Raw genomic sequence first — 125824 nt, 5'->3', positions numbered from 1 at the left:
AAATAGATATTGTCATACTTGTTAAAAGGAAAGCTTTTTGTATGAATAAGGTATGTACGTAAGTCCGTCCGTCACGTTAAACTCTTTTCATTTAATTGTAAAATGTATTTAGAATCTAATAGAGATAAATTTTTAGAAATTTATAATTTACATAATTTGTAATTTAAATAGACTCTTCTATGCTTTATTTATGCTGCGAAGTCTTAGGTTCTAAATTAACAAGGCTACAATTTAAAGTGCTTAAAAGCTACACCAAGCTTAAGGAGCAGGCTTCCTATGAAAAAAGAAGAAGAAGGCTGATATAAACCTTCTTTTGCTGATACTTTCTATTTTTTAAAAGCGAAGCTTTTCTAGAATTAGGGTCGGTCAGTCTGATAGCTTTTTCGTTAATTTAGGCACATGTTAGAATTGTCCTATCAATTTCAAACACTGCTTGGTGATTCCTGTAGTAGTTAGGTACGATTTAGAAAGCTTAGCAACTCTATAATCATTACCAGAATATTTGATAACAAATTTTTATGTGCTCTAATTATCCGATTGATCTGATTTTTGATATATTTATTCCTGGGACAACAAAGAACAATATTATAAGCGAAGCAACTCTATAATTAAGTCTTAAAAATGTAAGTATGTCCATAAACATTATTCAGTATCAAACAGTTTTTCAACAAATTTACTTACAATTTTGCTTCGACACTTTATTTTTTAGTGTATATTTAGTAATGTAATTTATTTTCTGGGTATTTTCTTAAGTTTATTTTTTAGTGTATATTTTTATGTAGGTATTTTAAAAAAATTGATTAGTATGATTAAGCTATTCTGTCTTTCAAAATGATTTAGTTTAAAGATTTTTTTTATTATAACAAGTCTCTTTTTCATGAAATAAATGAGAGAATTTTATAAAATTTAATGAAATCTTGAATTCACAAATTGTTTATTCTCAAAATTTAATTTTGTGTTGGGGGGGGGGGGGTTAAATTACGCCCCCCCCCCCCTCCATTAGAGGCACAGGAAATTCATGAATTGGAATACGAAGATTGCTATAATCAACTAAAGAAATATAGGGTGTAGTCTCTTTAGTGGCAACGCTCCTTAAGGGGCGTTTCTACGTATTTTCACAGTACCTTATTCTCCTATTTTTAGCCCCTGCAGGGGGCTCTAACCCCGCGGATCCTATTGCCTAACACTGTTGGGCAATCACCTAACCTAATATAACCTAAACTAAACTAATCCTATCCAAAGCTAGTGTAAAAATACGTCAAATTAATTAAGGGGCGTTGCCACGAAAGACACTACACCCCATATTTCTATATTCTTTAATATTTACTAGCAGCTTCGCCCATAGCCTCTAGGGACTTTTCCCAAGAGGTAATTTAAAAAATTAAGTATTTCTGGTGCTGCCATTTATTTTAAAATAACTTCCTAAAAAAATGGTGGGGGGATTTTTTTGTGGGGTTTTGGGTGCCCCACCCCAGGGGCGTCCAAGCTTTTTATTTTGGGAGGGGTAAAAATTTTTGAAGGGGGGGGTAATTCGTTTTTTGGCGGGGGGTAAAATGGCGCGCGAAGCGCGCCGCAAATTTTTTTTACCTCCTTCCAAAATTTTTACCCCGGGGGTAAAATTTGCTTGGGGGGGGGGTAATAACCCCCCCTGAAATCTGTTGGCAGGGGTAAATCTAGTTTACCCCCCCCCCAAAATTTAACCCCGGGGTAAAATTTTTTTTGGGGGGGGGGGTATTTACCCCCCCAAAATTGTTTGGGGGGGGGGGGTAAATACCCCCTCCTAAATGGTTGGGGGTGCCTAGGGCACCCCCAGGGTAGGGGTAAATTATAAATGGGGGGGGTAAAATGAAAAAAATTTTGTGGGTGCCTACGGCACCCCCAAAATCGTTTGGGGGGGGGGGTAATCGCCCCATTACCCCCCCCCCTTGGACGTCTATGCCCCACCCACCAAGAAAATAGTCTAAAACCACCACAGGACCAGTAGGTATATTCCCTAAAGAGTAGAATCCAATCGGTTCAGTGGTTACCGAGATCTTAAGGGACGAACAGACATCAATCTACTTTGTATTATAGATATTATAGAAAAATAGTTTTTTTTTCAAAAAAGCATTATTTTTGTCTTCAACAAAGACATCCAAATATAACAACTTTGGAACTTTTCCTTAATTTTGATTTGCTGGTTCATTAAGTTGAGTGTTCAAACGTTTCAACAATCAATGTTAATCTACAGAAGAGGTAATTTTGTGTATCATCATTGGGGATGTATAATCAATTTATCGGCTATAATCTTTTCCCTTTAGATCCTTGAATATAAAAAAATAGCTAAATCTTACACCTGATTAGCATGTACTCTGATAAAGTGAAATCCCATCCCCTCCCCTCTCACTTGATAAATGAACTGACCAATAAATGATGTCCATGTTAGCAACCCAAATTGACAACAATTTTACCCTGTCATAATATCGGTCCTACCCCAAACGTAGGAGTCCCAAACGTCGGAGTGAACATTGCTTAAGTAAAACCTAGGAGTGTCCGCTATTTTAATAATATGACAATTTTGAAATTTTTTTATACCCCTGTCTACAAAATAATGACTATGGAGCGCAGCGCTCGGCCCCCTGGCCTATAATCTAACCTAACTAAGAAACAAAACTGGACCGAGGGGTGGGGGTTGTATAAAAAAAATTCAAAATTGAAAAAAAAATTAGGGACTCCTGTGTTTGTCAACTCCGACGTTTGTCCCAAAAATCCTGCGTTTGTCAACCTTGACGTTTGTCCCACTCCTGCGTTTGTCCCACTCCGACGTTTGGGACTCCTGCGTTTGTCCACTCCGATGTTTTTCCACTCCTACGTTTGGGACTTCTACGATTGGCGTGGAACCATAATATCCACGTTTATTCCAATATTTCCAATGGATTGATCAATAAATGACAGGGAGGGAGGGGACACTGGACTGTTTATTAGTCCCCAGAGTTTTATAAGGACGTATTTTTATTCGTTGTCTCAACAACTGTGGGGACTTTTCGTAAACTTTAATTGCTTGGTTCGTTTAGTTGACTGTCCACGCGTTTCAATCACTAATTTTAATGTACAGATAAGATAATTTTGTGTAGCATCATTGGGGATGTATATCAATTTATTGGCCATTGTCTTATCCCTTTAGATCCCTGCACTCTTTCCCTCTTCATAAACAGATAAAGTTGTGTCAAATTTTATTTTTTTACTTCAGTCATTTATAGAGTTAGCTTCAGGGATCTAAAGGGAATAGGACAATGGCCGATAAATTGGTGTACATCCCCAAGGATGATATAAAAAATTATCCCTTCTGTAGATTTAACTTAATTTTTGAAACGTTAGAACACACAACTTAATTTATCAACCAATCAAAGTTCACTGAAGTCCCCAAAGTTGTTAATAAGAAAACGTAATTTTGAAAATTTGTGGACTAGTGTAATAAACAGTTCAATATCCCCTCTATCTATCTATCTATCTATTTATCTAACTATCTATATATCTATCTATCTATCTATCTATCTATCTATCTATCTATCTATCTATCTATCTATCTATCTATCTATCTATCCATCTATCCAACTATCTATCTATCTATCTACCTATCTATATATCTATAGTCCACATAGAATGAACAAAAGTTTATTTGTAAAACATCATGTTTCATGCATTAAGCAATCTTCAGTTACAATTAATTACTGACAATAATATTAGAATTAATAGATTTTTCAATTAAATTTAGAGGATTTTTTAAAATATTGAAATTACAAATAAACATAATTTTAAAAAAACTATCTTGAAACGGCAGTATCAGGTATCATTAGCAGCCAGGTGTTTAATCAGAAGGAACTTGTCTCTGTGTCTGCACTTGCTGTTGATCTCAGACCTCTTGTTGAGCATGGTGACGTCATTGTTGAACATGATCTTCACCTTCTCTAGGTTGCAGAGTTTGCATGCACCGGAGCTAGGGTTGTAGGTTGGTGCTTGCTGCAGGATGGACCATCTAATATCAAAATTAGTTTGATTTCGTTTTAATGACCAAATGAATGATGATAAGCTGGTTTTGTGCTCTGCATTGGCATTGTTAAAGGATGACTTGTGACCAGTAAATCTTTCTTTAAAAGTGTTACCAGTCAGGCCAATGTATGTGGCAGGTTTGACTGCATTGATGACTTCTGCTTTGTAGACCAAGGAAGACTTCAAGCACTGGCCTCCAACGGGACACACAGCTTGGCCACCACGGCAGTTGCACAATCTTGCAGGTTGAGTGTTTGCAGCAGCTGTATCTTTAAGTAAGAATTTGTTATGTCCAGCTATGATGGCTTTGATGCTAGGCATACAACAATAAGACACTTTAACTGTAGAACGGTTGAAGTACTGTTGAAGAGGTGTGTTCTTAAAATGTTTATCAATCAGTAGTAAGAATTTCCTTGCAACATTAGTTTTCACTGTTTGACAGAAAGGAGGGTTAAACCAAATAACCTTTCTTCTCCTGCACCTTGTAGTAGGATGACGTTGTTGGTTGGGTGAGTAGGTGAAGTCATCATTGTAGCCAGCTGAATTCAATGCATTTTTGAAAGGTATTTTCTCAGCTTCAAAGATCTCTCTTGAACTTGAAAGTTTGGAAATTCTACTTGAAACCATATATATATCTATATATCTATCTATCTATCTATCTATCTATCTATCTATCTATCTATCTATCTATCTATCTATCTATCTATCTATCTATCTATCTATCTATCTATCTATCTATCTATCTATCTATCTATCTATCTATCTATCTATCTATCTATCTATCTATCTATCTATCTATCTATCTATCTATCTATCTATCTATATCCATATCTATCTATCTATTTATCTATATCCATATCTATCTATCTATCTATAACCATATCTATCTATCTATCTATATCAATATCTATCTATCTATATCCATATCTATCTATCTATCTATCTTTAACAGAATGACTTTGCTGAGTAAGAAAAATTCCCCTGAAAAAAAGTATAAAAATGGAATAAATAGGAATATTCTTCAGTTAAACTTGGACAGTTATTGTAACAATTTAGCAGCAAATATAATAGAGGTACGAGTTATAGAGTGATCATTAGGGTGGGTCTAATTTTAGACATTTTATCTGAGACCTAAGCGGGAACCTGCACTTGATTTATATAAGTATGATACATCTCAGGATGATTTCAAATTTATAAAAGTATAAAAACCGCTAGCAACCACATATACAATTGTATAGCTAATGTGAACGGGAGTCAAAAATTTATTGAATAAAAACCATGTCTTAATGGTGCTCCCTGAAAAAGCCTTGAGGGGTAGAATTAGAACTCCTGACTGTTTCAAAATATCTTGTTCCTAGCTGAAGGAAATCTCAAAAAAAAACCTGCAAATTGTACAATTCTCAATAAACTCTAAAAGATGGTGGTTTTTTTGTCATTTCTAAGGCTAGGAACGAGATATTTTGAAACAGACAAAAGTTTCTTATTCTACTTCTTAATAGTATGTTTTTTATTACAGTGAAACTTATAATTATATAGTCTAGGAAGTAGTTTTACACAGGGATCTAAGGGGACAAGACAATGGCCTATAAATTGATATCAATGTACATCCCCAATAATAATACGCAAAATTATCCCTTCTAATACTTTACCTTAGAGTGCCTTACAAAAATGACATCATACAATACAAATGACCAATGATACGTCAGTATACATTTTATTTTACCATTGGTTAATTAAATACTGGCCTATTATTGGTCATTTGTATTGTATGATGTCATTTTATAACGCGCTATAAACAGCTTTGAAGAACCTGGCTAAAACCTCTCTTTGGTAACTCTAATTTCCAAGTCTATTTTAGTGACACACACAGAGGGGAAATATTGGAGGGAAATTTTTTTTGGAGAAAAGGGTTTCTTTTTATATTTTCAAGGAGGGTGGGGGAATATAATAGAGGTACAGAAATATTTGATTAACATTATATAGAAATAAAGCTACTTTATGGATATATGCAGGGATCTAAAGGGATAAGACAATAGCCGATAAATTGAATTGCATCCCCAATGATTATACAAAACTATCCCTTCGGTAGATTACAATTAGTGTTTGAAAAGTTTAGATACTCAACTAAATGAACCAACCAATCAAAATTCAATAAAGGTCCCCAAAGTTGTTGAGCTAACAAATAATAAAACTTTGTTATAAAACTTTTGGGACTGATGTAATTAACAGCCCATTGCCCCCCCCCCCTCTCTCTCTCTCTCTTGGAAAATTGCAGTGTTTGATTCTATGGATTAGGGTGACGTGGATAATCAAATGCAAATAATAACGCTTTCTTATTCGTTGGATTAACAACTTTGGGGACTTGAATATTTTGATTTGTTAGTTTATTAGTTTGAGTGTAAAAACGTTTCAACCACTAATATGCACATATGTATCTGTCTACATATGCACATATGTATCTGTCTACATATGAACATATGTATCTGTCTACATATGCACATATGTATTTGTCTACATATGCACATATGTATCTGTCTACATATGCACATATGTATCTGTCTACATATGAGTATATGTATCTGTCTACATTATGCACATATGTATCTGTCTACATATGTACATATGTATCTGTCTACATATGCACATATGTATCTGTCTACATATGTACATATGTATCTGTCTACATATGCACATATGTATCTGTCTACATATGCACATATGTATCTGTCTACATATGCACATATCTAACAAAATATTTTTATTCAGGTAGAGCATTAAATATTTTCCCACTGTCCCTGTTGTGCAACAAGTTTAGATCTCATCAAATTACTAAAAGGTAAACTATCTATTTGAAAGCAGGGAAAGAGGGGACATTGGGCATGGGCTTTTTATTCCACTGGTCCTCCAAAGTCATATAATAGGGTTTTCTTATTCGTTGGGGTAAAATCTTTAGATAAAAGTAATAGGATAACCGCTGTCTGTCTGTGTGTTATGAAGAATCTCGCTAACCGATGAACTGATATTGTTCTCCTTTAAAGTTAGGGTTTATAAGGGGGGGGGGGGGGAGTTTGTACACTTATAGGAAATTAAATTCAGTACCAAATTTTACCCTGGACGTGTGGGCTTGTTTTTAGAGTTATCAACCTAATTCTTTTTGTAATATCTCTTATATGACTGGACCGGTTAAATTATGGAGAGAAAAAACAGTTAGAGTTGTAAAACTGTCCTGGACTTTTGTTGCCAACCCTGCCATATCTACCTATTTATCTATCTATCTACTCTAGAATGATGGTGATCATGTGGTTCTCAGGTCTCCGCGGGGCAATTGCGTATGCACTCTCACTTCATCTAGAGTTTGAAGAAGAAACTAGAAAAGTAAGTTATTTGTCTATCTATCTGTCTGCTGTCTGTCTGTCTGTCTGTCTGTCTGTCTGTCTGTCTGTCTATCTATCTATCTTTCTATCCATTTCATATGCATAATCACTTCATCTAGAGTTTGAAGAAGAGACTAGAAAAGTAAGCTATCTATTTTTCTATCTATCTGTCTGTCTGTCTATCTAAATATCCATCCATCTATCTATCCATATATCCATCTAGAATTTGAAGAAGAAACTAGAAAAGTAAGGTTTCTATCTATTTATCTATCTATCTATTCATCGGTCTGTCTATTTATCTATTTATTTATCTATCTATCTACTCTAGGTGTTAGTGAGCACCACTTTGGTAGTTGTGCTGTTTACAACCATAGTTCTGGGGGGAGGGACACTACCCCTTATGAAGTATCTAGAGCGGGCCGGCGGACAGGGCAGGTAATAATGTTTTTTTAATTCTTGGAGGGGGGATATACTACCCCTTCTGGGGGGAGGTACATTACCCCTTCTGGGGGGAGATACATATCCCCTTTGGGGGGGGGGGAGGTTTATTACCCCTTCAGGTTAAAATTTTTTCTCCCTAAGGTAGGGAGGTACGGTACTCTTCAAGAGGTTCAATACTCATTAGGGGGGGGGGGACACTACCCCTTATGAAGTATCTGTAGCGGGCTGGGGGACAGGGCAGGTAATAATGTTTATTTGATTCTTGGAGTGTATCATCATTGGAGATATACATCAATGTATTGGATAGATGGTGAGTAAATCCATCCTTTGGCCCCTCGGATTTAACAAAACTGGTTTTCATCTTTTTAATATTTTTAATATCCATGGAAAGTTATTTAAAATAAAATACGATAAATATCTATAACAGCACTGGGAGGGAGGAGACATTAAGCTATTTATTACATTAGTCCCCAAAGTTATCTAACTAAGTTTATCTTATTTGTTGCCTATATAACTTTGGATATTATTTTAGATCCCGACAAAGAAAGATATAACCTTGGGTACTAATATAAACTTTTGGGTACTATTTTAGATCCCGACGAAGAAAGAAGAAGGATATAACCTTGTCTAAAACCCGAGAGTTGGGGTCAACACTCACAGAGAGCGAACAGTTGTCAGAATTAACAGAGGAGGAGGTGCGTATTTGTCTGTCTGTATGTCTGTCTGTTTGTCTGTCCTTTGAGAGCGAACAAGTGTCAGAATTAACAGAAGAGGAGTTGCGTATCTGTTTGTCTGTCTGTCCATCTGTTTGTCTGTCAAGCTATCATAAACCAATAAAAAACAAATTCTATGCCTCTAGCGACACTTTAAATGTTTTAAGTACTCTTTATTTTATTAATTTTTCCTTCTGCCATAATTTTTTTTCCAACAAGAAGGGGGGAAAAATAGAAAAATGACTTCAGTAATCTTTTTTTTCCTTATCCTAAATAGTTATAAACCTTCCCATGACATATGAGAAGATAAATTGTAAAGGAGAACCATATCGGTTCAGAGGTTAGCAAGATCCTTCGCTACAGACAAAAATACTTTTACACTACTTTATATTGTAGGATTATTCAGCTTGGATAAATTATAAGTGTCCAAACTTTTCCACCAATAATTTTAGATGGAGCAGAGTTTTGCAGAGGGCTGGGCCAACCTTGAAGGATTTTTATACTGGGACTACAAGATTTTCAGACCTTTCTTTATCAGAAGGTAACGTAATAAGACTTTGGGTACCATTGTAATGAGACTTTGGGTAATAAAGAAATAAGACTTTGGGTACCAATGTAATAAGACTTTGGATAATAAAGAAATAAGACTTTGGGTACCAATGTAATAAGACTTTGGGTACCAATGTAATGAGACTTTGGGTACTAATGTAATGAGACTTTGGGTACCAAATGTAATAAGACTTTGGGTACCAATGTAATAAGACTTTGGGCACCAATGTAATGAGACTTTGGGTACCAATGTAAGGAGACTTTGGGTACCAATGTAATGAGACTTTGGGTACCAATGTAATAAGACTTTGGGTACCAATGTAATGAGACTTTGGGTACCAATGTAATAAGACTTTGGGTACCAATGTAATAAGACTTTGGGCACCAATGTAATGAGACTTTGGGTACCAATGTAAGGAGACTTTGGGTACCAATGTAATGAGACTTTGGGTACCAATGTAATAAGACTTTGGGTACCAATGTAATGAGACTTTGGGTACCAATGTAATAAGACTTTGGGTACCAATGTAATGAGACTTTGGGTACCAATGTAATAAGACTTTGGGTACCAATGTAATAAGACTTTCAGCGTGGCCATATTTTTCAGTATACTGAAAATATTCAGTATTCTTCAGTATTTGGAAATTGGGGGTTCAGTATTTTCAGTAAATACTGAATATTCAGTATTTGAAAATTTTATTCAGTATTTTTCAGTTTTTGGAAATTTTCATGATTCAGTATTTTCATTATTTCTTAAATTCCAAAAAATTTGCATAAATAAGATGTTTTTTTCAAGTAGTTGATGTCAGATTTTTTTCGGCGCTTCGCGCCTCACTTTACTTTTCTTTAAATTACCCTATAACTTTGTACATTAATTTAGCTTTTTTTATGGTAATCATAGACGTCCAAGGGGGGGGAGTAAAGTGGCGATTACCCCCCCCCCATTTAAAATTTACCCCTACCCTGGGGGTGCCGTAGGCAACCCCAACCATTAAGTAGGGGGTATTTACCCCCCCCCCCCCAAACAATTTTGGGAGGGTAAATACCCCCCAAAAAATTTAAATCTCTTTTTTAATACTAAATATTTAATAAAATTTAAATTACCTACTTCCCCCAAAATTTAACCCCTGCCAACAGATTTCAGGGGGGTAATTACCCCCCCCCCCCCCAAGCAAATTTTACCCCCGGGGTAAAAATTTTGGGGGGGGTAAAAAAAATTTGCAGCGCGCCGTTTTACCCCACCCCCCCCCAAAAGCGAATTACCCCCCCTTACCCCCCCTTAAAAGAATTTTGCCCCCCCCAAAATAAAAAGCTTGGACGTCTATGATAGTAATATACATTTTTTTTTTCAATTTCATCTCAAATATAAATTTTTTTAGATATTTGAGATGATTTTATACAGTATTTTTTTCAGATATTTTTTTTGTCTATTAATAGAATGAATAATCTAAGGTGAGTACTTTGCATGATTATTGAAGAAGTTTTTTGGCATGCTCTTAACTCAACTAAAAAGTATTTAAGTTTTGTAATCATTTAAAATATTTATCCGTCATTTTCTGCTTAATTGGTGCAAGAAAAACTAAGAGGCAAAATTAAAAGATCTTTAAAATATCTTCCTAATAATAAAGCTATGATATATGAAATTTTGAAATGAGGAATCATGTAAAAAAATACTTATTCAGTATTTGTATTTTTTTGTTCAGTATTTCAGTATTTTTGTTATTTTAGGATTCAGTATTTTCAGTATTTCCTTTTTTTTCTTCAGTATCAGTATTTTTTTGGTTGTGGCCACACTGGACTTTGGGTACCAATGTAATAAGACTTTGGGTACCAATGTAAGAAGACTTTGGGTACCAATGTAATAAGACTTTGGGTACCAATGTAATAAGACTTTGGGTACCAATGTAATAAGACTTTGGGTACCAATGTAATAAGACTTTGGGTACCAATGTAATAAGACTTTGGGTACCATTGGTAATAAGACTTTGGGGACTATAAATTACTGTGGTACCCAAAGTATTATAATAGCATCTTGAAGGATTTTTATACTGGGACTTTAAGATTTTCAGACCTTTTTTATCAGAGAGGAAGAGTCCCCAAAGTTTTTGATTCACAAAGTTGAGTGTTCAAACGTTTCAACCAGTAGTTTTCTGTTTTAATGTACAGAAGGGTATTTTTGTGTATTATCATGAGGAATGTAGATTAATATATCAGCCATTGTCTTATCTCTTTAGATTTCTAGACATACAGTTAGACAGATGGACAACAATCCAAACGATGGACAGATAGACAGATAGATTGAAAGACAGACATATTTATATTGACAGACATTGAGATGAATTTTGATTGGTTACTCCACACTTAATTTTAATCTCATAATTAGGGATATTATTTATCATTATTGGGGATGTATCCAGGGATATACAGGGATAAGAAAATGGCCAATAAATTAATGTACGTCCAATGATGATACAAAAAATTACCCCTTCTATACATTAAAATTAGAACACTCAACTAAATGATTCAACCAATCAAAATTCATTAAAGTCCCCAAAGTTGTTAAGCCAACAAATAAGAAAACATTATTATAAAACTTTGGGTACTAGTGTAATAATTTAATAAACAGCCCATTGTCCCTCTCTCTCTCTCTCTGGGATGTATCAATCAATTGATCGTCCATTGTCTTATCCCCTAAGACTCCCTGAGATCGCCGTTTTTGAGATCTTAATATTCATAACTGTTTAGATTATCAGCAAGTACTGAGTCCCCAAAGTTTTATAATAACGGTTTCTTATTTGATGGCTTAAAAACTTTGGGGACTTTTATTGAATTTTGATTGGTTGGTTTATTAAGTTGAGTGTCCAAACGTTTCAACCACTAATTTTATGCTACAAATGGGGTAATTTTCAATATTGGCGATGTATATCAATTTATTAGCCATTTTCTTATCCCATTAGATCCCCATGCATGACTTACTGAGCTCGCCGTTTCTGAGATATCAATGATCTGTTTAGGTTTAATCAACAAGAATTGAAAGACGGGAAATCTTATGTCAACAAACTGACAGATAAATGGTAATTTTTTTCCACTATCGCTTGGAAACCGATTAATATCCGGTGGATTAGGACCGGTTCTCAGCCATACTGAAAAATTATGTCTAGCATCGTATTGTATCTAGTTTTCACGAATATAAAAATGTACAATCATAGGATTGAAACCAGTTTTAAACCTGTGCCTTAGGCATCTCGGGGCTAAAAATCTCGAGTTTTTTTTTTCTTATATTTTGTTTTACATTTTATATCCGCGGCAAGCTGTTTATAATACGATTCGAGAAATAAAAATTATATTCGTATTGAAGAAAAGTGTCATTTTTTTCGCGTATTTTCCGTAAAGTTCTGAACCATTTCATAGAACTATCTCATAGATTTGGTTGCAATTAAGCAGTTTGACTTAATAAGCGCATTTGACTAAACGGTAACCCACGCCTTTATGAAAAAATGCAGCATGAAAAATGTCCCTCTTTTTCCATAATAAACGCTATATGTAAATGTGATTTTATCGGCTGCCTTATGATTTCTATTCCCATTCGCATCTAGTATATAATTTACTTGGTCCATCTGTCTCTCAGTCACATTACAAAATCTATAATACAAAGTAGAACAATGTCCGTCTGTCTGTCTGTTTGTAGCGAAGGATCTCGCTAACCGCAGAACCGATCGGGTTCTCCTAAACAGGGTAGCTTCTCAAAGGTCCCAGGAAGGTTTTATAACTATTTTCTTGGGGGGTGGGACACCCCCAAAAAATAGAAAATACCCCCCCAAAAAAAAATTTAACTCCCCCTAAAATTTTTTTTTGCTTTTCTTTTAAAATCTAAAATAAGAAATTGAGTTATCCCCTCCACAAGTGCCCCTAGAGGCTTCTAGAGGCGTAGCCGCTAGTAAAAATATAAAGAAATATGAAAATTTTTGAGAGATTTTACTATCAGTTACAGCCAACCTAACTTATTGCTGAAAATAAGGTTTTAATTTTGCTTCTAGCCGACGTAATTTAATTTTGAAATTCATATAAAAATTTTCATAAACCTAAAATGTCATTTTTTGTTATTTCTATCTGTCTATCTATCTATCTATCTATCTATCTATCCAGGTACAAAGAAATTCGGTCCAGCCCGCTACAGTCAGACATGGAAGAATTCAATCTGGATCTTGACCAAGATTAATCCAATTAATATCCGCTGGATTAGAACCAGTTCTCAGCCATACTATCCGCATAGTGTCCGCGGAAAGCTGTCTATAATACAATGTTAAAGATAATTATTTAAAACTCTGGGATCTAAAGGGATAGGACAATGGAAGAATTCAACCTGGATCTCGACCAGGATTAATCCAATTTGCCCCGGGGGCCTTCGGGCCCTCAGGGCCAACAGAACTGGAATTAATTTTCTGAAATCTGTCTCTAATACGATGAAATGAATTACTATTCCAGTATGGCTTCGAATAAAACTGCTTCCAAGCCATACTGTAAACTCATGTTTCGTATTTTTCTACAAATACAAGATAAAACCCATTTTTTCCGTAGCAAATTGTCTACAATGCGATACGACACATGTCTTTTCACTATGGCTTAGAACCGGTTTTAGTCCAGTGGAAAATAGTCGGATTCAAACGAAATTTTTTCAAATGATATTAAAACTGCTGTGATTTTATACTAAAGTATTTTTGGATCTTGTGCAATTCACGGTAAAATGTTCTCCCAAAAATCCAGGGATCTAAAGGGATAAGATAATGGCCGATAAATTGAAGTACATCCCCAATGATGATACACAAAATTACCCTTACTGTAGATTAAAATTAGTGGTTGGAACGTTTGAACACTCAACTTAATTAACCAACCAATCAAAAGTCACTAAAGTCCCCAAAGTTGTAAAGCTAACGAATAAAAAAAACGTTATTATCCTTTAGATCCCTGTTTGGCTGTGGCAAGTTTTAGTGTGGTGTGTGATTTTAGTTTTGGTTTCTCTTATAGAGATATGTTTGTGTTTTTAAAAATTTAATATTTTAAATAAAAATTTTATATTATTTTATCCTTAGTGTTTGTAGTTTTATTAATTTATTTTTAAAAGCGAAGCTTTTCTATAATTAGGGTAGGTCCGTCCGGCCGTCCGAGATAGATAGCTTTTATTCGTTAATTTAGGCATGTTAGAATTGTCCTATCGATTTCAAACTTTGCATTTTGATTCCTCTAGTAGTTAGGCGTAGCAACTCTAGAATCATTACCAGAATGTCCGTACGTCCATTTTAAACATGTTGATTTTTCTACTTTTTTAACAACAAATTTTTATTTGATCTATATATCCGTTTGTTCTGATTTTTGGTATATTGATTCCTGGGACAACAAAGAATAATATTTTAAGCAAAGCAACTCCATAATCAAGTCCTACGAATGTAAGTATGTCCATAAACATTATCCTGTATCGAGCAGTTTTCAACAAATTTACTTACAATTTTGCTTCGACTGTTATACTTTATATTCTGATTATTCAGTTTAGACAAGTGTTAATGTCCGTTTGTCCAAACGTTGCAGTGCTTCGCTTTTATGGATGTTGTCATCCTTGTTCCAGTATCGCTTCGAAACCGATTAATATCCGGTGGATTTTAACTAGTTCCCAGCCATCCTGAAAAATTATGTCGAACATAGTATTGTATCCAGTTCTCTTCGAATATAAAAATTTAAACCAGTTTTTTAGCCCGTCCCTTCGGCATCTCGGGGCTAATAAAACTGGTTTTAATTTTCTAATTATACATTTTATATCCGCAGAAGGCTGTTGATACGATGGGGAGAAATAACTAATAATGCCTTTTTGAAAAAACCTAACCTAAACTAATGAAAAAGGAAAACTTCCCCCCCCCCCCTTCCTTATCTTTACTTTATTAGCGGCTACGCCCATGGCATATAGGGGCTAGAAAAATAGCTTAAAACCATCCCAAAATCTTGTATCTGACAACAACGAAGCTTAATGCCTTCACAGGACCTATGTGAAGCTTACCTGAAATAAAGAACCCAATCAGTTCAGTGGTTATTGAGATCTTAAAATTCAGACAAAAAACCTTACTAATTAATGTAATAGGATATAAATGCTCATTTTGTGAGAAATAAAAAAAAATAGTCCTTATAATAAAGAAACAGGCTTTATGTCTGTCTGTTTGTTTGTACCAAAGGATCTCGCTTACCGATGAACCGATCGGGTTCTCCTTAACAGGGTAGCTTCTCATTGGTTCTAGGAAGGTTTATAACTATTTTGGGGTAGGGTACCACCATAATCCCAAGAGGAATCGCCCCTAGAAATCCCTCCCAAAAAAATTTTAGCTAGCTATAAGTTACACTATATTAGAGTACATGATAATCTGGTGTAAGATCCAAGAAATAATGAACTTATTTTTTTAATGTAACTCACTAATTACCCCTTCTGTAGATTAAAATTAGTGGTTGAAACGTTTTTACACTCAAACTAATAAACTAACAAATCAAAATATTCAAGTCCCCAAAGTTGTTAATCCAACGAATAAGAAAGCGTTATTATTTGCATTTGATTATCCACGTCACCCTAATCCATAGAATCAAACACTGCAATTTTCCAAGAGAGAGAGAGAGAGGGGGGGGGGGGCAATGGGCTGTTAATTACATCAGTCCCAAAAGTTTTATAACAAAGTTTTATTATTTGTTAGCTCAACAACTTTGGGGACTTTAGTGAATTTTGTTTGGTTGATTTATTACATTGAGTGTCATAAGTTTCAACCACTAATTTTAATCTACTGACAGGGTAATTTTGTGTATCATCATTGGGGATGCACATTAATAAATCGGCCATTGTCTATCCCTGGATTTTCCTTTTGTTTAAAACTTAATTTTTTAGCCAACGAATAAGAGAAAACAAAACTTTGGGTACCAGTGTAATTTACAGTCAAGGTATCATGTTAATTAAAATAAAAATTTATTTATATTTAAAGCAATGAACAAAATAAATGTTGAAATATTTAGAAAGTTTGTATTGCCATGGTTACACTTATCCGAAGAACACCTAAAAAAATATAATTTAGTTTTTGTCTGTTTATGTTTATGTATGTGTCTGTGTGTCTTTCTTTATCTGTTGTCTGTCTACATGGGTGTCTTTTTGGATGTCTGTTTATCTGTCTGTCTGTATATACGTTTGTTTGACTGTATGTCTGTCTGTCTGTCTGTTTATCTGTCCATATGTCTTACTATTTATGTGTCTTTTTGTTTTTCTGTCTTTAAGTATTTCTGTTTATGTGTAATCTGTCAATATGTTTATTTGTCTGTCTGTGTGGCTTTTTATATTTATATGTCTGTTTATCTATCTGTATGTTTGTCTTTGTATGTGTCTTTTTGTTTTTCTGTCTTTAAGTTGATCTTTTGTCCGTTTGTATGATTGTCTTTTCATCTGTATTAATGTTTGACTGTCTGTCCGTATGTCCATACTGTCTGTCTGTCTTTCTGACCATTTGTTAATGAGTTATTTAATAAAACAAAATTTAGCATAAATGAATACTTAAATCCCAAGGTAATAAATGATCGAGCGATAGCTCATCATTTAATACCGAGGGTATTTAATATGCTAAATTGCAACAAAAAGTGATGTTAGCAAATAATTTCTTGAATAAAATGATAAAAAGTTTTTTTTTCTTTAATTTCATTTATTTTACTGTTTTGTTTTTGTTTAACTTTAATATTAAAAATAGAAAAAATCTGAAACGTTGGTCAATTTAAGTTCTATCTGTCCATAATGTCTTTTTCGTGTGTAATCTGTCTGTCTGTATATGTTTGTCTTTCTGACAATCTGTTATTTTGTCTGTATGTCTTGTTTTTTGTCTCTATGTCTATCCTTTTGTCTTTATTGTATGTTTTGTCTGTCTGTTTATCTATCTACATGTCTGTCTATGTATGTGATTGTTTGTCTGTTTATCTGTCAATTTTATAGGGGTTGCCTTTCTGTTTTTCTGCCTATGTGTTTTTATTTTATCGTCTGTCTGTTTGTATTTTTAAATGTTGGATTTTGATTCTATATACACGTTAATATGTCTGTCTGTTTATCTGTCTGTCTATATATATATGTTAATCTGTCTGTTTTTCTTTTTTAATGTCTGTCTGTATAAACGTTTGTCGTCTGTCTGTTTATCTGTATATTTTGTAGTTGTTGTCTGTATGTATGTCTGTTTATCTGTCTTTATTTTTATGAATGTCTGTTTATCTGTATATAAGTCTCTGTCTCTGTGCACATTTATCTGTCTGTTTTCTGTCTGTCTGTCTATATGTCTATATGTCTGTCTGTCTGTCTGTATATACATTTTTATGTCTGGTTATCTGTCTGTCTATATATACGATTATCTGTCTGTATATCTGTTTATCTGACTGTATGTCTGTCTGTTTTATCTGTCTGTGTTTTAGTATGTCTGTATTTCTGTCTGTCTTTATTTCTGTGTATATTTACGTCTGTATATATCTGTCTGTTTGTCCGTAAATATACCTGCAAATATAGACATCTCTCCCCGAGTCCACAGTTTTAATACAGTTAGGATGGGTCTCCATCTAGACAGTTATGTAATACTTAGCATTCATTTCTGACACTCTACAAATGTTAATGTTCGTTTGTCCTACCTTATCAGAGCTTCGCTTTTATTTTATTTATCTTTTTTTTGAAAATTTCGTTTTTTTCCACAATTTACCCAGTTAAAACCAGACTTTTCAATTGTCCGCAGACTTTTCTAGAAAAACCTGGATTTTTGCCAACCCTGGCAGAAAGCTGTCTATAATACAGTAAGGATGGGTCTCCATATAGACAGATGTGTCGGCCATAATATCCGCGGATAATGTCCGTGGAAAGAAGTCTATAGCAGGGAGTAAGGGAGGGGACAATGGGCAATTAATTTAATTTAAGAGTTTTTGAAGAAAGGCCATGAAATCCAGAATAATCCAGAAAATTTGGTGGAAATTGTAAAGTGATTGTTAATTAAATCTAGAAAACCTTAAACTAAGAAAAAAGTTCCAAGAAAAAAAGCAATCATTTGAAAATTAGATGACCAGTATTACAGACTGACAAAACCATTCTGTAATTATTACTAGAAGAAAAATCTCCCTGGAAAGAGGGAAAGAGAAAAGAGATTTGGGGGCAAGTGATGTAAACACGGAAAAAGGGGCAGGCAGGCGTGTAGGGTAACTGCTAACTGGTTGGGCAAGAATATGACCCACACGCCTTCCTGCCCCTTTTTATCCTGTTTATTTCTCCACCTCCCTTCTCCATTTCCCTTTCTCGTCTACTTTAAAAAAGGAGGTGGGGGAGAAGGGAGTGAAATAGAGTATGGGAGGGGGGCCCTGTATTTATATTTAAACTACTCTCTGTCTGCAAAACTAACACAGTGAGTAGCGACATTTCTTGCGCAAGTACCCAAACTCAGTCAGAAACTGCTAAATTCTTGCACTTTCCCTTTAGGCCAGTACCCAAAGTCTGAGACTCCTAAAGATTGAATATTCGATCCATTGTCCCCTCCCTTACTCCCTGGGTCTATAGTCTGATACCATAATTAATTATTTTAAACTCAGGGATCTAAAGGGATAAGATAATTGCTGTTAAATAAATGTACATCTTCAAAGATGATTAACAAAATAACCCAATTTGAGATTAAAATTAGTGGTTGAAATGTTTAAACACCCAACTTAATGAATAAACCAATCAAAATTGAATAATGTGTATGCTAAGAACCTGTTCTCCTTCGGCAAGTCTTGCTTCATTGTCTTGAACTTTTATATAATCCTAAATAAGTTTTATAATAGATTGATAGATAAATTGATAGATAGATAGATAGGTTGGTAGATATATTGATTAATAAATTGATCGATTGATTGGTTGATAGATTGATTGATTGATACAATGATAGACGAATTTATAGATAGATAGATACCTTGATAGATACATCAATAGATTGATCGATAGATACATCAATAGATACATTGATAGATATATCAATAGATTGATTGATCTATAGATAAATTGATAGATACACCAATATATACGATAGATACATGGATAGATACATTGCTAGATATATCAATACATTAATAGATACATTAATAGATACATATGTGGATACATTGATAGATTGATCGATAGATTGATCAATAAATTAGTTAATAGATTGATTGATAGATTGATTGATAGATTGATTGATAGATTGATTGATAGATTGATTGATAGATTGATCGATAGATTGATCAATAGATTGATCGATAGATTAATCGATAGATTGATTGATAGATAGATTGATAGATAGATTAATATATAGATTAATATATAGATTAATAGATAGATTGATCGATAGATTGATCGATAGATTGATCGATAGATTGATCGATAGATTGATCGATAGATTGATCGATAGATTGATCGATAGATTAATAGATAGATTGATCAAAAGATTGATTAATAGAAAAATGGATAGATAGATTGATAGTAAGATACCTCAGGAGACAAAAGTTCACAGTATCTCTTAATCTGATCTCCCATGCCCCCACCATACATCTTACTACAAACATGATGTTTGTCCTGAAAAAAAAGAACTTTTAATTTAATTAAACAATTTTATCTAAAACATTGGCATAATAAATAAAGAAGGGGGAAGGGGTACAAAATAACCCCCCCCCCCACTTTTTAGCTTCAATTTATAAAGAAAAATAAAGAGGGGAGGTTAAAAACTTTCCGACCTTAATTTCAACTTATTTGAAAAATAAAGAATAGGGGGTCCAAACTACCCCCTCTCCCCTTTTAGTTTAAATTTATTTGAAAAATGAATAATGGGGGTGAAATTACCCCCCTTCATATTTTCAATTTATTTGAATAATAAAGAAGGGGGGGGGGGGTCCAAACGAATCAATATTCAAGTACCCAAAGTTTAAGATAAAGTAGTTTTGATTATTTATAAACTTTCTCCTAGGGATCCCAATAAACTTTGAACTAATAAAAGTACCCAAAGTTTTTTTTAGCCAACGAGTAAGAAAGAACGGGGTTATAAAACTTTGGGTACCCGTTTGACTACCTGTTTACAAACATATGTTGGTTGATCATCCCGTTGGCTTGTGTTACCAAGTCCAACATAACAAATCAGACCTCCAACATCTAAAACATTAAAGTGGTTGAAACGTTTAAACACTCAACTTAATGAACCAACAAATACAAATTCAATAGTGATCCCTAAATTTGGTAAGCCAACAATTATGAAAACGTTATCATAAAACTTTGGGGGACTAGTGTAATAAACAGCCCAATGTCCCCTACCTTCCTAGAACAGCATCGTATTATAGACACCTTTCTGCGGATAGTAAAATGAAAAATTATAATATATAAATCGCAGAGAGAGAGAGAATATACTTGGGGGGAAGGGACATTGGGCTGGTTTTACACTTGTCTCCAAAGTTTTATAATAATGTTTGCTTATTCGTTGGCTTAACAACTTTGGGGACTTTAGTGAATTTTGATTGGATGCATTATTCAGTTGAGTGTCCGAACGTTTTAATTTTAATCTACAGAAGGGATAATTTTGTGTAACATCATTGGGAATGTATGTCAATTTAGCTGCTATTGTCTGGTATTAAAACTGGTACTAAGTTTATGATTTTTATTTTATAATTTGCAGAAAATTGTCTTCACTATAGAAGGATCGATTCATAAAATTTTTCTGTATGTTACCAGGGAATATACATCCCCAGTGATGATGAATAAAATTACCCCATATGCAGAAAACTATTTTTTCATTTATTTCACTTTTGTGTTTTTGGCAAACTAAAAAAAAATCTTCCAATTAAAATGAGAAAATCTTTTAGTTTTTATTCAAATTAAGTTTTAAGATTTTTTCATTGAAGTATAGCTTCTCATTGGTCCTGGAAAGGTTTATGCCTATTTTTGGGGAGGGTACCACCAACCTCCCAAGAGAAATGACCCCTAAAAAAATCCCCCAACTTAAAAAAAACCACATTTTTTTTCTTTTTTAAAGCTAAAATTAAAATTGGCCAAATAATTATTTTACTTTTTCTTCAGATCTAAAAGAATTGGCTCCTCCCTCAAATGCCCCTAGAGGCCTCTGTGTTAAACGTAAATACCGAAATAAATGAAAAAAATTTATTTTATCAATTACCTTTTAAAAGAAAGAAAAGGCCACAAAACACAATAAAATAAACTTTGAACATGATATTTTTTTCTCGCATCGTATTAGAAACAGCTTTTCGCGGCTATAAAAATGTACAATAAAAGATCAAAACCAGTTTTTTAGCCCTCGAGATGCCTAAGGCAAGGGCTAAAAAACTGTTTTTAATCTTTTATTTTCATTTTTATATTCATAGAATAATGGATAAAATATGATGCTATACATAATTTTTCAGCATGGCTGAGAACCGGTTTAAAACCCTCGGTTTCGAGGCGATAATGGAATAATTATACTCTAATCTAAAATTAACAGGATGTCTGTCTGTCTCTTGCTTAAGATCTAGATAGCTGCTGAACCGATATGGTTCTCCTTTACAGTAAAGCTTTTCATAGGTCCCTAGGTAAGGTTAATGTCTCATTAACATTCACAGTTAGGACAATTCATACAAAGGTTGTGCAATCAAAGGATTGGTTGTCTGTTGGATGTTACTTAACCTAACATCTTTGGGTGTTAGAGTATCGCATCCGATTACAAGCGGATGATGCTCTGGAATCTCTAGATGATCACTTACGAGGTAAGGTAACAAGAATGCTTTAGATTTTATACTTTTTCACTTTCGTCTGTCTATAATACGATGCAATAAATAACTATAAACAAAGCATCTATCTCTGCAATGACTAGCAGACTAAAATTATCTGAGAGAAAGTAGGTATTAGGATAAGATTGAGTCGGGTTTTAAAAAAAACAGAGTGATCTAAAGAGATAAGGCAATGGCCGATAAATTAATGTACATAAATCCCCAATGTTGGTAAACAAAATTACCCCTTCTGTAGATTAAAATCACTGGTTAAAATATTTGAATACCTAACTTCCAATATATACTGATAGAAACTCAATTAGAGTCCTCAAAGTTTTGGCAATGAATAAGAAAACGTTATTATAAAACTTTGGGGACTAGTGTAATAAACAGCCCAATGGCCCCTCCCTCCCTGCTTCGTCACCCTTAGAAAGAAATTTCTAGCAGACAAAGATTTTTGTTTATTCCCGTATTAAATAATCCAAATAAACCTTCTGGACTTAACAACTTTGGGTAACAATCAATAAGTTTAATATACAAAAGGGGTAACTTTGTATACTAATCATTAGAGATGTACAATATCAATTTATCATTCATTGTCTTATTCCATAAGATACCTTTTATGAAGAAAAAAAGAAAAATGTATTTTTTAAAAACTGATCTTATTCGGAGGATGCGATTTGGTAACCATTCCCCCCATTACCGCGGGCACTAGGGGAATATTTATTTAAGGGCTGACAGTTTGGTTGGGGACGGGTGGGGGGGTCGTGAGGTTGGTTCTCTATTCTGGGGGGAAGTTTTATAATTCAGGGATCTAAAGGGATAAGACAATGGCCGATAAATTGATGTACATCCCCAATAATGTTAAACAAAATTACCACTTCTGTAGAATACAATTAGTAGTTGAAAAATTTGAACACTCTATTTAATTAACCAACCAATCAATTTACTGAAGTCCTCAAAGTTGATAAGCCAACGAATAAGAAAACGTTATTATAAAACTTTTGAGATTACAAATAATGGTTGAAACTTTTGGAAACTCAAATAAATGAACTAACCAATCAAAATTTAATAAAAGTTCCCAAAGTTGTTAAGCTAATAAAAAAGAAAACGTTATTATTGGGATCTTGTGTATTAAACAGCCCAGTGTCCCCTTCCTCCCTGTTGGGGAAATTGGGGGAAAAATCTAGGGATAATTGAACGTAAATTACACTGGTACCCAAAGTTTTCAAAAGGAATCATTAGAGATGTACATCAATTTATCGGCCATTGTCTTATCCATTTAGATCCTTGATAATTCACATTCTAATTTTCCTGGGTAAAAAAATACAATGTCATAACTTGATGTATATTCCATTTGATGATAAACAAAATTACCCACTTTGAGGGTTAAAATGGTTTGGACACTGTTAGTTTAACCAACCAATTAAAATAGACAAAATTCTCCTTCCTCCCTTGTCAAAATAGATATTGTCATACTTGTTAAAAGGGAAGCTTTTTTGTATGAATAAGGTATGTACGTAAGTCCGTCCGTCACGTTAAACTCTTTTCATTTAATTGTAAAATGTATTTAGAATCTAATAGAGATAAATTTTTAGAAATTTATAATTTACATAATTTGTAATTTAAATAGACTCTTCTATGCTTTATTTATGCTGCGAAGTCTTAGGTTCTAAATTAACAAGGCTACAATTTAAAGTGCTTAAAAGCTACACCAAGCTTAAGGAGCAGGCTTCCTATGAGAAAAGAAGAAGAAGGCTGATATAAACCTTCTTTTGCTGATACTTTCTATTTTTTTAAAGCGAAGCTTTTCTAGAATTAGGGTCGGTCAGTCTGATAGCTTTTTCGTTAATTTAGGCACATGTTAGAATTGTCCTATCAATTTCAAACACTGCTTGGTGATTCCTGTAGTAGTTAGGTACGATTTAGAAAGCTTAGCAACTCTATAATCATTACCAGAATATTTGATAACAAATTTTTATGTGCTCTAATTATCCGATTGATCTGATTTTTGATATATTTATTCCTGGGACAACAAAGAACAATATTATAAGCGAAGCAACTCTATAATTAAGTCTTAAAAATGTAAGTATGTCCATAAACATTATTCAGTATCAAACAGTTTTTCAACAAATTTACTTACAATTTTGCTTCGACACTTTATTTTTAGTAGCGAAGCTACTCTAAAATTTGAAATGTCCGTCTGTCCGTCTGTCCGTATGTCCGTCTGTCCGTCTTAGTTTGGGGGAAACGTGATTTTCTCGGCTCCTATAAAAGATAAAAGGCTGAAATTTTTTGACAACATTCCCATTAGCAAGGAGCACAATTAACTATAAAACATTAATGGCGATAGGACCGCTTTTTAGCAGGTTTTAGGCTATTTTTGTATTTTTCACATTTTTCTCCATATCTTTGGTGTTTATGGTCCGATTTCCAAAATTATTTCAGTTATAGAATCAAAATTAAATTTCCTGTCGTTTCTAGAAAACAACTATGACGGTCAGACTGTCTTTAAGCAGGTTTTAGGCTATTTTGTATTTTTCACATTTTTCTCCATACCTTTGGTGTTTATGGCCCAATTTCCAAAGTTTTTCAGTTATAGATATCAAAATTAAATTTCCTTTCGTTTCAAGAACACATCAATGGCGGTCAGACTGCCTTTTTGCAGGTTTTTGGCTATTTTTATATTTTTCAAATTTTTCTTCATATCTTTGGTGTTTATGGTCCGTTTTTTTTTAAATTTTTGTAGTTAAAAATATCAAAATTAAATTTCCCGTTGTTCTGAGCATCCAGTATGTAATTTACTTTGGCCGTCAGTCTGTTAGTCATAGTACTGAAATATAAATAAATATTAAGAAATTAAAAACAAATGTTGAAAAGGTTTCGTGATTTTTTCCTAATATACATGCTTTTGTCAACTAATATCTAAATTCTTATTTAATTGTTTATGCTTCGCTACTTATGGATGTTGTCATCCTTGTTTAGTGTATATTTAGTAATGTAATTTATTTTCTGGGTATTTTCTTAGGTTTATTTTTTAGTGTATATTTTTATGTAGGTATTTTAAAAAAATTGATTAGTATGATTAAGCTATTCTGTCTTTCAAAATGATTTAGTTTAAAGATTTTTTTTATTATAACAAGTCTCTTTTTCCTGAAATAAATGAGAGAATTTTATAAAATTTAATGAAATCTTGAATTCACAAATTGTTTATTCTCAAAATTTAATTTTGTGTTTGGGGGGGGGGGTTAAATTACGCCCCCCCCCCCCTCCATTAGAGGCACAGGAAATTCATGAATTGGAATACGAAGATTGTTATAATCAACTAAAGAAATATAGGGTGTAGTCTCTTTAGTGGCAACGCTCCTTAAGGGGCGTTTCTACGTATTTTCACAGTACCTTATTCTCCTATTTTTAGCCCCTGCAGGGGGCTCTAACCCCGCGGATCCTATTGCCTAACACTGTTGGGCAATCACCTAACCTAATATAACCTAAACTAAACTAATCCTATCCAAAGCTAGTGTAAAAATACGTCAAATTAATTAAGGGGCGTTGCCACGAAAGACACTACACCCCATATTTCTATATTCTTTAATATTTACTAGCAGCTTCGCCCATAGCCTCTAGGGACTTTTCCCAAGAGGTAATTTAAAAAATTAAGTATTTCTGGTGCTGCCATTTATTTTAAAATAACTTCCTAAAAAAATGGTGGGGGGATTTTTTTGTGGGGTTTTGGGTGCCCCACCCCAGGGGCTTCTAAGCTTTTTATTTTGAGAGGGGTAAAAATTTTTGAAGGGGGGGGTAATTCGTTTTTTGGCGGGGGGTAAAATGGCGCGCGAAGCGCGCCGCAAATTTTTTTTACCTCCTTCCAAAATTTTTACCCCGGGGGTAAAATTTGCTTGGGGGGGGGGGTAATTACCCCCCCTGAAATCTGTTGGCAGGGGTAAATCTAGTTTACCCCCCCCCAAAAAAAATTTAACCCCGGGGTAAAATTTTTTTTTTTTGGGGGGGGGGTATTTACCCCCCCAAAATTGTTTGGGGGGGGGGGTAAATACCCCCTCCTAAATGGTTGGGGGTGCCTAGGGCACCCCCAGGGTAGGGGTAAATTATAAATGGGGGGGGTAAAATGAAAAAAATTTTGTGGGTGCCTACGGCACCCCCAAAATCGTTTGGGGGGGGTAATCGCCCCATTACCCCCCCCCCTCCCCCCCTTGGACGTCTATGCCCCACCCACCAAGAAAATAGTCTAAAACCACCACAGGACCAGTAGGTATATTCCCTAAAGAGTAGAATCCAATCGGTTCAGTGGTTACCGAGATCTTAAGGGACGAACAGACATCAATCTACTTTGTATTATAGATATTATAGAAAAATAGTTTTTTTTTCAAAAAAGCTTTATTTTTGTCTTCAACAAAGACATCCAAATATAACAACTTTGGAACTTTTCCTTAATTTTGATTTGCTGGTTCATTAAGTTGAGTGTTCAAACGTTTCAACAATCAATGTTAATCTACAGAAGGGGTAATTTTGTGTATCATCATTGGGGATGTATAATCAATTTATCGGCTATAATCTTTTCCCTTTAGATCCTTGAATATAAAAAAATAGCTAAATCTTACACCTGATTAGCATGTACTCTGATAAAGTGAAATCCCATCCCCTCCCCTCTCACTTGATAAATGAATTGACCAATAAATGATGTCCATGTTAGCAACCCAAATTGACAACAATTTTACCCTGTCATAATATCGGTCCTACCCCAAACGTAGGAGTCCCAAACGTCGGAGTGAACATTGCTTAAGTAAAACCTAGGAGTGTCCGCTATTTTAATAATATGACAATTTTGAAATTTTTTTATACCCCTGTCTACAAAATAATGACTATGGAGCGCAGCGCTCGGCCCCCTGGCCTATAATCTAACCTAACTAAGAAACAAAACTGGACCGAGGGGTGGGGGTTGTATAAAAAAAATTCAAAATTGAAAAAAAAAATTAGGGACTCCTGTGTTTGTCAACTCCGACGTTTGTCCCAAAAATCCTGCGTTTGTCAACCTTGACGTTTGTCCCACTCCTGCGTTTGTCCCACTCCGACGTTTGGGACTCCTGCGTTTGTCCACTCCGATGTTTTTCCACTCCTACGTTTGGGACTTCTACGATTGGCGTGGAACCATAATATCCACGTTTATTCCAATATTTCCAATGGATTGATCAATAAATGACAGGGAGGGAGGGGACACTGGACTGTTTATTAGTCCCCAGAGTTTTATAAGGACGTATTTTTATTCGTTGTCTCAACAACTGTGGGGACTTTTCGTAAACTTTGATTGCTTGGTTCGTTTAGTTGACTGTCCACACGTTTCAATCACTAATTTTAATGTACAGATAAGATAATTTTGTGTAGCATCATTGGGGATGTATATCAATTTATTGGCCATTGTCTTATCCCTTTAGATCCCTGCACTCTCTCCCTCTTCATAAACAGATAAAGTTGTGTCAAATTTTATTTTTTTACTTCAGTCATTTATAGAGTTAGCTTCAGGGATCTAAAGGGAATAGGACAATGGCCGATAAATTGGTGTACATCCCCAAGGATGATATAAAAAATTATCCCTTCTGTAGATTTAACTTAATTTTTGAAACGTTAGAACACACAACTTAATTTATCAACCAATCAAAGTTCACTGAAGTCCCCAAAGTTGTTAATAAGAAAACGTAATTTTGAAAATTTGTGGACTAGTGTAATAAACAGTTCAATATCCCCTCTATCTATCTATCTATCTATTTATCTAACTATCTATATATCTATCTATCTATCTATCTATCTATCTATCTATCTATCTATCTATCCATCTATCCAACTATCTATCTATCTATCTACCTATCTATATATCTATAGTCCACATAGAATGAACAAAAGTTTATTTGTAAAAAATCATGTTTCATGCATTAAGCAATCTTCAGTTACAATTAATTACTGACAATAATATTAGAATTAATAGATTTTTCAATCAAATTTAGAGGATTTTTTAAAATATTGAAATTACAAATAAACATAATTTTAAAAAAACTATCTTGAAACGGCAGTATCAGGTATCATTAGCAGCCAAGTGTTTAATCAGAATGAACTTGTCTCTGTGTCTGCACTTGCTGTTGATCTCAGACCTCTTGTTGAGCATGGTGACGTCATTGTTGAACATGATCTTCACCTTCTCTAGGTTGCAGAGTTTGCATGCACCGGAGCTAGGGTTGTAGGTTGGTGCTTGCTGCAGGATGGACCATCTAATATCAAAATTAGTTTGATTTCGTTTTAATGACCAAATGAATGATGATAGGCTGGTTTTGTGCTCTGCATTGGCATTGTTAAAGGATGACTTGTGACCAGTAAATCTTTCTTTAAAAGTGTTACCAGTCAGGCCAATGTATGTGGCAGGTTTGACTGCATTGATGACTTCTGCTTTGTAGACCAAGGAAGACTTCAAGCACTGGCCTCCAACGGGACACACAGCTTGGCCACCACGGCAGTTGCACAATCTTGCAGGTTGAGTGTTTGCAGCAGCTGTATCTTTAAGTAAGAATTTGTTATGTCCAGCTATGATGGCTTTGATGCTAGGCATACAACAATAAGACACTTTAACTGTAGAACGGTTGAAGTACTGTTGAAGAGGTGTGTTCTTAAAATGTTTATCAATCAGTAGTAAGAATTTCCTTGCAACATTAGTTTTCACTGTTTGACAGAAAGGAGGGTTAAACCAAATAACCTTTCTTCTCCTGCACCTTGTAGTAGGATGACGTTGTTGGTTGGGTGAGTAGGTGAAGTCATCATTGTAGCCAGCTGAATTCAATGCATTTTTGAAAGGTATTTTCTCAGCTTCAAAGATCTCTCTTGAACTTGAAAGTTTGGAAATTCTACTTGAAACCATATATATCTATATATCTATCTATCTATCTATCTATCTATCTATCTATCTATCTATCTATCTATCTATTTATCTATCTATCTATCTATCTATCTATCTATCTATCTATCTATCTATCTATCTATCTATCTATCTATCTATCTATCTATCTATCTATCTATCTATCTATCTATCTATCTATCTATCTATATCCATATCTATCTATCTATTTATCTATATCCATATCTATCTATCTATCTATAACCATATCTATCTCTCTATCTATCTATCTTTAACAGAATGACTTTGCTGAGTAAGAAAAATTCCCCTGAAAAAAAGTATAAAAATGGAATAAATAGGAATATTCTTCAGTTAAACTTGGACAGTTATTGTAACAATTTAGCAGCAAATATAATAGAGGTACGAGTTATAGAGTGATCATTAGGGTGGGTCTAATTTTAGACATTTTATCTGAGACCTAAGCGGGAACCTGCACTTGATTTATATAAGTATGATACACCTCTGGATGATTTCAAATTTATAAAAGTATAAAAACCGCTAGCAACCACACATACAATTGTATAGCTACATGTGAATGGGAGTAAAAAAATTTATTGAATAAAAACCATGTCTTTATGGTGCTCCCTGAAAAAGCCTTGAGGAGTAGAATTAGAACTCCTGACTGCTTCAAAATATCTTGTTCTTAGCTGAAGGAAATCTCAAAAAACCCTGCAAATTGTACAATTCTCAATAAACTCTAAAAGATGGTGGTATTTTAGTCATTTCTAAGGCTAGGAACGAGATATTTTAAAATAGACAAAAGTTTCTTTTTCTACATCTCAATAGTATGTTATTTTATTACAGTGAAAATTATAATTATTTAGTCTAGGAAGTAGTTTTACACAGGGATCTAAGGGGACAAGACAATGGCCCATAAATTGATATCAATGTACATCCCCAAAAATAATATGCAAAATTATCCCTTCTAATACTTTACCTTAGAGTGCCTTACAAAAATGACGTCATACAATACAAATGACCAATGAAACGTCAGTATACATTTTATTTTACCATTGGTCAATTAAATACTGGCCTATCATTGGTCATTTGTAATGTATGATGTCATTTTATTACGCGCTATAAACGGCTTTGAAGAACCTGGCTAAAACCTCTCTTTGGTAACTCTAATTTCCTAGTCTATTTTAGTGACACACACACAGAGGGGAAATATAGGAGGGAATTTTTTTTTGGAGAAAAGGGTTTCTTTTTGTATATTTTCAAGGAGGGTGGGGGAATCTAATAGAGGTACAGAAATATTTGATCAACATTATTTTAGAAATTAAGCTACTTCATGGATATATGCAGGGATCTAAAGGGATAAGACAATAGCCGATAAATTGAATTGCATCCCTAATGATTATACAAAACTATCCCTTCGGTAGTTTAGATACTCAACTAAATGAACCAACCAATCAAAATTCAATAAAGGTACCCAAAGTTGTTAAGACAACAAATAAGACAACTTATTTAAAACTTTGTGGACTAGTGTAATAAACAGCCCAATGTCCCCTCCCTTCCTGCTAATAAACAATGTAAGACAAAATTAAAAATTCAAATAACTTCCATTTTTTAAAGCAAAGCTTTTCTACATTGGGTTGGTCTATTGTTACTTTAGGTTTGTAAGAATTGTGCTATTGTTTTCAAACTTTGCATGATTATTCCTGTAAAGGATAGGTATTATTTAGTAAACAGGTTGTGGAGTGTCAGAACTTATTCTGAAAAATATCTTATTTATAAGTTTAATTGTAAGTAAATTTTTTGTATATCTACAAAAATATACTAAAACCTCCTCTTGGAGTAAAGTCATTAAAGGTTCAGATCAAATCAAATGATCATCCAGAGAACCAGACGGCATTATCTGCTTGTAATAGGATGCAATACTCCAATGCCCAGTGGTGGATAGTAGGTTAAGTAACATCCTACAGACAACCAACCCTTTGATTGCACAAACTTTGTCTGAGAAGTCCTAACTGTGCATGGTAATGAGTTTTGCCTGTTTATGGGCCAAGGCATTCCACTTACTCTATCTATTTATGTTGCACACCTGTCATAGCAGAAGTAGGAACCATTTAAACATCTTTAGTTATGATGCGATGTTGGGTCAAGATTCAAACGTAGCACCTTCCCAACAACAAGTGGTTGCACTATACGTTGAGCCAAGGTCGTGGGTTAGCCACTATTATATGGTATAGAAAATTCTATTTCTATTGCACTATAACCTCTACTGTAATAATAATAGAATTGTAAAATTAGCCATGGAGAGAGGGGATATTGAACTGCCATTGTCTTATCCCTTTAGATCCCTGATAATTGTATCTCTATGTACACTATAACCTCTATTGTAATAATAATAGAATTGTAAAATTAGCCATGATACAAAAACTTTATTTATAATAGGTATACATTCGATATAGCAACATTTTTTTTAAAGAATAGCCTAAAACCATCACAAGACTGTGTGTTTGTACCAAATGATCTTGCTAACCGCTGAACCGATATGGTTCTCCTTCACAGCTTCTCATTTCGAAGTTTGTCGGTTCAGCGGTTAGCGAGATCCTTCATTACAAACAGACAGACAGACATCGTTCTACTTTGTATTATAGATAATTAAAAATGGGGAGACCTCTTAATGTTATACAAGCCCCTAAAGCTCAAACCCCCTCGATTCTTGACAAAGGGGGGAAAGGTCTGAATATTCCCCATGGGCTAGCCATGTGACCTAACCTAACTTGACCTAAAGTAATAAGCAAAAAAAAACTAACCCCCCCCCCCCTCCTCCGTTTATTATCAATATTCTTCATATGTCATACAATACAAATGACCAATGATAGGCCAGCATACATTTAATATACCAATGGTAAAATGTATATACTTGCCTATTATTGGTTATTTGTATTGTATGACGTCATTTTTTATGCTGTTAGGTTAAAACACCTTTTGTTTGGGAAGGAAAAAGAGAAAGAAAGAGTGTAAGAAAAAAAGAAAAAAAGAAAGAAAACTTATTTCTTAATAGTTATAGTCATAACAAAGCAGAGAGATAGAGAGGGAACAATGGGCTGTTTATTAAACTAGTCCCAAAAGTTTTATAAAAAACATTTTCTTATTCGTTGGATAACAACTTTGGGGACTTTATTAATTTGAGCGTCCAAACGTTTAAAACCACTAAATGTAATATACAGAAGGGGTAATTTAGTGTAGTAACATTGGGTATGTACATCAATTTATTTGTCATTGTCTTATCCTTATCTTTCTATCTATCTTTTTTTCTTGCTATCTATCTATCTATCTATCCTTCGAGCTATCCTACGATCTATCTTTCTAACTATCTTTCTATCTATCTATCTATCTAATCATTATGACTATCTTTCTCTCTATCTATCTTTCTATCTATCTATCTATCATTATGACTATCTTTTTTTCTTTCTAACTATCTATCAATCTATCTATCTTTCTAACTATCTTTCTATCTATCTCTCTGTCTATCTCTCTATCTATCTTTCTATCTATCTTTCTAACTATCTTTCTATCTATCCTTCTCTGTATCTTTCTTTCCATCTTTCTGTCTTTCTATCTATCTCACTATCTTTCTATCTATCTTACTATCTGTATATCAATCTATCTCTCTATCTTTCTATCTATCTATATCATTAGGAATATCTTTCTCTCTATTTATCTTTCTATCTACCATTGATTGTTTAGAATTGTCTTATCCCTTTAGATCTCTGAAAAATGTTGCTTGACGCGGAACAAGTATTAGAGGGAATTTCAAGGACAATTGTTAAATTTCCAAAGGAGGATCAAACTCAGTGGCTCAACAGGTACCCAATATTACACTGGTACCCAAAGTTTTGGAGCAATGTTAATTACACTGGTACCCAAAGTTTAGTAGCAATATCTCATTCATTGGCTCAAAAGTTTTGGGTACTACAGAGAGGGATCATGCCCATGCCCACTCGAGGCTAAAAAAACTGGTTTGAATCTTATCACTGTACATTTTTACATCCATGGAAAGCTGTTTATAATACGATGCGATAAATAACTAATTTTTTTTTCTTCAAAATAACACATCTTCAACAACATAATATTATAATTGTACATTTTAATGCTGTTTATAATATGATATTTCTCGCTTCTTATTATAAACAGCTTTCCGCGGATATTAAATTTAAATCATAAGACTAAAACCACTTTTTAAAGTCATGAGATGCCGAAGGTACGTCCAAAAAAACTGGTTTTAATCTTATAATCTAACATTTTTATATCCACAGAAAGCTGTTTATAATACGATGCTAGACATAATTTTTTTTATAGAGATGATAAGAACCGGTTCTAATCCAGCGGATATTAATCGGTTTCGAATGAATACGAGAAATAACTATTCTTTTTTTTCAGAATAACACATCTCCACTGCCAGGTTAGATTATTTGGGGACATGTGAAGGAAACAAAGTTGCGGGTTTCATTGTATTTTCACACTAGCTTTTGAAAGGTTATTTTAGTTTATGTTAGGTACGGTTATTGCCCCACAGGGGTTAAAAAATAGGAGAAAAGCTGCTGTGAAAATAAGACGAAACCCGCAACTTCGTTTCCTTCACATGACCCATTTTTTTTGTAGCACAGCTACTCTATAATCACAGTATGTCTGTACATACATTTTTATTGTAGCACAGCTACTCTATAATCACAGTATGTCTGTACATACATTTTTATTGTAGCACAGCTACTCTATAATCACAGTATGTCTGTACATACATTTTTATTGTAGCACAGCTATTCTATAATCACAGTATGTCTGTACATACATTTTTATTGTAGCACAGCTACTCTATAATCACAGTATGTCTGTACATACATTTTATTGTAGCACAGCTACTCTATAATCACAGTATGTCTGTACATACATTTTATTGTAGCACAGCTACTCCATAATCACAGTATGTCTGTACATACATTTTTATTGTAGCACAGCTACTCTATAATCACAGTATGTCTGTACATACTTTTTTATTGTAGCACAGCTACTCTATAATCACAGTATGTCTGTACATACATTTTTATTGTAGCACAGCTACTCTATAATCACAGTATGTCTGTACATACATTTTTATTGTAGCACAGCTATTCTATATTCACAGTATGTCTGTACATACATTTTTATTGTAGCACAGCTACTCTATAATCACAGTATGTCTGTACATACATTTTTATTGTAGCACAGCTACTCTATAATCACAGTATGTCTGTACATACATTTTTATTGTAGCACAGCTACTCTATAATCACAGTATGTCTGTACATACATTTTTATTGTAGCACAGCTACTCTATAATCACAGTATGTCTGTACATACATTTTTATTGTAGCACAGCTACTCTATAATCACAGTATGTCTGTACATACATTTTATTGTAGCACAGCTACTCTATAATCACAGTATGTCTGTACATACATTTTTATTGTAGCACAGCTATTCTATATTCACAGTATGTCTGTACATACATTTTTATTGTAGCACAGCTACTCTATAATCACAGTATGTCTGTACATACATTTTTATTGTAGCACAGCTATTCTATACTCACAGCATGTCTGTTGTATAGAAAAAGTTTCGTTTTGTTAAGAAATCCTATAAAGTAATAAGCCTTTTTTGTCTGTCACAAAGGATCTCACTTTCCGCTAAACCAATTTAGTTCTCCCTTCCAAGGAATATTCAAATTTGTCCATGGGATGGTTTTAGGCTATTTTATTTCTAGATTTATGTCTTGGGGTGGTTTTAGGTCATTTTTGCCCTTTCCTAGCTCTTGAAATACAGAGCAAATAGTAATGATAAATAGTAATGAACTAATGGTCTTAATTTTCTTACTTATTGAAGGAATCAAAATTTTTTAGGACATAAATTACTGAATATTAAATAACATTATATTGCAACAAAACGTTATAATGTTATCAAATAATTTTTTGAATAAAATGAATTAAACGTTTTTCATTTAATTTTATTTATTTTACTGTTGTGTTTTTGTTTAACTTTGATATTAAAATAAAATAAATATCTTTCAAATAAAATAGAAAAAATCTTTGAATTTTGGTCAATCTCAGTTCAAAGATGTTTTTAAAAAGCGAAGATTTTTTATAATTAGGGTCGGTCCGTCCGTACGTCCGTCCGTCCTTCAGATAGCTTTTTTCGTTAATTTAGGCATGTTAGAATTGTCCTATCGATTTCAAACTTTACATAATAATTCCTGTAGTAGTTAGGTACGATTTAGAAAGCGTAGCAACTCTATAATCATTACCAGAATGCCCGTACGTCCATTTTAATCATATTTTTGGTATATTGATTCCTGGGACAACAAAGTACAATATTATAAGTGAAGCAACTCTATAATCAAGTCCTAAAAATGTAAGTATGTCCATAAACATTATTCTGTATCAAGTAGTTTTTCACAAAATTTAGTTACAATTTTGCTTCGACTCTTATACTTTTATATTCTGATTATTCAGTTTTGACACTATACAAGTGTTAATGTCCGTTTGTCCTACCGTTTCAGTGTTTCGCTTTTATGGATGTTGTCATCCTTGTTCATTGTAAAATCAAATTTTGTATAGTTATAAACACAGTTTTACAGCTATAAAATCCTGTTTATCCTATTTTTTAAAGTAGTAAGGTTTTTTTTGTTTGTTTGTAGCTTAAGATCTCAATAACTACTGAACTGATGGAATTCTTCAAATTAATAAAGCTTCACATAGGTCCCCTGATAGTTTTATGCTATTTGTCTATGCTTTCCTACCCCTGAGGTAGATTCTTAAAAAAACTTTTGCCCCACTAAAATTTTAGTGAGGCAAAACTATCCCCTCTAAATTTTTAGTTTGCCTCACTGATTTTAGTGGGGCAAACTGATTTAATGGGGCAAAAGTTATTTAAGAATTCACCTTAGGAATACAAAGTCCCTAGAGTTTGTAAGTTTAAAACCAGGAAGTTAAAAACCATTGGGCGTTGCCGTTATCCTGTTTTTCAATTTTGAAAATTTTTGGACCCTCCTCCTCCGAAAAACTGTGACTCTGACCGAGAACGATAATTAGGTTAGGTTAGGTTATAGGCTAGAGGGCTGAGTGCCCGCGGCTAGGCAGGCTAGTGGACCTAGCGCTGTATAGGGAGGGAGGGGGGAGGGTGATACTTAAATTGACGAACCCCATCTGTCCTACTTTGAGAAAGACGATTCCAGTGACGTCATATACGTTTCGAGAAAGAAAAAGGGAAGGGGAAAAGAAAATCTCTTCAAAAGAGATGGGAGAAAAGGGAAGAGTTTTTATTCCCCCCTTCCCTAAACGTATATGACGTCACTGGAATCGTCTTTCTCAAAGTAGGACAGATTGGGGTTCATCCATAAATTTTCAAAATTAAAAAAAATCCTAAGAGGATAATACCAACGGATTATTGATTTTAGGACCAAGGGATAAAGGAGATTGTGGACATTTCATCCTGCAGAAACCTAACTGTCATATATCTTTATAATAATAAGATTGCTGAAATACAGGTAATATCCGCTGGATTAGAACCGGTTCTCAGTCATACTATCCGCATAATATCCGCGGAAAGATGTCTATAATACTAAGCTTTATATAAATGTATAGATTTCAGGGATCTTAAGGGATAAGACAATGAATGATAATTTGATGTAAATTATCAATGATGATAAACAAAATTATATTCTGTAGATTGAAATGAGTGGTTGAAACGTTTGAACATTCAACCTTATCAACTAACCAATCAAAACTCAGATATTGTAAGCGATATTGTAAGCGAAGCATCCTTATAATCAAGTTCTAAAATTGTCAGTATGTCCTTAAACAGAATCTGGACATACAATTATCTTCTCAGGATGTAAAGACCATCACATCCATGGTGTTGCAATGGTAATGAACCGCAAAGCTTCTAAAGCTTTGATTGAATGGACACCAATCTCTGAACGAATCATCAGAGCAAGGTTTGATTCAAAATATTGCAAGACCACAATAATACAAGTTTATGCACCTACCAATGACAAGGAAGATGATATTAAGGAAGAATTCTACAACCTTCTCAACAGAGAAATCAAGAAAACTCCTAGACATGATATGCTGCTTGTTATTGGAGACTTTAATGCTAAAGTTGGCCAAGATAGACATGGTTATGAAGTTGCCATGGGACATGAAGGCATAGGTGACAGAAATGAAAATGGTTCCAGGCTACTTGAATGTTGTGTCGACAATGAACTAGTTGTCACAGGAACCATATTTCAGCACAAAAACATACACAAACACACCTGGAATTCACCAGATGGCAAGACTAAAAATTTGATTGATCATATTTTAGTCAACAGAAAATGGATAAAATCAGTAAGAGATACAAGATCATTCAGAGGAGCAGATGTTGGCAGTGACCACAACCTAGTTATCTGCAATGTCAAACTCAGTCTTAAAGCAGTTAAAAAGCAAGGTAAATTGCTAAGGAAGGTTTATAATACTGACAAACTTAAAGATCAACTAACCAGACATGAATTCTCAATCAAGCTCAAAAACCGATTCAGAATATTACAATATATAGAGACGGATGATGAGCTAGTTGTGGAGAAAACCTGGCACAGAATTAAAGATAACTACATCAAGACTGCTGAAGATGTACTTGGTTGTAAGAAGAGAGATAGGAAGGACTGGATTTCTGACCAAACTTGGCAGAAAATTGAAGAACGAAAGAAAATCAAAAGTAAATTAAATGCAGCAAAATCAGACAGGTTGAAAGACAAGCTTAAAGCAGATTATACTTCAAAAGACAAAGAGATTAAGAAGAGCGCTAAGGAAGACAAAAAGAAATATGTTGAAGATCTTGCAGAAAAGGCTCAGGAAGCTTCTGAAAGAGGTGATTTAAGAAAAATGTACAAAATTACCAAACAATTAAGTGGCAAGAGTCAACCTCAAAGTGCAGCTGTTAAGGATAAAAAATGGCCTAATCCTAACTGCTGAGAGAGATGTTATTGACAGATGGAGAAGACATTTTGAAGAGGTTCTGAACAGGCCAGAGCCGGAGCTGGCAGCCAATCCAGAGCCAGGTAACGACCTTGATATAAATTCAGATCCTCCAACTGAGAGAGAAGTCAGAAATGCCATTCAGAATCTTAAACTGAATAAATCACCTGGTGGCGATCAGATAACAGCAGAGATGCTACTGGCTGATCTTGACACTGCTGTTGAAGTGCTGACTGATCTACTAAATAAAATATGGAGGAAAGAAAAATTACCAGAAGATTGGACTAAGGGCATTATTATTAAACTTCCAAAAAAGGGAGACTTATCCATATGTGACAACTGGAGAGGAATAATGCTGTTGTCTATTCCTAGTAAAGTTTTGAGTAAAGTACTTTTGTCCAGAATTGACGAGAAACTTGATTTAAAATTCAGAGAAGAACAAGCTGGATTCAGAAAGGGAAGAGGTTGTATTGACCAGATTTTTACTTTGAGAAATATAATAGAGACTTGTGCTGAATGGAATACACCAATTCACATTAACTTCATAGATTTCCAGAAAGCATTTGATTCAATTCACAGATCAACACTATGGAAAATTTTAAGAAGCTATGGTATTCCTCCTAAACTTGTTACCATCATCAGCAAGTTCTATGAAAACTTTGAAGCTTGTGTCGCTGTCGACAATAAAACAACAGAATTCTTCAAAATAGGCACAGGTGTCAGACAAGGATGCATTTTGTCACCCATTTTGTTTTTACTTGTAATTGATTGGGTTATGAGAAAAACGAATGATAGACCAAGAGGTCTTAATTTTGGTGTCTCAGGAGTGTTAGAAGATCTTGACTTTGCAGATGACCTTGCTATGCTATCTTCCTCTACTGAACATCTACAGACAAAAACCGATAGACTTGTTATGTTTGCTAAACAAGTTGGTCTTTTCATAAATGTTAAAAAGACTGAAGTTATGAACATTAGCAAGGCTCCTGCCCAACCTATCAAGATTGAGGGGAATGAAGTAAAGCAAGTCAACAAGTTCACCTATCTTGGCAGTGTAATAAGCAGTGAGAATGGAGCTAAGGCTGACATTGAAACAAGATTAAACAAAGCAAGGATTGCATTCAAAAGCCTAAAAATTATCTGGAGGTCAAGAAAATACAGTTTAAAAACAAAGTTGAAGGTCTACAGTAGTAATGTAAAAACTGTACTTCTTTATGGCTCTGAGTGTTGGAGAGTGATTAAGAAAGAAATGAACAAGCTCAACTCCTTCCACAACAACTGCCTGAGGGAAATATGTCGAGTTTTTTGGCCAAACAAAATCTCCAACACAGACCTGCATTTTAAGACAAATGAGAAGGACTTAGAGACACAGATAAGGATTAAAAGACTTAGGTGGCTAGGACATGTTCTTAGAATGAACATGTCAAGAAACCCCAAGAAATGCTTGAGATGGAAACCTCCTGGTAAGCGCAGCAGGGGTAAACCCAGGACAACTTGGAGAAAGAGTGTAGAAGATGAGCTGGAAAAGATGGAGATGACATGGGGAGAAGCAGAAAAGCAAGCTAAAGACCGTAACACCTGGAGACATGTAGTGGCCGAATTTGCTGAAACAGCAAGACGCGGATAAGTAATAAGTAATGTCCTTAAACAGTATTCTAATAATTTAATTTAAGTTTTGCAACAAATTTACCTACAATTTTGTTTTTTCTTATGTATTAATATTCTGCTTATTCAGTTCTGACACTCTACAAGTGTTAATGTTCATCTGTTCTACCGTTTTAGAGGTTTGCTTTTATAGATATTGTCATTCTTTTTTTTTAGAATTTAGAATCAGCTTCGTGCATTCAACTTTTATATTTACAAAATAATAAAATTACAAAAATAAAAGGTAAATTTTTTAGAAGCGAAGCTACTCTATAGTTCACTTTGTCTGTCCGTCAGTCAGTCCATAACTCCCTTGTTATTAATACAGCCCTTTCCTTTTCTTTCTTTCTTTCTTAATGTCTTTCTTTTTCTATCTCTATCTATTTCTCTGTCTATATCTCTCTCCTTTTAAATCTATGTCTATCTTTCTGTCCGACTTTTTATCTGTCTTTCTGTCTGTCTTTCTGTCTACCTTTCTGTCCGACTTTCTATCTGTCTTTCTGTCCGACTTTCTATCTGTCTTTCTGTCTGTCTTTCTGTCTATCTTTCTGTCTGCCTTTCTGTCTATCTTTCTGTCTCTCTTTCTGTCTGTCTTTTTCTCTCTCTTTCATTTTCTGTTCGTTTGTCTTTGACGCTTTCTTTTTTTCTCTCTCTCCGTTTTCCTTTCTCTCATATTCTCTCTTTTTATCGCTTTTTCTCTCTCCTTTTCTATCAATGTCTATCTATCTGTCTGTCTATCTTTCTCTTTTTTTTCTTTCTCGCTCATTTTCTGTCTATCTCTATTTTATTTTTCTCTTTCTCTGTCTATATCTCTCTGCTTTTCTATTTAAGTTTTTCTATCCGATTATCTGTCTTTCTTTCTGTCTATCTTTTTTTTTATCTCTCATTTTCTGTCTATCTCTAACATTTTCTGTCTGTCTTTCATTCTATCTATTTTTTCCTGTCTTTTCTCTCTCTCTCTCTCTCTCTCTCTCTTTCTCTCTCTCTTTCTCTCTCTCTCTTTCTCTCTCTCTCTCTATCTCTCTCTTTTTCTCTCTCTCTCTCTATCTCTCTCTCTCTCTTTCTTTCTCTCTCTCTCTCTCCCTCTTTCTCTGTCTCTGTCTCTCTCTGTCTCTCTGTCTCTCTGTCTCTGTCTCTCTCTCTCTCTCTTTCTCTCTCTCTCTCTCTCTCTCTCTCTCTCCAGGTTAATATGTATCTGGCCCAACCATAATTCGCTGGATATCCGACCAGGTACCTAATATCCAGCATTATTTATAAGCCGGATATCCGGTATCCGGCTCAAACTTAATTTATTTTAAGGATTGGATAGATTGCTAAGTTTAAAGAAATTATATCTGACCAGAAACAGAATTAAGTGCCTGGAAAATCTGGAAAATAACAGAAAATTGGAGGTAAAACTGATTAATATCCGCTGGATTAGAACGGGTTCTCAGCCATACTATCCGCGGAAAGCTGTCTATAATACGATGTTATAATTAAATTTATAAAACTCAGAGATCTAAAGGAATAAGACAATGGCCGATAAAATGATGTACAATCCCCAATGAAGACTTATTTTACGCTTTTTTTCTTCATTGAAGCTTTCCCTGTGCATGATTGGATCTTGGCTATTCCAGATTATTTGTAGGCCTTCTTATGACACCTAAAACGGTAGTTGAAACATAAAATGGCATGATATGTACGTTCAGCCATTTGGCAGCTAGCAGCCTTGAAAGTTCTTGGATTTTTTGAAGATACACCAGGAACAATTTACCATGAACTGTACTTGACTCAATTATTTTTATAGGAAATTCACCTGGATTCTCAAAAACTCCATCAAAATGAAACTTTTACTGTGAGTCAAAAGTAAGTTTTTTTCACTGATTTATAGATATAATAGCCTAAAACCATTCAGGGAACTATGTAAAGCTTGTCTAAAATGTAGAACTTAATCGCTTCAATAGTTATTGAAATCTTAAGCTTCTAACAAAATAACCATATTATTAAACTAAAGTTAATGGGGGAGGGAAGTTGACCCAAAATAAAATAAATTCCCAATGATGATATACAAAATTACCCCTTCTGCAGATACATTTAAAATCTTAACTTATTAAACTAACCAATCAAAATTCAAAGTCCCCAAAAGTAGTTAAGCCGACGAAAAGGAAACGTTATTTAAAAACTATGGGGACTAGTGTAATAAGAAACCCATTGTCCCATCTCCCTCTGAAAATAACCCCTAACCCTCTTGCAGGACTCTCCTGAAACCCTTCTTAACCTAACCTAACCAAACCTTTTCTAGATGTTGTGATGCTTTGGGCACAAGTTTAAAAATACTAAATCTTAGATAGATTGATACATAGATAGATAAATAGATTGATAGATAGATTGATAGATAGATCAATAGATAGATAGATCGATAATAGATTGATAGTTAGATCTATAGATAGATAGATCTATCAATCTATTGATAGATAGAAGTGGAGGAATCTCATGAACCTTTTTAAACCTAACCCAACCAAACCTTTTTTCAGATGCTGTGAAGCTTTGGGCACAAGTTTAAAGATACTAAATCTTAGCAATGTAAGACTTGCTGAATTAACAGGTTGGAGAAACATTTTGTTTAAGAGGTGACAGGTTTGAAAGGGAGATTTTGCTAGAATTAGGAAGAATTTGTGGGAACAAGGTAGATTTTGTGAGAATGAGGACGTATTTGTGGAAATAAGGTAGAATTTGTGAAAATATGGAAGAATTTTAGAGAATAAGAAAGTATTTGTGAGAATAAGGAAAAATTTGTGTGAATAAGGTAGAATTTCTAAAAATTAGGAAAAATTTAAGGGAATAAGTTACAATTTGTGAGAATAAGGTAGATTTTGTTAGAATTAGGAAGTATTTGAGGGAATAAGGAAGAAGTTGTGAGAATAGGGAAGAATTTGTGAGAATAGGGAAGAATTTGTGAGAATAGGGAAGAATTTGTGAGAATTAGGAAGAATTTGAGGGAATTGGGAAGAATTTGAGAGAATAGAGAAGATTTTCTGAGAATTAGGAAGAATTTGTGAGTATAAGTTTAAAGATACAAAATCTTAGAATGTAAGACTTGCTGAATTAACAGGTTAGAGGAAAATTTTGTTAGAGAGGAGACAGGTTTGAAAGGAAAATTTTGCAAGAATTAGGAAATATTTATAAGAATAGGGTAGATTTTGTTAGAATTTGGAAGAATTTGATGGAATTAGGAAGTATTTCTGAGAATAAGGAAGAAGTTAAGGAAATAAGAACGATTTTGTGTGAATAAGGCGAAATTTCTAAGAATATGAAAGAATTTGAGGGAATAGGGAAGATTTGCTGAAAATTATGAAGAATTTGTGAGAATAAGTTTAAAGATACAAAATCTTAGGATATAAGACTTGCTGAAAAATTTTGTTAGATAGGAGATGGGTTTTAAAAGGGAAATTTTGGTAGAATTAGGAAGTATTAGAGGGAATAAGGAAGATTTTGTGAGAATAAGAAAGAATTTGTGTGAATAAGATAGAATTTGTGAGAGTTAGGAAGTAGTTGTGTGAATAAGGTAGAACTTGTGGGAATAAGGAATACCTTATTCTCTATCTTTCTAACTACCTATCTATTTATCTTTCTAACTATCTATATATCTATCTATCTATCTATCAATCTATCTATCTATCTATCTATCTAGGTTTAGAAAAGATTAAGAGTTTAGAAATTCTACAATGTTCCTCAAATCTTATCTATTCCATACCCAACACTTGCAGGTCAAAAAAAAAATATTTCTTCCTGTTAATATCCACTGGATTAAAACCGGTTTTCAGCCATACTATCTGCATAATATTCACAGAAAGCTGTCTATAATACATATTATACTACTATTCAATGATAAAAAAACTGGAAGTAATCCCATAATTATACATTTGATTGATGTGGAAAGCTGTTTATTATACGATGCGAGGAATAACCATTATAGTGTTGTGTTATAGACAGCTTTACGCAGATATTAACATGATCCGGTTACTTTATTATAAGAATATCAAAGATTTTTTTTATAGATTTTAACCTCATATTAATTTATATTGTAGAAATATTCTTTAGAAATAATTTTATTTTGTAGTGTTCTTCAGAAATTTGTTAATTTAAAGAAGATTGACTTGAGGAATAATCCAGAGGTGAAATTTTTGGAAGATTGTAAAAGTCCCTCAACAGATTATAACGTCATACGATAGAATAGCCAATGAGAGGCCAGTATTCTACTTTGTACTGAAGATATTTTGAGATTATTGTTTATGTTTAGTTAGAAAGAGTGCCAGGTTATAGAACATATTTACTCAGCAGTATTGGTCTCTCTGTTACACAGCTAAATGTCAAAATAGTAAGTTCCTTTTGTCCCTGAAATAGTTTAGAATTATAACCCGCGACCATGGCTCAATACATAGTGCATCCGCTCATTGTCGGGAAAGTGTTAGGTTTGAATCTCGGTCTGACACCTCATCACAATTAAGGATGTTAAAAAATTTGCCCACTGCTACTATGTCAGATGCTCTATGTAAATAGTTAGAGTTGTGGGAATGCCTTGGCCCAAAAAGGCGCAACTAGTTACCAAGCACAGTTGGGACTTCTCAGACAAATGTGGTACATCTCAGAGAGTTGGTTGTCTGATGGGCGAATGGACACTTTACACCACAATCATAAGCGGAGTATGTTTCAAGGTGCATGGAGAGAGGTCTAGTACACAAAGCGACACCAAGCCCCCTAGAGTCTTAACTTAGAATTATAAGGGATCAATTACCTAATACATACATGCATATGTAGACAGATACAGATGTGCATATGTAGACAGATACATATGTATACAGATTCAAACATTTCAACCACTAATCTTACACTACAGAAGGGGTAATTTTGTGCATCATCATTGGGGATACACATCAATTTATCAGCCATTGTCTTATCCCTTTAGATCCCTGGATATTTTACAATCTTTGATCTAGGTGGAAGAGAATTCTCGTATTGTATCCCAACAAATTAGCTATCTACAGATACGCTGGGCTGAGATACCCGGTAATAGGCAATTTATTACTGGTTATCTGTAGTGGGGCTATCTGTATTCTAATGCATTTGATATCTAGGTGGTTGAGAATTCTTGTATTGTAGCATAACAATTCACCAAAGTAGTTGTTAAGCCAACAAATAAGAAAACGTATTTACAAAATATTGGGGACTAGTGTAATAACATTCCATTGTTCCCTCTTTCTCTTAAAATTGGGCTCAATTTTATTATTTGGGAAACTATGGGTGCAACTTTTATCGATTTTGCTCCTTTTTAAGATCTAAAGGAGAGAGGGTGCAATTTTTGTCAGTCAAAAAATGTATCTTTGATATCTAGGTGGATGAGAATTCTCGTATTGTAGCCCGACAAATTAGCTATCTACATATACCTCGGGCTGAGATACCTGGTAATAGGCAATTTATTACTGGGTATCTGTAGTTAGGCTATCTGTATTCTAATGCATTTGATATCTAGGTGGATGAGAATTCTCGTATTGTAGCCCGACAAATGAGCCGTCTACAGATAAAAAGAAAACCATCGCAGTCATCATCAGTGTAAGTTAGATTTTAACCCAGGGATCTAAAGGTAAAAGACAATTGCCAATAAATTGATGCACATCCTAATTGTAATAGACAAAAATACCCCATCTGTAGATTAAAATTAGTGGTTAAAATGCTTGGACACTTAACTTAATGATCCAATCAAAATTAAAATTCAACAGCAGTCGCCAAAGTTGTTAGACAAACGAATAAGAAAATTATATCAAAAAACTTTGGGGACTAGTGTAATAAATGGCCGAATGTCTATTCCCTCCTTGATTTGAACCTGTAACCTTTAAATAAATAAATTGTCAATACTACGTCATACTAGAGACGTTTAAAATTTCTACTACTCTCAAATGGCATCAAAAGTAAGAGTAGATAAAATGCCTCTACTAATAAACAGGCACACAGACAAATATCATGCAATCAATGGGTAACGTCCCAAAATCTCTTAATAATACATTTTATTTTACCCCTTCTTGTTCCAATGTTTTTTTCTTAAGCTTTCTGCCTCTATTATTCTGTCTCTCTCTCTTTCCTCTTTCTTTCTCTCTCTTTCTTTCTTTCTCCTTTTCTTTCTCCTTCTCAAAATATACATGTATTTTTTTATAGGAGCAAAATGGAAAAATCTGAAGCTACTGAAGATTTTGGACAAAAACTTGAGGCAAAAAACTTTACAATATATGTATTCGGTCAAAGATGTTTAGATTTAAATATTTATAAAGATTTGACCCTAGATGCCTCTTTGGGTATTTCAGGTAGGTGGGGGGTTGGGTATGAATTCGACACACCCTTTTTATTATTTTAGTTTTAAACAAAAAAGAAGAAAATATTTCTTTGGGTGGGAGGTAGTCGATCAATCTCCATTTTCCAATTTAGATTTTTCTAAGGGGCATAGGGTACCCTCCCCAAAAACATTGGGACCTATAAAGCGTCACGTGGCTGATTTTTGAGTGACTTTTTCCTTCTATGTTTGGTTGTAAAACTAACACTAAAAGTTTTTTTTGGGAGGGTATATTATCTGAATGTTGATGCGCTACTCAGAGATAAAATATCAGAGATCTAAAGGGATAAGACATAGGCTAATGAATTAATATACATCCCTAATGTTCATACACAAAATTACTCCATCTGTAGATTACAATTAGTGGTTGAAACGTTTGAACCCTCATCTGAATGAACCAACCAATCAAAATTCAATAAAAGTTCCCAAAGTTTTTAAGCTAACGAATTAGGAACGTTATTAAAAAATCTTTGGAGACCAGTGTAATAAAATGCCCAATACCCCCTCCCTTTTCATGTTCTGTAAAGTTTTTCTTTTAAAGATAGAAAATAATCTTCATCAAGATTCTAACAGCCAAGGAAGAATTCTTTATAGATAGATAGATAGACAGATAGATAGATAGATAGATAGATAGATAGATAGATAGATAGATATATATATATATATAGACAGATAGATAGATAGATAGATAGATAGATAGATAGATAGATAGATAGATAGATAAATAGATAGATAGATAGATAGATAGATAGATAGATAGATAGATAGATAGATAGATAGATAGATAGATAGATAGATAGATAGATAGATAGATAGATAGATAGATAGATAGATAGATAGATAGATAGATAGATAGATAGATAAATAGATAGATAGATAGATTGATATAAAGATAGATAGATAGATAGATAGATAGATAGATAGATAGATAGATAGATATATATATATATATAGACAGATAGATAGATAGATAGATAGATAGATAGATAAATAGATAGATAGATAGATAGATAGATAAATAGATAGATAGATAGATAGATAGATAGATAGATAGATAGATAGATAGATAGATAGATAGATAGATAGATAGATAGATAGATAGATAGATAGATAGATAGATAGATAGATAGATAGATAGATAGATAGATAGATAGATAGATAGATAGATAGATAGATAGATAGATAGATAGATAGATAGATAGATAGATAGATAGATAGATAGATAGATAGATAGATAGATAGATAGATAGATAGATAGATAGATAGATAGATAGATAGATAGATAGATAGATAGATAGATAGATATATAGATAGATAGATAGATAGATAGACAGATAGATAGATAGATAGATAGATAGATAGATAGATAGATAGATAGATAGATAGATAGATAGATAGATAGATAGATAGATAGATAGATAGATAGATAGATAGATAGATAGATATATAGATAGATAAATAGATAGATAGATAGTTAGATAGATAGATAGATATATAAATAGATAGATAGATAGATAGATATATAGATAGATAGATATATAAATAGAGGCGAAGACGCTAGTTAAATTAAATTAACTCGTACATTAATTGTACTTTTACTGGGAAATACCTAAAAATGCCGTTACTCGAACTGGGTGCATCTGATGCTAAATTCTTGTTTGTATTAGAAAAATATTTATAAAGCCGTTTATTTTGTTATGATACCCAGCTTTTCAAAAAGCCGCATCGAGGATGGCTGAACGACACATTCATATGTTACATTATGAGAAATGCGTCGGTTTATAAGAAAATGTAACGCTATTGCCTTATTAACACGTTGAAAATTGATAAAATTGTTACTTGTTACATCTTTCCATTTTCTTCCATAAAAATTACAACACACATGACGCACAGAACCATTGACAAATTTTAAAAAATGTAGCTAATTTGTTAGTGTAGTTTAATTTTAAAAAATAACAACTTCTACGTCGTGTATGACGTCGTTAAATTGAAATAAATATGACGTGACTTTATGAAATGATGCAAGCAATATTATTTAAATAGGGATTTTACTTACAAAAAAATGTGTAATTTCTTTATACCGGTAATTTGCGTCGATAAAAAGGGAGGATTTGTAGGGGGGGAAATAGCCTTAAAAAAATAAAAAAGAGGAGGGGAAACATGTGTGGGGGGGGGGACACCAATTGGATGGGATGGGGGTGGTTATGAACAAAGCTAGGGCTGCGCAACACTTTCCCGCGTTTACCCCTGTTTTGTTATTGTTTTGCTAGTGTGGCATGGGTGTTGCGGGACCCAGTGTACACTATGTGAGTTAACTTGTCTGCTAGCATAACAGGGTAACCTCATAAAAATAAAATAAAATGTCATTAAAAATAATTGAATAGTTTTATTTTAATTCAAATTCTAAAACATTTTATTTAAAAACACCGAATAATTTGTAAACTAGTGTTTTTAAAAGTATAATTATATATATTTCTAATTAAAAATCTGGTACCTCTGTGGCTAGCCACTACTAGCTACAAGTACACAGGTAGTTGTAGACGGTAGTATACACTCGTGACTCAACCAGCAAAATAACAACAACATAAATAGTTTGTGATATAAAAATGAAAATTAAGAAACAGGCAATACAACCTTAGATGTCAAATGTAATTTGTGTGAAGATTAAATCTATTAAAGAGCTTCGTTCAAAATCGCGATGGGGGAAAGGTAAATGGATTTAAAAACATTTATCTTTCTTTTGTTGCTATATTTTGAAAGGAGAATTCTAATCGTCATATCTTAAATAAAAGTTTTATCATTTTTAAAGGTAAGAATTTTATTAATATGACAATTTCAAGAGGGGGGTAGGTTTCTGGTAAAATCCGTAAGGGTTATGTGCTATAAGTTAAAAACAGTAGTTGAACGATAAAAATTTATGTTAACTTTAAAAAAATTTTTTGTCATAGTTCTTTTCAATAAGAAATACACATATTTAGTGAATATTATCGATCGTCCTACTACTATTTTTAAAGCTTAAAAAATACACCTTTACGGATTTTACCAGAAACCTACCCCCCTCTTTCTAATTCTTATTTTATGCCAATGCAATGGGAGGGAATAAAGTTTCCCCTCCTAATAATTTGTATCGTTTGGTCGTTAAATATTATTTAATATTTCGTAGCGTCTAGCCCAAACTAACATGATGCAAACGGCTAATTTTATTTTTTTGTCTCAAATAAATAAACCTGGCGTTTTATAATATAACACCAACCAATTTTATAAAAAAAAAATGACTTACTCATACGATGCGTACGGCGTAATTTTATTTTTTTTCCCCGAATAAATATTAAATAAAACCCAACGCATTTTTCATTTTTCCATCGCAAAACTGGTCCAAATTGCGATGCATTTAAAAACACGTACATCGTATGAGCATATCGAGAAAAATAATAAACAAGGATGACAACATCCATAAGTAGCAAAGCACAACAAATCGTCAATTGGAATACGTAGATTTAAAAGGTTTTTACTAAAATCAAGAATAGATTTGTTGGATAAAATAAACATGAAACCTTGTTTTATTTTGCATGATGACGATGGTCAAAGTAAATTATATTAAAGATGCTCATAACAATGGGAAAAATTATTTTGATACAGATATCCCATAAAAGTTTGAAAATTGCATCAAAATATACATAGATATGGGGAAATATGTAAAACATATAAAAATAGCCAAAAACCTGATAAAAGGCAGTCTGGCCGTCATGGTTATTTTGTTTAAAAGACGGGAAATTTAATGTTGATATCTATAACTGAAAAATTTTTGAAAATCGGACTATAAACACTGAAGATATGGAGAAAAATGTTAAATATATAAAAAACAGCCTAAAACCTGCTAAAAAGGCAGTCTGGCCGTCATGGTTGTTTTCTTTAAAAGACGGAAAATTTAATTTTGATATCTATAACTGAAAAAATTTTGAAAATTGGACCATAAACACTGAAGATATGAAAAAAGTGTTAAATATATAAAAATAGCCTAAAACCTGCTAAAAAGGCAGTCTGGCCGTCATGGTTATTTTGTTTAAAAGACGGAAAATTTAATGTTGATATCTATAACTGAAAAATTTTTGAAAATCGGACTATAAACACTGAAGATATGGAGAAAAATGTTAAATATATAAAAAACAGCCTAAAACCTGCTAAAAAGGCAGTCTGGCCGTCATGGTTGTTTTCTTTAAAAGACGGAAAATTTAATTTTGATATCTATAACTGAAAAAATTTTGAAAATCGGACCATAAACACTGAAGATATGGAGAAAAATGTGAAAAATATAAAAATAGCCTAAAACCTGCTGAAAAGGCAGTCTGGCCTTCATGGTTGTTCCTTGAAACGACGGGAAATTTAATTTTGATATCTGTAACTGAAAAAATTTTGAAAATCGGACCATAAACACTGAAGATATGGAGAAAAATGTGAAAAATATAAAAATAGCCTAAAACCTGCTAAAAATCGGTCCGAACGCCAATGACGTTTTATAGTCAATTGTGCTCCTTAATAATGGGAATGTTGTCAAAAAATTTCAGCATTCTATCTTATATAGGAGCTGAGTAAATCCCATTTCCCCCATAGCGTTACGGACTGACGGACTGACGGACTGACGGACTGACTGACTGACGGACGGACAAAGTGAATTATAGAGTAGCTTCGCTACTAAAAAGCATCGTATAAGCTCAAATGCGTGTACATGCGCCGTTTTTTTACATCGAGGAAAATAAGGGTATTGCGTCGTATGCATGCGTCGTTCCTTTAGTTTTCATGCGGATTTTTAAACAGCTGGGTATTCCTATTCTAAATAAAGTTATGTAGGTTTATAGAATTTTAACAATATGGTAACTTCGCTCCTCCAAAACAGATATATATAGACAGATAGATAGATAGATAGATAGATAGATAGATAGATAGATAGATAGATAGATAGATAGATAGATAGATAGATAGATAGATAGATAGATAGATAGATAGATAGATAGATAGATAGATAGATAGATAGATAGATAGATAGATAGATAGATAGATAGATAGATAGATAGATAGATAGATAGATAGATAGATAGATAGATAGATAGATAGATAGATAGATAGATAGATAGATAGATATAAAGAATTATCCAATACTAGACTGGAACTCAGAGACAAAGGTTGACGAGAATGAAAGTGAAGTATCCAAAAATAGTGAAAAAGACAGATAGAAAAACTAATATCCGCTGGATTAGAACCGGTTTACAGTTATATAATCCGCCTAATATAAAGCAGTCTATAATACGATGCAATAAATTAATATAAAAGTATACGAATAGTTAGTTATCGCATCGTATTATAAACAGCTTACCGAGAATATAAATATGTACAATTAAAACCAGTTTTGTTAGACTCGAGATGTCGAAGGCACGGTCTAACAAAACTGGTTTTAATCTTATTGTATTTTTATATTCGTAGAAAACTGGATATAGCACTTTATGAATACATGATTTTTCAGTATGGCTTAGAACCAGTTCTAGTCCACCGGATATTAATCTGTTTCGAAGCCATACTGGAAAAACTATATACTGCAAATCTGTATAGGTTTTAAGTTATGTTTTAAAATTCAATAAATTTTATACATTTTTTCTCATTTATTTTTAGATGATTTCATATCGGTTTCGAACATTGCATTATAATTTTGTTACAATTTAGAAAGAGTAGCCACCAAATTGAAGTGCATCCTTAATAATGATAAACAAAATTACCCCTTCTGTAGGTAAGACCTATAGGTTGAATCGTTGAGACACTCATCTTAATGAACCAAAATTTTATTAAATGTTCCCAAAGAGAGAGAGAGAGAGAGAGAGAGAGAGAGAGAGAGAGAGAGAGAGAGAGAGAGAGAGAGAGAGAGAGAGGGGGGGGGACAGAGGGGGGGAGAGAAAGAGAAAGATGAGATAGAAAATTTCAAACATTCTGGAACTTATTTTAATTGTATTGAGAGAGGAGTGTGTTTTGAAGGATCTCATAAACTGATTTTCAGATGAATTTAGCATTGCTCCAAGGAAAGTTTTCTTTTATAATAAGAGAGAAGGGCGGTGAAAGTTGGGGAGCTTCAACCCCGCCCCCCCCCCTCCCTTAAAAGATATCTTCTATGTATGTTTCTAACACAAATAAATAAAGCCACTTCTTTAAAACTAGAAATAACATTTTTGGGGAGAAGATATGGGGGATATTTCTAGCACCCGCAGGGCTATCATAAACATCAGCTTTCCGTTGATATTGAAATGAGGGGCCGAAGATCTGAGCCAACAAAATTGGTATTGATTTTATGATTTTTATTTTAATATTCGTGGAAATTGTCTAATTATGATTTTTCAGTATGGATGAGAACTTGTTATAATCCACGTATTTTAATCGGTTTCGAAGCGCTGATGTATCTTTTTATCTTTTTATCGTTGTTTTAAATGGACATTTTGCGAGGGCTAGCATGATTTTCAATTTTTAGTTGAAAAGAAAAGAGTGTCTTAGTTTCATATATACATTTGGTGAAACAACTCTTCTTTTTGTGATGATTCTCCTGACCATTGAACACGCACTCATTAAATAATTTGGTCCGTTGGTTTGTCTGTAAGGCTACAGGAATATCAAACTTCCTTCGGGTAAATGTGTTTTTCTCTTTTACTATTATAGAAATACTTTACTTCAAATTTTCAAACAGTTTTCAGTAATGACCCAATTATGATCCACTTATTTTTAAACCAGTTCTGAACCGCGTTGAAACGGATGTATCGTATCATTATCTTAGAAATTGTCCACGAATACGAGAATTCATAGGATTAATCTAAACTAACATGTTTCTCCTTTACAATATGGCCTCTCATAGGCCCTGAGAAGGTTTATAACTATATAAGGGGAGGGAACCAACACCCTCTGAATATATAGTCCCTAGAATAAAGTTCCCTCCAACTTTTTCAGACTAACATTGCAGATTTTCTCCCCCCCCCCCCCTCCAACCTCAAATGCCTCTAGAGGCCTATAAAACACAAAGAAATAAGTTGTGTGTATATGTATACGTAATTAGTATAATTAATAATTATTGTATGTCCAACGTACGTATGATGTGGAGACAGCGCAAAATGCTACGAAAAAAAATGACGTCATAAAATAAAGTTATCCAATGAGAGGCCAGTATACATTGTAAGTGACCAATGGTAAAATCTATACTCGCCTCTCATTGGTTTTTTTTATTGCATGATGTGTTTTTTTGGTGCCATTTTGCGCTGTCTCAAGATTTGAAATTATGAGAGAAAACGAGAAAGAAAAAGTTGCCAGTCATGCTCTAGACACATTACAATCTTTCCCGATTTTGTATTACTTTTGCGGAACATGATTCCCGTTACGTCATATTTTTCTTTCCCGAAAAAGGGAAGGGAAGAAGAAAAAAAGAGATGGGAGAAAAGGGGGTTTTCCCCATCTCTTTTGAAGAGATTTTCTTCCCCCCTTCCCTTTTTCGGGAAAGAAAAATATGACGTAACTGGAATCATGTTCCGCAAAAGTAATACAAAATCGGGAAAGATTGTAATGTGTCATGCTCTACCATGCTTTTGTAAAAATTGAAGTTTAATTCTACTATTCTACTATTAAGTTCTGTACGTCAGTCCTTTATTGTCCAAGCACTTCGTCTTGCTTGGCCCTATTCCTACCCATAGGATGCTATCCCCCCTGTGGGGCTCTTCTAACAATTATTTAACCTAATCTAACCTAACCTTCAATATGCACCAAAAATTAATTATTATATTAAAGTAATATAGTGTTCGTGAGTGTGTACCGAAATATCTCGCTAACTGCTGCACGGACATTGACCCCCCCCCCCCCCCAAAAAAAAAGATTAGATTGTTAATTTTTACCCCACCCATAAATAAATAAAGCTTGGACGGTCTGCCTCTGAGAGGAGTTTTTAAATAGCTTAAAATGAGAATACACGGCCCCCCCCCAAAAAAGAGTATGGGGGCCCCCATACTCTTTTTTACTCCCCTCAACCCCCCATCTCTTTTTAGAGGCAGAGAATAGGGAATGGAGAAGGGAGGTGGAGACAAGGGGCAAGGGATTTGAACAGCGAGAAAAGGGATAGTCAAATATTCTAGCCAAGCAGGCAGGCGTGTCGGGCCAGTTTCTTGCCACAGGCAGGCAAGCGTGCTGGGACAACATCATATGTTGATTGAGAAAGGGAGAAGGGAGGTGAAAGTAAGGAGCAAGTGATATGAAGTGGAAGAAAAGGGGTAAGCATTCAACAGTTGCCAACTAAAAATTACATTTTCTAATAATGTAAAAGCATGTGGTATTAAAATATTACTCGTAAGATATAATAGTAAAAGAAAGCTAGAAGGATTATAAAGAATATTAGAAATCTTATTTTCATTTTTAGTTGGCAACCATTACTTGTATTAATGGCACCTTCCCCTTTTCTCCTTGTGTATATCGCTTGCTCCTTACTTTCACCTCCCTTCTCCCTTTCTCAATCAACATATGATGTTGTCCCAGCACGCTTGCCTGCCTGTGGCAAGAAATTGGCCCGACACGCCTGCCTGCTTTGCTAGAATATTTGACTATCCCTTTTATCGCTGTTCAAATCACGATAGTGGAAGATGGCGATCATAACTATTCTCAGATATCTTCAAACTAGTTTACCCCCTCTCTTCCCCCTCTCTTTTTTTCCTTCCCCTTTCAAACCTATAATTCTGGTGTTCATACAAATGCGCCAATTTTTGTTTTATAAAAATTTTTTGAAAATAACATCTGTTTGGTTTTCCTTTGCAATTAAGCTTTTTTTTAGGTACAGGGAAGGTTTTTAACTATTTTGGGAGAGCGTATCTCCACCCTCCCAATTTAAAATCCCCCACAAAATTTTTTTTTCTGAATATTTCTTATTAAAACTCAAATTAAAAAGTAGAAGGGCGGTTGACTTATCCCCCTCCCACCTTAAGAACACTTAGAGGCTTCTTGGGGGCGTTCGTTGCCCCTAGTCTTTCTTAAAATAAGAGCTATGTCTTGCATTTTTTTTCAATTAGGTGTTTGATCACGAATTTCATATGGTAAAAATATTTTTCTTATTTAATTGTTATCCTAAAAAGATAAAAGTTATGCTTGAAAATTGTTTTAATAGCTATTATTATATGTTGCATTTTTATATAAACGTGAGAGTTGTGATCACAATTGGCGTAACATTTGTACTCTTTGGCGTCAATGCGTATTTTCAGATATCCATTACTCGCTATCTCAAATCACTTGCCCCTTGTCTCCACCTCCCTTCTCCATTCCCTATTCTCTGCCTCTAAAAAGAGATGGGGGGTTGAGAGGAGTAAAAAAGAGTATGGGGGCCCCCATACTCTTTTTTTGGGGGGGCTGTGTATTCTCATTTTAAGCTATTTAAAAACTCCTCTCTGATATAAAGATTACCCCCCAAAAGTTTTAATTTTCAAGCCCCCCCCCCCCCAAATAAAAAAGCTGTTACAAATGTTACTAATACTGCGGTACTACTGTATATAATCATTCAATGTTTAGACAAAATGAATAAAAAACTGAAATGCCTCTATTTTTCTGCCATTATCATGTCAGCAGCCGGTGAAATTTATTACAATGAAGAGTGTTATCAAGAAATCAGGAATTTCTTGAGAATTCAATAGAGTTTTGTAGCGAAACCATTCTATAAGTCTTGTGTAAATGGAGAAAGTCTCTTAAAAAATACATGTGACATCATAAAATGAGTGACTATCCATCTCTTTTTTAGGGGGGTTCTATCCCATTTCTTCTCTCATCTCTATCATTTTTATGACGTCAAATTGAGCGACATTCTCCATTTACGTAGAGATATACAGGAATATAGAGAAATAGAAAGAAAACAGACTTACATACATAATCCAGAGAGACAGACATTGTTACAGACTTACATACATAATCCAAAGAGACAGACATAGTTACAGACTTACATTCATAATCCAGAGAGACAGACATAGTTACAGACATACAGACATAATCCAGAGAGACAAACATAGTTACAGACTTACATACATAATCCAGAGAGACAGACATAGTTACAGACATAGAGACATAATCCAGAGAGACAGACATAGTTACAGACATAGAGACATAATCCAGAGAGACAGACATAGTTACAGACTTACAGACATAATCCAAAGAGACAAACATAGTTACGGACATAATCCAGAGAGACAGACATAGTTACAGACATACATACATAATCCAGAGAGACAGGCATAGTTACAGACTTACATACATAATCCAGAGAGACAGACATAGTTACAGACTTACAGACATAATCCAAAGAGACAAACATAGTTACAGACATAATCCAAAGAGACATACATAGTTACAGACTTACATACATAATCCAGAGAGACAGACATAGTTACAGACATACAGACATAATCCAGAGAAGCAAACATAGTTACAGACTTACATACATAATCCAGAGAGACAGACATAGTTACAGACATACAGACATAATCCAGAGAGACAGACATAGTTACAGACATAGTTACAGACTTACATACATAATCCAGAGAGACAGACATAGTTACAAACATACAGACATAATCCAGAGAAACAGACATAGTTACAGACATAGAGACATAATCCAGAGAGACAGACATAGTTACAGACATACATACATAATCCAGAGAGACAGACATAATCCAGAGAGACAAACATAGTTACAGACTTACATACATAATCCAGAGAGACAGACATAGTTACAGACATACAGACATAATCCAGAGAGACAGACATAGTTACAGACATAGTTACAGACTTACATACATAATCCAGAGAGACAGACATAGTTACATACATACAGACATAATCCAGAGAAACAGACATAGTTACAGACATAGAGACATAATCCAGAGAGACAGACATAGTTACAGACATACATACATAATCCAGAGAGACAGACATAATCCAGAGAGACAAACATAGTTACAGACTTACATACATAATCCAGAGAGACAGACATAGTTACAGACATACAGACATAATCCAGAGAGACAGACATAGTTACAGACATAGTTACAGACTTACATACATAATCCAGAGAGACAGACATAGTTACATACATACAGACATAATCCAGAGAAACAGACATAGTTACAGACATAGAGACATAATCCAGAGAGACAGACATAGTTACAGACATACACACATAATCCAGAGAGACAGACATAGTTACAGACTTACATACATAATTCAGAGAAACAGACATAGTTACAGACTTACACACATAATCCAGAGAGACAGACATAGTTACAGACTTACATACATAATCCAGAAAGACAGACATAGTTACAGACTTACATACATACAGTCATAGTACAAAGAGACAGAGAGCTATATCCTTATACTAAAGTAACAGGATGTCTGTGTGTCTGTGTATATGTGTGTCTGTGTGTCTGTACCGAAGGATCTCGCTAACCGCTGAACCGATCGGGTTCTCCTTAACAGGGTAGCTTCTCATAGGTCCCGGGAAGGTTTATAACTATTTTTTTGGGGGGTGGGACACCCCCAACCCCCCCAAAAAATGTAAAATCCCCCCCCCCCAAAAAAAAAATTTTAAATTTTTTTAACTAAAATTAGAATAAGAAATTGGGTTATTAAATTTGACTCTCTCCTCCTCAAGTACATACATAATCCAGAGAGACAGACATAGTTACATACATACAGACATAATCCAGAGAAACAGACATAGTTACAGACATACAGACATAATCCAGAGAGACAGACATAGTTACAGACATACATAATTCAGAGAGACAGACATAGTTACAGACTTACATACATAATTCAGAGAAACAGACATAGTTACAGACTTACACACATAATCCAGAGAGACAGACATAGTTACAGACTTACATACATAATCCAGAAAGACAGACATAGTTACAGACTTACATACATACAGTCATAGTACAAAGAGACAGAGAGCTATATCCTTATACTAAAGTAACAGGATGTCTGTGTGTCTGTGTATATGTGTGTCTGTGTGTCTGTACCGAAGGATCTCGCTAACCGCTGAACCGATCGGGTTCTCCTTAACAGGGTAGCTTCTCATAGGTCCCGGGAAGGTTTATAACTATTTTTTTGGGGGGTGGGACACCCCCAACCCCCCCAAAAAATGTAAAATCCCCCCCCCCAAAAAAAAAAAATTTTAAATTTTTTTAACTAAAATTAAAATAAGAAATTGGGTTATTAAATTTGACTCTCTCCTCCTCAAGTGCCCCTAGGGGCCTCTAGGGGCGTAGCCGCTAGTCCTTATACTAAAGTAACAGGATGTCTGTGTGTTTGTATGTCTGTACCGAAGGATCTTGCTATACGCTGAACCGATCGGGTTCTCCTTAACAGGGTAGATTCTCATGGGTCCCGGAAAGGTTTATAACTATTTTTGGGGAGGGTACCACGAACCTCCCAAGAAAAATAACAAAAAATTGAATTTTTTTTTTAATATCTGGGAGACTTCAATGTAAAGAGGTATCGTAACATAAAGAATTATCGTAGAGACATTAACAAACAAAAACATTTAAAGTGCCACTAGAGGCCTCTAGGGGCGTAGCCGCTAGTTAATAATATATAAAAATAAACAGAGTTACATAAAGACATATGCTATACCGACATAATCCAGAGTTACAGAAATAAAGAGTTGCCTACAGACAAAGACAGCTGAAAATGTGTGAATTCAAAAGAAATAATTAAAAAGGAAATATGGTTTAGTTAGGTAATTCATTTCATTAATCAATTTTAGTAGTACAGCTACTCTGTAAAAGTTTTTTGTCAGTTCGTTACTTCATTTGAAGAAGACTAACCAAATCAAAGTTGTTTAACAACCTATCTATAATACAAGGTAGCTTGATGTTTTTCCGTCTGTCCGTCCGTCCGTCTGTCCCTTAAGATATCGATAACCACTAAACCAATTGGATGTGTGTGTGTAGCCACTAAAATGTAGATGATGAAGTGGAGTGGACGAAGAACTTTGCAACCTCTGATGTTCTGAAGTTGGTAGATGCACCGCGGACAGGCTTCTTCTCGGCATCCCAAACCCAAACCAATTGGATTCTACTCTTCAGTAAATATACCTACTGGACCTGTGGTAGTTTTAGGCTATTTTCTTGAATGGTAGGACACCCCCAATCTCCTAAGAAACTAAAAAAAATTCCTCCCCCATTTTTTAAAATAATTATTTTTTTTTTTTTTTTTGGGGGGGGGGGGCTTTATAACCACATATACGGTGAACAACCTGGTTTTTTTGTCACAGAGTAATTTGACAAACAATAACCTTTTTGAAAATAGCTACAACTTTACAAAAATTCTATATAGGAAGGTTGACTTCCCCTTACCTCATACGGCGATGCCGCTAGTTATACATTTATCATCATCATTATACTAAAGTAACAGGATGTCTGTTTGTCTGTGTGTTTGTGTGTCTGTATGTTTGTACCGAAGGATCTCGCTAACCACTGAACAGATCAGGTTCTCCTTAACAGGGTAGCTTGTCATATGTCCCGGTAAGGTTTATAACTATTTTGAGGGAGGGTACCACCACCTTCCCAAGAGAAATCACCCCTAGAAAAAAATTACCACACCCAAAATTTAAAAAAAAAAAAATTTTTCACTAAAAATAAAAAAAGTGGGAGGGAGCACCTACCCCCTCCCCTCCAAAAAAAATAAAATTTACCCCTTACCCCCAAATCTTTTTCTTTTCAAATCTAAAATAATAAATTGGGTTATCAGATTTGACTCTCCCCTCCTCAAGTGCCCCTAGAGGCCTCTAGGGGGCGTAGCCGCTAGTAACGAATACATTGTTCAATTGTACAATAATTACTAAATTTCTAAACAGGCAATGCGAACATCCAAATTCAACCTGAATGTATCTATAATCAATAATACAAAGTAGTACGATGTCTGTCTGTCTGTCTGTCCGTCCGTCCGTCCGTCCGTCCGTCCGTCTGAAGCTTAAGATCTTGGTAACCACTGAACCGATCGGATTCTACTCTTGAGGGTATATACCTATTGGTCCTGTGGTGGATTTAAGCTATTTTCTTGGGGGGTGGGACACCCCTAACCCCCACAAAAATAAAAAAATCCCCCCCCCCGATTTTTTTTTTTTTTTTTTTTTTTTGATGAAGTATAATTAGGTATATAGTTTTAAGAAGATGAAGATCCTAATTTTTTTTTTTTTTGATGATGTATAATTATAATATGATGAAGATGAAGATCCATCACATGTACTACATTTATTTTTTAATTACCTCTTGGGGCAAAGCCCCTAGAGGCTAGGGGCGAAGCCGCTAGTCTATTATACAAAGTAGAACGATGTCTGTCTGTCTGTCTGTTTGTTTGTTTGTTTGTTTGTTTGTAGCAAAGGATCTCGCTAACCGCTGAACCGATTGGGTTCTCCTTTACAGGGTAGCTTCTCATAGGTCCCGGGAAGGTTTATAACTTTTTTCTCGGAGGATGGGACACCCCCAACCCCCCAAAAAATGAAAAATACCCCCCCCCCCTCCAAAAAAAAATTCCTTTCAAATCTAAAATACGAAAATTAGTTTGATGAAACCTCTTCGGGCAAAGCCCCTAGAGGCTAGGGGCGAAGCCGCTAGTGTAATACAAAGTAGAACGATGTCTGTCCACCTTTTTATCTGTATTTCCGTCTTCCTGTCCGTCTGTCTGTCTTTACTTCTGCCTGTCCGTGTGTCTGTCTGTCAGAACCTTAATATCTCGGTAACCGCTAAACTGTTTGGGCTCTACTCTTTATGGAATATACCTACTGGTCTTTTGTGGCGGATTTCAGTTGGTAACACTGTTAACGTTAACTAGGATTTTATCTGTTTCAGACGGTGGAAATCAGAAAATTCAGCACGACCACTAGCAAATTTGAAGGCTTACAGTAAGCTATTGTTCTATACAATACAACTTGTGTTATATAAAGTAGTAAGGTTTTTGTTTACTTTAGATCTCCCAAACCGATTATTTCTTCATTTCTGGTCAGTATGGTAAAACAACTGTAGTACTTTCCCTCAAAGGGTCTATAAAGCAGTGAACCCCTTCCCTTATTTTTAAAACAAATAAAAAATTTATGTCAAACCCCATGGGTACCATAACTTTGCACTGATACCTAGTACTCAAGATGCTGTTATAATCCTTTGGGTACCACAGTAATTTACAGTCCCCAATGTCTAATAAGATGCTGTTATATAACATAAAAACTACCCCCTCCTTATTTTAATTTTTTTTCAAAATTAATCGGGGGGGGGGGGGGTTCAATGCTCCAGTCTTCACATGTAAGCAAGCACTATAAGAGGTGGGGGCCTTTCTGTGCTCGATGGCCACCCTGAGGTAAAGATTCACTTCACTCTTGGGGCTAAGTTACACTTCAAAACCAGGATTGGCAGATGTACCTCAGCCGCGGCGAAACCTCTGTTAGGATGTTTAGAATTTTCAGATGATTTTAGAATTAATAACAGTTGAATTCTCTGAAGCTAACAGGTGGCTGCCACGCGGCTGCCGAGCCCAACTTGAAAGACCGTCCGTTAATTATTAAAGATAAAATTCAGAGGTGGATTCTTAAAAAACAAGGATGACAACATCCATAAAAGCGAAGCACTGAAACGGTAGGACAAACAAACATTAACACTTGTATAGTGTCAGAACTTAATAATCATCATATAAATGTATAAGAGTCAAAGCAAAATTGTAAGTAAATATGTTGAAAAACTGCTTGATTCAGGATAATGTTTATGGACATACTTACATTTTTAGGACTTGATTATAGAGTTGCTTTGCTTATTACATTATACTTTGTTGTCCCAGGAATCAATATACTAAAAATCAGATCAATCGTATGATTAGATCACATAAAAATTTGTTGTTAAAAAAGTAAAAAAATCAACATGTTTAAAATGGACGTACGGACATTTTGGTGATGATTATAGAGTTGCTACGCTTTCTAAATCGTACCTAACTATTAAAGGAATCACCATGCAAAATTTGAAATCGATAGGACAATTCTAACATGCCTAAATTAACGAAAAAAGCTATCCGTTACGGACGGACGGACGTACGGACCGACCCTAATTATAGAAAAGCTTCGCTTTTAAAAATTTGCCCCACTTATCGATTAGGGGGGCAAAATTTTTTCAGGAAAAATCCACCAAAATCACATTAAGAATCTACAAAAATTAAACAAAATCATAGAAGGGTTGATAATATAAGATTTTATTTAATTTTTTTAGATTTTTTATGTGATTTTGGAGGATTTTTCAAGAAAACAATTTTGCCCCACTAAGCGATTAGTGGGGCAAATTTTTTTTAAGAATCCACCTCAGGTAAACTTTGCTTTGTCACAAATGTAAATAATCGTCCCTGTTTTTCAGTCAATGTAACAGATTTTACTGTCAATACAAAATATTTTAATGGATTTCCGAAAGAACAAGTTGTAGGTAAATAATTTCACTTGTGGCTGCCAATCCAATCGCTGGATTATAACCAGTTCTGAGGTGGATTCTTAAAAACTTTGCCACACTAAATTTCCCCCACTAAATTGCCACACTATTTACCCTCACTATTATTCTCACTAATTTGCCCCAATAAATTGGAAAAATATGATTTCCATTCTTATTCTTAAAAATTAATTATGTAGTGAGGTTAAATAAAGAGCCATTGCCGCCTCAATTAGATATGGAATATTTTTTTTAATCCAAAAATTTCTTTAAGTATCGAATATTCAAATTAAGCCTAAAAAACATGTTTAAAAAAACCAAATACCAACAAATGAATAATTATTGAAAAAGCATAGTAATTATAATCAAATGTGATATCTCTGCCCATTATGCTTTCCTTTTCATCGTTTCCAATTAAAATCCTAAAATATATCTGTAAATTATAAAGTAATCTTTTTGTAGTAAATGTTTTAAACATTGTAAAATGGAGAAAGAGAGAGAGAGAGGGAGGGAAAGAGAGAGAGCGTGTATATTCTCTGTCTGCCCATGCACACATATACACATCGGTGCAACCAACCACACAAACAGACACTCAAAGGGGCAGTTGCACGAAATGCATTTGAACTAAACAATTCAATTGACCCTGCTTGGGCCTTATTAGGTGTAGAATAACGGAAATGGTCACATGGTCTTCCTCATCAACTATTAAGACAATAGATAGATTGTTAATATGTACACATGAATGATATATTTGATGCATACAAAAAAACTTATTTTTGGGTGTGTCATGTGTCACAGTGCCTTCGAAGGTGCTTTGACTTTAGTGTCAGAACCTAAATTGGGACATAGTGCATTTCATTACCCTAGGTTAGGTAACTTCATTACACTTTTCAATAAAATCTAAAATGCAGCGGTTTTTGAGGAAATTAGATTTAAAAATTTCAAGTTTAATTTTCATCCACTAGGAGTTACCGCATATTCATGACAAGAAAAGCAAAGATTATTTATTCAAAATTTTGAACAACTTTGCTTTTATAAAGTCAGTCATAAAACCTCTCTATATATAATTTATTCAAGGCTGAATTTCCGTGACCTTAGCAAAGCAATTGATAAAAATGGCCATTAATTAACTCACTTCAGGAGTAGTTTTATGAAGAACTTTATAAAAGCAAAGTTGTTCAAAATTTTAAATAAATAATCTTTGCGTTTCTTGTCATGATTATGCGGTAAATCCTAGTGGGTGAAAATTGAACTTGAAATTTTCAAATTTAATTTTCTCAAAAACCGCTGCATTTTAGATTTTGTTGAAAAGTGAAATGAAGTTACCTAACCTAGGGTAATAAAATGCACTATGTCCCAATTTAGGTTCTGACACAAAAGTCAAAGCACCTTCATTTGCACTGTGGTGTGTGCGTTTGTTTTTTCTAAAACATAAAATGTGAAATTTTACGTGCAATAAATGCCGCATCTACTTTCAATCAAAAGTTCTGACCTAAAAAATGTTCAAAATTACAAAACAGTGAGGATTTTGGCTCTCAGTGAGGCAAAATAGTCCCCAATAAATTATCCTCACTAAGCCATTAAGCCTCACTATTTTTTAGTGAGGCAAAAGTTTTTTAAGAATCCACCTCTAAGTCATACTGAAAAATTATGTATTTTAACAATAAAATGAAAATCATTTATTGGCACAAGGGCGAATAAAATTGGAATTAACCTTATTATAATTCATAACAGTTATTTCTATTTAACCTTTAGCATTTAATCTTCATTAAAAAAAGCAATTTCTTTACATTAAGGGTCGTCCGTATTGGACAGCTTTTATCGTTAATTAAGAGATGTTGGTATCGTGCTATCAATTTCAAACCTGAAATCATTACCTGAAAGTCCATACGTTAATTTTAAACCTGTTTATTTTTAGCTATATTTGTGTTTTGAAACAATAATTGTAAAAGTCTAATTTGTGAACTTTGATATACTGCTATCCTTTTTTTCAGCTGTTCATAAACTGATAAGATATCCCCTGTTGAGTTGTTTAAAATACGATTCTCCACAATTAATAGAAGTAATACGGTAAGTTTCTTTTCCATTCAACAAGGGTCTTAATAACAAGTAACACCAAACATACAATTAACTCTTTGGATGCTCAACCTTTAACTAGAAGTCTTGTATACTCTTAACTTTGCTTGATAATGGGTTGCGCCTGATTTGGGCTAGGGCATTTACCCTTACTCTAACTTTTAATGTAGCGAATATAGCTTAGCATTAGCTAGTGGTGTTCTCGGTAAATCATATTATGGTGATATTATATGTTTAGAAAGCTTTGCTAAAGATATCATAAAAACTGTTATTCTAGGAAAGATTTTCTGGATAGAAATAACAAAAACCTACCATTGAATATTTCAATTTCTAAAGAGGAATTTTTAAGGTTAGTACTATTTAGTAGTGAAGCAACACTATTATTAACTTCAGTCTGTCTGTTAATCTGTAAAGATATGGGGGAATTTTGATTTTCTCGTCTATTATTCTAAGCTTCAGATAATACTATATATTCTTTACATTAATGTATAGTATCAATCCGTACATTATAGGAAAAAAACCTCATTACGATACAAGGAAGTTTTCAATACTGTATTGGGTATTAGATAATGTACTGTGGAGTAACATGTAGTACTAAATAATGTATTTGTCTGTAGAGTATTATCCAATACGCTCTTGGGAATAAAATTCAATATGGTAGAAGTAAGTTTTTAATACTCTCCTTTGCAATTTTTGATATCCTCTATCATAATTTTTGATACGCTGTACAGTATGAAACTGTTTTACTTTGAATGAAAGATCAGTTTATAATATATGGTTATTATATGTACATATACATTTTGTTATATCAACAAACATACCAAGCAGAGCAATAAAACATTAATTTAAATGTAAATTTAGTAAAAAAATGACTTTAAAGATGTTTAGGACTAAACATTATCCTTAAAAATAAAAACTATGGTCAGTCATAATTACAAAAAAACAAAACTATAAATCTGAGCATAAATAGTAACATTTCATCTTTGTCTAAAACAACCAAGCATTGAAACACTTCCATGAGATGTGTGCACGAATGGTGTCTGTTTCAATTATTCTTTACAGTACAGATTCGTACCCTAGAACGTATGAATAGTTACTATTTCAATAAACCATTCTCTTGCGTATTGTCTGATACGCTACAGCGTATGAAATAGTACTAAATCAAGAAACATTTCTACAGCGTATTTTCCGATACCCTACAACGTATAAAATATTACTATTTTTATAAACTTTTCTACAGCGTATTCTATAGTACCCTAGAGCGTATCAATCGATACTAAAAAAATGTATGGGTTCTGTATAGTAATAATTATTGTGTTATATAGTATTACATAGTGTTATATATTAATTATATAGTTGTAGCGTACTTACGGTTCCAATACTCTCCAGAGTATCAATTGATACTAAATAAAAAAATTTTTTTTAACAGTGTACTTCGAAATGTCCATCTGTCCTACATTTTCATGATTTTCTCAACTCCCTTTCAAGATAGACGGTTAAAACATTCAGGGATTAAATACTTTCATATTCTGCATACTTTTATAAAGTTTTATCAAGATTTGCTTATTGGTTGGGGTGCTAGTTCGATTCCTAGATTTTTAAGTTTTCATGATTTTCTTTACTCCTATTCAAGACAGACGGCTGATATTCATAGGGATTACATAAGTTAACAATTTTCATATCCCCACAAAGTTTCATTAAGATTTGCTAATTGGTTGAGGTGCTAGATCGATTCTTAGATTTTCAAGTTATAAATCTTACTAGGTTTCGTAATTTTTTTAGTTTATTGTTTTTTTAATGAAACTGCAACATAGTTCATTTTCGCCAGATATCAATCCATAATTTTTGTGCTTCGCTACTTATGGATGTTGTCAACATTGTTTTTCTCTTAAATCTATACTTGATGACCAATGAATTTCTGCCCTTTAAATCACTTTGTCCGTATTTCCATATATGATTTTATGTGCTTCAATATTTATGGATTTTGTCATCCTTGTTTTTACTCCAATTATGATGTGCTGAAAATGGATTGCCTATTTCTTCCCTAATTTCCAAAGTTGTACAGCAGATAACCCATTTAATGCAAACGCTATTTTTAGCTACTCCGGTCAAAGGGAAAAGCGATATAATGTATAAACGATTTATACATTATACATTCAAAATTTAAATTTTTTAAATTTTGATTTTCTTGGAAGTTTGTAGCTTTTTTAGCTAGTAGTAAATATTGAGATAGGACGCGGAAGCTAGGTACACTTTCGGAAACTAAAATTAAGTACATCCCAATTATCGTATTTAATAAAGTAGTAGGTTTTTTTTGTCTGTAGCGAAGGATCTCACTAACCGCTGAACCGATATGATTCTCCTTAACAGTGAGCCTTCTTATACGTCCTTAGATGGTTTTAGGCTATTTCATAATTATAAATAAGTCTGGGTATGGTTTTAGGCTATTTCTGCCCTTCCATATGCTAGAAGTGCAGCCGCTATACATTGATTGACCTTTTATGTTTCAAAGGTTATAGGCCTTCCAAATTCAGAGCCGTTAGATTCGCTCAGCCGATCTTGGGATCATAAAGTAGGGATAAAAACTTTGTAAAAAGTTTGTAATGATTCTATTGCTATTTTAGTTTTGAAATTTGCGAAATAAATTGTTTTCTTGTATCGCTTTGAACCTGATCAATATCTGGTGGATCAGAACTTGTTCTCAGCCATAATAAAATATTATGTTTAGCATTGTATTATATCCAGTTTTCTATGAATATAAAAGTGTACAATCATAAGATTAAAACCAGTTTTTTAGCCCATGCCTTCCGCATCTCGGGGCTAAAGAAATGGTTTTAATCTTAAATTGTACATTTTTATATCCGCGGAAAGCTGTTTATAGTACAATGCGAGAAATAACTATTCTTTTGCAGTGATCCAACAAGATTTGGTGATTCACAAGCATTAGATGTAGACAATCATATATTTAAAGGAAAATTAAAAGGTAATCATTCGATTGGGTAAGGAGTGTTTGCAACTAGAGAGAGAGGGGACAATGGGCTGTCCCCAAAGTTTTACTATAACGTTTTCTTACTTTTAGACCATAGACGTCCAAGGGGGGGGGTAAAGTGGGGATTACCCCCCTTCCCATTTTAAATTTACCGTGCAGTAGGCACCCCCAACCATTTAGGAGGGGGTATTTACCCCCCCCCCCCCAACAATTTTGGGGGGGGTAAATACCCCCCCAAAATTCTAAAATAAAAAATCTTAAGAAAAAAAGTTTTTGCGCGCTTAGCGCGCATTTTTAATAATAAATATTTAATAAAATTTAAATTACCCCCCCAAAAATTTTACCCCGGGGGTAAATTTTGGGAGGGGTAAACAAAATTTACCCCTGCCAACAGATTTCACCCGCACGCAAATTTTACCCCTAGGGTAAAAATTTTTTTTTTTGGGGGGGGGTAAAAAAAATTTGCGGCACGCTTTGCGCGCAATTTGACCCACCACTAAAAACGAATTACCCCCCCTTAAAAAAATTTTACCCTCCCACCAAAAAAAAGCTTGGACGCCCAGGGAGTAAGGGAGGGGACAATGGACTATTAATTCAATTTAAGAGTTATCAAAGAAAGGCCATGAAATCCATATTAATTCAATAAATTATGAGGAAATTTTAAAGGGATTGTTAATTGAATAATTGATTTCCATAGCGTCATGTAAAGTGAAATCACAACTTATTTTTGATGAAATATATTGAGGTTTTATGGTGTGATTTTTATATTACAAGATTATTGGACCCGGCCAGCTGCTAGCTGGCTGGGCAAGAATATGACTGCCCCTTTTTATTCTGTTTATTTCCCTTGCCCCCACCTCCCTTCTCCCCGTCTGCTACATTACAAACTAACACAACAAGTAGTTATTTCCCTTGCCCCAACCTCCCTTCTCTCTTCTCCCCGTCTGCTACATTCAAAACTAACACAATGAGTAGTTATTTCCCTTGCCCCCACCTCCCACCTCCCTTCTCCCCGTCTGCTATATTTAAAACAAACACAACGAGTAGCGGCATTTCATGCACTAGTACCCAAACTCAGTCAGAAACTGCTAAATTCCTGCACATTCCCTTTAAGCCAGTACCCAAAGTCTGAGACTCCTAAAAATTGAATATTCGATCCATTGTCCCCTCCCTTACTCCCTGTTGAACGCCCCTGTTTGGGACATATACTGAATTTGGATTGGTTGGTTTATTAAGTTGAGTGTTCAAACGTTCCAACCACTAATTTTAATCTACAGGAGAATTAATTTTGTGTGTCATTATTGGGGATGTACATCAATTTATCGGCCAATGGCTTATCCCTTTAGATCTCTGGTTTGCAGCACTGGAGAGTTCACAAAGCTCCAGTGATAGTGATATGTTCGATTCTCGGCCCAAACATCATCATAACTAAAGAGTTGTACCACCTGCTACTATATCCAGTGATAACTATATCAGATGCTCGACAGTATTAGATAACAGGCACAACTCATTACCATGGACCGTTAAGACTTCCGGGCAAAGGTTGTGCAAACAAAGGGTTGGAAATTTGTAATAGTTGGGATTTTAGTAATTTTTTAATCTAACAATAGCAGAACGAGCTAGTAAAGTTTTAAAATATTTTTAGATGGATTTTTCATAGAAGCGGGAGGCTATGATTTTGAAGACCAGTCTACTTCTCTTTATTTTGAATTAAAATACAACTGGACGGTAAGCTTGTTTATTAATATCTTGGAAAAGGCTGATATTCATAGGCATGCCTGAGGGGGGGGGGGGCATCAAAACTCGCTTAAATTGAAATTTCGCGCCCACTTAAGGTTTAGATACCCCTGTGAAATCTCTGTGCACGCCATTTTGAAATAGTAGCTGCGCCCCAAGCATCTTTATGACGTAACACGGTGTAGAGCTTAGTTTTTTTGAGGTGGGCTTTTTTTTCTATTGGAGAATACTCTTGGGATGGTGGTGATACCCTCTCCCAAAATAGATATACACCTTTTTTGGACCTATATTGTATAGAAGGTTCAGACAAACTTCAAAAAATTTAAGGATTATTATTAAACTTTCAGGGTCTTCTGGTTGAGCCATATCAGTACTACTATGAAAAAGGAATTCATAAACATAGAAACATAGCAAGGTAATTAAAAGCAAAGATTTTCTATAATTAGGATCGTTCCGTCCGTCCGGAACGGAAGTGATAGCTTTTTTCGTTAATTTAGGCATGTTAGAATTGTCCTATCGATTTAAAACTTTGCATGGTGATTCCTGTAGTAGTTAGGTACGATTTAGAAAGCGTAGCAACTCTATTATCGTTACCAGAATGTCCGTACAACCATTTTAAACAGGTTGACTTTTAACTATTTTAACAACAAATTTTTTATGTGATTTAATAATCCGATTGACCTGATTTTTGGAATACTGATTCCTAGGACAACAAAGTTCAATATTATCAGGGATAAGGGATGGGAAACGTAAGAAAAAATTATTCCAGGCCTATTTTCCAACTAGGCCTAAAAAACTAGTTTCGGGATGACGCAGTAGTTAGATTTGAAAACTATGAACAATGATGAAATAGCTATTATATGAATGCAAAGAAAAAAAGTATAGAATACAATTCAGGTAGTTGATTCCACCTAGCATAAAATATAATAAAAACTTTTCAAAGAACCAATATGTTAGTGGGTTTAAGTAGAATCCCGTTAAGATAGTCATTACTTCGCCACCCCCCCCCCCCCCATTTAAAAAAAAGTTTTTTTTGAGATGGTTAAATCTGATTTATTTTCAAACATTTTAAGGGGGGATCTACTTCACCCCAAAATTTGTATATAGAAATAAACACCGCTTTAGCCCCCCAGCTTTAATAAATAAATTAAGTAGAATTGAATAAGTACATGGGTAACATTCTATAAACTAATTGTTCCATAGCATACATATAAATTAAGAATTTAAAAAAAATAATTTTACGTTAAAAATTAACAGAAAAGGTTAATTAAGTGTGCAATAATTTTTACCAAAATTAATGAAATTTTTTTTTAACAAAACACAGTACACTTTTTATTTACATATTGAACTAGTTTTGTATTTGTAATCATTTAGGTGGGTTATCAATTCCACATGAAATATAACTTTTAAATTGTCTAAAGACATGAGTTTTTCACATTTTTGCTGAAGTATAAAATGTTGAATCCTACGCAGTCTTCAAAATACGATCTCTCTGTTTATGTTTTGCTATATAGACATTTATTAATGTGTAGATTTAATAATAAGTTGATGTGATTGAACATCATATATATTGTAGTCATTCTGATAGCAGAAAATTTCCATTGTTTTCATTCTAATAGCAGAAATTTATGTTTGCTTGAATTAATTTAGCCAATTAGGAACTGGGGGAAGCGTTGGTTATTAATTAATTGGTTAATGCTAAAAGCAAGTTTCAGGCTATTGGATATTAGCCTACAGCCAATAATGAACTGGCGAAAATGAGTTGATTTTATAGGCAAAAAAGAAAAGTTGCCCCATCACTTTAAAAAGGAGGCTGAGACCTAATTTTCGGTCAGGTTTCCCATCCCTTATCCCTGAATATTATAAGCGATGCATCTATTTCTATAATCAATTTCCAAAAATGTAAGTATGTCCTTAATTATTATCCTATATTTAAAAAGTTTTCAACAAATTTACTTACAATTTTCTCGACTTTTATACATTTATATTCTAATTTTAAGTGTTCAATGTTCGTTTGTTCTGCCGTTTCACAGCTTCGCTTTTATGGATGTTTTCATCCTTGTTTATATATGTTTAGTTCACGTGTATGTTTGGCAAGCACAGACTATCCATCATTATCTAAATATAAGTGAGTAATGTCTTCTCATTTTTGGACGCGTTGCTATTCTATATCAAGGGTATATCATTACATGTTCAAATATGTTGCCTAGAGACAGGATCCAACGCAAAACACAATGTGGAAATTTTGTACTACAAAGTGGATTTTTAAACAAGAACATTATAGAAAAAAAGCTATCTGTAACTCAAATTCAATTAGATAATAGAATATTTTTAGCTTCGCCCCTACTGGCATAAGGGGGAGAGATTCAAGTTCTTGAATATTTTTGTAGTGGCGATTGTAGATGTATCCTCCCCCCAAAGTAGTTGTTACCTTTCCTGGACTAATGAGAGGCTTCATTGCATATCGGTTCAGAGGGTAGCGAGATCGTTTGCTACATACAGAAAGTTAACCTATTACTTTCCTATAAAGACTAGCAACTGTGCATCGGGGGCTCTGTTGAAAGAGGTAAGGAAGGACAAAATAGCTTTAAACCATAAGTAAAATTTGAGATGAAGTAGCCTAAAACCATCTCCTCACCTGTATAATACTTTCCTTACGTGGAGAATCGGTTCAGTACAGTGCAGTGGCGTGCGGGGGGAGGATGGGGGAGGGGGCAGTGGAGGATGTCAACACCCCCATTAAAATAAAAGTTGGAAGGCCTACAGTTCACTTTTTAACCCTCTAATACCTTCACACCCCCTCTAGTGAATTGCTGTGCACGCAACTAGTTCTGTAGTTGTCGACATCCTAAGCTACAGTAAAAAAAACCTACTAATAATTATACTAAAGTAACAAGATGTTTGTTTGTCTGTGTGTCTGTATCGAAGGATCTTGCTAACCGCTAAACCGATCGGGTTCTCCTTAACAGAGTAGCTTCTTATAGGTCACTGGAAGGTTTATTACTATTTTGTGGGAGGGTACCACCATCCTCCCAAGAGAAATCGCCCCTAAACCCCCCCCCCCCAAAAAAAAAAAAGAATTATTTTATTTTTTTTACTAAAATTTAAAATGGCCTTTACGGGCATAGCTGCTAGTTTATTTCAAATGATATCGCAATGTCATCATTCTTATTTATCTTTAAGTTTTAATACTCAAGCCGTATATGATGAACCCTCCCCCGGAAGCATGGAATTCCAGTGTCTTCCCCTGTATTCACTTCTATTGGCGCTAGGAAACCCAACTGTTAATTATATGAGGTAAATAGATGGATAGATAGGGCAAGGATATCCAATGAGGGAGGGAGTAAAGGGGTGATTACTCCCCACCCCCTAAAAATGAATTTGGGGGTGCTAAAATTTTAAAAATTGAATTCCCTCCCCCCCAAAAAAAAATCAAAAAGCTTGGACGTCCTTGCTTATATGATATAATTTTTCCCCCCTTTTTTTTAACACACTTACCCCTGACAGAAATTTAAGAACTATTCCTGTGCTACGTATAGTTTAGGAGCTACGTGGTAAAATGTCCCAACTGACTTAAAACTTTTCAACCTTTATAACATTTTCCAACGTAGCTTCTATACTACAAATATCATGAATATAAAACATAAATTTCCAAAAATTAGAGTTTATGACAATTCTAACGGTATACATAAAATTTTTCTACTATTAACACAACCCGCGCAATTTGATTTTTAAAAATGTACGCATTTTTGCACACTCTTTAAATTGGTCATGATCTAATAATCTTCCAAAAATAGGTACTTTGGAAAAACCGGTTTTTTGGGCATAATTTGTTGAAAATCGCCAAACTTTTTTTTCTTGTACAAAATGTCCCAACCCAATGAAGAAATTAAGATATAAATTATTAACTTCTGTCAATGTCAAGTGGGTCAAATTAAGCAATATTTTTGTCCTATTAAAAAAAACCTGTATAATTAGGGTCGGTCTGTCCGTCCGTACGTACGTCCGTCCGAGACAAATAGCTTTTTTCGTTAATTTAGGCATGTTAGAATTGTCCCATCGATTTCAAACTTTGCATGGTGATTCCTTTAGTAGTTAGGTACGATTTAGAAAGCGTAGCAACTCTATAATCATTACAAGAATGTCCGTACGTTCATTTTAAACATGTTGATTTTTTACTTTTTTAACAACAAATTTTTATGGGATCTATTCATCCGATTGATCTGATTTTGTGTTGATTCCTGGGACAACAAAGTATAATGTTAAAGCGAAGCAACTCTATGATCAAGTCAAAAAAAGTATGTCCATGTCCAAATCCATAAACATTATCCTGTTTTCAAGCAGTTTTTCAACAAATTTACTTATAATTTTGCTTTGACTCTTATACATTTATATTCTGATTATTCAGTTCTGACACTATATAAGTGTTAATGTCCGTTTGTCCTACCGTTTCAGTGCTTGGCTTTTATGGATGTTGTCATCCTTTCTAAAATTAAGCAATACTTTTGTTCTATTTAAAACATTCTGTATGAACAAAAAAAAATCATTTAATTACAAACATTTGTCGTCATATTCTTGTGTTATCATTAATGCATGTTGCAACACTAAGCCTTTTTAGACGGGGTACAAGAAAGGTTACCAGTAACTTATTTTAAGGATTTCTTTCTCAATGTTTTTGAGTTCAAATGTTTATCTTCAATCATATTAATGTTTTCCAAAAAAATATTTAAAAATATTGAAACAAACAGTGAAAAACATTGATAAAATAAGATTTTTCCTTTTCAAATTTCCTAGGCTAGCCTAAGAAATTTGATAGAATTTGGCCCATTACATTTATTTGTTAATATATAATATAAAAGTTAGTATTTTTATCATTTAGTTTAGATATAGAGGGAGGAGAATTTCAAGTGCTGCAATCTATTCCATGGGATAAGGTACCTTATTAATTACCTCGTATGTGCAATAAGATATATAAGTTTTCCGGAATTTTTAAGGTAAGGGGGAGATTTGAAATCTGCATCAAATTTTGAGGGTTTTTTTTATAAAATTCGTTTTTTCTATAATTCTTTATCTAAAAGCGGAAATGCAATTTAAGTTAGTTAATTTTGGCATCTGTGATTGGTGGATTTAAAAAATCTGCGCTCTGATTGGATGGCGTACATCATTCAACCTATTAGAGCGCAGGTAGTTTAAAATCCACCTATCCTATTGGTCAAAATTAATTAACTTAAAATGCATTTCCGCTTTTAGATAAAGAATTATACAAAAAACGAATTTTATAAAAAATCCTTAAAATTTGATGCAGATTTCAAATCTCCCTCTAACATTAAAATTCGGGAAAACTTATATATCTTAATGCACAATGCTCCTGTAAAATAGGGTGTCCCAAAAAGAATTTTATTTGCATTAATAGTGGTCAAAATTTTATTGCATCAGAACTATGGCTTCATGGTACTTCTAGAAAAGGTCTTGAGGGAGAAATAATAAATATGATTGGACCAAACCAGGTAAGGCTCACTTCCTAGGAAAATGTTAGCGAGCCTTGAAGGGTAAGGGTCACTTTTCCCCTTTTTTACGTTCAAAATATCTCGCCCCTAGTCTAAGAAAATTTCCAAAAGCCTCTAAAAAATGGCAAATTCGAAAAAAAAACTTAAAAATGGTGGTTTTTCAATTTTGACCCCCATAAGGGGGAAAGTGAAAATTCGAAAAATTAATGAAGCTGAAATAGTGGACCAAGAACTTTATTTTTGGGTTCAATTGTCATCATTTCATTTGGGTGCTGGGTTTAGATAGTGTGTTTGTCAATATTCCCAAAATATGGCTTTTCTAGGACACCTTACTGTACATGACACATAACGTCAGAGGTGGATTTTTGAGTCAAGAATGCCGCGTTTTTTCGACATTTTTTAGACCTGTCGTCTTCCGTCAATCAATCATTATTATGAAAATGCCTCGTAGGATTTAAACAGAGTATACAACTATTTATTTAATTATTTTGCTTTTGTTGGTACGGCTTTTATAGAAGAAAAATAAATAATCTTAAATCCATTTTTGCTGTATATTAATTAATGCATCTTTTTAGAGCTTTATTAGACATTATACAAATGGCTAAAATAATAATTTTAAAATTTTGTATTTCTAAGTTGTATACTCTGTTTATATCCTACGAGGCATTTTCATAATAATGATTGATTGACGGAAGACGACAGGTCTAGAAAATGTCGAAAAAACGCGGCATTCTTGACTCAAAAACCCACACCAGGTCCAGCAAGTAAGGATATATGAGCTTCAGAGAAATGTATCCTTTTCTGTTCAATTTGAGTAAATTAAAATGCATAAGATACTGATCCTTTGATTGCATGATCTTTATCCGTCCTTACAGTAACGATTATGAGTTGTGCGTGCCGGTTTATTAGTACTATTTTGAACTTCAGACTTGTACAGAAAGTGATTACTAATTATGCTAAAAGCGCTGGCATGGGATAATTTTTTTTATTGCAATGGAAAAGTCTTTCCAGTATGGCTTCAAAACCGTTTAATATCCACTGGTTTAGAATCAGTTCTTAGTTATACTGAAAAATCAATTATAATATTGTATTACCGATAATATTAAAATTAAAAAAAAAACACATAAGATTAATAACAGTTTGTTAGCCCCTAGGTTTTAATAGTTTAACTTTTCATCTTAATATCCGCGGAAAGCTGTGTATAATACTAAACACTATTTACTTTAAAATATGTAAATTTCTGTGACACAAGGAAACTTTTCTAAAGCATATCTTTATTCTCATATAAGTTTAGTTTTAGTTTGGATTAAGAAGGCCCTACAACTTAACTACAAGCCAAGTCCCCAATAGGGATAGGACCCACTTAACCTTCAAAAAAAAATTTTTTTCATTTCCTTTTCAATTTTTAGGTTGATATACAAGTAATGAGTATAGAAAGCCATTTCTTAGGTAAGTACTTTTCCACTGGAATTAAACTGGTTTCCAAACTAAATTGGGTTAAATGTAAATCAGCCATGTCTATCTGTAGAAGCTTTTTTCAAAGAAGCCGCTCATAAGTAACAGAAAAACATAAGTAACAAAAAAAGACGCTGATATAAATCGTCCATAGATCTATAAAAAAATACCTAAAAAATAATTAATACCTAAAAGCCAAAAAAATTATTGTTTACTGACAGCTACACCCCGTAGAACCCCCTAGGCGCACTTAAAGGAAGGGGGGGGGGGCGGGTATAGTCGCCCCTTCACTATCATTTTAGTTTAAAATAGAAATAATAAGAAATAGTTGGGTAGAGGGGGGTGGTTGGATTTTTTTTCCAGGTGAGGGTAAAGGTATCCTCCCCAAAAATTGTAAACTTTCTCTGGACCTACAAGTTTATCTTATTAAGGAGGACCATATAAGTACAACAGTAAGGGATATCTTATGCTAAACACAGACACACAGATAGACAGACACTCATCCTATTAGATTTACTTAATAATACATTAATATAAATCCTTAATCTGATATTTGATAACATTTTCTTATCATTTTCCAGGGATTCGAACTGAAGGCTCTCTGGATGATTTGATCAAGTATTTGAGTGAAGAAGGATACAAACATTTTCCAAACGTTCATAAGGTAAATAGATGATTGAAAGAATGAAAATTTAATTAAGTAATCACTATACGAAACTAAGATATAACAAGGATGACAACATCCATAAAAGCCAAGCCCTGAAACGGTATGACATACTAACATTAACTTTTGTAGAGTGTCAGAACTGAATATACAAATATAGATATATAAGTTTTGACAAAACTATACGTAAATTTGTTTAAGGACATACTGACTTTTTTAGGACTTGATTATAGAGATGCTTTGCTTATAATATTGTATCTTAGTAGTAGCGAAGCTACTCTATAAATCACGTTGTCTGTCCGTCAGTCAGTAAGTGCGTATTGCTATGGGGGAAACGTGATTTTCTCGGCTCCTATTAAAGATTGACAACATTCCCATTATTAAGGAGCACAATTAATTAAAAAATTGTTGCTAAATAATTTTAAAAATCAACATGTTTAAAATGGACGTACGGACATTTTGGTAACGATTATAGAGTAGCTACGCTTTCTAAAGCGCACCTAACTACTAGAAGAATCATCTACTTAGCTGTGTTAATACAAGCAACACAATTGGTTGATTTTCAATGACCTAGTTGAGGGTCGGCACAAGGACACTGCGATGGGGAGATACAGCTATTTAACCCTTTCTCCCTCTAGTGTTTTACTCTAATATAAAATCTATTTTGGATCAGTAATTTTTGTCATAAATTCACTTGTCATAATAAATGTACACTTGTCATAAAAACATTTGTCATAAAGGTAAGTTTGGCATAAAAACATTTGTCATAAAGGTACATTTGTTATAAATTACATTTGTAATAAATGTAGGTTGTCATAAATTAAATTTGTCATTAACGTCCCTTTATGACAAATGTAATTTATGACAAACGTCCCTTTATGACAAATGTACCTTTATGACAAATGTACCTTTATGACAAATGTACCTTTATGACAAATGTACCTTCATGACAAATGTACCTTTATGACAAACGTAACTTTATGACAAGTGTACTTTAATGACAACTTTTTTTTATGACAAATGTATTTATGACAAGTGTACCTTTATGACAAATGTATTTGTGACAAATATGTTTATGACAAGTGTATTTATGACAATAATTACTGAGCCTCTTTTTTTAGGTGGGGGATGAATTTGTTTACAGAGACAAGAAAAGCAAGGAGGCAAAATCTATCAAATTAACAAATGAATTATTTGTTAGAAATGATATAGCTGTCAAAGCTGGACTTATATTGTAATTGTAATGGACAACGATGACAACATCCATAAAAGCAAAGCTCTGAAACGGTATGACAAACGGACATTAACACTTGTAGAGTGTCAGAACTGAATAAACTCAATATGAATAGATTAATATAAAAGTTGAAGATTTTAAGTAAAGGAGGATGTGCAAAATACCCATTTGGGCAGGGGGGGGGGGGTTTACTCGAGAACCCTTAGAGCTAGAGGGAGCTAATTATGGATTTAAGCTTCTATAGGGCCAAAGTTACTTTTAAAATAATTTTAAAAGTAACTTTGGCCCTATAGAAGCTTAAATCCAAAATTAGCTCCCTCTAGCTCTAAGGGTTCTCGAGTAAACCCCCCCCCCCTTGCCCAAATGGGTATTTTGCACATCCTCCTTTAATGCTTCGCTTTTAATATTGTATTTTGTTGTTATAGGAATCAGTATTCCAAAACTCAGAACAGTCGGATAATTTTATCACATAAAAATTAGTTTTTAAAAGGATAAAAATCAACATGCTAAAAATGGACGTACGGACATTCTAGTAACAATTATAGAATTGCCATGCTTTCTAAATCGTACCTAACTACTACAGGAATCATCATGCATAGCTTGAAATCGATAGTACAATTCTAACCTGTTTAAAATAACGAAAAAAGCTGTTTGTCTCTGACGGACGTACGTACGTACGGACGGACAGACCGACCATAATTATACAGGTTTTTTTTAATAGGACAAAGATATTGCTTAATTTGACCCACTTGACATTGACAAAAATTAATAATTTATATCTTAATTTCTTCATTGGGTTGGGACATTTTGTACAAGAAAAAAAAGTTTGGCGATTTTCAACAAATTATGCCCAAAAAACCGGTTTTTCCAAAGTACCTATTTTTGGAAGATTATTAGATCATGACCAATTTAAAGAGTGTGCAAAAATGCGTACATTTTTAAAAATCAAATTGCGCGGGTTGTGTTAATAGTAGAAAAATTTTATGTATACCGTTAGAATCGTCATAAACTCTAATTTTTGGAAATTTATGTTTTATATTCATGATATTTGTAGTATAGAAGCTACGTTGGAAAATGTTATAAAGGTTGAAAAGTTTTAAGTCAGTTGGGACATTTTACCACGTAGCTCCTAAACTATACGTAGCACAGGAATAGTTCTTAAATATCCAAAAACTAGAGTTTATGACGACTCTAACGATATGCATAACATTTTTCTACAACACAAGCCGCGCAATTTGAATTCTAAAAATGTATGCATTTTTTGCACACCCTTTAAATTGGTCATGATCCAAAAATCTTCCAAAAATAGGTACTTTGGAAAAACCGGTTTTTTGGGCATAAGTTGTTGAAAATCGCTAAACTTTTTTTCATTATACAAAATGTCACCCCTTAAAAGAAAATCATATTTGGATTTTTGAAAATCTAACCTGAAACTATTATTCTCTATTCAATTTTAGGCATTTTTTGTTTTTGTGGCATCGCGATCGAAGCCCTTTAAAAATTTTGCCCTCCGCCTATTTGTACTCCCGCTATAACAAAACATACTACACTTTACCTCCACTTAAAATATGTTCGCCGCTTAGAGAGAGAGAGAGAGAGAGAGATTTAAATTTTCATAATTATTGGGCATATTTTATTTTACTTTTTCTCTGCTTTTGTTGATATAGGTAAGTTAGAATTGTCATAAAAATTTCAATCTTTGGATTATGATTCCTATTTTTCTAGCAATTTTGACAACTAGGTCTTGTATGATTTTTGAAAGATTGATTCCTAGGACAACAAGGTACAAAATTTTATGTATTATCTTAATTTTGTAAGTTAAAATTATCCGATTCATCTGATTTTTGGTATACTGATTCCTATTACAACAAGGTATTGTGTTATAAGCGAAGCATCTCTTTAATCAAGTCCAAAAACGTCAGTATGTCCTTAAACAGTAACATATATTTAATCAGTTTTGCAAAAAAAATTACTTATAATTTTGTATAGACATTTGCATTAATATTCAGTTCTGACACTCAACATTGTTAATGTCCGTTTGTCCTATCATTTCAGAGCTTCGCTTTTAATTTGTTTAATACAGAGAAATCTTAAGACTATCATTTTCTTTAAACTATTTATGTATATATAATAAAAATATATAGTTAGATTATCTTATTCTAAAATTTATATAGATATAGAAGAGAAAAAAATATTAAATATTTGAAAGGTTTGGTGACTTTTATTTCCAAAATAATTTATAAATATTTCTGTAAGTTTATGTATTTCATTATTTTTATTTGATAGTTTAAGTTCCTTTAACTTTTATTAATGCATAAGAAAATATAGATTTTTAATTTCATTTTCATTAATTATAAGAACATTTTTAACCTTAACAAATATATAGATTTTAAGAACATTTATTTCTCGCATCGTGTTATAAACAGCTTTCTGAGGATATAAAATGTACCATTAAGATTAAAACCAGTTTTTTAGCCCGTACCTTCGGCATCTCGGGCCATTTTTATATCCGCGAAAAGCTGTTTATAATACGATGCAATAAATAACTATTCCTACACTTTCCACTAATTTGCCAAAATATTATGGGGCTTAACGTTCTTCCGCCAGAAATATGCCAAAACCTGCCCTGGATCCCAATTAATAAACTGAAGAAAAAATTAGATGAAAAAGTAACAGATTGAAAAAAACACGAAAATATTTATATGACTTTTGTTGCATGATAGACTAAGCAAGGTATTTATATTTTCATTAAAAAATCAGAAAACTTTCTTAAATAGAAGTAAAGAAAATCACGTTTTGAATGAAAGGTAGACGGTTAGTTAGAAAAGGTGAATTATAGAGTAGCTGTTATTTTAACAACCAATGTAGCTAAAAAAGAGGTTTACCCTTTTTCTGACAGAGACCTTTCCTAAGAAGGTCACATGGTGCATCATTCCATTCATATCTTCCAATCTCGGTCGAGCCTTTTCTCAACTGAAAATAAAAAAAATCGGGAATAGGCCCTGTCGTGGCAACGCCCCTAAAGGGGCGATTCGTCGTATTTTTAAATTGGCTTTATGTAGATTTTTTAAGGTTAGGTTAGGTTATATTGGGTTAGGTGATTGCCCCACAGGGTTAGGCAATTGGCCCCGCAGGATTAGAGCCCCCCGCAGGGGCTAGAAATAGGAGAAAAGCTACCTTGAGGTGCGTTGCCACGTAAGGGACTATACCCAAAAAAATCTAAGGGGCTAATTATTCATCATCCAGGATGCCAGCACACTCTCATCCAGAGCAAAAATAATTTTATGCTTTCAGAAATCAATAAAAATTACTGAAATAAGCCACATTTTTAAAATAAATCATATGGTATAATTTTCAAAGCCAGTTTTAGGTTTCTGATTCTGAAGATCATGAACTTTCAGGAATTTTTAATTTGACTCTTACAAGTCTATGTGACTTATTTCAATTTTGTGAAAATTTATGCTTTTTTCCCTGAAAAAAAGTCTTCAAAGGTGTTAACCAAGCGAATAAGAAAACGATATTTCAAAACTTGTAGGACTAGTGTAATAAACAGCCCATTGTCCTCTTCCTTCCTAGATAGAACTATTCTGTAATAGAATGTTTACCTGGACACAATCCTCCACAGCCTTGTCAGTATCATGATCAGGTTGATGATATGCCCAATTCGAGTAGGTTGCTAAACAATGCATTAGTTCATATCAGGGCCTGTTATTCAGCCAATTCATTCAATTTAAAATTGCTGAAAATTAGATATTTGTTGGCGTAGAGTTGGCACAAATTTTTTTTTATGTGACTGAAGGGAAGTGAATAAGAAGGAGGATAAATTATTGAAGAGGGCTGTGGTTAAATTTTCACTTTGAATTGATTGTCAAAATTATAACATTCCCTAGTCCCTATATAAAAAAGTGGTGGTGTATTATTTGCCAAGTGAACCACACTCTGCACTACCTCTTCGATTTTGGTAATACTTTGTATTTTTGTCTGTTGGGTGGTACATACCTTCAGAAGGGCATAAAAAAGTCACTGGGTGTCTAGTTTTCTAGCTTTCTATGAAGATAGGTACCAAAAACCAAAAAAAAACATTTTTCACAATTTCAAAAATTTATTTTTCAAAAATGTTTTTGGAGGGTTTCTAGGGACTATGAAACTTTATTCTGCCTTCCTGTGGATAAGAACCATCCAATAGACCAAATTATAGATTATACAACATCGGATAGGTAGTGCAGTAAAGTGGTCCACTTGGCAAATAATACACCGGGCATTTTTCTACTCCTTAACTAACTTTGTACGCATGTATTTATGGCATTGGAATTGCATAATTCGGGTAAAGTAACCTTCATAGAAAACTCCTTAAGTAGCGATTCTTCGTTTTTTTTCACAATAGCTTTTCTCCTATTTTTATCCCCAGCGGGGGCTCTAACCCTGCGGGGCCAATTGCCTATCCCTGTGGGGCAATCACCTAACCTAACCTAAAATAACCTATCAAAAACCATTTTAAAAATACTACGAATTGCCCCTTAAGAGGCGTTGCCTCGAAAGGGACTATTCCCCATAATTATCCTTGTTACCATAAAAAATTTATATAAATTCCCTTTTATGGTAAACAAAATTTCCTATTCCTATTCTATGGACCAGGGAAAAGGGAATGATATTCTGACAAACAATTCTAAAGGAAAATTTCCCCACAACCCCCTTCCCCTTTTCATCCCCTTCTTACCCACCCCTCTTCAGTTATATGAAAAAAACAATATATACCCCCAGCTAACTTCCAAAGGTTTCGTGATTTTTTTGTAGAATTGATTGTTAAAATAGCTAGGCCTGTATAGAGCGTATGGGGCTATAACGAACAATGCATCAAGAGCATCAAGTAAAGCTCAATTCGGAAATTGTCTTTTTAAAAAAATAATCACCATAACTATATTTTTTTACTAGTGGCTATGCCCCTAAAGGCATCTAGTAGCAAAATAAATGTTTATTTTTATAATTTGTCTATGCTGCGTTCAAGTCTCTAATATCTATGCAAAAAGATAGTTTTTATGTGATTTCTCTTAGGAGGGTGGTGGTACTCTCCCCCAAAATAGTTATGAACCTTCCTAATAAAAAGAATTTATCCTGTAAAGGAGCGGATCAGCGGTTAGCGAGATTCTTCGTTATAAACATAAAAACAGACATCCTGTTACTTTATTATAAGGTTTTTAAAAACTTTACCTCCAATATTATTTTTTTCTCTCGGACAGTCATTAGGATATTTCGGGCAATCTTAATTTTTAAAAAAGTTTTTTATCAAGAAATTATCATTACTTTTTCAAAACAAAAAATATGACTATTAGGAGGAAATAATTTAAATAACGTGTCCAATTTTGTGTGTTTTTTCTTCTTTAATAGCTAGTCCGCGTTTTTGGTAATTAGTAGATGTAAAATGATCCATAGATTTTAGATATGCAATCCGTTTTTTTTTTGTAGATATCTTATTTTTTAAGTAATTTATGTTTTTTTTAAATTAAGTTATCTAAAAACGCAACAAAAAAAGAAGAAAATTGCCATTATGAAAAAAAATAGTTAGATCTTTAATTTGACACCTTACTTTTTTAATTCTGTTGAGTAATTATTGAAAAAATCTATTTTGTTGAAACTTCGAACTGAAATGTTTGATTAAGAATGAAAGCATTTGATTGAAAAGTATCTTCCGCAGAATTCAGTAAAGGTGTGAGTAAGCTTCCAGTCAAATGCGCGTATTAAGTCTAACTGTTCTTAATGCCTAGTATAATTAAACGCATATTTAAAAACAGTTTGACCTACCAAGCGCATTTGACTGGAATTTTACTCAAAACTTTACTAAATTTTGCAAAAGCTACTATTCTCTTTTTGAGAATAATGGATATGTAATTACATGGATGTTTTCCAGCTAGCTCCCAAACACTCCAAACTAAATAGAATTGATAGAATAGAATTTTATTACAAAATCGTGTTATATTGAAAATAATCTGCAATGTTAATATTATTAATTCAATTAGGGTTAATACCCAGTAATAGAATCTAAAATTAATATTTTGGAATTCCCATCAATTTCAAGGTAATATATTGAGGTTTAAACTTAAACTCACAATAAATGTGAGAAACTAAATTGGTTCACAAAATTATGCCTTAGGATAATATAGATAATATAGAGACATACTCTCTAAATCAGCCAATAGGATAACAATTGAAGAACAACCCGGCCTTGTTACTAGTTGAGATTGTGTACAAAGGGTAATGATTTTTAAATTTCGTTCGCATAATTAGTCAGCTATAATTTCTTAGTATAAAGTTAGCTTTCTAGAAATTATATCTAAAAAAATTTCGTCACTAGACAATATGACAACTTGATATTATTACCTGGTGTTCCATCAATCCAAACAAACTTTTTCTCCTCTTTTAAATCCGTCATTCCAATCCACAATGAACAGTGCAACCAATCATAGCATGCCCATTTTTGTTGTTCAAACAATGCTGAATTAAATCAAATAGTAAGTTTATAATTGCCATCTTCATAATAGTTATTTATCGCATAGCAACTTGATATAATATGATGTTATACATAATATTTCTGAATGGCTATACAGACTGGAAATTAATTGATTTCAAAGCGATACTGGAAATGTTAAGATATCATAATATGAAGAGGAATGATGACTTTTTTTCATTTAAAGATTGTGAGCTAACTAACCATTTTGCACATATATTTCATATAAAAGATAATCTTAGAACTGCTCATAATATGGTTTTAGCTATTTTTGTGTGTTGGGACAAACCCATCTCCAAAACAAAATTCACTTATATGATTCCATCTAATATCTAAACATCCTTTTTTTTTCTTTTTTGGTTGGGGGTAATATCTGCCCATTTATATGAATCTGTAAAGCTTAAAGTGGCCAGAGTAAATGAATTATACTTACTTTTGGTGATAAAATCTTGTTCTTGTTGAGATAGGATGATTGCAAGGTCACCTTGTTTTAATAAGTAATTGCTGGATTTCATGTATAGGGTATAGTCCCTTTCGTGGCAACGCACCTGAAGGAGCGATTCTTCGTGTTTTTCACAATAGCTTTTCTCCTATTTCTAGCACCTGCGGGGGGCCCTGACCCTGCAGGGACAATTTCCTACCTCTGTGGAGCAATCACCTAACCCAATATAACCAAACCTAACCTAAAATAACCTATAAAAAGCCATTTTAAAAATACGACGAATCGCTCCTCATGAAGCTTTGCCACGGAATGGACTATTCCCCATGCATATTCGAAATATAAATGTTATGTAGCAATATAAAGCTGCTAAACAACTAATATTTACCAAACCTTATTGATACAAGATGTTTAGGAGCTTGTTAAAACTTAATAACAAGCACCTGACAAAACAAAAGAATCACATTGGTTATTTGTATATTATCACCTTGCTTGACTATTGGAAGATTATTGCTAGGTTTCTTGAATTTAAAGTGACCAAACCCCAAAGAATTGATTTGAGTGGTAAACCTTATATAATTGAATTCTAATTCTTAATGAAGTCTTTTTTTTCCTTGCTTAGGTCACAATCTTCTGTTGAATAAACCTCATAAAACAACATATTTTGTATTATTAGAATCCAGCAATCAATTGCCATTTTGAGATATACAATCATCTCTGGCACCCTGCCATGTATGGATTTTTCTAGTAATTTTATAACAATTTCCTAAAACAGATATGAATACATATTTACATAACCGGTTGGAAAATTTAATTTAAGGGGGTTATAAAGTACATTATTTCTGACTATGCCAGGGTAAAGAAGTATATTGGTACCTATTGCTGCTTTGTCATGTTCATGAGGATTGGTGCATTGAAAGAAAAACAGATTTAACTCTCATTGATCAATAAATGTATGAAGAGAATTTAATTATAACTTATTTATTTTCTTTAAGCAAATATAAGTAAGCTAAGTAGCTAGCTGCATAAATAGGGTCAATTTTTGTGTATTTTCCTTAAAGTTGTGTGTTAGCATTTAGTCAAATGCGCTTATTAAATCAAACTGTTCCTAACTATGACAAAGTGTATAAATATGGAATGGTCATAATTAAGAACAGCTTGACTTAATAAGCACATTTGACTAAACCTCCAACACCCAACTATACGAAAATAGGAAAAAAAATTATCCCCTTTGTTGATACCTGTTACAGGATCCTCCAACCAATCTTCTCCCCCACAGGGGACCTTGTAATTTGTTCCTTAATGTTGCAAGTATTGTTGATATTTATATTTTCAAAGATTTTTCACCAAAACTTGTATAAATTTCTAATAACAATTTTGAAAGGAATTAATAAACCTTTTTTCTCACACACTGGAAGTCTTTTTATGAGACAGGGAACATCATTCCAGAGTTTTGGTTCTCTTGCCCAAACCTATAAACATAATAGGAGTACATTAATCATTATACTAAAGTAACAGGATGTTTGTGTAACTGTGTGTCTGTGTGTCTGTACCAAAGGATCTCGCTAACCTCTGAACCGATCAGGTTCTCCTTAACAGGGTAGCTTCTCATAGGTCGGGAAGGTTTATAACTATTTTCTTTGGGGGTGGGACACCCCCAACCCCACCAGAAATGAAAAATACCCCCCCCCCAAAAAAAATTTTTATTTTTTATTTTTAACTAAAATCAAAAATGATGTGGAGGGGGCATTCCCCCCCCCCCAAAAAAAAAATTTCAAACCCCCAAAATATTTTTTTTTTACTTTTTCTTTTAAAATTCTTAAATAAGAAATTGGGTTATCAAATTCGACTCCCCCCTCCTCAATTGCTCCTAGAGGCCTCTAGGGGCGTAGCCGCTAGTTCATAAATATAGAACTTATATTTTTTAATTTGTTCTTAAAAAGGAAGCCTGCAAAACGTACCCTTATTAAATCTACTCGCCTCTGACCTCCTACATACTAATAAGAACTATGGATATTATTTTTTTTTGCACAAGGTTTGCAAATTCTTATCTTTTAACAATTGTAAATACCTCAACACAATGTTCTTTATTCTGACCAGAATTGTTCGGTTCATTAGGTGCCCAGTTTGTATAGATTGCTAATATAAATGACAAATTTCTAAATAATTATATAATTATACAAAGATGTTTGTTAGTTTTCTACCTGGAGATCCATCACTCCATACAAATGAGTTTTCCTTCTCAATATCAGTCAATCCTGTCCAAAGGATGCAAACAAAATGTGTTGTGTTACATACAGCTGAAAGATTTAAGATGATAGGAAAATTAGCAAATACTGATAAAGTAATTTCTCGTATTCATTCCAATCCGGTGGATAGGAACCGTTTCTCATCCATACAAAAAAACTATGTCTAGCATTTTATTATATCCAGCTTTCTACGAATATGAAAATGTAAAATCATAAGATTAAAAAAATTTTTTAGCCCATGCCTTCGGCACCTCGGGGCTAAAAAACTGGTTTTAATCTTATAATTATACATTCTATATCAACGGAAAGTTGTCTATAATAAGATGTGATAAATAACTATTCTTCTTTTCAAAACAAAAGAACTCACTCTCTGTTATAAACTCATGTTCATGTTTAGATTTAATAGTGACTAAACTCGCTTCACCAGGGAATGATTTGCACTTTGTGTTTGCCTGGTTCCAGGGAATATACTCTTCAAGTATTTTATAACATTTTCCTAAACAAAACAAGATTTCTAAGTGATTGTGAAAGATTTATTTTTGGTATGTGTGATGAATGATAGGTTATGGATTCTACCTGTTTTTGGATCCTCAATCCAATCTTTTTCTCCACAAGAAAGTGTTTCATTGTTTTCTTTCAAAACTATTTAGAATAGATTTAAAGATAAAATATATACAAATATTTTTTTTTGTAAGATTTGGAATAGTTATTTATTGCATCATATTATAAACAGCTTTCCGCGGATATAAAATGTACAATTATTAGCTCTGAGTTACCAAAAGCATGGGCTAAAAAAACAGGTTTTAATCTTATGATTGTAAATTTTTATATTTATAGAAAACTGGATATAATATAATGCTATACATAGTTTTTCAGTTTGGCTGTGAACCAGTTCTAATCCACTGCTGGATATTAATCAATTTAGAAAAGAATTTAGTAAATAACCTTACCTTTGATCTTGTTAGATTTTAATTCTTCTCTTACAGCTATATTTGAAATATTTTAAGTTTATTGAAACTTTTAAGAACATAATCATCAATTATTTAGGTAACAAATAGGTATGAAAATTCAGCTTCAATAATCATCCTACCATAATTTGTACTGGAGTTTGTTTGTTGACTGTGCACTTCTTTACTTTCCAAGCCTATATTTCAAGGTAAAAGAAAAATTACATTGTAACATTGAATGTAAAATAAAATTCTGTACATTTTTTAAAAAATTAGATAAAAAATAAAATATGTACTGGTTTTTTCTTGTTCAGTGGTCAGTTCCTCAACATTCAAAGGTTTAGGCTCCTCGTTGTTTTCTGAATTTACTTTTGTATTTGGAACTGCAAGTCCTTTCTCAGCTTTTAATAATATATCTTCATTGTCAATATCATCATCATTTAATAGTTCTGGATCCATATTTTCTATTGCTCTTTCTGTTACAATCCAATTTAGAAAACTTTTATCCAACCAATCATCTAAGATGGTAAATGATGAAAATTCTAATGTTTCATTTTGAATGTTAAAATAAGTTTGAGTAAAGTGTTATCTACCTGATTTTTCTTCATTCAAAGATTCAAAATCATAAGGTTTGTCATGATTAATACCAAGTTCAACATTTCTATTTTGAACTGGCCTAACTCCTTGAAATACTTCTATCCTCCTTCTAATTATGTGCTCAGGTTTAATTTTGTTTCTAATTACATTAATTTTTGGCACTCTTCTTACTTTTTTTAAATGAGTAGTTGGAATATTGCTTTGAGTTTTACTTTCATAATTAAGTAAACTATCCTTTCCAAGATTTTTATTTTTAATCCATATTCTTTGAAAAGATTGAGTATTTATGGTCAGAGAAATAAGTCCACCAATTACAACAAGCCACCAAAAAGGACACTAAAAATTATTAAAAGAGAACTTTAATAATCATACAAATTCCGCGAATCGGCTCCTTTTTTTTCTGGCTCCCAATATCGAATCTCATATGTATTTTAGTAAAGATTATAAGCAAATTTACATATTTTAGTTTTTTTTCTTTATAATAATATTCACATGTACTTACAATTGACATTCTACACCATTTATATTTTCCTATAGAATTTTCAGTAAAACATATTTGAATTACTGAATTTAATTTTGCTAGTTTGCGGTGTAATCTGATATATAATTTAGCATTATTAGCCATTTTACAATGCCTGTAATACTTAATGTTCCGGCAATTAAGAATGCATTCTCTAATATACAAGAGACATAATTTATCATTATTACCTAATTGTTTAAGTAATTTATTAGAAGATTTAATCAAAGGATTGATTATCCAATTTTAAATGAACAATTTTTTCCCCTGATTCCCCCCCCCCCCCACCCATTCCTTACCTCCACTGGAGAAAAAATCATCTTTTCTTTTTAATAAACAGTATGATTTATGCTCATTAAAACTAACTGAAGATTGTTTTTAACATGAAACACTGTGTATTGGACTTATGAAATGAAAATAACATGTTAATTAAACTGTGTTGATCACTCTATGCTATATATTATAAAAAGTAGTAAGGTTTTTTATGTCTGTAGCATGTATCTTGCTAACTGCTGAACTGAAATGGTTATCCTTTACAGTGAAGCTTCTTACATATCCGGGGAAGGTTTTAGGCTATTTTTTATAATTAAGTCTGTATGGATATCATTTTAGGCTATTTTTCTGCCCTTACATATCCCTTCAAATATAGAGCACATAGATGCTAGGGGCGCAGCCGCTAGTTTTATAAAAATAACTAAAACATATACATAAAATTTATTCATTTGTCAAGTAATATTTAGATTATATAATTTCTTATGTTGGTAAAAACATAATACAATTTCTATTTTTCATTTTTTATTTCTCATGTACTTGCTGCATTATAATCAGCCAAAATGCAGAGTGGGGCCAGGCACTGGATGGCAGGGGGGAGTAAAACATTGCACTGGCCCAGGATGAAATGGTCCAGGGTGAACTGGAATTTGTGGAGTGTGGATCTGGACAGAGTGGCTAATACCATGTGGAAAGCAATTGTAAGCAGTGATGGTAGGTTGGTGATATAATATTATTGCTCTAAAGGTACACATTTCATTTCTTTGACACTAAAAAGTATTAATTGTGTTACAAAATAATTTTATATGTATTGATATAAAAAATTTTAAATCAAGATTTTAAAGCCTATTTTTACTCCAATAAAAATGTCTTACCGGATTGTTTATACTCAAGTTGAACCAAAATTCTGTTGATCCATGTGAAACTTGCTAGAATTAGAGGAAAAAATTAATTGTTACAATTGGTATTTGATATTGTGTTTAATTTGATGCATTAAGATTACACAATTTACCTTAAAGATAAAGTTTGTACATTGCCAGTTAAGGCTGTAGCAGTAACCACTTATTTTCTGAAAAGATAGATTAGTAATTTATATTCAACCTAAATAATTAGATATATCATGACTTTATAAATTGATTTCCAGTATTGCTTTGAAACCGATTAATATCCATCGGATTAGAACCGGTTCTCATCCATACAACAAGAAAAAACTATATCTAGCATCGCATTATATCCAGTTTTTTATGAATATAAAAATGTACAAGCTGTTTATAATATGATGCGAGACATAACTATTACAACTTCATAAATTTATTTACCGTCTTATAAATCTCAATAGCCATATTAGCCGCCATGTAATGGACTTGTTGAGGATGCTCCACCTAATAAAAGTTCAAAATTATAAGATTTCCAGTATGGCTTTGAAACTGATCAGTATTACTATCTGCTTAAATAGAACCAGTTCTTAGCCAAATTGAAAAATCATTTATTGTATTATATTATATACTATTTTCCACAAACAATAAAATAAAAACATAATACTATTACCAGTTTTGTTATCCCAGGCAGAATTTAATCTTATAATCTTATAATTTTGTGCTTTACTATTCTTGGAAAGCTGTCTATAATACAATTAGATAAATAACTATTCTTGTATTCATTCAAAACCGATAATTATCCGGTAAATAAGAACCGGTTCTCATCCATACGAAAAAATGTCTAGTTTCATATAATATCCAGTTTTCTACAAACATGAAAACTGGTTTTAATCTCATAATTGTACATTTTATATGCGAAAATACGATACACGAAATACCTATAATTATAAATTAAAAGCAGTTTGATAAAAAAACTTACAATACTCCAACTTTGGAAAAAGCTGTATTGAGAGGAAAAATGCATGTCTTTGCTGCTTCCTGGTTTAGAATCAGCAGCCATTTTCCTTTTCAAAATTACACATTGGAAACAAGATAAGCTAATTTCTCGTATTCATTCGAATCCGGTGGATAGGAACCGGTTCTCATCCATACGAAAAAACTATGTCTAGCATCGTATTATATCCAGTTTTCTACGAATATAGAAATGTACAATCATAAGATTAAAACTAGTTTTTTTAGCCCGTGCCTTCGGCATCTCAGGGCTAAAAAAACTGGTTTTAATCTTATAATTGTACATTCTATATCCGCGGAAAGCCGTTTATAATACGATGAAAGAAATAACTATTCTCAATATTTCCTAGATTAGAATTTTACTGACAGAGATAGTTACCTGGTTTGTAATAAATCTAGAGAATCCAGAGTATAATCTGCATGTAATGGGATGCAATACTCTAACAAGGTTATTAGGTTAAGTAACATCCAACAGACAGCCAACCCTCTGATTGTCCTAACTTTGCATGGTTATTTGTTGCGCCTGTTTTGGCCCATTGCATTCTCCTCTACGCTAACTATTTATGTTGCGCATCTGACATAGCAGCAGTAGGAACAATGTTTAACATCTTTAGTTCTGATGCAATGTTCAAAACCTATCGCTACATGTTGAGCAACGGGTAACAAATAATATGTGAATAATCATAACCAATGTGTGTATTCCTGTCAGCCGCCATTTTCTTAAGATCAGGAGCCATTGTAAGAGAGTTATCTTCTTTTGCTGTGTTTATTGCATCTGCTGACATTGTTTGATCAGCTGACATTGCTTGAGGAGCATGTCCACCAGGTATTGAATGATCCATACTCATAGGTTGATTCATACCCATTTGATTACCTTGCATAGGTTGGTTCATGCCCATTTGCTGCTGATCTGGCATTACTTGATTCATACCCATTGATGATTGACCAGACATTGGCTGATCCATACCCATTTGTTGTTGATTGTGAACTTGTGGATTCATTCCCATTGCTGGGCCAGACATGGATTGATCCATACCTGACATGGGCTGACCACCACCAGGCATTGGCTGGTTCATGGACATTTGTTGGAGTTGGTCCATACCCATTTGTGGTGCACCCATGCCCCCCATGCCATCAGCTCTGTTTCCAGTGTGTTTTGTGGGTCCTGTTTTTCCAGAAGGCAGGGCAGGTTTTGTCTTGAGGTCAGGTGCCAGGTTAAGGTCGTTATCTTTTTTAGGTACACTCAACAAAATGTATCTTTATGAAGAAATTTTGGCTAACCTATTCTTTTGGAATTTCAATTTTAAAAGTGAAGCTTTCCTATAGTAAGGGTAGGTCCGTCAGTCCGGAATGTTTAGCCTTTATACAAATTTTTATATGATATAAATATATATTAATAATTATCCAATTGATCTGATTCTTGAAATACTGATTTCTTGGTTAACAAAGTGCAAAGTTATAAGCAAAGCATCTCTATAATCAAGTCCAAAAAATATAAGTGTGTAATTAAACATTATTCTGTATTAAAGCAGTTTTTCAACAAATTTACCTAATTTGTTCGACTTTTATACATTTATATTCTGATTATTCAGTTCTGACTTTCTACAAGTGTCCTACCGTTTCAGAGCTTGCCATCCTTGTTTAGTAAAACTGTATTGTCTACTGCGCTAAAGATCATAAAATATTATAAATAGGGGGTAAAAAACTGCAAAATTAATGTGTAACTGTAGTCTTGAGTTGTATCGTGCAAAGGGTTTTGCCAGTGGGATAAACACCCACAAATATTGACACCCACCTAAACCTAAAATCGAGAAGGTGAAGTTGGGTGTTAGCTTAAAGTGTGTGTGTTATAGACAACAAAAGGCAAAATTTTGACATCCCCATTAAAATGATCCTCTCAAGTATATTTATCGCATCGTGTTATAGACAGCTTTCCACGGAGATTAAAATGAAAACAAGTTTTGTTAGGCCAAGTGACCAAAGGCCCGGGTTAACAAAACTTGTATTTATTTTATGATTTTTATTTCAACATTTGTAGAAAAGTGTCTTTGATACGATGCTATACATGATATTTCAGTATGGCTGAGAACTGGCTCTAATCTAGGAGACATTAATCGGTTTTGAAGCCATACAAAAAAATCTGTAATTTGCTTTAATATTTTTTTGTTATCAGTGTTCCTCTAAAGAAGCAAAATATAGGATTCACAGTCAAAAGCACACATAACAATATAAAGTTTTTCATTTTTATACTGAAAAAAAATTTGAAATAGGAAATATTTACAAACATTTAAAATATACATCATAATTTGCATAAAATTAATATCATACTGAACTTGAAATTATTGTGTTTGATTAATTTAATTGTTTTTAAAATGAATAATAACTAAGGCATATTAACTTAATATTTAAAACAAAAGAGTACACTGGATAATTATTATGAAAATGTTTTTAAAGAATAAATGTATGGAGTATAGATGAATAACCCAGACAACTACCTGGATCCAGTGTTGGACCTTTTTTTTACTTCTGGTTGCGACCAGTCTAAAATAGTCAAGCGATAAAAGTCATGCACTCTTTAAATTCATGATGGATGAAGCTTTCTTGACTTGAATATGTAGGGGGTGAATAACACTCTCTTTATAGTCCTTTATAGTTGTATTTTACCCCCCTATACTTGCCAAATCAGAAAGTGGACAAAACAATGCCATTTCTCGCGGTCGTAGCTGTCATGCGTCATGTTCGAAGGGTTACGCAAGTTTCAGATCCAAGATTTCGCGATTTGAGAAAAAATTATCTTAATATTATAGCGAATTAAATAATCTAGCAAGAATCGCTTTTATTTTATAGAGAAAAATTGTAAATCAAATACAGAAAATTGAGATCTGAATTTTGCGTCACTCTTTCAACATGACACATGACAGCGTAAGACTGAGATATATGGCATTATTTGGTTCACTATTTCTAGTTAAAGGGGTGTCAAAATTCTTGGTTGCGCTTGGTTTGCGCTGCAAAAACCCTGTGCACGGCACTGATTGTATATTTCTCAGAATTATTGGCTAGATCTCTTACAACTGCATTTCATGAGATTATTTTATTTTAAATATTTTTTATATGTGACATTTTTTTCATAGCACTTTTTGTATTCTTATTATTTTTCTGATAAAAAGTCTTTATTACTTTTAGTAGCAAAGGTACTCTACATTTCAATGTCTATTTTTCCATGTGGCTTATTTCTTTTAGAAAACCTTTTCCATAATTATGCAAAAAAAATGACATGAATTCTCCTTAAAATTTGCTTCTGAATCAATCCCTTGACTTATTAAGTCCTGTATATTTTTTTCATTTTCATATTTTGAAAAATTTCTTTATATTTTGTGCTTTGCTACTTTTTAACACCATGTTTTTATGTGATATAATTATCAGATTCATCTGGTTTTTGGAATACGCCTTCACTTTATCAGATTTGTAGTATAGCTTTGCTTCCTTAGCTCCACCCCCAAGTTTTGGTTAATTCCCCTTTAAGCTATGGGAGATGCCATTGTGAATAGATCAATATAAATTAATATTATTGTGCATCTGTGTAGTAACTGTACATTTTAACGATTTAAATTATGTTTTGTTCCATTAGTTGTGTATCTGCTGATCCCTCCCCTGGCTCAGTGATGGGATCAGCTTTGAATAAAACCAATTTAATATGATATGTTTTACTTTTACTATGCCAATTCCAATTCTTATCCATGTGTTATTCTATTATGTTGTAAACCGTTAGTATTTAGACTGCACCTAAACAATAAACATCCAAGCTGAATCTCTGTTGGTTATAGTTATAGTCAGTTCAGCAAAGCTGACCTGCAAGTCGTGGTGAAAAGTCTGTGTGTCTACAACGCTTGTGATCGAGAACCCCTGAGGCTAAGGCGGGGTTAAACTCCCACAGAAGCATCTCTATAATCAAGTCCTAAAAAAGTCCTTATGCATTATCCTGTATATATATAAGCAGTTTTCAACAATTTTACTAACAATTTTGTTTCGACTTATGTACATTTATATTCTGATTATTCAGTTCTGACACTCTAAAAGTGTTAATGTTCGTTAATCCTACTACAGTTTAAGTTCTTCGCTTTTAAGTCATCCTTGTTTAGTCGTATTAATTTAATATTTTTAAAAATAAATTTTATTTTCTTACAAATCAAAGAAAATGTTATATATTGAATTTAATAAACACTCTTTACATGCGGTAGTAAAATAATTATATGAAGTATTTTTTACCATTAATTTTAATTAATATCTTTGACATATCCGAAATTTAATTTATTGGCGTTATACTTTTAGAATTTTTTTTCTATTTTAAAATTTGGTACCACTCCCCCCCCCCCCCCCCCCCCCTACAAACTATGACTCTGACAGAGAACGGTATTTTTTTACTATTAGGTTATGGGGGCCGAGCGCTGCGGCCAGGCGTTTTAGGGGGCCGAGTGCTGCGGCTAGGCAGGCCAGAGGGCGCTGAGCGCCACGGCCAGAGTGATGGTTCTGTTGAGGGTGGGGGGCGGGGGAGGAGGGGAGGATAATACCAATTTATTTGTGGTGTAAAAGCTTAATTTATTTTCCAGTATTACTTCTAGATCGCTGGATTTGAACTGGATCTGAGCCATACTAAAAAATCATGTATAACATCGTATTACATATAATTTTCCAAAATTGTTAAAAAGAATAATGCCAGTTTTGTTAGACCGGGCCTTTGCCCCCCCCCCCCCCCGATAAATAACTATTATAAAACTATTAAAATAGAACAAGAACGTATATGCCCATGTCCATTCGGAGCAAAGCTGTATGAAATCATATGCAACCATTGAGAGAATTTAAAAAAATAAAGGAAAAATATTAAAGGAAAGTTTGACAGCTACTAAGAACAAAGTTTGGCCTTCTTGCAATAAAACATAACATGATGGACATAAAACCCACAATAGATAATTTAAGGACATTTGGGAAGACGAAGAAATTCCCTCAAAAAATCAGCATGTTACGTCATAAAAACGAGGGATTATCCATCTCTTTTTTAGGGGTTTTATCTCCAACTCCTCATCCCTCATTTTTATGACGTCATTGAGGGACTTTCTTCGTCTTCGACATTTGGTAATTAGAACGTTTAAGATTTCGTAATCTTTACTTGTTCGAAATGTTTCAAATGTATCTAATTGTTACAGGAATCACCATGCAAAGTTTGTAAGGAATAGGACGATTCTGGCATGCCTAAATAAACAGAAACAATATTTTTTTGGATGATATGAAAACAAATAAAAAATCCACAAATAGTATATGAAAAATGCTAATTAATTTTAATCGCCAATTAGTTTTCATCAAACGTGACTTATTCATAATAGTTTTCCTTATTTTCTCTAAAAGGATACAAATTTCTTTTTAAAATATCTTGTTTTTTAAAGAGTTTATTTACCATAATTTCACATCCTTTTTCTATGAAATATGATTTTTTGATTTCTACACATGCAACTTACTAAACTGTACATTTATTTTTTAAAGCAAAGCTTTTCTATAATTAAAGCAGATTTGCAACAAATTTTCCTCTAATTTGGTTTCGACTTATACACTTAAATTCAGCTCATTCAGTTCTGACACTCTACAAGTGTCAACATTCGTTTTTAGAGATTTGCCTTAATGGATGTTGTTTTCCTTGTTTATCCATAATTGCTAGCTGTTAAAGTAAAAAGTGGGAAGGGGTTAAATAACTGTATGTCCCCCACCCCGTGGACCCTGTACCCACTTTCAATATCAGCCAATAGCGTCCTAAATATTAACACAGCCAATTCTCTACAAAAGAGCAGAAAGCAATTAGCTAGCAGGCGAAAAAGGTCTCGAACACTGTATCCAGCCAGTTGTCTGGGTTATATATTTATTGTCTGACCCTGCCAGGATGATTATATTCAAAACTTCTTATTACTCATGGATCTAAAGGGATAAGAGAATAGATGATAAATGATTATACACAAAATTACCCCGTTAGAATGGTTGAAACGTTTGGACACTCAACTTAATGAACCATTCAATCAAAATTCAGGAAAAGTCCCCAAAGATGTTAAGGTAACTAATAAGAAAACGTCCTTATAAAACTTTGGGGACTAATGTAATAAACAGCACATTTTCCCTTCCCTCTCTGCTTATAACTCCATTTAAAAGTCAGTTTATATATGGTCCGGTACGTAGCCTCTTATTCTTCAATAAAGCTTTTTTTGTTAATTTAGGCATGTTAAAATTGTCCTATCGATTTCAAATTTTACATGGTGATTCCTTTAGTAGTTAGGTACGATTTAGAAAGCGTAGCAACTCTATAATCTTCACCAAAATGTCCGTACGTCCATTTTAAACATGTAGATTTTTTTTACTTTTTTACAACAAATTTTTATGTGATCTAATCATCCGATTAATCTGATTTTTGGTATATTGATTCCTGGGACTACAAAGTATAATGTAATAAGCGAAGCAGCTCTATAATCAAGTCCTAAAAATGTAGGTATGTCCATAACCATTATCCTGAAAGCAGTTTTTCAACAACTTTACTTACAATTTTGCTTTGACTCTTATTCATTTATATTATGATTATTCAGTTCTGACAAAATACAAGTGTTTGTCCTACCGTTTTAGTGCTTCGCTTTTATGGATGTTGTCATCCTTGTTATGTTGAAAAGGGTTTCATAAATGAGAATTGTAAAATCCAAAATTCATATTTACAAGATGGAAAAGTACATTATAAAGTAAACACCATTTATGGTAAATCATACGTCAATTAGGGGGCCCTTAAAAAAATATATGAAAAATACGAACAATTTTAATTATAAGGAATTTATCATACATTTAAATCAAAAACATGAGCATTTTAAAGAATAATAAAAACATTAAGTTAACTACATAGTAATAATAGTGTCGAACATTCGTTATGAATAATTAGTAGTTTGTCAAATTATATGACATTGGACCCGCGAGGTTGGGGGTAGGGTGAGCTAGGATACTCACAATGGGGCAGAAAAGCAAATATTATTTATTTAAAATTTTGAACAACTTTGCTTTTATAAAGTCTGTCATAAAACCTCTCTATATATGATTTATTTAAGGCTGAATTTCCGTGACCTTAGCAAAGCAACTGATAAAATTGGCTATGAATCAACTCACTTAAGGAGTTGTTTTATGAAGAACTTTATAAAAGCAAACTTGTTCAAAATTTTAAATAAATAATATTTGCTTTTCTTGTCATGATTATGCGGTAACTCCTAGTGGATGAAAATTGAACTTGAAATTTTCAAATCTAATTTTCTCAAAAACGGCTGCATTTTAGATTTTATTGAAAAGTGAAATGAAGTTACCTAACCTAGGGTAATGAAATGCACTATGTCCCAATTTAGGTTCTGACACAAAAGTCAAAGCACCTTAATACGCACTGTGTTGATTTAATTGTAAGACACAATTTAAAGATAACTGAATAGATTATGAATTCTATGATAAAACATTGGAGGATAATAAATAAATATTCGCCACATTCTTGACTTTCCAATTTATTTTTCGGCAGCTTCTGATATTCGGTTGGAAGAAAAGGTTATACCTTCATCTATTGTCAAATCCGTGCATCCCTGAGTGTCAATACACAGGGAGGGAGGGGACAATAGGCTGTTTATTAAACTAGTTAACAAAATTTTTATAAAACTTTTTCTTATTCGTGAACTTAACAACTTTGGGGACTTTTATTGAATTTTGGTTGGTTTTCCAACTGCCTATCCTTTCATCTTATATGAACCGAATATTTTCAAAGATAAAACGCAGAAAAAGTATCTTTATCATTTTCAAATAACATAAAGAAGATAGATAGACAGGGAGAGAGAGGAGACAACGAGAGAAAGAGAAAGAGAGAGTGAGAGAGGGAGAGCGAGTGAGTGAGTGAGTGAGAGAGACAACGGGAGAGAGAAAGGGAGTTTTTGTTATCAACGCTATACATGAAGAAATACGTATAAAAAAATTTCAACAATAAATTAACAAAACCTACGTCAAACGTCAAAATGTGATTTCTTATAAGAGCGTAGCTACTCTATTACATACTATTGAATCAAAGGTCCAATAGGATACATATATGCAAGATGATTTTAATAACAAATAATTGGTTGAAGAAAAAACTTTTCCCAATTTACTTTTTAGAGTATGCTACAATGCAATGGTCAGGATGTAAATGTAGTATGCCTTATTTAATAGAGAGAGAGACAAAGAAAGAGAAAACGACAGAAAAAAAAGAGAAAGAAAAAAAGAGTGAAAAAAGTAAAGAAAGTGAGAGAAAAATGTGAAAAAAAAGAGAGAAAGAAAGAGAGAAAAAGAGTGAGAAAGAGAGAAAAATGTAAAAAAAAAAGAGAGAAAGATCGAAAAATAAAGAAAGAGAGAGAGAATTGAGAGAAACTGTAAGTTTAAACCAAATTGTGCGTTACAGGAAGACAGACAAACGCCAAAGTCCCTTATATTTTACTAGCGACTATGCCCCATAGAAGCCTCTAGGGGCACTTAGGGTGAGAGGAGAAATGTGACCCCCAAATTTTCAAGTAAAATTTTTAAAAAAGATTGAGGGGGGAAATTTTTCTAGGGTTTATTTCTCTTTGTAGGGTGAAGATACACTCCCCTAAAATAGTTATAAACCTTCACTGGTCCTATGATAAGCTACACTCTGAAAAACAATCAAATCGGTACAGTGGTTAGCAAGATCCTTCGCTACCGACAAAAAAGCTAACTACAATTTTCCAATTGTTTTGTTATGTTGCGTTGCTTTTAATGTTTAAGCAAGTGTCATCCTTGTTTTCCAGCATGGGATTGACACTCAGGAATTCGTGAATATTCCGCTAATTCTCCTTAATATTTTTATATCTTTTAATTTAACAAATTATATTTTCTTTATTTTTACAATTTAAAAAATCACGAAACCTTTAATTTTATGTTTTCTGGTTGCTTAAAATTGTTCAATTTTACACATAGGTAGAAAATTGACCCAAAACAAATTTTTAGAAACGTATTATCAATGTTTTGATTATTCTAGGTTAGGTTAAGTAAGGGCTAGGAGAACTCTGCTACCCGCAAGTGCTTTAAATCCAATTTTAAGGGCATTCGATGGAGGCTCAAGTTGTTGGGTCCACTTATAAGTTGTAAGGCAGGTGTTCCAAATTAAGTTACCATAATGAATGACACTCTCCGCAGTTTGGGATAAGAGTTGTACTAATAATTCAAGTATAAACCTTCTTACAAAAAAAGATAAGTTTCCTGAATAAATTGAAATTGAGATATTCAGGTTACCCAAGGAGGGAGGGGGCAATAGGTTGTTTATTACACTAGTCCCCAAAGTTTTATAACAACAATTTCTTATTCGTTGGCTTAGCAACTTTGGGGATTTTTATTAAATTTTGATTGGTTGGTTTATCAACATGAGTTTCCAAACATTTTAACCACTAATTATATCTACAAAGGGGTTAATTATGTGTATCATCATTAGATATGTACATTAATTTATCGGACATTGTCTTATCCCTTTAGATCCCTGCATGATACCACATGAAGACTAACTTAAATTATCACCATTAAACTAAGACGACCATTACTATATTTTTACACATTGGGCCGGAATGTACATTGATGTACAACCCCAATGATGATACACAAAATAACCCCTTCTGTAAATTACAATTATTGGTTGAAACGTTTGAACACTTAACTTAATGAGGTACTCAATTAAAAATCACGAAAGTCCCTAAAGTTGTTAAGACAACGAATAATAAAACGTTACTATAAAGCATCGGGGACTATTGTAATAAACAACCCATTGCATTGTAACCTCTCTCTCTGTTTTTTTTATGGGATCTTTACAAGGCTATTGGCCAGCCCATTGGGGACACAGCTGCTAGCATTTTAAAAAGTGACTCAGTAAATTATCTAAAAAGAAGTATAAATTTAGTTTCTATTCTGTTTATGTTTTTTCTACCTTTAGCCTTTAAGATAAAAGTCCAATACAATTATGTTTAGATGCTATTCTATGACAAATTTTGTACGTTTATCTGTCCTTATATCTGCTCATGCTGCCTTAGAGAACTTGTGATTCATATGACAGCTTTCAAAATATTATAAAAAGCCAATGCTAAATCTAGTCCATAATTCTATTGTTCATACGTCAGTCCGTCTGTACATCACAATATATGAGGAGAAGGCTGCTTTATAAAAGACTAGCGAATTTGCCCCTAGCCTCTAGGGGCTTTGCCCCAAAAGATAAATAAAAAAAAATTATGTACCTCGGGTGCAATAGCACCAGCTGCAACAAAAAATATTAGGGAGATTTTTTATTTTTTTGGGGAGTGGGTGTCCCGTCCCTCAATAAAATAGCTTAAAACCACCACAGGACCAGTATATACATTCCCTGAATAGTAGAATCCAATCGGTTCAGTGGTTACCAAGATCTTAAGGACAGACAGACGGACGGACAGACATCAAGCTAGTATAGACGTAAAACGGTTAATTTTTAGGACACCTTGTAGAGCTTCCATTTTGCCAGCCACGACATCTAAGCCACATTGTCGACATAAACCCTTAGAATTGCATTGTGATAGGGTAGTAGTGAATGTGTTTATCCTTGTTTGTTTCATACTTACAAGACTTATGTCCTTAACCCATATTTTTCTTTCAAAATATTATATAAGGTACAATTAGAAAAAAAAGTATTTCTACAATTTTAAACTTTTTTATGAGGCAAAATGATTTTTCAAATTATAATAAATATGTTGTTTGTAAACTCTCTTTGTCCTGAAACATGAATCTTAGGTGTTAGGGGATAGGTTAATAACTCATCCCCCAAAATAATAAATAAAATCAATATCTCTCTAGGTTAAATTATTGGTTGAAAAATTTGGACACTATTAGTTTGGAACTCACCAATAAAGATTCAGTAAAAATACCCAAAGTTGTTGGTTCAAAAGTTCGGATACTTCTAGTTAATTAACCAAACAAATTCAACTAAAGTACCCAAAGTTTTGGAGCCAATGCATAACGTAGGCAACTTATTTGGGTACCACTGTAATTTACAGTCCAATGTCTCCTCCCTCCCTGCGTTTCCTACTTTTTGTTTTTCAACTCAAAGTCCAATTCTTAAAAAAGCAAAATTGACCTTTTCTTCCGGAAAAAATAACTTGTGTTTGCCTTTAGAACAATTTTTGTTACCATTTCCGAAACTTCAGGGAGGGAAGGGAACATTGGAATGTAAATAGCACTGGTACCCAATGTTTTACAACAAAGTTGAATGATTCATTGGCTTAAAAACTTGGGTACTTTTGTTGAATTTTGTCTCAAATTCGCTGGCTCAAAAACTCTGGGTTCATATAATCAATTTTAATTGGTTTGTTTATTTCAAAATCTACATCCAAACCAATAATTTAAATTTACAGAAGTGATAATTTTGTTTATTATCATTTGTGAAGTATATCAATTTAGCACCCATTATCTTATCCCTTAAAATCCATGGTAGGCTTAGACACTCAGGCTGCATAAGAAAATAATTTATTTCTTTGATAAAGTCACGAAACCTTTGTTATTTTTCTTTGTTAAACGTAAGGGTCTTATTGTCTATGTGACTCTAAAGGACTCTATACCTGTATCTTTCAGAGAGTTGGGGTTTTGCTTAATACAACAAAAATTTTCAAAATTCCTCTATTCAAATTAGGTCTTATGAGAGTAGGTCTTATGTCACATTAGGTCTTATGTCATATTAGGTCTTATGAGTGTAGGTCTTATGTCACATTAGGTCTTCTGAGTGTAGGTCTTATGTCACATTAGGATTTATGAGTGTAGGTCTTATGTCACATTAGGTCTTATGAGTGTAGGTCTTATGTCACAGTAGGTCTTCTGAGTGTAGATATTTTGTCACATTAGGTCTTATGAGTGTAGGTCTTATGTCACAGTAGGTCTTATGAGTGTAGGTCTTATGTCACAGTAGGTCTCATGAGTGTAGGTCTTATGAGTGTAGGTGTTATGAGTGTAGGCCGTATGAAGCAACACCAGAGAGAGGGGACAATGGGCTGTTTAATTTACTAGTTCCCAAAGTTTAATAATAACGTTTTCTTGTTCGTTGGCTGAACAACTTTGGTTGATTCATTAAGTTGAGAATTCAAACGTTTTAACCACTAGTTATAATTTACAGAAAGGATACTTTTGTGTATCATTGGGGATGTATATCAATTTATTGATCATTGTCTTATTCCTTTAGGTCCCTGTGTATCTCTTAATTACATGTTGGACAATAGCTATACATTCCAGGTTAAGTGATTTATTAACCTAAACGCTAAAAATGTGTATCTGTGTATAACTGTGCAATTCTGTGTAAATTCAGTGTAAGTCTGTGTAGGGTTTTATGTGTGTAAGTTTTTTTTGTGTGTATTAAAATCAAAGTTCAGCTGCTGAAAGGGTTCAAAGTCTATTTGACGTTGGTAAAATTTTACAGCTGATTCTAAGGATAATTTAAAATTTAAAAACACTGAAACATTTTTATATAGAAATGCTTATATTTTACTGTAATTCTAGTTTAATAGATTTGCTTTAAAAACTAGGTTAGGTTAGAAAGGCTATACATATAAGGCTACAAGCTGCCGTCAAAATAAGCCTTATCTTTTATAATAATAGATATAATTTTTATAGAGTAATTTTTGTGTACTATCTATGGTGAATATTATATTGACCCTGGAATTAACTATAAAATTTACACTTTTTAGAGAATTCAGAGAATTTTTATCATTTTTTATTTGGGACTGCAATATCCATAAAAGCGTTACAATTTAAAAATCAGAAAAAAGAAATAGAAAAAAACACAATTTCTGATAGACTTATCATATTATAAAAAATATTCTTTTTTTGTCTGTAGCGAAGAATCTCGCTAGACACTGAACCGATATGGTTCTCCTTTACAGTGAATCTTCTTCCCGGGATGGTTTTAGGCTATTTTACTTTTATAAATACGTCTGGGTATGGTTTTGGTATTTTTAAGCCCCTCCACATGTATTTCAATATAGAGCCCCTAGATGCTACTAGGTTTAATATAAAAGAATAGAATAAATATTAGAAATATGAACAAAAGTTATAGGAAAAGGTTAATCTAATGATTGAAAAGAATCTTCTAAAATATATCTATTCTACAAAATCAATTTCTACAAAATATCTTCATTGTGTATATCTTTTTTCTGCTTTCAAATAAAATGTTTCTGATTTATAATTTAATAATGAAATAAGTTATAAATTTTCAATAAAAAATGGATAACTACCTCCCTTCCTTTTTCAAAGACCTCTTTCGTCTGCTTCTAAATAATTTTCTGCTACTTAACTGTGTTAATATAAGCGACACCATTTCATTTTCAATGAACCAATAGAAAGAAAGGTTGCACAAGATGGTTGCGATGGGGAGATTTAGTTATTTAACCCTTTCTCCCTGTAGTGTTTCACTCTAATGGGTAGACAACAAGAGGGTGTATCCACCCCCCTGACAAGAAAATAACATTAAGTACCCAAACAATTAGGTATATTTTTGGAAATTCAATTCTGTGTCATCAAGAAAATTAAAAAACAGCTTGATAAGTTGACATTAAATATAAAGAAAAAATCACGAAACCTTAAGGAATAAATTCACAATAATTTTTAAAACAGAAAAATATTCTATTAGGTGTTAAATAAAACTATTAAATCTATATATACCACCATTTAAGTCAACGTTTGTTTTAAAAAATACACAAATAAGTTAGTTTTTTATATTTATATAAGTTACAAATATTTAAAACGTATTTTTTAAAGTGATAACAACTTAATCAATAATTTTATAAAACAAATTTTTTTCATTTGATAACATTTTATTAAAAAAATTATTAATTTCTTATTTTTGATACAATTTACCTTATATATTTATAATATGTTTTTATTAAGTGAGGCTTTCTTTTGCATTAAGGATGGATCCCCTTGATTAGACTTACAAATTATAAAATACAATACTATTTCTTGACAATTAAAACATTAAAACTATATTATCAATATTTGTTAAGCTTTGCTTTTCAGATGTTTTTATCCTGTTTATTTCATGAAATTCTAAATAAGAAATACAAGACAATGCTATGGATTTATTCTAGATATAGATTAACACGAAATTTATTAGAAACTTAAAACAATCTTATTTTCCCAAGGAAAAAATATTTTTATATTGTTGGTTGGTTTTTTAAGGACAAAAACCCATACTATTTTATATAATTGTAAGAATTGTTTTTGGTCAGGCCTTAAAAATTCACCTTAATGGTTTACATTATGATCCATGAAGCCTGTGTGCAGCTAAATCCTTATAAAAAGTAAAAGAATCAGTCTATACCACTTACCGCTGAACCGATATGGTTCTCCTTTACAATACAGCATCTTGAAGGTCCTGGGAAGGTTTGTAGATATTTTGGGGAGGGTATTTTTGAGGCGCCACATCCCCCAAAATAAAGAAATTTAATTTTTTCCTTTAAGACTACAAAAATTTGGCGGTCGAATTCAACCCACCTCCTCCCCCTCCTTTCATCTCAATTGCTATCTAATAAAATAGGAGTTTGTAAATATTACAAAAAAAATTAAATCTAATCAAAAAATGTATACAAAATGTAATTTAACAATTTTGAATATCATTTGGAAATAATATTGTTTAATTTAGCAATATCATCTTTGTTGAACATTCAATATTGATAAAAATATTGCACCTCTTTAGTTTTTTAATTTTTTTTAGGCAAAGCTACTCTATAACTTTATGTATTTGTAAGTCTCATATTTTTAACTACAATATAATTGATTGATTTGTTCAAGAAAAATTTTATTGAATAGACGGCTAAAATTTACTGTAAAGATTCTTCTAGAAATTGTGAATTAATTTGTTAGTCTAAAAAAATAAGTCTTGTGACCTCATAAAAATGAGGGATAATCCATCTCTTTTTTTTATGGGTTTTCTTTTCCTATTCTCCTCTCATCTTCCTCAATTTTATGACGTCACATGGCTGATTTTTAAGACACTTTGTCCAGCTACTTTGATCTTTTTAATGTATATGGGGTATGCGGGGTTTCTGTACATTAGGGACATTGAGGGAACCACCTAAATAGGATTTTTGGTTACTATTTCAAGTAATTTCTATTATAAGATATTCCTGGACATTGGGTAAATGATCTATACAGTTAACTGTGCTTCGCTATACTTGTGAATATTGTCATCCTTGTTATAATTATAATAGTCACACTTACTTACACAAGAATAGTTGAAATAAAAATTATTTAGGGTACAAAATAAATATAAAATAAGTTTTTTAAACGTAAAGTTTTTTTTACTTTTATGGTCGTTCCGTCCGTTTGTCCTCTTTGGTTGTTAACTAATCTAAGCCCTATTGCTCTGAAACTTTGCATGGTGATTCTTTTAACAATAAGGTATAAGTTTAAGAAAGCGAATGTTTGTCTAACTGTATGTCTGTGTGTAGAGATAGATCTTGCTAACCACTGAACCCTTACGGTTCAAGGAAGGTTTACACCCATCTCAATATAAATCGCATCTAAAAAATACCCCCCCCCCCCTCCGGCCGAACAAAAACATTTATGATTTCCATTCAAAATGAAAATTTCTGTCAAGTCTTAGTCAATAACGTGTTAATGTTCGTTTGTTTGACATTTATAGATTACAATGTACAATATTATGTCTTGTGTACATAAAAACAGAGAGAGAGGGATAATAAGCTCTTTATTACACTAGTCCCCACAGTTTTATAAATAATGTTTCTTATTCGTTGTCTTAACAACTTTGATTGGTTGTTTATATTATTGAGTGTTCAAATGTTTCAACCACTAATTTGATACAACAGAAGGTGTAATTTTTTGTATCATCATTGGGGATGTACATTATTTTATGGGCCATTGTCCTATCCCTTTAGATCCCTGACATAAGAAGACTGCACAGACAGACTATTAAACAGCGCAACAACAGATGCCGGAAAGTCTGTTTTTAAATAAGAGCAAACAATAATGTAATATATGTTTGCTTTGTTTCAAATATTAGATCAAATATTGTTTTTTAGTGTGATTGAAATTGTATTTTTAAATTTCTATATGAAAGTAACATGATGTTTGTCTGTAGCGAAGGATCTTACCAACTGGGAGTGTACTTCTACCCAACAAAGAGAAATCGACCTAAGAAAAAATGCCGTCTCCCCCCCCCCCAATTTTTTTAAAAACTGAAATTAAAAGAATCCTTAAAGTGTCCTCTGAGTCGACGTCATAAGGTCATTATACATAAAATGGAAAATCAAAATGTAAGAATAGAAGGGTGGGGGTTCTTCACACCCTGGAAAAACACTGGACTATCTGGGGAGGGGAACAAAGTGTCTAAAAAAAATTCAGCCATGTGACGTACTAAAAATGGGTTATTATCAATCTTTTTTAGGGTTTTTTAACCCCCTTATCCTCATTTTTATGACGTCATTTGGCTGATTTTAGGACACATCGTCCCTATCTGGTAATGATTGTAGATATTAGAGTTATACAAAAAACGAATAAGTAAAAAATGAATTGTCTAATATTTATCTTTCACCTTCTTTGTTAAAAAGAGATAAATTTTGTATGTAAATCTAAATGTTTATATATCCGGGTCAGACTATAACAAATATGTTTAAGAGCGCAGCTACTATTTAGTTAGGTAGTTTTTGAAGAACCGAACTCATAGGGGGAGATAAATGTACCTTGATGTACATATTAGTATAAATAATAAGCATTTCTGAAAATGGTGTAGCTCAAGGTTTAGCCATTAAAGTAAAAGTATATAGGGGACCCTGTCTCGATTTTTTATTGAAATCAGACAATAGCGTCGGAAATATAAACACTGCCGAGTCCCTAAAATAAACAAAAAGCAATTTGCTAGCAAACGAAAAGGGTCTCCATCACCATGGGCAGGTATTTGTCTGTATAATACATTTATTGTCTATACATTTGTGAAATCGTACCAAATAATTATATAATATACATACATTGCCATAACACTTTATTACTAAAGTTACCATCGGTTGCACCCCTTCCATTGATCTGTTTCCGAAGGGACAGGGAACAACATATAAAGATATTCTAAAACCATCCCAGGACCTAAGTGAAGCTTACCTAAATTGGAAAATTTAATCGGCTCTTTACTTATCGAAATCTTATGCTACAGACAAAAAAAATGCTTCTTTACATAATAGGACTAGGGGTTCTAAATATGTCTAAAATCATAACCAAGCTTTTTTTAAAAACAGAATAGCCTTAAACCATCTTGGGACCTTTAAGAAGCTTCACTGTAAAGGAGGACCATATTAATTTAATGGTTGGCGAGATCCTTCACTACTTTTAAATAGAAAGGCTCGTTTTTTAAGAAAAATGAGAAAAATTATAGCTGCGCTACATATGGACGACATAATTGCCCTTGTTTAATCCTGATTAATTTAGTTGCTTTGTTGCAGAGTCGGAGACAATAACAATATTTGCATTTTTACAAGGATAATATTTTCCAATAGTTGCTACTGCCCTAGTCTCTTTATTTAAAGGTATATAGAGGGGGCTAAAAAAACAGCATAAAACTACCCAAAACTTAAATCTGAAAATAAAATAGCCCAAAACCATCACAGGATCTAAGTGAAGCTTACTTAAAATAGGGGACCAAATCAATTCAGTTCGGACAAAAAAACCTTACTACTTTATATAATAGGATAGGATATATTCAAAGTATTAAACACCAAAATATATATTAGGCGGTTTCTCTAAAGGTACCTCTTCTCCTTATCCTTATACTAAGTAACAGGATGTCTTTTTGTGTGTCTGGGTGTTTGTTTGTACCTAAGGATCTCGCTAACCGCTGAACCGATCGGGTTCTCCTTAACAGGGTAGCTTCTCATAGGTCCCGGGAAGGTTTATAACTATTTTCTTGAAAAATGAAAAATCCCCCCCCCCAAAAAAAAAAAATCTAAATTTTTTTAACTAAAATTAAAAATGAGGGGGATGGTTTTTTAAAGTCTAAAATAAAAAATTTGGTTATCAAATTCGACTCCCCCCTCCTCAAGTGTCCCTAGAGGCCTCTAGGGGGCGTAGCCACTAGTTTTTAGATAAACTGATAAGGGGTGTTGTTTTTGTTTTTTTACATGTTACTTAATTTATGTCATGTTAGGTTAGGTCATCTTATGGGGTATATGGTAGCCCTGCAGGGTTAGGGCACCGCAGTTAACTAAGTGGGGGGTTTCAGTGTTCGATAGGCGTCTTGAGGGGAAGTTCCATATGAATTACCATAAAACTTAAGCCTTATTAGAAATAGGCTAATATAGTACAAATATTATAACTTATAATTCAATTCTTGCAGGCTTTGATAATATAACAGAGAGAGGGGAAAAACGGGCTATTCCCCAAAGTCATATATTAAGTCTTATTCGTTGGCTCAACAACTTTAGGGACTTTTAGTTAATTTTGATTGGTTTGATAAGTTCAAACGTTTCGACAACTAATTGTAATCTATAGAAGAGATAATGTGTATAATCATTAATTTATCGGCCATTGTTCTATCCCTTTGAGAAAAAAAAGGTTTACATAAAAGGCTTAAAATGAAATTTTGGTTTCAACAATGAGATCAAATTTCCCTGTTTTATGGGGGAAAAATACGTCAAAAATTGAATGTCTTAACCAATAAAAATGCTTTCAAGTTCAACCAAAATAAAGTATAGAACTGCTATGCTCATTTGAAAATGTTATAGAGATAAAAGGATACAATAAATGGTAAAGGCTTGTTTAAATAAACACAAAGATATACGTAATAATCATGGAGGGAGAGGACATAGGGATAATTTTTTTATTACACTAGTCCCCAAAGATTTATATTACCATTTTCTTATTCGTTGCCTTAACAGCTTTGGGGCCTTTTTTTGAATTTTGGTTGGTTGTTTCATTAAGTTGAGTGTCCAAACGTTCCAACTACTAATTGTAACCTACTGAAAGGGCAATTTTGTGTATCATCATTGGGGATGTACATCAATTTATCGGCCATTGTCTTATCCCTTTAGATACCTGTTTATTATTTGTTTATTAGAATGTACATTGTACATATCTAAAATTTTACGTTTCAAAATATGTTTTTTAAAGTTTTTGATTCCAGATTATTTGGGACTTACTTACAGAAAAGCTTTGCCGCTAAATTAAAATATTTTTTTTTCTTTGGGGGGGGGGAGAGCTTTATATTGTTCCTTTAGGGCAGCCTAACAAGGGGGGGATATTGCATCAGAAGAAAAAGACCTCTGCCCTAAAACATTAAGATTTCAATACGGGTGCCATAGTATTTAGCTTTTTCTAGGCATCCAATTTTTACGGTTAGTATCTTAAAAAAGTGTCTTAAGGGGGGGGGGGGGGGTTCACCTCCGTTTCCAAGGTAATGATAACACTATAGCTGACAACATATCGACTTGCAGACTGTCATTTAGATTTGCCGTCATAATGTAAATTATTTTTGTCGACTATCCTATTAAATATATAAAGTAGTAAGCGTTTTTTGTCTGTCCTTAAGGTTATCGCTAACCGCTGAACCGATACTGTTCTCATTTACAGTGAAGCTTCTTATAGGTCCTGGGAAGATTTTTAACTATTTTCCCCCTCCTACTAGTGCCCCTAGAGGCTTCTAGGGGGCGTAGCCGCTAGTATAACACAAGATAAAAGCATTTACGACTGAAATATTATCAACACTGACAGGTTCGCCTAAAGTATCTAGGGGGTATCTAGAGAGGGGTTTGAGCCCAAGACTCCTTCTGAGAATAAAATAGCCAAAAAACCATTATAGGATTTATGTGAAGCTTTTCTAGAGTAAATAACCCAGTCGATTCAGTAGTTATTGAGATCTTATGTCTTAAAAAATGGAGGATAACAATATACAATGATAACTACAAACTTTTGGATCATGGAGAAAAAAAACGAAGTAGCGGGTTTCGTCGTATTTTTACAGTAGATTTTCTCCTATTTCCAGCACCTGCGGGGGGCTCTAACCCTGCGGGAAAACCCGCTACTTTGTTATCTTTCCATGGTCTGAACTTTCTTATTAAAATTTGAAGGAAAATCCTAAAGGATATATGATGACTAATTGAAAGAAATGTTTAATTTTTACCACCTCATGAAAAGAATCATGATTTATATGATGATAAAAATGTCAAATTTTTCATATTTTTCCGTGCAAACGTAATACCAATTGTGTTTAGCTTAAATTGTGACTTTTAAAGTAAACAAGGATGACAACATTAAAAAGCAGCAAAGCATATAACAATTAAACGAACAAACAAAAGAAAATAGTTGTCAAGGGAATCTGCAAAGTAATCTTAAGAAGCCTATCATAAATATACGGTTCCAGGACAAACGCAGGAGAGACATACATCGAAGTGGACAGACGCAGGAGTGACAAACGTCGGAGTGGAAAGACGCAGGAGTGACAAACGTCGGAGTTGACAAACGCAGGAGTGTCTAAAATATTAAGTTAGGTAAGATATGATCATACACATAAGCCCCCGCAGGGGTTAGGTATTTAAAACCCTATAAAATGGTTTGAAATAGATTAGGTTAGGTTAAGTGTCCAACGTCGACGTTTGTCACTCCTGCGTTTGTCCAAGGATCAAATATATCTCCTCCAAAGTTTGATTAAAGCATTGTCATTTAAAACGAGTAGTATGGTAGATGTCAATTTCTTATGGAAGTGCATACATACAAAGATAATTATAGAGAAGCTTCGCTATTTTTAAAAAACGGACTATGGTAATTTTAGGACTTTTTGGCCCATAAAGGCGCCAGATTATTGAAAAAAGTCGTGGGCCGAGCCTTTTGATTAATTTTTATAAAAATCATTAGTGACGCAGCTATACTCTATACACTTTGGTTTGTCCATACGTTTCATTTAACTGTACATACGCTATTTAAAGATCTTTTCGTCGTAGAGGTGATTGGTTCGAAAATCGACAAAGCCTTGTATATCTAATGACGTTGAAAACTGTACTTACTGCTACTATGTCAGATGCGCAAAATTTATCTTAAAATTAAGCGAGAATGTGCTGACTCAAACAGAACCAACTCTATCATTCACATTTAAGACATCCAGACAAAGATTATCCAATAGAATGGTTGGTAGTCTGCAATAGGTGGGATGTTAATGCACTGGTCCTTTGTTTGTTTATTACTTTCGGTCAGGTTAGGTAATATTGCTTATTGGGTAGCCCCGCAGTCATGGGGCCAACAGCGTTATGTCTCTTTATTTTCAACTAGCGGCTACGCCCCTAGAGGCCTCTAGGGGGCACTTGAGGAGGAGAGAGTCAAATTTAATAACCCAATTTTTTTTTATTTTTAAAGAAAAAGTAAAAATTTGTGGGGGGGGGGGCGAAATTTTTTTTTGGGGGGGGATTTTTCATTTTTTGGGGGTTTGGGGGTGTCCCACCCCCCAAAAAAATAGTTATAAACCTTCCCGAAACCTATGAATAGCTACCCTGTTAAGAAGAACCCGATCGGTTCAGCGGTTAGCGAGATCCTTCGGTACAAATAAACACACAAACACACACAAAGACACACATCCTGTTACTTTAGAATAAGGATTGTTATCAAAATTAAGAAGAGTGCGGGGGGGTTTCAGTGCTCGATACGTACTTTGAGGGAACGTGCCAAAAAATATTAGAAACAAAAATGGTTTTTCTATCAAAAAGTCCCACTATAGTACAGAGAAAGGGTTTTTCCAAAAATTAACATGACTTTAAACTTTAAATAGCTTAGTTTCAGGGACTTAAAGGATACTTATTGTTAGCTAATAATAACAAAAATAAATATAAATTATTAATAAGTAGAAGAGAAGATTATATTGGCAGTAAAGAGTTAAGATAATAGAGAATCTTACAAGAAGATTATTCTAATTAATATCTAGATTCAATTTGTTGGACTATTCATCCATTCCTTCTGTTTTAAACTTTTTAAAAAGAGTTTTTCTTCATCACCTCCTATACTCTACGGATTTCTCCTAACACTAAAAGGACAGGGATCTAAATTGATAGGACAATGAAAGATAAATTGATGTACATCCCAATTATGATACACAAAATTACCCCTTGTGTAGATTAATATTAGTGGTTGAAATGTTTCGACACTCAACTTATTGAACCAACCAATCCAATTCAATAAAGGTCCCCAAAGTTGTCAACGAATAAGACTTTAGGTACTAGTGTAATTAACAGTCCAATGTCCTCTCCCTCCCTGCTGAATTGATCTGACAATAAGAAACATCTCTAATATGTTGAATGGAAATATTTTCTATGGATATATCTCCTATTCCCTGTATGATGTGATTATGCCAAAGAAAAAAAAGTGACAAAATCATGTTTTAGAAGTTATTAAGATATTTTCTCGTATTCATTCGAATCCGGTGGATACGAACCGGTTCTCATCCTTACGAAAAAACTATGTCTAGCATCGTATTATATCCAGCTTTCTACGAATATAAAAATGTACAATCATAAGATTAAAACTAGTTTTTTTAGCCCGTGCCTTAGGTACAATTTTCCACAAATATTGAAACTAAAGCATCTAGGGGCTCTGTATTGTATTGTCCAGGGGTTTGGAGAAAATAAAAAAAACCTTAAACCTAATACTCAAATCTAAAAATAATATAGCTCAAAACCATCCTGGGACATATGTAAAGCTTCTTTAAAATGGAGAACTTTCCACAGAAAAATGTCTATAATACGATATGATAAATTACTATTCTTAAGTAAGAAGCGGATGCATGCAGTTGTAGAATTTCTAATATTTACGACTGCGGCTGCCGTTTATTTAAAAGTAAAGTTGTGGCTCCAGGTGACGAGCCCTCTAATTTAAATTCATATTCATAAGGAATTTTTATTGCATAACCGTTGATAATTTTAACAATTTAACTAATTTGTCTCTGCTTTGTTCAGCTTTTAGCAACATAGAATAATTATCAATAGATATACTAACAGGTAGAAACTAATTTGTCAGATTTTTATAGCTTTACTCAACACAGAATAATTGTAGATAGGTATACTGGTAGGTAGAAACTATTGTTTAGCTTTACTCAACATAGACTAAATAATGATAGATATACTAGCAGGTAGAAACTAATATGTCTCTGCTTTGTTTAACTGTTCTCAACAAAGAATAATTATAGATGAATATACTAACATGTAGAAACTAATTTGTAAATTTTTTTTATTGTTTTACTTAACATAGAATAATTATAGATAGATATACTTGCAGGTAGAAACTAATGTGTCTCTACTTTGTTTATATTACAAGACAAAGAATTATTTTAGATAGATATACCAGCAGGAAGAAACTAATATGTCAGATTTGTTTAGCTTTACTTGACATAGAATAATTATAGATAGATATACTAGCAGGTAGAAACTAATATGTCAGATTTGTTTAGCTTTACTTGACATAGAATAATTATAGATAGATATACTAGCAGGTAGAAACTAATATGTCAGATTTGTTTAGCTTTACTTGACATAGAATAATTATAGATAGATATACTAGCCGGTAGAATTTAGTCTAACTCATCATAGACTAATTATAGATAGATATTCTAGCAGGAGAAACTGCTTTGACTATGTTTTTTTTTGCATGAATTGGCATTGAAGAATTATAGTTAGATATACAATTTTTTTTGTTATTTTCTTTGTCTATTGTTATTGTTTCATTTTCTGTGGTTTTCTTCTTTATTTTATTATTCTAAGCTTGTTGCTAACTCATTTGCATAACATATTAACTCAACATTTTTAAACTCTTCAAAGGGGAAAATAAGGAAATGTTGTACACTTTTATAGAGTTTTAAGGGGAGATTACTTCATCGCCCTTTAGTCATTCTTGCTGAATAGCTCCAATTAAAAACTACCATTTTTGATAGATTCCTTTTTGTTTATCTATAAGATATTGAATTTATAAGAAAAAATAAACATTTTTAGATTTTACAGTATGTTTTTTTATGAGAACTTTTTGAGAGCAATTTTACCCGACTTATAGTTATCAGAAGTTAATGATTGATATCTTATTTTCTTCGTTAATAAAACTTACCTATAACAATAAAATTTTGTCCTTGAAAAACTGCAATTTATTTACAACTATTTCAATGCATTCCCCTATTCATGCTATTATTGTCAACGGCCTGACAAATCAGCATTATTTACTATTTTTACCATCTCTAGTATGGCACGGTGTGGTCTAGACTCAAACAACTACCTGAGAGTCATCAGCTATTATTTACCAACGAGAGATGAGACAATGGGCTGTTTCTTACTCGAGTCCCTAAAGTTTTAAAATTACGTTTTCTTCTTCATTGACTTAACAACTTTGGGGGCTTTTGTCAAGTTTTGATTGGTTGGTTTATTAAGTTGAGTGTTTCAACCACTAATCTTACGCTACATAAAAAGGTAATTTTGTGTATCATCACTGGAGATGTACATCTTATCGGTCATTGTCTTATCCCTTTAGATTCCTGATTATTTACACTTATGCAGCTTAACCAAACCAAAGAAATAAAAAATGCTTCTAGACTAGACTCAAGGAGTGGCTTTGCTCCCAGGGTTGTTAATGTTGTTAATCTAAAGGTTGTTCAGAGTATTTCTTAGAATTCTAAAAAGATTAATAGCTTAAGAAAGCAAAGGGGCGTATAACTTAAACTTTTATACGTGAAAACCAAAGACCATAATTAGGGGACGTTTTGACACTTACAAGTACAAGTCCTCACCACGTCACCTTTAAACATACTTTGCATTTTGAATCTAATGAAATGCGTCCAATCGCCTAGGGTAACCAACACTAATCAAACATCTAACTATTTCATTGATCAACCCTTGTATGAGAAGTCCTAACTGTGCATATATGCATGGTAATGAGTTGCACCTATTTTGGGCCAAGTCATTTTATCCACTCTTACTATTTATGTCACGCATTTTACATAGCAGCATTAGGAACCATTTTTATCGTCTTTAGTTATGATGCGTTGTTAGACAAGAATTGAACCTATAACCTTCCTGACAATGAGCGGATGCACTACGTGTTGATCCACGGTCGCAGGTATTTTTAAATCTATAGTTTTAATCTTCTTATCTTCAAATTTAAAGGAAAAAAACTAACATTTGTTATTTAAAACAAAAACCTTGTACTTAAACTCCATTCTTCTTGAAGGTAAAAATGTAAATTTGAGTATGATGTCTGTTAATGATTGTAATAATGGTTGGTAGATTAAGATAATTATACCATATGTACCAAACCAGACATCTAAAGGGATAAGATAATGGCCGATAAATTGATGTACATCTTCAATGATGATACATAAAATTAACCCTTCTCGAGTTACAATTAGTGGTTGAAATGTTTGGACACTCAAGTTAATAAACCAAGCAATCAATATTTGATAAAAATTCCCTAAGTTATTAAGCCAACAGTAATAAATCGTTATTGTAAAACTTTGGGAACTAGTGTTATAAACAGCCCATTGTCCCCTCCCTCCCTGGTACCAAACTAAAATGCACAGGCCCATATTTTCATTTTCCCCTGTTAAAGCACAGGTAGATAGATATTCCAGAGCCTAGTTCACAAAAGACATAGGTCGACCGAAAGAAGCTTTAGGTTGACCGATTTTATATAGGCATTTGTTAGTTGTACTTGTTTAGGTTGACCTACAGAATAAATCGGTCGACCTCTAAAAGTTGTTTGTGAACTGGGCATAGGTCTTACTATAGCATGTCTATAGATGTCTTGATATACCAAAGCATCCATGGTTGTATATCTTATCCTTTTTAAGAGTAACATGGTGTTTGCCTGTGTGTAATAAAGGATCTCTGAATCAATATGGTTCTCCCTACAGTGTAGCTTATATATTGTGGTAATATTGGGATAAGATGGATCAAGTCTATCTACAAATTTCCCAGGAATGATATGATATGGCTACGTATCTATGGCTGTATGTGATCTTATCCTTATATAAAAGCAACAAGATGTCTGTGTCTGTGTACCAAAGGATCTCGCTGAACAATTAACCGATATATTTCTCCTTTACAACATAGCTTCACATAGCCCCACCAACAAAAAAAGAATTTAAGTTTTTTTTAGAACTAAAATTGAAGCTGGGGGTGTGTCAACTTCCACTCTCCAATACCTCAAGTCCTCAGAGAGACCTCTAGGGGCATTTCTGCTAGTTTTTCAAAAGTGGGCCTTAAAAAAGTTTAATTTGTCAATAGGAAACTATCTGAATGTGGCTCCAAACATATCAATGTTTTATTTTCTGCGAACTGTCTGATTAACATCCAGTTAGCCCACAAAACAACTTAACATAGCAAATTGACTTTAGCACTTATCCTGCTTTGAATTAAGATAAATGATCTATGTTTAAGAATAAACAAAACTACCCACTCATTAAAATTATTGGTTAGGTATATTGGACACTTCTAGTTTTAATCAATCAATCAAAACTAAATATAAATTCCCAAAATTTTTAAGCCAACTAATAAGAAAAAGTAATTATAAAAACTGTAAGGACTAGTGTAATAAACAGCTTAATGTCCCCTACGTCCCTGTAATTTTCATTGTTTGTGCAAAAAATTAACTTGTTGTTTTGTATGAAAGTTTATTAGCATAACATGGCTGGAGTGAGGAGTGATGGGTAATGATAAGAAACTAACTCTGCGAATATATTACATCTAAATTCTGGCGCCAAACTAATCTCTGTTTTGCGCCAAAGGGTTAGCAACTTTTTCCAAACTAATCTCTGTTTTGTGCCAGAGGTTAACAACTTATTTTTTTCTACATTTGTTGTTGATAGGGTTTTCTACAACGATGACAACTTTTTAAGAATAATCTCTGTTTTGTTCCACAGGGTTTTCAACTTTTTTCAAACTAATCTCTATTTTGCGCCATATGGTTAACAACTTTCCCAAACGAATCTCTGTTTTGCGCTACAAGGTTAACAACTTTTTTCCAAACAAATCTCTGTTTTCAGCCACAGGGTTAACAACTTTCCCAAACAAATCTCTGTTTTGAGCCACAGGGTTAACAACTTTTTTCCAAACTAACCTCTGTTTTGTTCCAAAGGGTTAACAACTTTTTCAAACTAGTCTCTGTTTTGCGCCACAGGGTTAACAACTTTTTTTTACATTTGTTGATAGGGTTGTCATGTATTTAGTTCAAATAAAAGTCATATATTTAATTTAGATAATGGCCCCTTGTACTCAAAGTATCTTGTTAAGTAATGATGACTCCTTTTTTTGAAAAAAAATAATAGTGGGGTAGTTTTGGTTTGTTTGTTTATTACTTTAAGTCAGTTAGTTAGGGTTTTATTGGGTACTGAGTATCCCAAAGGTTTAGGGCCTTTGTCCCTAAATGGTAGCCAATGTAACCAATCCATGCAGACCTAGGACTTTTATAGAAGGTTTTCCAATCAAAGGGTTGTTGTAAAATTTTAAAATACAATAATAATAACATTTGTTATAATTGATTTAATAGATATGTTAGAATTCATTTTAACTAATAAAAATTCAGCAATGAGTTTTATTTTTTAACCAAATATAATAGTTAAGATGATTAGATAAATGAGGTATAATTTATGTGAAGCACCTTAACAATTTAAATAGTGATCATACAAACAACAATAATTCACTGTTGAAAAATAATAGCAAAAAATGATTGTTTCTAAGGAGCAGGGAGAGGGGTTTATCACACTAGTCCCCAAAGTTTTATATTTATGTTTTCTTATTCGTTGACTTACAACTTTGGGGACTTTTATTGAATTTTGATTAGTTGATTCTTAAAGTTGAGTGACCAAACGTTTTAACCACAAATTGCAATTTACAGAAGGGGTAACTTTGTGTATCATCATCATGGCTATTTTCTTCCTTTTTTTGTTGCGTTTTAGTACCTTAAAATCGACTTAATTTAAAAAAACTTAAATTACTTTTAAAATAAGAGGTCTACAAAAAAAAACGATTGCATATATGAATTCTATGTAAAATTTTACATCTACTACTTACTGAAAGCACCGGCTAGCTATGAAAATAAAAGTTAATACACCTCCTTTACAATTTTTAAAACAAATGCACTGTTTATCATGTAAATGAAAAACAAGGATGACAACATCCATACGTAGCGAAGCACAAAATTTTGTGGATGGGACTGACCGTCATGGTTGTTTCTTCAAACGACGTGAAATTTAATTTTGATATCTTTAACTGAAAAAATTTTGAAAATCGGACTAAAAACACCATGATGTGGGAAAATGTAAAAAATATAAAAATAGCCAGAAACCTGCAAAAAGGCAGCCTGACCGTCATTATTGTTTTCTCCAAACGACGGAAAATTTAATTTTGATATTTTTAACTGAAAAAATTTTGAAAATCGGACTAAAAACACCAAAGATATGGGGGAAAATGTAAAAAATATAAAATAGCCAAAAACCTGCAAAAAGGCAGTCTGACTGTCATAGTTGATTTCTTCAAACAATGTGAAATTTGATTTTGATATGTATAACTGAAAAAATTTTGAAAATCGGATCATAAACACCAAAGATATGGGAGAAAATGTAAAAAATATAAAAATAGCCAAAAACCTGCAAAAAGGCAGTCTGACCGTCATTATTGTTTTCTCCAAACGCCGGAAAATTTAATTTTGATATCTTTAACTGAAAAAAATTTTGAAAATCGGACCATAAACAACAAAGATATGGGGGAAAATGTGCAAAATTAAAAAAAATAGCCTAAAACCTGCTAAAAAGCCGTCCGACCGCCATTGATGTTTTATAGTTAATTGTGCTCCTTAATGATGGGAATGTTGTCAAAAAATTTCAGAATCCTATCTTTTATAGGAGCTGAGTAAATCCCATTTCCCCCATAGCGTTACGGACTGACTGACGGACGGACAGACTGACGGACTGACGGACGGACATAGTGAATTATAGAGTAGCTTCGCTACTAATAATACAATGGAAAAAAATTTACTTCTTTTTAGAATAACTTAATTTAAAATTTGATTAATTGTACTCTACATAGGATTAAACTGATCCAATCAATAATAATATTATATAACTCTGTACAAATCCAAGGATCTATAAGGTTAAGACAATGGCAGATAAATTGATGTACATCCCTTAATACAATACACAAAATTAACCCTATACATTACAGTGTTACAAACGTTTGGACACTCAACAAAATGAACCAATCAAAATCCAATAAAAGGTTGTTAAGCCACCAAATAAGAAAACTGTGGGGACTATTGTAATAAGCAACACAATGCCCCCTCACTTCTGGTACAGATTAAAAAGAAACAAGGATGGCAACATCCATTGCAACTCATCAAATAAAATATATCTGTGATCTTATTAAATAAGACAATGAATGACAAATTGACATACATCCCAAATGATAATAAACAAAATTACCCCTAATTAATGAGGGGTTGCCTCTAGATTAGAAGATTTTGCATATGCAGTATTACAATTCCCGAGCCCTGATTGTATGTCTATAGTTTTTTCTTAAATGGTATTTTCTAAATCTAGATGGCTGAGAAAATCCCTGTTTTAATATTTAATTTCTTGATTAATTGTTCTTTAACTGTAATATAAAACATTAGCGGCTTCGCCCCTAGCCTCTAGGGGCTTTGCCTTAAGAGGTTTGACCAAACAAATTTTTCGTGTTTTAAATTTTAAAGAAAATTTTAAAAAAATTGGGGGGGGGGAGGTTCTCCTCAAAAAAATATAAAATCGTGTTTAGAACCTACATGAAGCTTCCATAAAAATAAGAATGCTGTCGATTTAGCTAATACTATTATAACTTGTTCGAAATTCATTGGCTGATGTCGAATATACGATACCAATAAAAAGTGACAATGACTGACATTGTAATTGAATTAGCGAATAAAGTTTTTGAAATTTTTATGCAGAACTGAATAAAAGTAGCCATGTCTGACATTTTCACTACAGTAATATACGTTGATATAATAACTACATCCAATTTTTAATGGGATTATGATAAAATGTGAAGTTAAAAATTTGAGGATTGATCTCTGAATTGAATTATACAAGTTTGGTTTTAAATGGTCATAATTGGGGTGTCCACATACATTAGCAAAAACCGAATTGTTACCAAAAGCTATTATGAAATAAATAAAACTATATCGTAACTGGTTTGAAAATAATATGAATAGTATATTATGATTTAAGCTATTATTAATTTGTTATTCTTTTACTGATAAAAAACATAACTATTTTAGCATCACATAACAAAATTGTCTATTTCAAATAGAATCTGGCTTAGTAGATTTAATTTACCCCTCCAGGAAAATTACAGACTAAGAGACAGACATACTGAGTTATAGAGTAAATTCGCTATTAAAAAGAAACAATTTGTCACTATAACATTGTGTTATGGTATGTGAAAACAAAATGTGTGTTGTTTTGAACGCACACTAGTCAACTATATGGTTTATTCCACACCTTATCACAAGTGTTAATGGGTGTGTATATAATACTACAACAAAAATTTATAATAATTTAGAAAAAATCTCAAAAGATTATTTATTAAGTAAAAGGGATAAGACAATGGCCGATAAATTAATGTACTTCCCTAATGATTATTTACAAAATTATCCTTTCTGTAGTGTAACTTTAGTGGTTGAAACGTTTTAACCAATCAAAATTCACTAAAGCCCCTAAATTTGTAAAGCCAACGAATAAGAAAATTTTATTATAAAACTTTGGGGACTAATGAAATAAACAGCCTATTGTACCCTCCATGTCTGCTTCCCTGTTCTTGCTATTACAGTCGTGCATCTGACATAGCAGCAGTAGGAACAATTTTTAAGGTCTTTAAATACAGTCTTTTTTTTTGTTGGTTTAAGAATTATTAATGTTAATGTTCTCCAATCCACACCTTATCATTTATTGAATTAAGGGTGCCATGATTTTTTAAGTTTCAGAGTTTAAATAAGCTATGGACATTTTAGACATTTTAATAAATAAATTATATAGAAAAACTGAAGATATGTTTAATCCTAAAGGGATCTAAAGAGATAAGACAATTGCCAAATTCTTAAACACCGAAATCTGTTTAAGGACATACTGACATTTTTAGGACTTGAATATAGAGATGCTTCGCTCATAATATTATACCTTATTGTAATTGGAATCAGTTATCCAAAAGTAAGATCAATCGGATGATTTTAAAACATAAAAAAATTGTTGTTAAAACAGTTAAAAAATCAACATGTTTAAAATGGACGTACGGGCATTATAGTAACGATTATAGAGTTGCTACGCTTTCTAAATCGTACCTAACTACTACAGGAATCGTCATGCAAAGTTTGAAGTCGAATTCTAACATTCCTAAATTAACGAAAAAGCTATCCGTTACGGAGGGACGGACAGACGTACGGACAGACCAACCCTAATTATAGAAAAGCTTCGCATTTAAAAACACTGTAATAAAACTTTCAGGCTGATATAATAGATATACCAATGTTTCATCCTTCCCTAGAATGAATAAATATAAGTTTATAAATATGTTTATGTTAGCATTGAAGGGGTTTTCAGGGTATGTAAGGAAAAGGTATGATAGTATTATAGACTGTGTAGAAACTGAAGACTGTATACAAAAGCAGTATAATAAATACCTGAGTTATCTATAGTGCTTTTGTTTAACAACAATGAAAAAACAGCCTATATCTTTACATGAAAAACAATTTTAAGATCATAGAACAATTTAATCAAATCTCAAATATTTTAACACCCTTAAAACGTAGTGTAAACATACTCCATGCCTATGCTTTGCTCTAATTGGTATTCAAGATGTGCGCTTTGCCGCTACACTGCGCGGATAAATGCACGCGTGTGCAACCCACACAATAGAACTAGTTGATTTTGTATATACTTTTTAAAACAGAAATTAGAAAGCTAGTTAGAATTAAATTTTAGCCACGACTGTGGCAAAACACGTTGCACATCTGCGCGTTGTTGGGAAAGTGATCTCTTCAAATCTTGGCCTGGCACCATGTCATAACGTAAAAAATGGTTCCTACTGCTGTCAGGTGTGTGACATACATAGTTAGAGCATGGGGAATACCTTGGGCCAAAACAGGAGCAACTCACTACCATGCACAGTTAGGAATTCTCAGAAAAAGGTCATGCAATTAAAGGATTGGTTGTCTGATAGGCGAATGGATGCTTTACACCCCAATCATAAGTAGAGTATGTTATAAGGTGTGTGGAGAGGTCTAAAACCCAAAGCAACACCAAACCACCTAGAGTACTAATTATATAGTATCAAATTTTAAAGCTGTTTGTACTACCACTACAAAGCTAGATATATTCATGCAGGTTTAGCTCACACATAAAGGGGATGTTGATTTGTAAATGCTTTTAAACCAAACATACTACTATTTCAGACTAGATATTTGTAAGTGTGTTGAACCAACTCATTAAAAGAAGTTGCATTTTTATTTTGTTAAAACTGAAATTAGGAAGATGTTTGTACTACTTCTATGTGCATATTTAGTTTATTCCAAATGTTAAGTTTTTTTGTAAAGGGTTTTTAATCTTAATATTATTCATTTCATAAATCATTAAAACATAAATTACAAAACTTGTTGGTCATATATTTTAAAAGTATATTTAAACTGTTTGTACTACTACGATTCTGCCTACATCCCTGGCAACCCATCTAATTAGTTTATAACAATTAATGTCAAATCCCATAGCACTATCAATCCCAAGAATTACAGAAAGCCAACATTTTTATTGCACAATCATTATCTTGAAGTTATGACCAAGTATAGTCATAGATTGAAACTATGTTTTACCAGGAATAAGGTACAACAAACAGGCGAAATAAATATAATATAATATTTAAGGGGAAGATGAAAAATCATCTTTATTATGACATGTTGCCCCCTAAAATCTTACAAAATCAGCTAAAATTACCAAAAAAATTTAATTTTTTTTTCAGTTGTTGGTTACAGCTGATGTTTATGTTTAATTATGTTACATTTCTTGTTTAGGCCACACGGGTATCGATGCCTCCTACTGGTTAGTGTTTTGGCGCCACCCAGTTGGGGATGCAAATAAGAATGTGGGAACAATATAGCAGATATTTCCGAAGTACAAAAAAAGCGTGACTGCGCTACCAAGTAGGTTTAGGCTTCCAACTGTTACTGAAATATTAACCTTTGCAGGTTAATCCGTTCATATAAAATAGTAAGTTATTTATTTGACAATTAAGATCATGCATTCTGAACTTGATAAATCACCCTTTTTATAAATGTCATAGGATGTTGTAGCCTGCTTTATGATGGTTTTAGACTATTCTTAAAACCTTCCTAGTTTTACTCTGAATGAGAGCTAGCAGTTAAAAGTCTTGATACACACAGACAGACTAAAATCCTGCCTTTTTTACACTTAAGGTATATGCATTTCCCCATCTGTCTTTTATTTCTTGTTAAGCTCCGCTTTATTGAATGTTGTAAAACTGTTTAGCTGTAAGGACAGATGCCAAAACATTATGTGTATGATTCTTTTGTAATTTACAGACTTTTTTATCTCCTAATTTATTACTACAATCAACTATATCTTTTATTTAAATGTTTTAAATAGCATAGCTTCTCTATTAGAGGGTATGTAAGTATGTCTGTTAGAATAATAACTGTATCTTTCTTGTTGCTTTGCAAATTTTATTTAAAAAAGAAAATTTATTTAGCAAAATAGGCATCATTTCTTTTTTTATAGGGATTGTAACGTTTTTGTCATATTTAACAATATTTCTGACATTTATATCTAAGCAACTTTGCTTTTTAGTTTGTTTTGCTAACTCTTATATTTTTAAAGAAAATGGGCAGGGGCAAAGATAACTGCATCCCACCCCCTGAATAAGAAAATTTTACAAAACCCCTGAAAAAGATTGAAAGGTGGTCAAAAAAACAAGAAACAGTTTTTTTTCTCCATGTTAAGCCTCTGCAGGACTACACAATAATATAACCTAGCCTAAAATAATAAACAAACAAAAGTAAAACAAAACCCTCCCCCTTTTATCTTCAATTCATTTTGAAATAAAGTGGGGGGATGTGGTGTTTAAATAGGTACTTTAAGAAAGATTTTTTAATATTTATATTACTGTTTAAAGGTGGTTCCAACCCCCCAACTGTATCAATTTCAAAAACTTTATTATAAATAAATAAATTTACCATTAAATACATGTCAAAAACATTACCAATGAAAAGTTAATTAAATTTTATAAGCACATTTAAATTTCGCTCGAATATTACTTAA

The 125824-nt window shown here is 33.2% G+C and overlaps 5 protein-coding genes and 1 long non-coding RNA gene across 7 annotated transcripts; 3 read left to right on the top strand and 3 right to left on the bottom strand.

Annotated features, from left to right (window-relative positions):
* The first annotated feature begins 7634 nt into the window (after positions 1–7634).
* On the top strand, positions 7635–13630 carry LOC145304397 (sodium/hydrogen exchanger 8-like). Its single transcript, XM_080146280.1, has 6 exons — positions 7635–7649; positions 7732–7838; positions 8437–8539; positions 9010–9098; positions 12121–12180; positions 13253–13630. The coding sequence occupies exons 2-6, from the start codon at positions 7804–7806 to the stop codon at positions 13323–13325; spliced, it is 360 nt and encodes a 119-aa protein (XP_080002406.1). The 5' UTR covers positions 7635–7649; positions 7732–7803; the 3' UTR covers positions 13326–13630.
* A 2450-nt stretch (positions 13631–16080) lies between these two features.
* Positions 16081–21352, bottom strand: LOC145304120 (uncharacterized). Its single transcript, XR_013873984.1, has 6 exons — positions 21307–21352; positions 20212–20291; positions 19638–19721; positions 18882–18932; positions 17649–17710; positions 16081–16184 (listed from the first exon to the last, which is right to left on the bottom strand). It is a non-coding gene; the product is annotated as an uncharacterized LOC145304120 (long non-coding RNA).
* Positions 21353–32563: 11211 nt separating this feature from the next.
* On the top strand, positions 32564–45894 carry LOC145304390 (protein phosphatase 1 regulatory subunit 42-like). Its single transcript, XM_080146270.1, has 12 exons — positions 32564–32665; positions 33240–33261; positions 36289–36378; positions 39665–39731; positions 40787–40878; positions 41274–41332; positions 42001–42071; positions 43158–43233; positions 43587–43641; positions 43767–43844; positions 44997–45076; positions 45677–45894. The coding sequence occupies exons 1-12, from the start codon at positions 32577–32579 to the stop codon at positions 45870–45872; spliced, it is 975 nt and encodes a 324-aa protein (XP_080002396.1). The 5' UTR covers positions 32564–32576; the 3' UTR covers positions 45873–45894.
* A 9515-nt stretch (positions 45895–55409) lies between these two features.
* LOC145304389 (uncharacterized) lies at positions 55410–78197 on the top strand. The gene is made up of 15 exons (XM_080146269.1): positions 55410–55515; positions 58621–58635; positions 60749–60801; positions 62288–62353; positions 64348–64423; positions 64707–64778; positions 67342–67412; positions 69064–69146; positions 69503–69570; positions 71233–71283; positions 72339–72452; positions 74035–74089; positions 76072–76111; positions 76699–76781; positions 77903–78197. Exons 1-15 carry the CDS (start codon positions 55418–55420, stop codon positions 78017–78019), a joined length of 1062 nt encoding a protein of 353 aa, XP_080002395.1. The 5' UTR covers positions 55410–55417; the 3' UTR covers positions 78020–78197.
* A 1962-nt stretch (positions 78198–80159) lies between these two features.
* LOC145304388 (uncharacterized) lies at positions 80160–89371 on the bottom strand. 2 transcript variants are annotated; one of them, XM_080146267.1, is made up of 19 exons: positions 89252–89371; positions 88746–89085; positions 88449–88670; positions 88296–88349; positions 88156–88191; positions 87782–87847; positions 87573–87701; positions 87161–87256; positions 87028–87095; positions 86353–86428; positions 86198–86254; positions 85651–85722; positions 84951–85001; positions 84391–84504; positions 83906–83941; positions 83224–83274; positions 81621–81691; positions 80901–80988; positions 80160–80660 (listed from the first exon to the last, which is right to left on the bottom strand). In XM_080146267.1, the coding sequence occupies exons 1-19, from the start codon at positions 89258–89260 to the stop codon at positions 80653–80655; spliced, it is 1644 nt and encodes a 547-aa protein (XP_080002393.1). In that variant the 5' UTR covers positions 89261–89371; the 3' UTR covers positions 80160–80652. The 2 variants fall into 2 exon arrangements, with proteins under 2 accessions (XP_080002393.1, XP_080002394.1); XM_080146268.1 differs by having other exon boundaries at positions 87782–87838.
* Positions 89372–89966: 595 nt separating this feature from the next.
* LOC145303997 (uncharacterized) lies at positions 89967–92683 on the bottom strand. The gene is made up of 6 exons (XM_080145746.1): positions 92130–92683; positions 91394–91480; positions 90856–90918; positions 90549–90605; positions 90412–90465; positions 89967–90306 (listed from the first exon to the last, which is right to left on the bottom strand). The coding sequence occupies exons 1-6, from the start codon at positions 92553–92555 to the stop codon at positions 90091–90093; spliced, it is 903 nt and encodes a 300-aa protein (XP_080001872.1). The 5' UTR covers positions 92556–92683; the 3' UTR covers positions 89967–90090.
* Positions 92684–125824: the final 33141 nt, after the last annotated feature.

Source organism: Acartia tonsa, chromosome 13 (assembly GCF_053477335.1).
Source record: "Acartia tonsa isolate MP-2025a chromosome 13, ASM5347733v1, whole genome shotgun sequence".
Classification (NCBI taxonomy): Eukaryota; Metazoa; Arthropoda; class Copepoda; order Calanoida; family Acartiidae; genus Acartia; species Acartia tonsa.
The sequence above is the reverse complement of the archived record's forward strand: the minus strand, read 5'-3'. Positions and strand labels throughout refer to the sequence as shown.

Bases quoted from the DNA above. Each gene is read 5' to 3' on its own strand.
- LOC145304397 (XM_080146280.1), top strand. From the start codon at position 7,804: ATGAAGTATCTAGAGCGGGCCGGCGGACAGGGCAG. The intron at 9,099-12,120 runs GTAACGTAATAA...TGATCTGTTTAG, and splicing joins AGACCTTTCTTTATCAGAAG to GTTTAATCAACAAGAATTGA. The intron at 12,181-13,252 runs GTAATTTTTTTC...CTATCTATCCAG, and splicing joins AACAAACTGACAGATAAATG to GTACAAAGAAATTCGGTCCA.
- LOC145304390 (XM_080146270.1), top strand. From the start codon at position 32,577: ATGTTGCTTGACGCGGAACAAGTATTAGAGGGAATTTCAAGGACAATT. The intron at 41,333-42,000 runs GTAAGTTTTTTT...ACCTTTTTTCAG, and splicing joins ACTTTTACTGTGAGTCAAAA to ATGCTGTGAAGCTTTGGGCA. The intron at 43,234-43,586 runs GTCAAAAAAAAA...TTTATTTTGTAG, and splicing joins TCCATACCCAACACTTGCAG to TGTTCTTCAGAAATTTGTTA.
- LOC145304389 (XM_080146269.1), top strand. From the start codon at position 55,418: ATGAATAAAAAACTGAAATGCCTCTATTTTTCTGCCATTATCATGTCA. The intron at 69,571-71,232 runs GTAATTAAAAGC...ATATATGTTTAG, and splicing joins AAACATAGAAACATAGCAAG to TTCACGTGTATGTTTGGCAA. The intron at 76,112-76,698 runs GTAAGTACTTTT...ATCATTTTCCAG, and splicing joins TATAGAAAGCCATTTCTTAG to GGATTCGAACTGAAGGCTCT.
- LOC145304388 (XM_080146267.1), bottom strand. The intron at 88,192-88,295 runs GTAGGATGATTA...TTTCAAATATAG, and splicing joins AAACTCCAGTACAAATTATG to CTGTAAGAGAAGAATTAAAA. The intron at 80,989-81,620 runs GTAAACATTCTA...TTTTATTTTCAG, and splicing joins CTGTGGAGGATTGTGTCCAG to TTGAGAAAAGGCTCGACCGA.
- LOC145303997 (XM_080145746.1), bottom strand. From the start codon at position 92,555: ATGGGGGGCATGGGTGCACCACAAATGGGTATGGACCAACTCCAACAA. The intron at 91,481-92,129 runs AGGAATACACAC...GTAATTTTGAAA, and splicing joins TTAAGAAAATGGCGGCTGAC to AGGAAAATGGCTGCTGATTC. The intron at 90,307-90,411 runs GTAAGACATTTT...AATACTTTTTAG, and splicing joins ACTTGAGTATAAACAATCCG to TGTCAAAGAAATGAAATGTG.